The sequence below is a fragment of the Lytechinus pictus genome, chromosome 8, assembly GCF_037042905.1.
Source record: "Lytechinus pictus isolate F3 Inbred chromosome 8, Lp3.0, whole genome shotgun sequence".
Taxonomy (NCBI): Eukaryota; Metazoa; Echinodermata; class Echinoidea; order Temnopleuroida; family Toxopneustidae; genus Lytechinus; species Lytechinus pictus.
The window spans coordinates 6,493,675-6,637,853 of NC_087252.1; the positions used below are offsets into that span (position 1 = coordinate 6,493,675).

Genomic DNA, 144,179 nt, shown 5'->3' on the forward strand with positions numbered 1-144,179 from the left:
ATTTTCCTAGAGAAAGAGTAGTAAAATTGATAAAAGGGTCATTTACGTGTATATTTCTCCTTCTAAAAATATATGGGAAGCCAAAAGGGGGTACTGTACCCTGTTCCTATAGCATTTTGCTGCATGAAATCATGCACAGTGCTAGTGTCTTTATTAAAGATTTATGTAGTATGTATTTAACTTCCTTATATCCTTTCAGTCATTCACCTTCACTTGTTTACAAACTCCCCCAATTATATCTAAGAATCTAACCCCCCAATACCATTTAACTCCTAAACCCTGACCAGTGGCGTAACAGGCGGGGGGCAGGGGGGGGGGGCAAGCTGCCCCCCCTGGTGGAGCTCACCGGGAAAAATTAAAAAAAACGAACGGGAAAAAGAAAAAAAGGGGGGGAAGAAAGGGAAAGGAGGGGGAAAGAAAAAAGGGGAAAGGGGAAAGGGAAAGGAAAAGGGAAAAGAAAACTAAGAAAAACATGAAAAAGGGAAAACGGAAAGATAACGGGAAAAGGAAGGAAAAAAGAACAAGTGAGAAAGAACAATTCGCCCCGATATACAAATACATTAGCATGATTAGTAAGACAGGGAAATAAAATAAAGATGACAAAAAGGCAAACAAAAGCGGGAAATAAAGGCAGAATGGAATCAGCCAAAATCTAAATTGGAAAATAAAGAATAGGGACAAGATAACGTACACTACCGGGCTGCCGAGGATTGAGATAACGAGCGGGAAGAAAAATGGATGGTATATAGCATAATGTCGCATGAAAGTCTATCATAAACTTGCTAAATCTCCAAAGGCTCTGTCCAAGAGTCAAGACCCCGTGCAGTGGGGGCTCTTCATCCGTAACATTTAATGGGTTCTATAACGGGCCCATATATGGACCCTTCCTGCATTAAGCTTTACGTTGAGGGACTGGCGTACCGGTGGGTGGTTCCACAGCCAAGTGGAAATAAATGAAAATAAAGGAGGCAGCGAAATGAGATGAATGAAAAAAAATATATGACATGATATTTGCTATAATGATGTAAAAATCTATCACATAATTAGAATTTCATTTTAACAGGCCATTTTTTTCTGGCTCGCTTCGCTCGCTGGCAACTTTTTACAAATTTTCCCACATTTGCTATGGTGTGCCCCTAATATTTGGATGATTACGATACACAACTGCATTTAATGTATGTGTTGTGTTAAAGCTATATAAATATACACGCAATTTGATTAAGATAAGTGGCCATCTGTAAGGTTTAAAATGGCTTTGATATCAAAAGGTTCCGGGGCTCTGCCCTGGACCCCACCCATAAAGCACTGTTATATGGATGAGTTTGGACCATGGCCCCCAACAGTTCTACAACCAAACCAAAAAACATGAGGAAAGAAAGGAAAGTGTATTATATTTTTCTGAATATCACGTTAAAATCTATCTTCATGTTAGCTCGCTCGAGACCTATGTTAAACTACTTCTTGCCAGAAGCGCCATACTCGGCCCCCTCGAGCATATAGAGTTTCGCCCTGATGCTCACAATCATAACAAAAATCCTGTTCACCGTGGCGTACAAAAAAGAGAGAAAAAAGGAGAGAGACGAGGGTGAATATGATATCATCTTTTAACATTATGTCAAAATCTTTTAAAAATTGGATTTTTGCAATAAAAATATCAAATTTTTTTGCTCGCTCGCTTATATATATATTTGCCCGATACGCCATATCGCCCCCTCAAAATGTTTGCCTTATGACGCCATTGCCTGTTCCATGATATGACCGGGAAATGTTTGGCTCTTGCCCAGTGGCGTACCGTGGGTCACGGCATTGGGGGGGGGGCACCAACAAAAATTTTGAATCACTTAGTGAGCGCGCGAAGCGCGCTCAGTTGTCAGGTATACTGACCTAATAGAGACATTTTAAGGAAGCACTTGTAGTCATTGTAATCATGAATAACATACACATCTCAGCAATCAAATAATGCGAGCGCGAAGCACGAGCTGAAAATTTTTGATATTCAGACCTAAAAATGGACTTTATAATCGAATTTTTGTGATCATGATACGTACCTGTCTCGCTAAACAATGCGAGCGCGAAGCGCGAGCCGAAATTTTTTGTATATATTGATCCCAAACAGGGACAGGACTATATTTTAGGAATCTCTTAATAGTATACATATCTCACCATAGTCATCTAATGCGAGTGCCAAGCGCGTGCTGATTTTGTCAGAATTAAATTTAAACACATATGAAACACTTGTAGTCATTTTAATCATGAATAACAGGCATCTCACTAATCAAATTTTGCGAGCGCGAAGCGCGATCTAAAAAATTATGAATTTCAAACATGAAGAGGGGCAATTTAAGGCTTGTTTGTAGGAATTCGCGAAACCATACGTATTTCAATAACCAAATGATGCGAGCGCGAAGCACGAGCTGAAATTTGCGTATATATTGACCCAAAACAGGATTTTTTTAAAGGAATCCATTAAGAGTATACATATCTCACTATAGTCATGTAATTCGAGTGCCAAGCGCTTGCTGATTTTTTAAGAATTACATCTGAACACATGAAGCACTTTTTGTAGTCAATGTAATCATGATTATCATACGCATCTCACTAATCAAATATTGCGAGCGCGAAGCGCGAGCTGAAAATTTAGATAATTCAGACCTGAAGCGGGGAAGTCTAAGGCTTGTTTGTAGGAATTCACTAAGACCATACGTATTTCACTAACCAAATAATGCGAGCGCGAAGCGCGAGCTGAAAATTTTGGACATTTAGATCAGAAAAAGGGACATTTCAAGGACTGATTTTAGAAATTCATGGAGAGCAGACATATCTCACCAATTCACTGAAGCGAATGTAATCACGGACATATTTATTTCTATTCTATATTCTATTTCTATATTTATATCAAGACCTTAACATGGAGCAATCACTTTAAGTAGTCATGAAAAAGAACCATATGTCACTACATAAACAATAACATATTTGGTGTATATTGACTTGAAAACGGGAGGTTTTCGTACAACAGGTTTATATATCTCTTTAAACAGACAATGCGAGCACCATGAACAATGAAGACATGGACCCTGAGCAAATTATGTTTCATAAAGTTATGATAAAAATGTTTTTTATGTAAAATAACATAACATTATTATAATACAATATACAATTATAATGAATAATAATTTCTGCTTTCCCACTACGTTCCTTTTCCTTTCTCCCTCTTTTTCTCCTTTTCCCGTTTTTTTTTTTTTTTTTGTCAGCCGATTGGGGGGGGGGCACGTGCCCCCCATGCCCCCCCCCGTAGTTACGCCACTGCTCTTGCCCCCCCTGTTACGCCGCTGACCCTGACCATAAAAGGCCAACCCTCAGTGACGTCAGCTAACTTCAAGGAACAAAAGTTCTAAGAAGTATGGCTCACACTTCCTGCCCAAGTCACTTGCACAGAGTATCACCACACTTCTTATAACAGAGAAAGTTTGATAGACAGTTACCTGTAGACCAATCAGAACAAGTTTAGATCACTCCCACCTTAAATTGTTACACCCCAAAAACTAGTGATATAAAGAAGACTTCTTGAATATTAGAGATAGAAAAATACTAGACCCACACTCATCCATATAGACTGACTGACTTCAAGACTTAGACGTCCATCCAATATTATTTTAACTTCAGAATCTTAATCTTATACTTCGAAATTATTATATTCATCGTCTCCTGTTTTATCTGAATCTTCGTTGATATCTTCATGTACCTCTAAAATATTATATTCATCGTTCTAAACACGACAAAAGGGTGGTTTAATGGACAAGAGCAACAGCACATTTCCATATATTTATACGCAAATAAAAAAAAATAAGATAAGTAATTTTTCACTTTTCACTTTTCAGAATGGATGGCAAGTTTTAAATTATTTCCTGATACATAAAGGGTTCTGTAGCAAAGGAAGTAATTAACATGAAATAGTGAACAATGCAAATCTAAGTTGGCTAGAAGAGATAAGGAGGGGGGGGGGGGTGCCCTACTCCCATACTTCTCAAATTCATATAACCATGCACTTACATCACCCCTTAGATAATACTTGTTATAATATACGTTGGTGACTATGTCCAACAAAAAATAATGATCAAAATCAACAAGAGTTTTGGTAAATTCTAACCAATAATTTGGATCGATTTTATTTTTTTTATTCATGTTTTTGTTGGAGATGTCAGACACAATCTTTAACGCTAATGGAATTCGAGAGAATCGGTCAATATTTCCATGTTTATGGTATTTATTTTACCACAAGAAGTCTATATATGCAATACTGCATGTATAGTTTACACCATGAAAGATTATTTATGGTGAATGTCATAAATAATTTACTAAAATACTATCTTCAACATATCTTGGAATGGAATTCATTCAAACATGCATAAAAATAGGTTCAATTGACAAAAAATATTTTACCATTGGTCATTTAATCTGAAAAAAGCATACTCATATATTTTTGGTCAGATTGAAAGAAATATGAGTTCGTCTTTCGTTGGCCCTGAATCTATTATCTTTTTTAATATATAAATAAGGAAATTATAAAGTTCAAAATTTTGCATTCAAGATATTTGGAATAAGGGAATTGCTGAACCTAAAATTCTGAACATCTTATTACAAACGCATTTCGCTGAACTATGAACTTTACAATGAACCATAATACGATATGCATAACATTATATTGCAGACGATGACATGAAAATTTGTGCAAAAGTTATAGATATGAATATACAAAATACAGCCCATGAATAAAGTATATACATTACTACCTGTATACCACACCGACAAAATTGACTTTTTGCCACATAGAAGCTAATTAATGATTTAACATATTTAACATATAACCATATAATGAATTATCATTGCGATAATGATTTTGAATATTAAGTATAGACAAGAGTTTTCACAATAGATCAGAAGATACGCATACATGATCTTATTAGTTCATATAATTTACGTGCACATGAATATGACATTTTTAGTCTGAATAACGTAAAAGTCATTCTCATATTTTTCTTCATATCATTATAATCACCATCAACATCACTATCATTATATTACAGACATCATGAGGCTTGTGATTATTACTTCCATCACAAAAAAGCAGCAACAATGTTACCATGACAATAACAATTATTTCATGTCAATGGGGTGGGCGTGAATTGAGATTCATAAGTAGCGTAATACCACAATTCATTAAACATTTTCCGTTGTTGTTCAATTTAATAGTTCAAACCTTAAACAAGCCCAAAACCAGTGTTGGGCCTACGTCACATAGCATACAAAGTAATTTTGCTTTTCATTACTTTCCTTTTTTTTTCTTAATCCCACTTCAATTTTTTCAAATCAAGTCTTGTTTACGATGATACAACAATGTTTGCGAGAAATGCAACTGCAATATTTTGCAGCATATGTTGACGGGTGATGAGACAATCGAAATTGATTCATCTTGATTTAGTTCACCCGGCCGATGGCTTTTTTGGATATGATGTTAAGAAAATTATCTTCATCGTATATCAAATGAATTCATCTCTTTATTCACAGTTACTTCAGAATAGTTTGTAATCAATATAAACTTCACACAAAACGTTTCTACATTTTCATTTATCAATTATTCCATCATAAACGATTGATAGCATGGGCGGAAATTCCAGGGGGACAGGGGGACGTGTAGGGGGGGGGGGGACACAATATCAAATGTCCCCCTACTATTTTTCGTCTTTTATGATGGAGAAAAAATACATCATTCACAATCGAAATAATACATGCATTTAGGACGTTACAGTTTGGGTGAAAACCTTTTTTTTTTTGCTTGTCAATTATGTTTTTGGGTTAAAATGACCTAACATTTTGGGTGAAAACCATTTTTTTTGCTTGTCAAATTTTCCAGCCCCTGGTTCCCCTACCTTTGGGGACAGATTTCCGCCTATGATTGATAGTCTGCTTGTACCGATGTTTAAAAAAAATCCATTACGCGTATAGGATTTGACACATCAATTGAAATATTACGATTATATTTGCCTTATATACTGTTATACCAGTAGAAAACTACAATATCTTAAGGCTACCACACGCCTTAAGCCCCTTTCACAAGTCGTGATGCGACTGCTTACAACCTTTGCGATTGTGTGCAACATATATTGTGACCAAATGATCGCAAACGATTGCACGAGTAATTGTGAGAGCCCCTTTGCGATTGGTCTGTGACCTGATTTGATGTAGTAGAATTAGATGCCAACATTAAGGCATGGAATGTCTCATTATGTAATGTTCTAAATCATCGTACGAATAGTTCGAATCTGTGACTATATATAATCCTTATTATATTATAATAAAAGTAAATGTAATATCTAGGCCTAGTTGTAATGACGTCTTAGCAATTGTACGATTGGCTATACGATTTGAAACTTATTTGGCCTTTACTCCAAAATAAAGGCTTGCAAATCATGCAAAATTGTTTTATAACTATTTTTCAACTATTTTTTTACAATATGCGTTTCATTCACATTTTCAGAAAGTGAGCAAAATGCGATTTGTTTCAAAATAAATCAGATCGTCAGTGGACCGGTCGTTAGGTGTGCGGTGCCCTCTGCATAGGCGTATATTTCAACTATGATGATAATACCATACTATTTCCATTGTGCTAAGGCTTCCTTGATTTTACAAACTTCTTTTTCCAAAATCGTGACATCAATTTTGCGCAGGGAATTCATCCTAACTCTCACTTCACCTTCAAGACGTTGCTTCAAGATTTCGAAATCTCTTTTGAGTTCTGCGTCCTCAAAGTCGCGCCACCGGCCGTATTTGTCTCCATAGCGGATTGCAGAGAGACCGGTCCCCGACATGCCTTTTGAAGCATCCCATAGAGCTAAGAGCTCTATCAACTCGGCCCAGTCTCCAGTCTCGAAGGTTCTGACGCTCAAACCTAGTGACACGAGATTTTCTATATTTTCGCGGCCCTCTTCGGATGGGTTATGCCCGCTTGCACTGCCCTTGAAGCAACCTCGTTGCAAACAGGACGGTCTGTTAATTTTGTAGAGAGCGGAAAACACCAACTCGAAACTCATTTCTTTACCATTACCTTTGTTAAGTTTTTTCTTCATCTCGCGCAATCTGCCACAGCAGTCAAAACCCGGATTGCTGCAGGGTGAATATTTACTCAAAATCTTCACGGAACTTATTCTTCTCTGGTTCTCTTCAAAGAATCTGATTAGGCCATCTTCAGCGTGATGTCGGGTACTGCTTCGGTTGATAAAGACTGTTTTCGCTCCACCTTCCAGACTTACGATGCCAACACATACTGCAGTATCCCTCCACTGAACTTTGTTACTCCCTACAGCATGAAGCCCGCTCTCGATAAACAGCTCGAGTATCTCCTGACCGGTCATCTCTGGGCAGTTGTTATTATATTCCATAACCGTTTGGATTCTTGAAAGAGAGTGACAGCTATATGATCTTCAACCCCGACCTGCAGAATAAAATTTGCAAAGAACAATCAAATTAATGCTCGAAAGATGAATGTAGATATAGGTTTAACTTTAATCCCGACCCCTGTTTCAGATAGTGAACAATGGAACAGTGGTCAGAAGAGGTCGGTAAAAACAACCTAAACCTTCTATGTTGGGCCACTTTATAAACCCAATATTGATTTTAAAGAAATCAGACCTTTTTATAGGTTATGACAGAATTATTGGAAACATGGAAGTTTTTCTAATTTCTCGGAAAGACTTTTCCCCCTGTTTTAAGGGTTTAAAAATGGTCCAAGGTGCAAAACTGAGCATATTCACAATAAAGCAATCATTACAACGTAAATTATTAAACAACGTTAAAATTAAAAATACAAATTTAAATAGACCTACATAATGATAGAACGAGACCGCCATCATACATCTTTTCACTGACTTGCAAGTTAGTACTAGTCATGAGATTATGTGTTTAGGCATATACTCCATGTACAACCGCGTAGCCAGGATTTCATTTTGGAGGGGGCGGTAAATGCACGCGAAGCGTGCCAACACTTACAGAGCGCGCGAAGCGCGCTCCCTAGGGGGTGGGTGCAGGGAGGGGGAGTTTCCCCCTCCCGCGCGAAGCGCGAAGCTTTTGGTGTTTCATACATTACAATGAAAAGGAGCCTTGTCTCTAGTAGCTATATTAGCTCCAATTCAGTTGACTATATTGTGATTTTGAACCTTGTTTTTAAAAGTGATTGTGAACACACAAAAAAGGAATACAATGGAGGAAATTAATATAATAATAACCCCGCGCGAAGCGCGGAAGCTGAAGCGTTTTATAAATTTTTTTTGCCATGAAAAGGGTCCAGAGAAAAGGGTATTCTCAATGATATATTGAATACTTCCCTTGGAAAGATCAGATTTGATTACAAACAATTTAGCGACAGTGCACATATTTAACTCGCAAAACAGAGGAGAAGAAGTGTATATGCCGGAAGGAAGATATTCCTCTCCGCGCAGAGCAATGAAACTCTGGAATTTCAAAGAGCGGATCGATGTTTCATCAAATGCAGATCTCTCTAATACCCCATCACCTCTAATTCAATTGATTTTCTAAGATTATTGAACTTCATGACAAGGAAAATAGTGCGCCAAAAGTTGAAACTTCTGTGATTTATATTGAAATTATATAAAAAAGGATGCCTAATTTCTTTGACTTATCATCTGAAGCGCTTCATTTTGAATTATAAAGAAACTTAAGTGTCATTCAAAATTTCAAACTGAGGGCGCAAAACAGGACAGGAGATGAATGTGCAAGGAAATGACATGAAGTTTAATAGAATTTGATACAAAATATTGTACTTTTTATTTAATACGACACGAATTTTATACCTTCCTCTTTTAAAATTAGGAACCTGTTTGCCCCGAAATTATGGTTGTTTAGTAATGAGCTGAAAAGCGGGAGAAGTTGACTTTATGGAGGTGACGGCAGAAATTGATATAAAGATTTTACACGCCCGGAGCCGACCCGAACAGAAGTTGCGCGATCAATTAAAAAAAGATAACTTAATATACTTCGGCCTAACCTTACTCTAATTCCATGCCCTAATGTATACATTTGAACTTTAACTGGCAAGAAACACATATAGCTCTGAGGTGGAAAAACAGTGTTGGGAAACAATGGAGAACGTGCGCAGCGCGGAAGCAAAATTCATATATAAATTTAGAGCACGAGTGAAGGCGTTTCTCATTTTAGAAACAAAAAAAGAATTAAAAAAAAAAAAAACACAAAGCTACCTTTCTTCCCTTCCCTTTCCTCCCTTCCCTTTTCCTTTTCTCCTCTCTTTTTCCCTTCTTTTTTTTTCTTTTTGGGGACGTTTTGGGGGGGGGGCGACCGCCCCCACCGCCCCCCCCTGGCTACGCGCCTGTCCATGTAGCTGCGATATAATATTACACTAAGATGATTAATCCTACCTTATTTGCCTGCCCACCGATTCTCAAAATTGTAAATGTTTTCTTCTTACTTCTATATCGTCACGTTCGAACAAGACGTATAACACGTATATCCAGTATAATAATGTCCTTCAGATCAGATCAGAGTTATATGCTATATTCGTCCCATTAATTGCACCGATACCCCGTATGTTAATGACATTGGCAAATTCATCCATGCCTATACAAATAGGCATGCATGGATGCTCATGTTGAGAATTTGCCAATGTCATTAACATGAGGGGTATCGGTGCAATGGGAAAACTCAGAAATCATAATTAATTAGGTTGTATTTTGATGAGCTATATATACTTATATCTATATTCACGATAAGCGAGCTGACCTGATGGAACAATTATTAAATACACCCCTGTATTATTTGAAAATATTTTAATGGGATTTTCGGTCGATATTCTCTCACACATTATTACAGAAATGCATGAAACAAGATCGACTATAGCACGACACTTTGAACTTTATTGAAAGAGAGCATCTTGGCCCCGTAGGGGCAAATAAAGGCTTAAACATTAATTATTACATGTACATGTATAAAGGTTTAACAATAACATATTTACAATTATTATACAGGATAAAACATATTGGTGCCATTATTTCGTGGGCAGTGATTTACAAATGTATCAGCTGACAGACGGGGAAGTTTGCAGAAATACCATTACTGAGATGAAAGCATTTTTCCTAAACTTTCTTTTATTCTATAATTGACACAAGCACTGGATTTTTCTATAGAAGAATACAAACTTTGAATGAATTGGTCATCTTTTCTTTTCTTAATATTAGCTTTCAACCAGAAAATGTCACATGACTACGATGACCATATCCCATTAAAACCACAATCTATAATAATTCCTTTAACATGTTTAACACATGAACGGCGGGTATTCCCCGACGTCTATTGTATTTCTGTGGTATTCCCCAACGAAAATTATGTGTGCATTCCCGCTCTCTCGCGTGGACGAATGATGGCGCATGTCATGGCGCAAACCCCCAGTTCCATTGTCGAAAAAACACCACAATTAATGGTCTGAATAAATTTTAGACCATAACATTTTATTTTATCAGGATTGTCTTGATTGTACCTTCTTCTTCCTACTCATCTTCCTCATCTTTTTCTTCCTTTTTTCTTCTTCTTCTTAGCCAATTGCTGAATTAATAATGCTTGTATTCAAAGAGCGGTAGGCCTACTAAAAGGTCAATTCCACCCCAGAAAAATGTTTATTTGAATAAAAATAGAAAATTCAAACTAGCATATAACGCTAAAAGTTTAATCAAAATCGGATGTAAAATAAAAAAGCTATGACATTTTAAAGTTTCATTTATTATTATTTTTTTTTCAAGTTACAAAACAGAGCTATGCTCAACTCAGCGACATGCAAATGAGATAGTCGATGATATCCCTCACTCACAATTTCTTTTGTATTTTATTGTTTGAATTCTGATTTCAGTTTAAATGCAGATTTGACAGCTTGACTGAACCATACTATTTTAGGAAATTGGCTATACAATCTCCTAATATTTATATAAAAGTTAGGTCCTACCTTAATTCTTGCTCGCCAGAAGATAGAATGGGGTCCAGCCGCTCAGATAAATTGCACAAATCCGTGAATAGAAATATATACACTTCACAATTTCAAATAGATTAGAAAAAGGGACAGATGTCACAAAATGACTCGCGAAGTAATGAGCTCATTAAATATGCAGAGTGAATATAGACTTCGAAGGAGTGGAAGTGACGGTAAGAAGTAAGAATTGGAAAATGTAGAGAGATAAGTATAAGTTGATCCTCCACAAGATTTGAGTCGATCCTCACTAGCAGCTGGATGAGATGGTCAGCATGAGTGGTCAGGACGAAGGCAGAGAGTAGAGTCATGATGTGGTAGAGAAAACAAGTTGTTTTTACCAACATCAGAAAAGATGAGACAAAGAAATAAGCGCCAAAAAGGGAGGCAAAACGCAGTTGAAAAGAACAAAGAAGAGAGAAGCAGACTGTGAGAAAAGCAAACATGCAAGCATCTCTGTAGTGATGTTGTATACCTCCCAGGACCAAAATCCAGTTGAAACCAATTAGAGCAAAACCAATTGAAACCAGTTGGCCAACTGGTTTCAATAGGGAAATTGGAACAACTGGAACCAATTGAAACCAGTTGCCAACTGGTTCCAGTTAAAACCAATTGGGCAACTGGAACCAGTTGGCAATTGGTTTCAATTGGTTCCAGATGAAACCAATTTAAGCAACCAGTTGCCAACTGGTTACAATTGGTTCAAGTTGTTCCAATTTCCCTATTAAAACCAGTTGAATCCAATTGGAGGCAACTGGTTTCAATTGGTTCCAGTTGAAACCAATTGGAGGCAACTGGTTTCAACTGGATCCAGTTGAAACTAATTGGTTTCCAACTGGATCCAATTGGAAATTCCAGTTGGAATGACTTAATTAATGACAAATTAATTAGAATTTGCACTAACTATTGCTCATGCCAACAAAGAAGCAGTGCTATATGTTTATTAATACCAATGTAAAGGGCATTGATAAAATAGACTTTCTTCATGTATATATATTTATATGAAAGATCTTCAAATATATGTATTTGTATTTGATGTAATTTGGTAACAGTTAGTGGTGTACTAATTATCTTGTAATCTGTTTTAATTATAATCTATAACATTTATGAACATGGTTTTCACTGCTAAGCATTCTAAACACTTATCTGAAACAAGTATGATACTTGAATTAGAAAAGAATTAAATAGATACATTTTAAATGATGATGAATCACATAAAACATTAATCTGTGTACACTGGCAGATAATATGCAAATTAACTGGTTTCAATTGGAACCAGTTGGGTAACTGGAAAATTTCCAATTGGAAACCAATTGGAAGTCATTTCCAGTTACCCAACTGGATCCAGTTAGGATTTCCATGCAGTTACCCAACAGGTTCCAATTAGAATTAATTTCCAGTTAATCACCTTTCCAGTTAGAAGTCATCTCCAGTTACCCAATTGGTTCCAATTAGAAATCATTTCCAGTTGGAAGTCATTTCCAGTTACCCAATTGGTTCCAGTTAGGATTTCCAGTTACCCAACTGGTTCCAGTTAGAAATCATTTCCAGTTAGAAGTCATTTCCAGTTAGAAGTCATTTCCAGTTACCCAACTGGTTCCAGTTAGAAATCCTTTCCAGTTGGAAGTCATTTCCAGTTACCCAACTGGTTCCAGTTAGGATTTCCAGTTACACAACTGGTTCCAGTTAGAAATCGTTTCCAGTTAGAAGTCATTTCCAGTTACCCAACTGGTTCCAGTTAGGATTTCCAGTTACCCATCTGGTTCCAGTTAGAAATCATTTCCAGTTGGAAGTCATTTCCAGTTACCCAACTGGTTCCAGTTAGGATTTCCAGTTACCCAACTGGTTCCAGTTAGAAATCATTTCCAGTTAGAAGTCATTTCCAGCTACCCAACTGGTTCCAGTTAGGATTTCCAGTTACCCAACTGGTTCCAGTTAGGATTTCCAGTTGCCCAACTGGTTTCAATTGGTTTCAACTGGAAATTGTTATATTCCAGTTAAAACCAATTGAAACCAATTGAAACCAGTTGGAAATCCAACTGGTTTCAATTGGATTTTGGTCCTGGGCTGCAAGTTCATTGCAATAAACAAGGGACAATGAAAGGATGTTTGCTCCAAGTCTAAGAACAAAAGAAAGGTTGTTTCTCAATATAAGAATGTGTTTGCCAAGTAGATTTGGACAGAAAATGAGTTGGCTTGCTCTGTGAATGTACAGTATTGTAGTACATACACATGGCGTGAACAAGTGAGAATATATGAAATTGGAAATAAAAGAAAGAATTTATATACATATACAGAATGTTGAAATATAAATGAAAATATATACAAGGAAAGAATATATAGATGTAGATATATAAAAAGATATAGTCAAGTCACTACAGTAGCTCCCCCCTAGATTTGTACCGAATAGAAATGTAGTAACAAATCGACAAGGGAAAGTAAAAGGGAACTTGGCTATATAAAACAAGAAAATAAAAGGAGTGGAAACATCAGTGAATTTTGAGAAATGTTTCAACCATCTCCGAAAAATTGAACGTACTTGGCAGGAAACCTGACATGGCGACCAGAACGGGTCTTACGAATTTCGGGAGGCATATGCTTGTCATCAGGATCCCCTGCCAAGTCCGTGGAGTTGGATTGTTGATGAACTTGGTCAGGTGGATCTTGATGATGAAATGGAGTGGTAGCCTCCTGCTCGATGAAAGCCGGTTTCAGTCTGTCGACACTGACATTTTCATGTTTACCATTATAATCAATGGTAAAATACTTGTCAGTGCGACGGATGACTCGGAAGGGTCCTCTGTATGGAGGCTGCAATGGCTTTGTAACAGTATCATCTCTAAGAAAGATGTGAGATGAAGAATGGAGTTCAGGATGTACCTGCGTTCGAGTTTGCTGTTTTCTAGTAGGAGTGGGATGTACTTCCCGCATCATTCTCTTTAGTCTGTGGGCATAGTTAGATGGGTCATCGGCAGAATCAATTTGTGAAGGAGCTACAAATTGTGCAGGTAGAGTGACTGTAGTCCCAAATACTAGTTCTGCTGCAGAGCATCCAATGTCCGCCTTGATTGCTGTGCGTATACCTAGCAAGACTAAAGGGAGTGACTCAGTCCAACGGACCTTGTTATGAGCTTTGAGAGAGGCTTTAAGTTGGCGATGAAAACGCTCCACTAAACCATTTGCGGCAGGATGGTATGCTGTTGTGCGGATGCGTTTAGTGCCGAGGAGGTTGGTGAGCGCAAGGAAAAGTGCTGACTCAAATTGCCTACCTCTGTCTGTTGTGATGGTAGTAGGTGCGCCAAACACTGCTACCCATCTGGCCACAAATGCTCGCGCTACCGTCTCCGCAGTGATGTCTGGGATAGGGATAGCTTCTGGCCATCTGGTGTAGCGATCAACACAAGTAAGAAGATAATTGTTACCCTCTGATGAAGGAAGCGGGCCAACAAGATCAATGTGCACATGAGAGAAGCGTGCATCAGGTGAAGTGAAAGTACCAAGTGGTGCTTTGGTGTGCCGATGTACTTTACACTTTTGACATTCGAGGCATGTTTTGGCCCATTTTCTGACATCAGCGTTGATGCTAGGCCAAACAAAGCGCTCTGTAATGAGCTTTTGAGTAGCTCTGATTCCTGGATGAGAAAGTCCATGAAGGGAATCAAAAATAGCTCTTCTATGTTTGACTGGTACCAAAGGCCTGGCAGTACCAGTTGATATATCGCACAGAATGGTAGTGGTAGAACCTGGGAGAGCAATTGACTTGAGTTGAAGTGAGGAGTCTTTCACCTCAGTTTCATCTTCCTGATCTTTTGCGATGGCCGCAAAGTCTATGATTGAGGAAGAATCAACTCTGTCAATATACAGACGAGAGAGGGCGTCTGCTGCTGTGTTCTCCTTACCTGAAATGTGCTGTATATCAGAAGTGAACTGAGAAATGAAATCGAGTTGTCGGATTTCACGTGGCGAATGCCTATCCGGTTTCGATTTGAGTGCATGGGTAAGAGGTTTGTGGTCAGTGTAGATAGTAAATGACCTACCTTCAATTAGGAGATGACGGAAGTGCTTGATACCAAGGTATGCTGCAAGCAACTCCCTACCGAATGTGCTGTATTTGGTTTCAGCGGGTTGTAACCTCTTAGAGAAGAAAGCCAGAGGTTGCCAAACTCCATTTACTCGTTGTTGGATAGCTCCCCCAACCCCTACGTCAGAAGCGTCGACTAGTAGGCACAAGGGAACATCAGTGCGAGGGTGCACAAGAACAGTAGAGTTAGCCAATTGATCTTTAGCATGATTGAAAGCAAGAAGCTCTTTCTCTCCAAGATCAATTGGCATGTTCTTTTTTGTTCTGTTTTTCAACAGATCAGTCAGTTGTTGCAGCACCTCTGCACAACGAGGAATATGAATCGCCTGTAGAAGTTTATCAATCCCAGGAATTCTCGAAGTTTGGTGAGTGACGTAGGTGCGGGAAAATCACGGATGATTTTCACTTTGTCGCTAAGAGGGCGGATTCCGGTGTTGTCCACCATATGTCCGAGAAAAGATAGCGATGAAGCACCAAACTGACATTTCGAGAGATTGACGATGATGCCATACTCCTGCAGGCGATCGAAAAGCTGACGGAGATGTGTCACATGTTCATCCTTAGAGGAACTGGCTACCAGTATATCATCCAGATAAACATAGACAAATGGGAGGCCGTGAATGACGGTGTCCATCAATCGCTGGAATGTTTGCGCTGCATTCCTAAGGCCGAATGGCATTCGAACAAATTCGAATAAGCCGAATGGAGTGGTCACGGCAGTCTTGTGAATGTCGCTAGGCTCGACTGGGATCTGATGATATGCCCTAACGAGATCAATTTTAGAAAAAATTGTCTTACCTGCAAGAGCTGAAGAGAAATCTTGCAAGTGTGGGATAGGGTATCGATCCGGGACTGTGCGAGCGTTGAGCAAACGATAATCACCACAAGGCCGCCAGTCCCCTGGCGTCTTCTTGGGAACCATGTGCAATGGACTTGACCAGTTGCTCTCAGATTGTCGGATAATGCCAAGTTCAAGCATGTGCTCAAACTCTGCCTGGGCAATTCTCTGACGATCTGGAGCAAGACGACGAGGGCGCGCTGCCGCGGGCGGGCCTCGAGTTGGGATGTGATGCGTGGTATTATGTTTCACTTCTGAGTGCTTGTAAACCGGTCGTGTGATATCCGGATACTGACGGAGAATGGAGTGAAATCGCTCCGATGTGTCATGTTGAACATACATCGGGCTTATAGTACCAGTATATGAACCACATCCCTGGACTGTAAGAGTGGTTTTGGTGTCTATCAATCGGCGGTGTTTGATATCCACCAACAGTCCAAATAGGTCAAGAAAATCGGCACCCAAAATCGGCGTAGGTATGTCTGTCACAACAAATATCCAGCGGAAAACACGCCGTAAACCGAGATCAAGTGTGAAAGACTTTTGTCCGAAAGTCTTGATTGGTGATCGATTTACAGCCTGTAGTTGGATATTTGTCGCGTCAACCCTAGCCGGTTTTCCCAATTTTGAATGAGGGAAAATGCTCACCTCAGCACCTGTGTCGACGAGATAGCGTGTACCAGTTGTGTACTTATCGTTGACAAAGAAAAGGCGACTGGGTTGGGTGCTGCCAAGGGGGTTAGTCGCCGCTATTCCTTGGCGGGGTCGTTTCCCTGGGCCTGTCTTGCTGAGAAAGAGCAAGGACTAATGCACTTTTGAGCACTGCTCCCATATTTCCAGTGATACCAGCACTGGGCACCTGCATGCTGTTCACTGCGATGCGGGCTGCGCGAAACTGATTGTGGGCGCTTGATCGAGTCCTTCGACGTCGGGGTCACCAGTTTAGGAAATTGGCAAAGCCGATCTCCTAATATTTATATAAAAGTTAGGTCCTACCTTAATTCTTGCTCGCCAGAAGATAGAATGGGATCCAGCCGCTCAGAATCTCAGATAAATTGCACAAATCCGTGAATAGAAATATATACACTTCACAATTTCATATACAGTAGATAAAGGGACAGATGTCACAAAATGTCTCGCGAAGTAATGAGCTCATTAAATATGCAGAGAATATAGACTTCGAAGGAGTGGAAGTGACGGTAAGGAATAAGATTGGAAAATGCAGAGGAATAATTAAGTATAAGTTGATCCTCCACAAGATTTGATTCAATCCTCACTAGCAGCTGGATGAGATGGTCAGCATGAGTGGACAGGACGAAGGCAGAGAGTAGAGTGATGATGTGGTAGAGAAAACAAGTTGTTTTTACCAACATCAGAAAAGATGAGACAAAGAAATAAGCGCCAAAAAGGGGGCATAACACAGTTGAGAAGAACAAAGAAGAGAGAAGCAGACTGTGAGAAAAGCAAACATGCAAGCATCTCTGTATGATGTTGTATACCTGCAAGTTCATTGCAATAAACAAGGAACAATGAAAGGATGTTTGCTCCAAGTCTAGGAACAAAAGAAAGGTTGTTTCTCAATATAAGAATGTGTTTGCCAAGTAGATTTGGACAGAAAATGAGTTGGCTTGCTCTGTGAATGTACAGTATTGTAGTACATACACATGGCGTGAACAAGTGAGAATATATGAAATTGGAAATAAAAGAAAGAATTTATATACATATACAGAATGTTGAAATATAAATGAAAATATATACAGGGAAAGAATATATAGATGTAGATATATAAAAAGATATAGTCAAGTCACTACAAGTATAAGTTGATCCTCCACAAGATTTGAGTCGATCCTCACTAGCAGCTGGATGAGATGGTCAGCATGAGTGGTCAGGACGAAGGCAGAGAGTAGAGTCATGATGTGGTAGAGAAAACAAGTTGTTTTTACCAACATCAGAAAAGATGAGACAAAGAAATAAGCGCCAAAAAGGGAGGCAAAACGCAGTTGAAAAGAACAAAGAAGAGAGAAGCAGACTGTGAGAAAAGCAAACATGCAAGCATCTCTGTAGTGATGTTGTATACCTGCAAGTTCATTGCAATAAACAAGGGACAATGAAAGGATGTTTGCTCCAAGTCTAAGAACAAAAGAAAGGTTGTTTCTCAATATAAGAATGTGTTTGCCAAGTAGATTTGGACAGAAAATGAGTTGGCTTGCTCTGTGAATGTACAGTATTGTAGTACATACACATGGCGTGAACAAGTGAGAATATATGAAATTGGAAATAAAAGAAAGAATTTATATACATATACAGAATGTTGAAATATAAATGAAAATATATACAAGGAAAGAATATATAGATGTAGATATATAAAAAGATATAGTCAAGTCACTACACTATAAAATGCTGGTTCCATATTGTTTAGGGAGAAATTAATCGTTGTTTCACTTGACAATGAGAAGAAAATTAGAATATTTCACTTCTCATATAATAAAATACTATATGTACTCGAGACAAAACTGCAAAACTAAGACCTAATTAACCAACTACAAAACTGAGACACTGTGCAGGGGCCGCGGAACGGGGGGGGGGGGGGGGCTGGGGGGGGGGCTTCAGCCCCCCACTTTTTTTCCAAAACCGTGTACAAAAATGTAAAAATGACCATATGATTGTGTTTTTTAGCATGGTCAGCCCCCCCCACTTTTGGCTCAGCCCCCCCCCCCCCCACTTTGACAACCGTTCCGCGGCCCCTGCTGTGTAATACCCATTGGATGAAGCCGAGTCTGTACAGTAACTGGATCACAGACTATAGGCTGCATAACAATGAGCAAGACAAATTAATCAAAATTGACAAAATAGACAAATTAATCATGGGCGTAAATATTCATATCTAAATGTGCGTGCCTTATAGAACCCAATATAACAACAACAACAACAAGAATTACCAGGGATTACACAGGGAGTTAGTTTTAGTTGGTTAGGTCTTAGTTTTGTAGTTTTTTTTGTGATATATGGGTCTTGGGTCTTAGGTCTTCATTTTGTAGACACCCTATGAAAACCCACTTCGAGCAAGGCGCAAAGCAGGGGCCGCGGAACGGTTTTCAAAGTGGGGGGGGGGGGGGGGGGGCTGACCATGCAAAAAATCACAATCATATGGTCATTTTTACGTTTTTGTACACGGTTTTGGAAAAAGTGGGGGATGAAGCACCCCAGCCCCCCCCCCCGCTTCCGCAGCCCCTTATGTTTAATTCATTTGGATATTGATTTCATTATGTTTTATTATCATGATCATATAGTCAATCGGACGTATTGAATTGTGAATGGGTGAATGAAATGTCTCACTGGCTCCAATGGCGTAATGTATACCAAAAAATTAAGCGGCTACACATGGCGTATCAGGTAAAATTCTTAAAATTTGTTAACGAGCGAAGCGACCGAGCAAAGATTTTGACAATTTTATTTAAAATCCAATTTTGTGATACTTTTTTTCGAAATATTCAGAAAGTGATATCGTATTTTTCCCTTCTCTTTTGTCCTTTCTCTTTTGTTTTTCTTGGTCGTGATTTTGTATCTATTTATTTATTTATTTTTTTTTTTTTGGGGGGGGGGGGAGCAAGCGTTCGTCCCAAGCCCCCCCCCCCCATCACTGTATTTGTGTCTGTGTTTGGCTCGACCGCAAAATGTTGCCCATACTCAATCAGGAATGGATCCAGGACTTGTCCGCTATGGGACGTACAGGCCTGGGAACGATTTCTTCAGAATAAATAAATGAATAAACAAGTAATTGAGCAAACATATAAATAAATGAATAGATAGATATATAAATAAATAGATACATGAAAAAATAGATGAAACAATAAATGAATATATAAAAATGAATAAATAAACTAAAGAAATAAGTTTTTTTGTCATAACTCTAGGATCATACGGCGTCCCATATATTGGTGCTGCATGTTGTTGGTATAGTAACCCACAACACAAATGATCTTTGTTTACCTTTTCATCAATGCTACCGCGCTCTCGTCCAACTCCACTTAAATAAGGAAGGCCCCCAAATTTTCACTTTTTTGACACACAGGGACTGTCTCATCATCATGTCTTCTCACTTTAGTGCAAACCAGGTAGGCCTTTATGAATTGAATCTTTTAACCGTATGATTTATTTTTGTACATTCCGAAATCTTCCACTCGTACACTTCTTCTCACTCAGGCTCAGCTCAGCTCGGCAAGCCCATGCAGTGGCAGTGCCATGCTGGCACTGTGGCAGTGGCACCATTGACTACCCTCTCCCGGAGCTACGGCGGCGGAGTTTCGCTGTGAATCGCACTGCCCCTGACCATGTATACTAATTCTACTGGCAAGCAGAATAGCACAGGACTATTTTAACAATTAGCTGAATTTAATGAAGACATGTATCTGCTAAATTATCATTGCCAGCTGATGGAAAATTGTAGTAACTTTGCCTTTGGAAAAGTCTAAAATTAATTTCAGAATTGGTTGTTAATCAATGACATTCAATCATTTCATGTTGTTATTGTTATAAAAATAATCATTGTTACATGTAATTTATTTTGAATCTCTCTGATGAATGCACTAACAATAGTGTATGGGTGTATTGTAAGCAGCTAGTGCATTATAATTAATAATTTATACCAATATTGAGAGTTTCAGTTCCATTTATAGCCACACTACCGTAGGCGGCGGAAGTGGGGGGATGGGGGGGACGTGTCCCCCCCTAAATTATTTTTTTTTGCTTGTCAAAAAATTTTGGTTGATATATAACCTTTTTTTTTTTGCTTGTCAAAAAATTTTGGTGGTCCCCCCCTAAATTGTTCAGCTTCCGCCCCCAATGCACACTACCCCATTTCTATCCCCCTTTATCTTATTTTTTCTTTCTTTCAACAGTATGAACAAGCATTTGACAGCAGAAGACTGCAGAACTTTCAAATCCCTAAAACGTACAAAGAGGTAAGTTTTTTCTTCTAAGAATGCAAGGAGAAGAATTTACCGCAAAGGAAGTGTTTATCACTGGGTGTTTTAGGGGGCAGAGAAGTAGCCTAGATTGATTTCTTCAGAATAATTCACAAGCAACTAAGGAAAACATTTTAAATCTGTTATTAAAGTGCTCCCTGAAAAAGAAAACAGGGCTCGGGCATTTTGAAGCGAGTCACTTTTCTTACAAAATGGAGTTTCGATTTTTCCTTAGTTGTTTTCATTGGTGCCAGGCAGAAGCACTATAGCTTGTCTGTGAACCAACTTAGGTCTTCATTATACTTATAGGCCTATTATGGTAGAAACTCGAAAGTAAAAAAGAAAATCTTTACACATTTCAAAGTCAATGTAATTAGGAGTGGGCTATAAATGGATGATTTGGGGTTTTACTGTGCCAAAAGTTTTTTTGTATTCCTTTTACCTTATCTCAACATGAAATGATAATATTTTTTGTCTCGGGTCCGAGAATAATGTGTGCCGGGCCAAAATCCAAAATGGCCGCCAAACCCCCCAAAATTACAGTTTTGGCCACAACTTCTTTATTTGGTGGTCTTTTTTTCTGGTTTTGGTGTCTATTCATATGTTTTGGGGGGCAGACAATATGTTTTACCTGAAATTAGTACTTAAAAACCATTATTTGTAGAGTTAAAGGGTTATTTTACCTAATTTTACACATTTTTAGACCCATTTTCAGCAAAAAATTAGGTTTCATCGTCTTGTGGTTCTTGGATATTGGACAATACGAGTTCCACAATAGCAAGTAGTTTCATATAGCTATATTGCTCTTATTCCTCTACTTTGGGTTAGATCTACGGATATTTTTGAAATATATCTTATTAAATAAAAAATGTTGTTTATCCATCTATAGGGGCCATACAGTATACAATGTATTGTACATACTGCACTGCATACATGTATGTCCATGCATTGGCCACCATGGCAAGGTCTACAGGTAGATATATATATAAACTATAGTGTCATGTTGAGATACATTACAAGGAATAGATAAAAACTGTTGGCATATTAAATTGACAAAAAAAAGTATTTTGACCCCTGTATAGCCCACTCCTAATGTAATGGGGAAAAAATGATGTAATAATCCCAATTAAAGCTGGTTATGTTCATATTGTTTGCGATGTCAGTTGTAACTTTATGTATGGGTTAATGTTCCTCACATATTTATACACTTCAGCAGTGAAAGGAGTCAAATAACTCAGAGAATAAAAGGAGAGAAAAAGAAGGGAGAAACATGAGGAAAGATTGAGAGGAAGAAATCAAAGATAAAGGAAAAAGAAGAAGAGGAAGAAGGAGGAGGAGACTAAAGAATTAAAAATAAAATAAGAAAGTTCTGAAATGATATTTGGTTGAATGCTAATTTGAAAGTGTACAAAGACATATGTGTTTTGTAGACTAAAAATGCATAAATTTCATGATGATTACAAATTTCATTCCTTCAGAAATAGTAGTGAGATAATTTGTCTATTGATGTACTGAAGGTACAAATAAACCCCATTTTGATTTTTTTTCTGAGAAGATTTTTTTAATTCACGGAACAAGGGAAGCTGCTCTCATTAACGATGTCACAATAAAAAAATTAAATTCTAAGAAATTTTTGTATCTTTAGTGGATTTACCTCAAAACTTAACAAATTGTAATATTTTGCTCTACTATTTTTACAATAAACTTTTTTCAGTGTGAACTTCCCCTTTAAGTGCCTTAGAACTAACCAAATTATTAATTAATTCTCCAGATTAATGTTCTCTACTCCTTTTGCCTTGACAGAGACCTTCATCCTATGAGGGCTTTACCCAAATCATAGCCACTGACCGCGGCCATCTAAAACCAGGCGTACCACGATCTGAAGATTCCCCTTGGGGTAATTTCGTCGGGACGTGGGATATGCCAAAGAAGATTCCCGGCAATGTGACTACCTACATGGCTAGAGGTGATCCAGCCGTTGAGAATATCAAGAAGACAAGAGCGGAGCACAATGAATATATGAGACAAGCGGTTTCACCGGACAAGACTCTGTCACTTGAACCTATGGTATAATAAAGCTTGAATTATATTTTAGGCGGTGGCTAGCTAATTTAGTTTAAGTTTATTTCTCATTTCTTTTTAAAAACAGAATGCATTCTAAACAGCTATACATGCTTGAATCATGTTTGAGGTGGTGGCTTATTTTTTCCAGTTTGTTTCTCATGTCTTACAAGAAACAAAATCAATGCTTGAATCATATTTTAGGTGTGGACTTATTTAAGTTCATTTTGTTTCTCTTTTCTTAAAACAATAAGCCCCATGCTGGGAATTAACCCAGGACTTTTCATGCGGAGTCCGATGCCTTAGACCACACGACCATGGCACTGCCACCTTTATTGATATTTGAAAGCAGTTATATGATGTTCCCCCCCCCCCCATTACTAGTCATAGCCATTTGACATGCATATTTACAAACAATTTAGCACTCAAGGGCCCGTATTCTGAAGTCAGGTTTAACTTAGACCATGGTCTAACTCTGTGCTAAAATTATGGGAAGCCAAAAGTGTCAAAATTTTTATTAAGTTGTACGTTTCTTATGTTTACTGTGCTCTTTCCTGATCCTTCGATGGTGAAGACAATCATCTATTTAAATACTTCCTAGACAATTATGAATGATTTTAGAGCCGAATGAGCTGTATGATATCTCTACCAGTAGTGATTTATGTAACAATTGGCTATCCATACTTAAACCACAACTTTAAACCTGAGTTCATTAAGTTAAACCCAACTTTAGAATACGGGTCTCAGTGATTAATATTTTATGTTTCTCTTTACATTTTTACAGCCACAAGTTACTAAAGCTGCAGAAGAAGATAGACCGTATAACCCAAGCCCAGAAGCGCTAGCATCATAGAAATATAATCACTACTTTGCCATGATCCTCATCAATATATTGTATCTCCATTCTCTGATGGTTATCATGTGAAGTGAAAGGATTTTCTTCTGTTTTGTAAATGTAGATTTGCGAATAATGCCAAATTCTTCTTAAACAGTTACCATAGAGACGCGAATGTGATTTATACCTCATTTTGATTGACACTGCCAAGCAGAGAAAGTCAAAGATGCTCTGAATATGTTAAAGAGACAAGCATGCTATATGGTGGTCGTGTTGCGGACTGAAATTAATGTAATAGCAAGGATGGATATTTTAGGTATTGCATGGTGCATGTTACACAAAGAGAAACAATCAATCTTACAATCAATTATGAATCTCAATTTCCTGAATTACTTCCATTGACCAGTAATTGATCTCATCTGTAAGAGTGATTTATCCTTCAGGTTTCTTGGCCCAGGGGTCCGTTGCAGAAAGAGTTGCGTTTAAACGCAAGTAAAAAAATCAATCGCAAGTCCCAAATGCGCGCTGTTGATTGGTTGAAAATCAAGTTGCACATGATTTTAGAGTTGCGATTGATTGCAACTCTTTCTGCAACGGACCCCAGGTGGCATACAAATAAATCATGTACTTTAAAGTTCTAAGAATCAGATATTCATAACCAAATCAATACCTGGTTTATAATATCAGTATCACAGTGTCAATTATTTTATGTGATACTTGTATTTGTCATTGGCAGTTTTTAATTTTCATGATAAAGACGGTCAAGGATAGTTTTCTTGAAAGCTCTGTCCCCTTCTCTCTCCCTTTCTCTCTAGAGTTATCAATTTCCTTTAAGTGGTGTGGTAAATGAATCATCTGATTTTTTAAAATCCTTACTTATTAATACTTGAAGATGGATTATATAAAGTGTTTGGAAAAGATGATTATTTTGCTGTCAAAACAGGCACATTTGCCCTAGTTCACAAAGGAAATTTTGAACCATATAGTGGGAATTTAAACCGTTCCTAGTTTTCTTTGCAATTAATTGGTCAATGTCCATGTGAAGATCTGAAGAAAATATGTAATTTGATCTGGATCGCGTAACACAAAGGATAGCGATTAATCATAAACTTGATTTTCATGATTAATTCTACATTGTAGTCAATGCAATCAATTGTAAAAATATGTTGTATGATGATTGCTAAGCTTTGTGGTACGGGCCTGAGAGTATGCGTAAATCTCCAAAAGGAATTCAAATCGATTTTGTGCATTTGGGTCACTGTAACATTTCACAATTTTTCATAGTAGTTTTTAGTGGAAAAATTATTTGCATATCAATTTTTTTCTTGACAGATATTTTCTAAGAATAATGTGCTTTTTGAATGTTTTTCTAGTGTTGATTTCAGAAGAAAATTTGCACCCCACGTAATCATGCATAATAACCTATAAATTATCGGTTTGTCCAAGGTTGTGGAATCATTTATTTCATTTTGAAATTATGATGCCATCTGTTTGCCCATGCAACTCTAACTAAGAGCCAGCTATTGTAAAATTTGATGTAAACTATGATGGCAACATAATTTTAGTGATAAATGCAAATGGTTGAAAGTATGGTATCCTTTCTTCCTTCAAATATTAAAGCATTTGGTATAAATATTGTGTAGAGAAATAAATGACGAAAAAATTGTTGGTCTATTGTGCATAATATAAGACATTGTCTCATACAATATATACCGGTACAAAGAACACCGAGTTATGTGTAAAAAAAATTAAATCATGTAAGTTATGAATTGTCATTAATATATGAATCATTTGTTTCTATTCTAACATGCTTTCTGCAATTGTAATATTCGACTTATTTCTTCTTTGGATATTGTAACTGTATATTAGATTGTAAATATATAAATGGTGTAAATTAAATATTAAAAAATCTGAAATTGATTATTCTGAACACTTATTCTTATTTCATTGATCGTAACATAGGTTTATGAAACTGGCCAACCCCATTATTTGTTGCAAACTTTCCAATTAGTGTTTCCTGCAGTAGTTTGCCATTCATGTTTACTCATTCACCCATTATAAGCTACTGAAATGAATGCCTCTGATTGGCTGAGAGTAGATTTGCTGGAGGAGTATTCATTGATAAAAACACTTCATGAAATGCTATGTATGTTTAGTTTTGCACTGTTCCAATGAAACATCACAAATCTTGGCACCTAGCTGGTCTGTGATATCATGCCCCCACTCTCCTTTTCTTAGATATTAACGATATATGAAATCCTTTTGTATGCTTGTGTCATATCTTTGTAACAAACTATTTGCACCAATTATAATCAGATCAGATTTATTTCCAACAGAAATGACATAAATATTGATACAAATCATTTTCATATATTTATAACAAATATTTACGATACAAATCATTATAATTATATTAAAAAACATCAATGATAATTATCATAAAGATATATATACAAAATATGGTGCATTTTGTAGACAAATTATAATATAAAATATATAATTCAAATAGAAATCATCTTACATAAGTAGGTGAGTAATCCTACATAATAGATAATACCGTATAGGGGCGGATCCAGGATTTTTCGAAGGGGGGGGGGGCACATTTGACAAGCAAAAAAAAAAAGGTTTTCACAAAAAATTAAAGGGATTTCGTCCACGAAAAAAAATTGACCAGCAAAAAAAAAAGGTCTTCACTTACAAAAGGGGGAGCACACTTCTGTTTTAACGGTATTTTTACATTACAAATTTTAATTGTGCCTCTCAAAAGGGGCAAGGGCCGGCATGTGCCCCCCCCCCTGGATCCGCCACTGATACAGTGAAATTATTGAAAAAAGGGGAAATTGTACCACCAGCTCTAGCCATGTCATACAGAATTGTTTCTGTGCAACAATTCTTAACTGAAATTGACTTTGCCCTTTTCCACCAGATTTTAATGAATATTCTCAATGTTATATCATGTATCATTCTGGCAAAAGCGTAACGACCGTCAATTTTTTTTTTTCCATAAACATTTTGAGAAAAATTTTTATTTTAGGGTATTTTCGCAACATCAAACTTTATATATAGATATATATATATATTAGACGCCCGAACTCTTATCTAAGATGCTTGACCCAGTTGTACTAAAAAAATTAATCATCATATTGGCCCCGATATAGTCGTTCATGTTTATGAAATATTTCCCCTTAAGGCCTACTTAATACGACAAAACATTATTTTTTCAATATTGAGAAAAACTAAACACACATATAAAGGCTTAAGCCTCATATTTTTATGAAGTAAGAAGAAAGCTTTTTTTCATTCGATTTTAGGAACTATATAGACATTTTCTTCTCGTCCTCGATCTCCCCTATTCTTCTTCTTCTTCAGTTCTTTTGAGACGTTTCACTAATATGTGTTTGTGTGGCTCCGACCTGATAAAGTTTTTAATTTCTTATGAAATAATTTTCTAAGAATGACAATATGGAAAACTGAAAATTATTGACGCCCCGAAGTTAAGAGAGCGAGAGAGGGAGAAGGGGCCGGCCGGGGGGGGGGGGGGGGGGATTTTTAAGTTTCTTTTATAATTGCAACTATAGAAAGAAAGAAAAAACGTTTGGATTTTTCCCATCACAAAAGCATGAGTACCAATGTAATATCCGGTGTAATATATGCCATGATAATTTCATATCGATTAATTTTGAGCTGGATTGCAGAATATATAAAGCTGATAGCCATAACTGGCCACTGAAGTAGCTGTCGTCAACTGACCACTAGATGGCGACATTTCAAAAATATTTTGTCAGAGTTGAAAAAATAGTGAAGATCGTGAAGACTCGAATTCAGTGAAATTTGTGCCGTTGAATTGATTAAATTGATTAAACATGTTAAATGATAATGTAAGTTGATAAGGATGGCTGGAAATCAAAGTGATCTATACAGATGGAAGCGAATTACGTCGAAGAATAAGCCTGTGGCCTCGGTTACTAAGGTAAACTATCCATTTATTTTTTCATTCTTGTCCCATGTACTAAAAATTGTGCTGGCTAAAAATTGCTTCAACAAACTGGCAGAAGAAAAAAAAATTGCGATTTTTGTTTTCCTACTCAGTGAAACAATTAATGATTAAGTTAGGCACAGTCACTGTAAGTTACTTCTCAAGAAGGATGGGCGATTGAAGCTATACTCTAGTCTCGTGAATCTAGCCCAATTCCTAAATTCCCATTTTTCAACGGCAATTTCAACTCCATTTTTGTCCACATTTTTCGACATGATGGATTTTTTTAACTTTAAAAAATCCATGAAAAATGTGGGCAAAAATCGAGTTGAAATTGCCTTTAAAAATTAAAGGTCAAGTCCACCCCAGAAAAATGTTAATTTGAATAAATAGAGAAGAATCTAAATATCTAGCCCGGCCTATCTAGCAGTACTAGCATAGCATAATGCTGAAAATTTCATCAAAATAGGATGTAGTATTATACTATTAAGTAGTAATAAGAAAGTTATGACAATTAGGATTTAGGGTCTATGTCTGACATTTTAAATTGAAAAGTTTCACTTATTTTTCACAAAACAGTGATAACTGATATGCACAGCTCAGTGACATGCAAATGAGACGGTCGATATCCCCCAATCACTATATCTATTTTGTTTGTTTTTTATTGTTTGAATTATACATTATTTCATTTTTTACAGATTTGACAATAATGGCCAACTTGACTGAATAGTATTAAACTTTAAACAATACTAATTCCACAGGGAGGAATTACTTGCTTCACTTGACAATGAAGAGAAAATTTGAATATTTCTCTTATTTCATATAATAAAATAGCAAAGAAATAGTGAGTTGGTGACGTCATCAGTCTCCTCATTTGCTACCGACCAGGATGTGCACATAACTATCTTGAAATTAAGCAAAAAAGTTTAAAATGTCATTACTTCTTTACATGTATTTTACATCCGATATTTATGAAATTTTCAGTGTTATGCTTGTTGGATTTTTCTCGTTTTATTTAAATCAACTTTTTGTTGGGTGGACTTGTCCTTTAAGCAAAAAATTTAAATTGGTTTGCTGAAAAAAAAGAAATGGGAATTTAGGCTGGATAATTACTATATTGATGATACGATAATTGATATGTACATGTATAATTGTTGAGAAATAAAAATCCTTTGTTTTTCAATGTCTAGTTCTGAACATCTGTTCAGAGTAAGAAGGCACCAGATTTCTGGAGGAAAAAATTATGATACGATTCAGTCCTACTCGTTAACCTTGAAAATAGTATTCCATACATGTATTTCTTAACATGTGTTTTCAATGGGAATATTTTGGGCAATTTACAAAAATGAAGAGTCTTCCTTTCTCATCGTATTTCTTTCTTCCCTTTTTTTTTTAAACAAAAAAACTTCAAAAAGTTCATTTTTTTGTTTTCCATTTTTTTTTTCATTAAGTTCCCTTGAAAAGAATTTTGGAAAGCACTAAGTATACACATTTTTTTGATGCATTATTGCACATGATACACTGCTGGTCAATTACAATTACTATATCTCAGAAATTATTTTCTGAATAAATCTCAAGAACAGAGGGTTACCGGTATTCCTACCTATGTGACAGTCTGACAGATTATCAAGCGTTAAGCGTGCAATAATGTAACAGAATTTAAAGTGCCAAATGTCAAAAGAAATGTTGACCTGATCTAGTTAAGGGTATTGATGTCATAAGTTATGAGCTATTTTCTCTCTGATTGATATTTTATATTTTGTCTTTATTTTTTTTCTCACAGAAGTCCTCAAAACCAACTGATGATATTCAAGATTGGATCAAGGTAACATCCAAAAGTGCTTTCAAGAAGTTCAACAATGTCATCAATGTATTTGATTAAATTCAAGCTGCATTGTTTTCCACATATTAAAGTATATATTAATTCCTCATGGAATACTGGCTTGTGATTGGCTGTTGAGCAACATGCCATCATTGCCATGCTTAATATAAACGGTAATGTACAAATACTGATTAAAAATAGTGGGGACCAATGAATAGCGCAACAGGCTTGTTGGAATGGCCCCTGTTAATGTTCATAAATACACATAATATGTAGTGTATGTAATGATAAGTAATGTTCATGATATGTAGTATATGTTAGTTTAATAATGTTATGTTAATGTTCATAAATGCACATAATGCGTAGTATATACTTATATATACATAAAAACATATAGTGATATTACAGTAAAGCAGAAGGTAAGAGGTTGGGTAAGATTACTACAAAAGAAAAGGGTTGCTGGATGTACAATTAATGGCATTCGCCAATAAAATGTAAAAATAAATAATTTCTCCTAAAATTTTGCAAGAATAGTAAATCAATACTGCTGCCTATTTTAAAATCTTTGAATAGAGTATATACTCCAATAATAGTTCTATTCTAGTACATAAGTTCATGTTAAATTTTATTTGCCTGACATGTTTGACAAGAGCTGCATCAGTATGCAAAATTATTACAGTAACTTTGATTAAATATGTTTTAGAAAGTCGAAGAAGCATCCAACCAAGCAGCAGCAGTGACCTTTGGCCTTCCAGCTAGAGGTCAAAGGTCAAATGGATATCGTACAGTGGAGGCCACTCTAGACGCTGTACATGATCATGATGAGGCGTACAGTGAAGGTAGAACTTGATTGGTACAGCCAGCTTTGCTGTGGACTTGTGGTTTGGTCTCAAGACCCTGTTTATGAGTCACAGGGTTGAGGATTCAAAAGTACTTAACATAAGGGGCATTATTGACATAAAAATATTGGTTTCCATGACTGCTCCTGCGGCAATCGCTCCGATGGAAAATCTGCATGTGAAACCAAACTTAAAACCTAACCTCCAAAACTAAATAAATCCTTATTTTTGGTCTACATTATTCTGAATCAAAAGCTCTATTGCAACCCTAACTCTATAGATCTCTATGCCCTCTGGAACATTAAGACTGGAGGAAATGTTGAGGCATTTAAACCTTAAGAGTATGGCAGTATTGGGTCCATGATGAATTTATATTAGCTCTCGTGGTATTGTAAAATTGTTTTATTTTCTATGTTTCAGACTTGATATCTACTGTCTTACAGGCTCTGAAAACTAGAGTAATTGTTAAATAATGTAAGCAAGGATAATTGTTATGTATTATTTATTTATTTCTTTCCGCTCACCGCAGCACAAGACCTCCTTAGTCAGTGGATGGCTGAGAAATGCAACTTGGATGATCCTGTGATGATGTATGATGAGGATGAAAATGAGGGCGCACTTCAAGGGTCAACGGAGGTCAGATCTGCTCTGCGGAGTGAATGGGACGACATGCTAGAGAGGCATGATCCAATGCTAGTCAGCAAGACCAAATATACAACATCAGATGGTATGTAAAAACTGCATACCACAACAATAGTTAACTTCACAAACGTTTGTGCATGTTGATATATTTTTATAGGGTTACTCCATTTTTAGCTCATCCGATCTGGAGGGCCTTTAGGCATGTTTAATAAAGACTTACAACTTATTGTAAATTTGCCGTTATTGTTCTTACTATGGAAACCTGATATCAATCTTTTGCATTATTTGTTTTATTTTATTGCAGAACTGTATGCTGACATTGAGAGCAGGGATGACTACAGTACTGTGCAGAATATACTTGGTTCTCTTATGGAGAAAGAATTGATGGCACCAAAACAAAAGAAGAAACTTCAGTTGGCCAGTGAAGAAAAGAAGAAGACTGACCCAAGAACAACAATGGCTGCCAGGCAACAGAAGGTATTAATAGTGATTATGATGATTACAATAGGGAAAATAAATAAGGAAAGAAGGAAGGAAGGAAGGAGGGAGGGAGGGAGGAATGATGAGAAGGAGGAGTGGATAAGAAGAAGAAGAAAAAGAATTAGAAAAAGAAGGAGGAGGAGGAATCAACTGAACAAACTTTTATTTTTTTAAATATGAATTAATTGATTTGAAAATTATCAAATCGACAAGATTCTACACACATTAGAATAATTGTTTGTAATCATATTAATTGGCAAACTTCTAACATTTGAAAATTGTCATTCTATTTTCATTTACTTAGTATTTCAAATATTAGAATATTGAAAAATAAACAAAATTGTGCAATTATCAAGAAAAATAATAATGCCAATTTTAAGAATTAAGACTGAATAAGGTTTCAGGTGGTTAATTCTCCTTGATGTGATAACACAGGTTAAAGAGAACCGACTGAAGAAGGAGCTGGAACGCAAGCAGCAGCTGGAAACCAGGCAGGCCAAGAAGACGGCACAGTTACAGGCTAGACAGATGGTACAACAAGAAGAGAAAGAGAAGGCAATGAAGATACAGAGAGAAGAACAGATGATAAGAGAAGAGATGATGAGGATTAGAAAGGAATTACAAGAGCAGAAGAGATTGGAGGAGGAGGCACGAACAAGGTTAGAAACTGATTTTTTTTTTCTTTCTTTTTTTTTCTTTGTATTCTTCTTCTTCCTCAATTTTTTAAATGATCTTTTTGATAATTATGTGGAGCGTTGTGGCCCAGTAGATTAGTCTCCGGACTTTGAAACAGAGGGTCGTGGGTTCGAATCCCAGCCATGGCGTAATTTCCTTCAGCAAGAAACTTATCCACACTGTGCTGCACTCAACCCAAGTGAGGTGAATGGGTACTGGGTAGCAAGAAATTCCTTGAATGCTTTGAGCGCCTGGGCAGCCCAGCTGAAGCCGGGGTAATAATAGCAGGGCCTGCTGGGAGAAGAGTTTTCAGAACTGAAGTGGCTTCCCTGGGTAAATAAACCTATATTATTATTATTATATTTCTGTTTTCATGCAAACTAACTTGTTCAATGGACTGCATTCTCATTTAATCTCCAAAGCAATAAGCGTTTTAAAAGACATTGTCTTAGTATCCGTTTGTATGAATCACTTGATATCCTGGCCAGCTTACTAAGTGTTTCATAAAATGGATAATCATTAGTAGTTATATTGTTGTTTGTTTTGTGTGAATAACGGGCCTAGATCGCCTCGTATCTGTCTAATAAAATTGCCACTTAGCCTACACCCATCCTCATCCCACATTAATAATAATAATAATAATAATAATAAACAGTTCTTGTATAGCGCATATCACAATTATGAATAATGTCTCTATGCGCTTCCAAAGGACTTGGATATTATTACCCCAGCTGTAGCTTGGCTGCCGTAATTACTAAGATTACAGCGCACACGCATTTCAAGGAATAAATTATCTTATCCTAGTTCATATATTACCTGTTTGTCTTCTAAACATTTTGTATAATTGTCATTTACCATTTTGTCCAATATCCAGTTGCTCTAACACCACTTGGTCTATGTCATTAGATGAACTGATAATGATATATACTAATTTTTTTATTTCTGATAAAGCTCAAAATAGTAGCAAAGTAGACAGTGGAAATTAGACCATTCCGACTTTAGACTGAATGGAAATTAGACTTAGTTAATATTTAGACCAAAGGTAGTGTACACTAAAAAGCTATTGGACCAAATGGGTTTAGCCCATGTGGTCTGAGAAGTATACCAACTGCTTTCAGACCAAGTGGATATAAACAAAATCTGTATGTATCAAGAGCTGAGGTAGTCATGATGTTGTGAGTGTCTGATTCATTGGGTGGCCTCTCTCTAATCCAGTATTTTTTTTTCCACTAGGGATAAAGCAATCTTAGCGGAAGCTCGAAGAGAGGAAGACGAGAGACAAAGAAAGGAGGAGCTTGTAATGAGGAAGATAGAGAACGCTAGACAGCAGCAGATAGATGAAGATAGGAGAGCTAAGGAGGAGAGAATGATAAGAGATGCTCAAGAGGCTCGTAGGCTTACGGTAAGTGTGATCAAGAAATTTATTGGAGATCAGATGCTTCAAAGGTATTTCAACCCATTTTGCAACATTCTTGGATTAAACTTTAATCAAACCTGAATCGTAGTTTATCCCTCTGACAATATGGATATGTAAGAATGAAAAAATGTCCCGATTTTAAATCGATGGTCTAAAGAATTTGGATGCAAATATCAGGTTGACAAATACTAAAATTTATAAAAAGGCTGGCAAGAAGATTATGGCAAGCCAAAAGAATCTAGACGGGTAATAGTTATAAGAGAGATTGATTTGAGATGTTCTTGAAATAAATCATAAAAGATTTTAATTTATCATATCTCCATCATCAGACCCTTCAGAGTCACTTCCATGCGTGGTATCGGCTCGTCCAGGACCATCGGCTTCAGCTGGGTAAAGCGAGGGCGCTCTCCGAATGGCGATGTCTCCTGAAATCTTGGAACGCTTGGAGAGCTTTTGTCAGAGCATGCCGAGCTGAAAGGGAAGCCAAGCAAACTGAAATGGACATTAAGCTTTCCCACAGGTATAAAAAGATAATAAAACATACACGTACATCCTATCTTCCATGGCCACCCCCCCTTGTTGTTTTAAAAAAATAAACAAATTAATTTTTCTTCCAGTACTGCATTTTCTGCTTACACATTGAAGATTAGAAATAAACAGGGGATGATGGAAAATGTTTATAAACAAGGTAACACTGCTTTTAAGTATGTAAAATAAATGATCTTGAGGCTTTGATCGCATTGCCAATATTGATATTTTAGTTATTATTTTCATTAAAATAATATACACATTTGAAGGAAAGATACTGATGTATGTATTCAATTTGTGTAAAATTTCTCTCTTTCTTCTTGTGTTCTTTGCATGATCTTCATGGTTCATATATTGTTTGAAACTGCATCTTTTTGACCTTTTTGTTCCTTCTCTTTTTTCTATCCTGTACATGTATATATGCATATATAAATAAGTTGATTATATTTTCTTCATTTCCAAGGGGATCCACACTTTACAAGCTTTGCTTTTTAGTGGACCTCCCTCATTTCCATTTATGCTCAATATTATACTGTTTTTTGTTTTACGAAGTAAGAATGCTTGTCTGTAAAATTGTACTCCATTTGTATTACTTTATATTACTTTGTATTATGTTTTGAATGGAAATGGAATAAAGAATTGAATCTTTCTATTGCGCAGGAGAAAAATTGCGGCTGAGAATCATTACCGTCACCATCTCCTTCAGAAGACGTTTGTTGCTTGGCAGGTCTACGGTCATAAAGAAAGCCAAGAGAAGGAATTCAATGAGCAGCAATCGCAGAGACGATCTAAGATGGCTGCCTTCCTTGATGCTGCAGCGTCAGGCAAGCTTTGGACCAATCGTAGTCAGGAAGAGGAACTGACTCCTCGCTCCGATCGACCGGTCTCTGCCGGTAGGGTGATGGTGAGTGAAATAGGTTTCTACCATTTGTTGAAAATAAATTAAAAGTTTTAAGCTAGTATTAATAGATAATATGCAACACTAAACACGGCAATGCGCAGCATAAAAAGTACAAACAAAATAAATGGAAATAATGAAAATGTAAGACTTTTTTAAGCCAGGTGGCCGTTTCATAAAGCTGTTCGTAAGTTAAGAGCGACTTTAAGAACGACTGGTGATCCTCTCTTTGGTAAATGGTATACATGGTACACACCATAGGCAATGGTTTAGCGCGTAAGAAAGGATCACCAGTCGTTCTTAAAGTCGCTCTTAACTTACGAACAGCTTTATGAAACACCCACCCGGTAAATGTATTAGATGACATAACAAATGAGCAAAAATCCCCAAACTTACAGACATGAGAAGAACCTATATTAAACAAAATAAAATAAGCTGGAAAATACCCAGCAAAAGTAGAACATTGCTCCTAGAAAACAAGTTTATATAACTGATTGAATTAGGTTTGAAGTCAAGATTATGACAGTGTTGGTTTTCATAGTTTCTATAAGACTGTGATTGTAATACACATACTTTCACGCGCAGCACATGTTTTGTGTGGTGATCATATAGGGACGTTTGTAAAAATATGAAATCGAGTTCTGTGTTTTGAAAGAAGTATTGTCTTGTTTTGTTGTTGTAGGGGGCCAACTTTGATGGTGGAGATGGATCTGATCCCATCTCTAGCCGAAGTGATCCTTCTTCCCGACCTGGTTCTACACACACCAGACAGGAGAAAGGGACCAGGCACCAGTCTTCAAGGAAACCTAAACATGCATGGCAGGTTACAAGGAAACATGTTAATCTGACTGCAGAAGAAATAGCTTCAATTGGAGACAATATGGATGCTGCTTTGGCAGACAATCCAACAGCTGGACAACCTCCCTCTGGTGTGAAGCACTCCAAGGAAGGCAAAAGGCCTATTCAGTACACAGTGAATAATTTTGAACATCGATATTCTGCACAGCAGAAGCTTCTTGTTGAGCAACAGGAGCAGTTGAGGGAGCAAAGACGGTTGATAGAAGAGCTGCAACTGGGTCAAAAGCAACAGGCGATGAAGAAGCAGTTGGAGCAGATTCAAGATGGGGAGTATACACAGGACCTGGAAGAGCACCCTGAAGGACATCCATTGGATAACATGTTTAACAGAGGTCAAAGGTCAGCAAGGTGAGTCTAATCAAGTATTGCATACAAAGCAGCATTAAGTATTGATATTGATATGCCTGCATAATAGATCTGCACAATAATATAGAAATATGGGTAATTTTCCAAAGGCAAATCTCTTAGGACCATTTAAATCTGTTTTGACTGATTAGAAATTCAAATTAGAAGAGGTACATGTATATATTATTTACATAATCTGGGGGATGTTTCACAAAGATTAAGTATGACTTAGTCGCACTTAAATGGCGACGAGTTAATGATATGCAACGCGCAATCTTATTGATCAATATGCAGTAGTGCGCGTCCTCTTGGCATGATCTGTCCAATGATGTCATGCCTTTTATACCGCACGCAACTAGACATTTAAGTGCGACTCTAAGTCATACTTTAATCTTTGTGAAACACCCCCCAGGTCTCAAAATATTGGACTTACTTATTGTGGTGTAACGTTGAAACTTCAATGAATAGATGATATTGGGTTCATGTCAACAGTGTCATGATATTGTAAACAATATAGGGTTGGATGTGCTTCAGAAAAGAAATCTCCCTTGAAGTGCATTAAAACTTAGACATTATTCAACTCACAGGGTCCCAAGGAAATACTCATAAAAATGTCATCCCTAATCAATATTTGATTCCCATCTCCATTCTCGTATAATTCTTAGCTGAAAAAATGGTATGGACAGCATTGTAAAGTATCCCCTGTGTTTCTGTTTATTCATGAATCTGTGTAGATCTGACCTCAGTGCTGGGGACTCTACGTCAAGAACAAACTGGAGTGAAGAGTCAGCTTCTTCTAACAGGACAAGGTCAACCTCAAGGTCACAACCTCCTATACTCAAAGGTAAGAAAAAAATATTAATTGATAATATTTGCAATTGATTTCAAATTGCAATTAGCAATCTCTAACCACAATTAGAAAAGAGAGGACTCGAGGCTATTGTAGTTGTGGTAGAAGCAGTAGCATTATTCACTGTCGCCAGTGTATTATTCATAGTAGTCATAGTTTAACTGTAGAAAATGAAGTAGTTAAAGGAGAATGAAACCCTTGAAACCAGCTGAATCCATATTGTTGAAAGTTTGAGGAAGATTGAATGAATAATAAGAAAGTTATGAGCATTTGAATATTGAGATCACTAATGCCATGTAGATCCTCCCATTGGCAATGCGACCAAGATCTGTGATGTCACACAGGTACAACTCCCTCATTACTTTAATACTTATTTCACTTATATTCTCACTTTTATAGAGTCTATCACAAGGTGAGGTGTTCTCTTTATGAGAGGACAAGTACAGAGGTTTCACAACATTATATCATTGATGAATCGTTTGTCATATGATTAGAATGAGCAAAAAGAGATGTTTTGAGGTATATTTTCAGTGTCCAAAAGGGGAGAGTTGTTCATCTGTGACATCATAGATCTTGGTCGCATTGCCAATGGGAGGATCTCCATAGCATTAGTGATCTCGACATTGAAATGCTCATAACTCTTCTATTGCTAGTCCTATTTTACTCAAATTTTTGTTGATCTTATTCTTTGATTTTTCTGCTTTCACAAAAGCTAACTTGCTCCAAGAGTTTCATTCTCCTTTAATAACAATAACAATAATTACTTACAATAATATTATTACCCTGGCAGTGGTAAATGTTTACAGCGCACCCAGGTACCCATTTATCTCACCTGAATGCAGCACAATGTGGTTAAATCTTTTGCTGAAGGAAAACGCACCATGGCTAGGAATCGAACCCACGCTCCTCAGATTGAAAGATGAGAGTTATAACCACTAGACCACGATGCCCCCATCATTTATAATGTGAGCGGATGCTCTTGTAAACCAAACTTTTCTATCGTCAGTTGGCTCTTATTAAAGCTAAATTAAAGTAGTTGCAGTAAAACACTAATTTCGTGAGAAAGTCTGTAAAACCAAGGTTAAGTATGACTATATCATCGTGGATCTAGATCTGGTACAGTTACATAAACTGAACTTTGTGAAGCTATAAAATCTAAGCTGAAATACGATCACACTGAAGATCGCCAACACAGATAGGCACACGTGGGACAGTGTATTATTATTGCTGAAATAAAGACCCAACGGAAGTGACCGAATCCGCGCTTATTTTGCTTATTTCTCAGCAATTACACAATTTCTTTCAAAATCCTTTGGCACGTATTTTTTATTCATACAAACAGACACTTGGGTGGTCATTATATTAGATTCTGTAAAAATTCATTTTGAGATCGTTACCAGAACTGGAATTTACCTTTAACTAGTGATTGTTCAAGCAGTTTTTTTGTAAGGATTTAGAAAATAATATATTTGTGTTTTTATTTTTATACAGGAATGGAGGATAGAGCAGCTCAAAGGGCAAAATTGAAAGCAGAGCGTGAGGAGAAACATAAACAGAAAGAAAGAAAAAAACTGGTAATGATCATTTTGAAGAAAACTTCAATCATTTTCATTTAAAAGCATTGGCTAACATTGATTTGTCTTTTAAAAAATTTGAGCTGCGAGGTCCCACTTGTAACATGTGTCTGTAATATGTTACAAAAATGAAGCCCAGAGAAAATCGCGTCTGAAAATTATTATTTAGTGCTTCAAAAAAAAAGTGAAATATAAAGTGACCGGAAACACCATCTTAATTTCAACACATACACTTATGTGATCTATTATTATCGGCACGATAGAAATCACACAAAATGATGTAGTCGATTATAAGGTATTAAAAGCATTTCTTTTGATTTTTTTGCTGGTTTCAGAGTTTTTAGGTTGATAGAAAGGCATCCATGTACATATTTCATCCCTCCTTTGTTTTGTTTTTTAATTACATGTCTATAACGTTAACTTATGCCTTTAATTAAATCAATTGTTTTGCTTGATTTATTTTTATATGGAATATAGGCCTAATGCAGCAATGTTTATCATAAAATATAATTGCTTCTTTGATATTTCTGAAATTCATGCTCTACATTTATTATCGTGAAGTATCTTTGATATACATGAAATATATCCATACTTCTTTGATATCTATTAAAAATATATTTTTTTGGTATTCATAAAATATATGCAACTTCTTTCATTGATGTTAATAAGTGGAATACTTTACATTCAAAATGCATACAGGTATTATTCCATTCTCTTGTATTTGTGAATTTTTTTTTTTCATAAGATATCAATCTTCATCACTTGTACTCCCTATTGCTCATCTACTCCATGCTGCAAGGATTTCTCAACTTGTGTTTTCTTCTGCTCCAGGTCATCAATTTTCATCTTGTTTACAGTCCCTTTATGGACTTAAAATTATTTCACGAAACATACTTCTCACTCTCATCATTCTCATCTTTTAATTGTCATTCCACCATCTAACAGAGTCCTAGTCGTTACTACCTAAATGGTGAACCATAAGCTTATTCTATTATACAATGATTCATTTATTATTATTATTTTTGTTTTGTTTATTATGATGATTTTTAGAAAGAGATGCAGGAAGAAGAGGAAAGAAAGGTAGCTGCAGAGGAGGCTGAGAAGAAAGCAGCAATTGAGAAGAGAAGAGAGGAGAAAAGACTTGCTAAACAGGTATCATGCATTTGTTATGTTCATACCTATCACTGTCATGCAGTTACCCATCATCAAGTATTCTGTATTTGATAGTCTATTTGAATTTTGGGATGCTTCGAGTATGTGATTAAATTTGGAAATTACAAATGTAAAAAAAATATTCACATCTTATTATGTCCTTATTTTTACATTACTAGTGCCGGGGAAGGGGGGGGGGATATCTTCCATTGACGAGTGGATACCATGCGTGACCAAAAAAGCACACAAAAAGGATATCTTTTTTTTCAAGATAGGGCATGTTACGTACGTAACGTAATAAGGGTGTCAAAAACACTAAAATAATTAAATTTCGCTAGGAAACTACGTGTTTACAGTCCAATTTGCGAGGGTATAAAAAGAATAAAATACTTTGTAAAGGATGTTATTTTTGCCTAGTGTTTAGGGTTTGATTTGAGCGAGGTGTGTGGGGTGGTACTAAACCCAATGGAAGTAAAGGTAAAGCCGATGTCTGTGATCATGTCCGTGACAAGATGTAGGGGGTCAATTCAGGGAACACTTGTCAAGGGTACCGTTTGTTTCCAATACTTGTTACGGGTAAGGTTTCACACGCCAATACAGGTACATTTTCAGAACATGGAAAATACTTGTTTAGGGTGCTTTTCGAAACCGCATGGTCTCCATTGTCAATAGAAGTGCCCCCCCCCCCCATTACTAGTAGTGATCAAATTATGAGAAAAAGTGTTTTCCCTTTTATTTGTTTTCAACTCATTCTGAGATTTGCTGTGAACTTGTTACCAAAACATAGGACAGACTTTACAGAATAAACTCAATGGGTGATTTCAAGTGCGTTGTTGGCCTTGGTGTTGTCACTGTTGGTGTTGGTGTTGAAATTTGGATTGCTTCCCCTACCTCCAAAACTTATTCAAAGTTTGTAAAACTGATCCAGATCACATTATTGACATTTCAACAACTAGTGAGTGACTTTTCGGGACCATCTTCATTTTATGTTTGGTGTTATAATCATATAAAAATTGACCAACACCAAAAGGTCAACACTGAACTTGAAATCACCCAATGATAGTATTTAGTGGCAGGGCCAAGGGAGATTGCAGGGCAATTGAAAGTTTTGTTGTAAACTTCATCCTTTTACAGAGAGAGCAGGAGAAATTGGATCGCATTGAAAAATCACGGCGGCAGATGGCACAAGCAGATGCTCACTATCAGAGTTCGCTGCTCCGTCATTACGGCTTCAAGCCATGGTGTAAACTGGTACACATGTCAAGACAGAATATGCAGGTAGGTACAGCGAACTGGTAGTGCTCTATAATTTTGTTTTTACAAGAGCATTTTATGTTATTTTTTTCATAAGCAGACCTGCCAACTTTAATATTAAACTTTCAAGAAGAAGGGAGATCTTTCTCTGTCCCACGCAATCCAACGATGGAAGTCAGTTTATGAATCAGGTTGATGTTGAAAATCTGCAGTTTTTCACTGGAAAATCATTCAATTATCAGATAGTTTCCCTTACAATCAGGGAGACTTGGCAGCATTGTATAAGGGGACCTGAAAAAACAGCCAGCAGATATCAGTGATGACAGATCACATTTCTCCTTGCATTTACTCTGGCTCTTAGCTTTAACAGGCACTTTTGGTACTAAGAGAGGAGCTGATCTTTGCCAAAGTTTTTGACATTTGACCTGTATAATTCAAAAAATGATAAAATTGATGAAAATCAAATTTTGTCAATTTTGTAGTGCAAAATGATTTTCATATCAATGTGTGTGTGTTACTTTTGTGTCATATTTGTATTCAAGCATTGGTTTGTGAGCTTTCATGATTAATTTGTTAAGTTTTATATACATTGCAAACTCGGGGGTAGATAGGTAATCAGGGCCCCATTTCATGAAAAGTTGCGGTGATAGCAACTCTTGCTGGAATGTCCACTTTCATGGGAAGAGCCAATCAGGAAGCAGTATTTTTCTCTGTTATGGTAGTTGTCATTCCAGCAAGACTTTCTCTTATAGCAACTTTTATGAAATGGGGCCCGTCTTACAAAAAGTTACATTGATACGATCAACATCAACTATGGACGGCCAGCAACGCCCACATCTGAAATACATATTTGTTTAAATTATTTTCTAGAGATGATGTATATTCATACATTCATCCCTCTCTTAAATATTCAGTGTGATTCTCTTTGTTTACTGTACTAAGAATTATGGTAAGGATGGATTTCCATACAGTTGAGATTGATTGGATCAATCGTTACTCTTTGTAAGACGGGGCCCATGTGATAGTGCTGATAGTAGTTCAAAAAATGAATTCATTTATTCTTGCAGGTTGCAGTGGATCATCACAGTCATAACTTGCTTCACACAGTACTATTATCATGGCATCACATGACACAGGAAGTAATTCAACGTAAGAATGACCTCGCTGATGTCAGGTTCCAAGAGATTCTTCTAAGAAGAAGTTTCAATTCGTGGAAGAGGGTAAGAAAATCACCTTAAATTTCTATCACAATGAATAAAAGTGGATGAATGAAGAAATGTTTAATTGTAATTTTCCAATGTTAGTGATTAGAAAGAAAAAGTGGTTCATAAATGGCTGAAAAATCATAGAAATAAAGTCTTTTGCAATGACATCCTGTAGAAAGTCACATGTTTAATCCCGATATTATTTTTGTCTTTTTATGTTAGGTTTTTCCCCCCCCCCCCCTTTTTTGTCAAATTATATTTTTTTCAGCCTGGAATAGTATTAGTAGTAGTATGATTTTATTGCAGCAAGAAAAAAAAAATGGGAAAAAGAAAAAGGTTCAAAAAGTGAAAAAATCCAGTGTATAGAGTACAATAATTATCATAATGATTATAAATGTGACATCAAATCAATCAAGATTAAGAGTTTTGAATCGTCAATCAAGAGTACTCCTTTAAGAATGATGAAAAAAAATTAACTTGCTTCTGTAAAACCTCATACTTTACCCTTGATATCAGAAGTCTCTCGTATAGCATTCTACAATAAATGCAGCGAGGTTACCATGGCTTTATAGGCCAAGTTACTGTTACACACTCGGGCGTTTTAAAGAATATATACCTGCTAGGTAGCCATTTACCTCACCTGGGTTGCAATTACGCCATGGCTGGGATTTGAACCCACAACCCTTTGTTTCATAGTCTGCAGACTATTCTCCTTGGCTACAATGTTTTAATGAACTTCCCATCACTGAATCTCTTAACTTTAATAGTCTTTTAATTTCGTGTTATTTCTTAACTTTTAATTTCTTATCATGTCTTTAGTTTGGACATTACCAGTCCATACAGCTTCAGAAGGCTAGAAGGCATTATCTCCGCAGACTGAAATCTAAAGCCTTGTTGCGATGGAGAGATTGGGTGACGGATGAGAGAATAAGGGCGTGGCAAGCAGAGGAGAGAGCCGAGGAACACGATACAAGGTAAGCAAGGCTCTGTTTTCTTTATATGCCTCTGCCAACCATAGATTGCTGTAAGATGCATATATTTTAGCTGTCCTTCCACTTATCCACCTGTGTCATTTTATTCTTGCGATAATTAAAGAATTTGATTGAAGTGTATCATTTTAATGCTCATGATCTAAATATTCATGTTTGTTGAAGTTTCGTATAGTGGATTTTAAGGTGGATGATCTTATTTTTTCTAGTCTTGAATTTATTTTTTTCTAAAAATTTTGACAAGTTGTACATCATTTAAATGCTAAGAAAATGTTTTTTTCAAACTTAGTAAAACTAACTAAATAAATAGTAACAACTTCGAATGACTTTCAGTTTTGACATTGTTGGTCACATTAAGTTTTTCTCATCTGTTGTACTTTCCAAGTTTTTTTTTTCCAATTTTGGCAGGTTATATATCATTTCAGAGCTTAGGATCTGCATTTTTAAACCTTGCAAACAATTTAGAATGTATTTCAGCTGACTCATTGTGGGTTTTGAGGCAAATGGTCACATTTTTTCTCTCGTGTGTGCTTGTATATTCCACCACCAGCCGGATAATGAAGACAGCATTCCGTGCTTGGAGACGATACCCCAAGATGCTGAAGGAAGAGAGAGCTAAGGAGATCCGGCGACAGGAAATAAGGAGGAAAGTTGCATCTATTATTCCAGACTTTGGACTTACATGAATGATGATAAAAATTAATCTAGCTAATTTGGCATTTTTATCAATCACTTCATCAGATGTTTTGCAGACCAACTGTTACACACCCTGGTTTTAAGGATTGAATTCCTGCCAGGCCCTCATTTACTTCATCTGGGTCGAGTGCAGCACAGTTTGAATAAATTTGTTGCTGAAGGAAAACTGGCCATGGCTAGGATTTGAACCCATGGCCCTTTGATTGAAAGACAAGAGTCAGAACCACTAAACCATGACGCACCCACCATGAAAATGATTAGGGCTCCAATTCAGTTTTACTTATTCAATTACTGTAAACTCAGAAGTATAGATAAATATGAAATATAGATGTCTCGTTAATATGTTATCCCATCATGGTACATGAAGTTCATGGATTCTGTGCCAGTGAGGCCTGCACAAATTTGAAAACTCACAAAATGTCAGTGGCTTCTTATGGTTATTTATTGCTAATGCAGCTCAATCCATCTGCCATGCCAGCCAAATGGTGACACAACATTATGCTTCTACAACAATTGTTCCTGGCTTTAGTTTGCCTTCAGATTTTAATAGGTTAAAGCTAAATGAACGTAGTTGCAGTAAAACACTGATTTCGTGAGAAAGTCTGTAAAACCAAGGTACAGTATTGAAATATCATTGTGGATCTGGTACAGTTACATAAACTGAACTTTGTGAAATCATAATATCTAGCTAAAAAAACAATCACACTGAAGATCGCCAACACAGATAGGCACACGTGGGACAGTGTATTATTATTGCTGGAATAAAGACCCGACGGAAGTGACCGAATCCGCGCTTATTTTGCTTATTTCTCAGCAATTACACAATTTCTTCCAGAATCCTTTGGCACATATTTTTTATTCATACAAACAGACACTTTGGTGATCATTATATTAAATTCTGTAAAAAGTCATTTTGAGATCGTTCCCACAACTGGAAAATATCTTTTAAGGGTGAGCGTTGTGATAAGGTGTTATGTTATGTTCAGGGTTAGGTATATGGTACGGTAAAGTGTTAAATCCAGGGTTGAAGTTGGCCATTCAGCTACTGTGTGGAATTTATAGCTGAACAATTGTTGCCAGAGATGTCATGTATTCAGCCAACACCCTCATGTACATACGAATATAGCTGATTTTGCACCTAAGAATATGTTCCAGTAGTGTGTAAACTAGTATATAACTTCACAAACCGCTTTATGAAACCTTGTGACTCGTAAATAATACTTTGGGCCAAATCAGAATCTTGATCAATATGAATCCTATCGGCGTAAGTTGAAGCCAGGGTCACATTTCATAACACATTAACACTTTCTATAACAAGTTTACTGTACGCCAATCAGATTGAATGATTTTAGTACATTTAAATCGTGATTGCATATTTGTTATAATAACAAGTTGTTTGAAACGGGCCCCTTATCTCTGAAGATCTTAATTTTCTTATGCATATGCATGTGAATGCAAAGTTAATAACAATGAAAGTAACTGAAATTAACAAGAATGATAAGAAATGATGTGCAATGTGAAATTACATGTATTCCTTCAGTAAATTTAGGGGAAAAATAGATTTGATCTTATTAGACTAAGTGTGTGACATCAACTATTCTCCTTGATTTGATTGCCATGAAATGTACTTGATCTTTATATTACATGTATTGGAAAATTTAGATTGTGGGGGAAGGATATTCTAGTGCATATTATATCATGTATCACTGCTTTGGGTGTGAACAGGGACAATTTTCCTGTGCCTACAATAATAAGTACTTTCACAGTCCTATGGATAGCTGTACAAATCAGATTATGATAATAAGTTAATAAAGGCAACATCAATTTATGATTATCTGTTATGTATTGTACTCATTAACCTGTTTTTATTCCAGGTGATGGTATTATGAGAAAGGAGAAGGGGCAAGAGAGAGAGAATAGGAGCAAATGAGCGAGAGTGGAGGGTGAGAGAGCGGGCGGGGGGATGAGTGCAAATGTTAGAGGGGTACATGAGAGAGACAAGAGCAAATGAGAAAGAGTGAGAGAGGGAGAAAGACCAAGCAAGTGAGCAAGGCCAGAGAGAGGAGAGTAAAGCCCGTCTCACACTATGCGATTCGTTGCGATCCGAATTTCAAATTAATTGTGACATTTGATATGGATATTTCAACTAATAAAATATTACCTCCCTGAATGAATAAAACAATTTCAATTCTAAATTGTAATGACGTCATCTGCTTTTCTCCGACCATAGTGCTTGCCGCAAAGTAGAATATGATTTTAGTTTTCCTAACAATATGTCAAACTTTAAATAAAATATTTTTACTTCTTGGAACTTTCATATTTAATGCAAAATGCGATTTCTTGAAAAATTGCATCGCACCAGATCGCATAGTGTGAGACGGGCTTAAGAGGGAGGGGGAAAAGAAGAGGTAAGCACTTAAGAATCTAGAAAGACAGAAAGAGGAGATGGGGTTGAAAGAGAATAGGGATATCAAAATAATCATGGAGAGAGATGGGGCTGTAATTATAGAGCACCCGACATAAAGAGCAATTAGAATACAGGACAATGACATGTGAAATATTTCATGAAACGTTTGATCAGTGATTTTTAACTTGCAATTGTTATAAGCTACTGAAATCCTCGCTTCTGATTGGCTGAAAGCAAATTTCAGTGACAAATCATTTTATAAAAACATTCCCTGATCAACACAAGAAAAAAACGGGAATAATTCATACAGATGAAACAATTACCAGAGTCGGACCATTTTATGAACAGTTCATAATCTTGTTTTATTTTAACTGGTTGCTCTTGGGAGCAACCAAATTCATTTACAGAATATAAAATACATCCAAAAATGATAGTTTATACACTATAATAGTACACATCATTTGTAAATTAATGATGCTAGGAAAATCGGCTCCAACCTCACTCATGAATGTAATGTTTCAACTAATAGTAACATTCAAAACATAACACTGAGGTAATGATGGACCTGTTAACAAAACAAATAGCTCCTTATTACCAAACATAAAAAATTGAAATGTTATTGTAAAACTCCCCATATTTTAATACATAAAACTCAATCTCTGTGGCTACATGTATAAGGACATGGTCATAGTTGTCTGATAATCAAATAACAATTAATATTTTAATGTAAATATTGACCCAATTGGCTCAAGCCGATACAAATACAGCAAATGTTGCTGTGTTGGGGATACAAACTTTAAAGTGCTCTTAATCTATTTTAATTTTTCTTCACTTTTGTTGACATTTACACGATATTGATAATACTCAATAATTCAAATGATCTGGGTTTTCATTGCATTTAGTACCCTGAATAGACATAAATAAAGGAAAATGGAAACTCATGAAAGAGGGATGTCATCAGGTGCAATAATTTTCAAATCACACTTCAATTCCTAGCTGCACAAACAGTTACCTGTATATACACATCATTGGAACGCATGTTAATGAGTGCACCGATGACATCACACACCCACATATTTTCTATCAAATAAGTGACAAAGTGAAATTTCTGTTACAGGGTGAGCGCTTTTCTTCCAATGACCAACTTTCTTGAATGAGTTTCCAAATGCAAATGATGTAAAAAATATAAATATCAATATTAAATAGCCTTAATTATCAATTGATTCAATTTGACACATTTTCACACAATACTGACATAGGGTCATATCAAAATTGAGATACCCATTTGACCTGCAATTAATCCCCCCCCCCTTAAAAAAATCATACACATTTTAACAAAAAGGCTCTTTGAAATACCCCCCCCTCCCCCAACCCAGGAAACGTGATGATATTCTCATCTTATCATGGGCATTCACTGTTTTCGTGACAATTCAGTATGCTTCATTTTGTTTTCAAAGAAAATTGAGCGAATTTCCTAAAAAGAAAAAAATTATGACATTGATGGATTTCCAGACTTGAGATGGATCGGATCAACTGTGACTCTTCGTAAGACAGGGCCATGGTGAATGTTTTCACCAATATTTTTATTTTTCATCAGACAAGTTGTCAGATCTTGATAATGATTGGCCGAGAAGCATTTTTTACCATGGCAACCGTCGGATGAAAAATGTGACAGGTCCTGTCATGAACGCTCCCCAGGTGACAATAATCATGAATAATTTGATGGAATTGAAATTCAAATAGGAGTAAGGGCTGGAGCTATAACATCCTTTTGCACGGAGCCACAATATAGGAACATTTGCCAACAGGGTTCTGATTGGATACAACATGGCGGATACGGCTCCAAAAGCCACTCACAAAACAATATAATGGATTCCATATTGTAACTAGATAAACAAAATTAGTGAATCTCTAAAGGCTTGTTCAGACATGGCGCAACAAATCGCTGCAACAAACCGATGAAATAATGCGTTCAGACGTGACAAGACATACCACCCTTCTCAATCAATAAAAGCACATACACATCAAATGTATAAATATTCCATCTGTGATTGCAAACCTGGGGCCCGTTTCATAAAGAGTTACAACTGTTGTAACTTTACCATTATGGCAACTACCATGGCAACAGGGCTCAGCAGCCAATCAAAAGCAAGGTTCCCATGGTAGTCGCCATAATGGCAGTTACAACAGTTTTAACTCTTCATGAAACGGGCCATAGAACTGAAATATAATTTTGCAATTACACTCTTAAAGCTAACATAACCGACTCCAAATCAACCAACGGTTTGTCATTGAAATTAATGTAATAGATTTGGTCGGTCTGAAGCAGATTCATTGGTGTGACTATAACATTAGGATTGGTCCAAGCATTTAAAGGAAACCAAAACCCAAGAAGAGAAGCTCTCCATTTGTTTTGTACACAGATTTTCCTCATTATCCTTCAAATTGCATCTTGCCTCCTTCTGAGCACAACATATGTCATGGGAAAGTATAATTCACACCACATATGTTGAGGTCAGGAGGAGATAATGTGAAATATGTAAAATAAAGGGGAAAATCTGGAAATTTGTGTACAAAACAAATGGAGATTTGTCCACCAAATCAGCCATTTTGAAGCACTTTTGCCAATTTGAGGATCCCATAGAAAGTAGAACAAGACTTTTTAAACGTCCATAACTTGCTTATTTCATAACCGATTTTGATGAAACTGTTTTTTGTTATTGTTCCTCTCATTTTACTCTTTCCAATAAGGTTGCTTCTCTTCTTGGGTTTTGGTTTCCTTTAAACTTTGACAAAACTGTCATCTTGTCACTGTCTCTTTAATCTTGTCTCATTGGAAACATTTCATGAGGCAAATAGTCATTGATTATTCACTGACTCTTGTTACAAGCTACTAAAATCCCTGCAATCTGATTGGTCCAGAGCAAATTTGTCAATGAATATCTCTGACTATATGTTTCATGAAATAAACAATCAATGAAATTGTTATAAGCTACCAAAATCACTGCAATCTGATTGGTCCAGAGCAAATTTGTCAATGAATATCTCTGACATGTTTCATAAAACAAATAATCAATGATTTTTACTGAATACTGTTATAAACTACCAAAAGCCCTGCAATCAGATTGGTTCAGAGCAAATTCGTTTCATAAAACAAATAATAATTTTCACTGACTCTTGTTATAAGCTACCAAAATCCTTGCAATCTGATTGGCTCAGAGCAAATATGTCAGAGAAAATAATTGACTATATGTTTCATGATTCATCAATGAATTTCACTGAATATTATAAGCCACCAAAATCCCTGCAATCTGATTGGATAGCAGTATATTTGTCAGTGAAAATCATTGACTATATGTTTCATGAAAAATTCCCGCGATATCGCATACATTTAGTACATAAAAACATGGCATTGGTTCGTTGGATCACTTGGTGGCGCCGTGTCTGAGCAAGCCTTGATTAGATGGGGGTGTGCATTCATCCTATCATAAGACCAAAACCAAATCTACATTGATTTTTCCACTGGTTGATGACACCACTCAAGATAAAAGAGAACGGCATTGGTTGAAGTCTCTTCTCTAATACTGCTGCTACTGTCCAATTTGTGTCTACCATGCCTGAAAGGGAGAGAAAGTAAAAAATATATATTTCAATAATCAAGTTAACATCATGGGAAAGAATCTCGATGAAATCATTTCAAACCATGATTTGCCCAATATGCAAGTCTCTTCTCTTTTAAACTCTGCTGCTAACGTCCAATTTGTGTCTACCATGCCTGAAAGAGAAAGTAGAAAATAGATATTTCAAAAATCAAGTTAACATCATGGGACAGAAAATATATATCATTAACAACCACAATGACATCATTTTAAAGCATGATTTGCCCAATATGTAAGTCTCTTCTCTAGCACCGCTGCTACCGTCGAATTTGTGTCTACGGTACCATGCCTGCATGGGACAGAAAGTGAATGAGATGAAATGCTGTCAAATATCCATGATATGAGCAGATCATTAAATGAAGAATGAAAGAAAATAGATGTAAATAAAATTAGGGAATGTCTTTTACATCACTCTTTCATTGTACCTGCCTATGAATGAAATTATGAAAATTAATAATCTTTTAGACGTAATAAAACTTAATGCAGGCTTTGAATGACTTACCTTTGGATTCAATATTAAAACACTACTTGATAAAATCCTAATAAACCATTCCCTATTGGTAACTGGAATAAGCTGGTTTGTGCACAAAGCCTATTGGAATTACAGAATCTAGAACCTAACTCCTTCCTACCTTTGAATACAACATTTAAAACACTATTTGTTACAGTCCAAATGAACCATTGCATACTGGAATCGGCTGGTTTGTGTACAAAGCCTATGGAAATTACACAATTCAGTAGGCAACTGATTAATAAACCACTATAGCTTTGTACAACATTTCACTTTGTAACAACTCCAATTATATTGGGAAGCCATTGCCTTTGAATGTTTTTATACATATATGACGCTATAAATATGCTGTTCATCATCCTCATCTCCATCATCATCATCATCACCGTCATCATCATCATCATCATCACCACCATCATCACCATCATCACCACCATCATCATCACCATCACCATCATCATAATCATCATCACCATCATCATCATCATCATCACATCATCATCATCACCATCATTATCACCATCATCATCATCACCGTCATCACCATCTTCACCATCATCATCATCATCATCATCATTAATAATCAATAACCTGCTGGTATCGGTTGGTCCTATGGTTATTATCATTACATGTCATCACCATCAACATCAACATCATCATCATCATCATCATCATCATCATCATCATCATCATCACCATCATCATCATCACCACCATCACCATCATTACCGTTATCACCATCATCATCACCATCATCATCATCACCATCATCATCACCATCATCATCACCATTATCATCACCACCATCATCACCACATACCTGCCAACCTTTGATAATAAACAAGTGGAACGCCTCTGGCAGTCTCGCCTGCATCACGCAATTTAATATAGCAGCAGTGCTAACTTTGAAAACTACTATAAAATAATCATTCACAAAAACATCATTCATATAATGACATAATACCACGTTCATTGACCATAAATTACATTTGAACGGAGACTTAAGACTGTCAACTACACCCATGTCCACATTTCATTCACTCTATCCATAAACTTTCAAAGTTATGATGGCACTTCAACAATTACCCCAACATGGCCTAAGTTTATTGACCTTAACTGACCTTTGACTTGGTTTTGTGACCTGAAACTCACAGGGGATGTTCAGTGATGCTTGATTACTCTTATATCCCAAGTTTTATGAACTAGATCCATAAACTTTCAGAGTTAGGATGGTAATTCAACAAATACCCCCAACACGGCCAAAGTTAATTGACCTTTAATGACCTTTGACCATGGTCATGTGACCTGAAACTCGTACAGGATGTTCAGTGATACTTGATTACTCTTATGTCCAAGTTTTATGAACTAGATCCATAAACTTTCAGAGTTAGGATGGTAATTTAACATATACCCTCAACACAGCCAAAGTTCATTGACCTTAAATGACCATTGACCATGGTCATGTGACATGTAACTCGCACAGGATATTCAGTGGTACTTGATTAACCTAATGTCCAAGTTTCATGAACTAAATCCATAAATTTTCAAAGTTATGATGGTAATTCAACAAATACCCCCAACTTGGCCAAAGTTCATTGACCCTAAATGACCTTTGACCTTGGTCATGTGACCTGAAACTCAGGCAGGATGTTCACTAATACTTGATTAACCTTATGTTAAAGTTTCATGGACTAGATCCATAAATTTTCAAAGTTATGATAGTAATTAAAAAAATACCCCCAACCTGACCAAAGTTCATTGACCCTAAATGACCTTTGACCTTGGTCATGTGACCTGAAACTCAGGCAGGATGTTCACTAATACTTGATTAACCTTATGCCCAAGTTTCATGAACTAGGTCTATATACTTTCTAAGTTATGATGTCATTTCAAAAACTTAACCTTAGGTTAAGATTTGATGTTGACGCCGCCGCCGTCGGAAAAGCGGCGCCTATAGTCTCGCTCTACTATGCAGGCGAGACAAAAAATCAGTATCAATACTACAAGGGCACCGAGTGGGTGTCCGGCCCGTTTTAACGGTAGGCCTAGGGGCTCTTTGCATTTTCAGCATGTAAGAGTAGCGCATTTCCCTACACTTTTTAAAGCAAATATACCCTCATAATCTACCTTTATGTAATTACATATCATTTTTCAATTAAAAGAAGGTCTTTAAATATCACTTTTGTGACAAAAAAACACCCAGTTTCATGCAGGTGTGATTTGTTTTCATTTAAATCTATGAATTTTTCTTGTTCACCAGAGCTCTCAAAAACTATAATTTTGAATATATTTTTGAGAGCCCTCTATTGGTGGAAAGTGAGATTGATGCAGATCTTCATCTCCGCAGATTCTCTTTTTAATTAGAAAAAATTAATTTCAATAATTCAATTGAGTTATGGGCCAAGGCATAGGCCTATTTTTATGATGAATTTAGATCTAAGTTGGGCCTAACTTACTGTATGAAAAACTGACGTGCCAAAAAATCAAACATTTATCCAGCCTATATCAAGAGAAAATAAGCCAAACATTGACAATCATATTCATGTTATTTCACCGCACAGGGGTTACTGACTGAGGACAAAACCTAAATTGGATAAGTGCTTGTTGGTATAAGAGAGCAGATTTTCAGCCATGACAAAAACGGAGCTGAAACTAAACGGCTGCATGCGCCCGACCCGCACTGCGCACTTGCGGTGCGCCGGTGAGCTAAGACGGGGAAGCTGAGGCGCAGCAACTCGGCAGGCGCTGGGAGCTTAGGCAAGCGAAGCAAGTAGATTTGGCGTTCGGCTCCGAAGACTCAACTTGAGATCAAAATTTGATAATCTCCTTTCTTCCTCAAAAATTTGACAACTATTCAAAAAATAAAGTACAGATCAATGTTAAAATTGCGTTGGGATAGATCTAACTTAGAGTAGCGTCGGTGCGCGACGGCCGGGCGGCGCGGGGTATGGTGTGCAGCCGTTCGGCAGCTGCAGCATGCAGGCAGCGCAGAAGCTCAGCAATATACCACTGAAATCACCAAACACACTAGACATACATGTACACTGCACATTCACTAACTCACTCCAACACTACAAAATCTTCCGGCGACATGGGCAAAACCTCAAATAAAAGGTGAAATTTTCTTACCTAAATCACCATATTTCGCGTCAAAAATATCACCACCAGTAATTTTTAACATCGTAGTTAGGAAACAAGGGGTCTAAAAAAATGTATTTTTCACGGTTTTTCCGATGTTCGTGGATTATGAAAACATGTCCTCACTAAAAACTGGCACTTTCGGGAGCCGATGTCAGCCGCCATTTTTTTCCGGAAGTCAACGCTAAGTGCGGCCGTAGCGTGTACGCTCGTTATTTTCACATGCATTTGCAATGGAACTGCGCACTTAGCAGTGTTTGCGCGCCGTTTAACGTCGCTCTCTGTGCAAAACTAGCGCATTTGCGTAGCCGTGCGCTTCAGTCGCATCTTGATATGAGCCATGCATGCGTTAGTCGCATCATACAGCCGTTTCAATAATTTCAACACTATATTGATTAACCCAAAAATCTGAATTTTGTTTTTAAAATTCGGAATACGGAATGGAGGTATAAAAATCGGTATAATTCCGCCAAAATCGGAATGGTTGGCAGGTATGTCACCACCATCATCATCACCATCATCATCATCATCACAATCATCACCATCACCATCATCATCACCATCATCATCATCATCATCAATAATCATTACATGTACCTACTGGTATCAGGTGGTCCATGCACAGTCTATGGGAATCTAAGGATCCAGAAGTCAACCGGTTAACCTTACCTTTGAATACAACGTTTGCAGCTGGTAGATCAACCTGGTACCCTAGTGAGACCGATGACTCTCTCCCTCTTAAATTACTCTCAAATTCTACACCAATCTGAACTTCTTTTCCTTTGTGATAGTAAGCTGCGTGGAATGCGGTTGGTCCTACAGTACTGGAAGCAATCCAATTATCAGCTGAATAATAAAGAGACAAAATGTTAATTTGGGCTACCCGCTATGTACACCATATTTGATCAATATACTAGATCACCAAACAGTTGTCAAATAGGACAGGTCAAATGTAAAAAAAAAAGAGTCATATCTGCTGTGAGCACTGTACAGACAAGCATAAGCTGAACGCATAATTTATTAATCGACCAGGGAAAACTTTTATCTTGCTGAAGTTTTTTGTATTTTTGCTTTTACTTTTCACTATTACTGTTTTCTCATGCCAACAAAGAGGTTGGGTTTGATAGCCGTAGAAATATTTTTCAAGGGTGTCACTTTGATGATATTTCCATACATGTGAGCTATGCAAAGCTAAATGCTACCAATTCTCTAACGAAAGTGTAGTCATATAATGTAGTAAATGGTGGTGGTTAATAAAGGCTACTGCCAACTGGCTGTTTTAATGACTTAAATCTCATTTCAAAATTCATGTTTGCATTTATACACATACATGCATTTCAAAAAATTTCAGTCGGAATGTATGGGAGCACCTTGCTTGCTGAAAAAAGCAACAACTGATAATCAAATACTTACTTGCATATTTGCCTGCTAGTGAGACTACAGTAGCTTGTTGGCCCTGCCCACAATGATAGAGAAGCTCCGCCCCCAAGGCCAATCTCTTAGTTATACTCTGCATATAATGAAGTACAGCTATACCCGATCCTTCTAATGGATCGACGTTAGCCATGGTTAGTGTTCCGGTGTAGGACGGGCCTTTGTATTCCAGCTCAGCTTGGTATACACCCCATTTGGTTTGCTGTGTCTGTTGGAGTGATTAGAAAAACATGACAAAAATAAAAATCCTCTCTAAAATTGCTTCTGCTTCTAAAGCCAATTAATTGAATTACAGATATGATGGTACCTGTCAAGTTGATGATATGGTTAAAGAAAAATGCACAAATTATTTGTTTTTTACATTATGCCAAAAAAATAGTATAAAGTATAAAGACACTTCTCCTACACTTTCGTTATCTTTTCACACTTCCTGCCCCCTGTCCACTCGCAACCCCCAATACCCCCCTTCCCCAAAGGGGATCATCATGCTTTTTAGTTTCTTCCTTTCACTGGATTGCATTTTTTTCTTTCCTGCTATATTATTTCTTTTTTCTTTTTCTAAAGTCTTATTTTTTAACACATACAGTAAAGAGTAATATTAACCTTTACACTTTATTTCAATTTATCGTTCAAATTAAAAGTTGAAACAGAGTTGCATCAAATTGACTAAGATGGGAATAGATGTTACCTGTACAACAAATTTAGAGCGTATTCTATCAGCAAGCTGATGGATGATCTGAGCGTTGAGACTCCCTGAGGTATCTATATCACCAAGTAGAACAGGAAATGCCTGCAGAAAAAATACAAAGTATCCAATCAACATCATTGTTGCATATTCATTTCTTGTATGAGGTTGAACAGTAGCCAATCAAAATTGTTCTTTCAAATTTGCAACTGACAGTAATCATTTGTTAAAGAGCCACTTTTTAACACTTATAATTCACGAGAAGTTACACCCAATAGATGAGGTGATCAGGTGAAAGAAAAGATAACAAAAATTACATCTATAAGTACAGTAAATCCAGTAAATACTGCAGCATTTCATGCCATGACGCCCATTTGAAATTGTAGCATATATTATGCAAACAATAATCCTTTCAAATATTCAAATTCACTTGTCTGATTTTTATTGAATTTTTACATTCCGATTCTGTGATTTTTTTCTTAATAAGAAGGCCTGCACATTATTCCTGTTATAATAATGAATACTATTCTTGCAAAAATGATAACGAAATTGTCAATGCTGTAATTATTATCATCGTCATCATCATTATCATTGTTTTTGCATTTGTTGATACTATTACAATTTTTAGTGCTATAATCAGTATTCATATCATAATCAAATATTTGTCCTAATTCAATGATTGTGCATCAAAAAATAATAAATTGAAATAATTACCTCTGTTGGACTGATCTGTTTGCTTCCGACGTATGTCGAACCGAAGTGATATGATGATGGATTGAAGGCTGACAATGATAACGTATGACTGACCTGGAAATGGTTACTCAATCCTTTGTTGACTACAAGTTTACATCCCTCCAGAGGTGTGGGAAATATTTCTAAATTCAATGAAATATTAAAAGACAAGGTTAAAAATAAAACACAAAAAGTGGTTCCAGTTACTTCATGAGAGAGTATGTATAGTGTAGACTCTAGATTGGTGTGGAGTAGATGATAGCCTCACCAATCAGCCGGGCCAACTGAAAATAAACTTGATTTGGTTTTAACTTCAATGTACACTTATAGTAATACAGGATGTTTGTTTGGGTTTAGCAATTATGTGGCTATTAAATGTCTAGATCTTAGGATTGTTGAGAATTTTGGCAACCCAAAGCAAATGACAATCTCAAGTTTGATCAAATTTATGCTCTCAATTTTTCCATTAGTATGTCGGGCTCGCATGACCTACAGCGACAAAAGAATATTCGATTAGAAATGTTTGAATTTGTTAAAACGAGGGAGACACTGCCAGGGTAGATTGGGGTCTCAATAGTAATCTTAATAAAATGTGGAAACAGAAATTATGCACTTACCACGATTATATGGATGAAGGTCTATCGTGACACACAAATCCTGACATCGAGGCACAGACTGGAACCTAAAAAACCCCCTGAAAAGTTCTGTCGCAATACCTCTCCTTCTTTCAAAATTCAAATCAAAATGGCCGATCGAGACCGAGGCTATATTTTGTTTTTTGAGGTTCCAGTCTGTGCCTCGATGTTAGGATTTGTGTGTCACGATAGACCTTCATCCATATATCGTGATAAGTGCATAATTTCTGTTTCCACATTTTATTAAGATTACTATTGAGACACCAATCTACCCCAGTCCCGTGTCTCCCTCGTTTTGCACGGTCGACTCCTGGGCTAACCAAAAATAGGGCCCAAAGTTTTGGTTAGATCCCAATGGATCTACATCTAGGATGCAGCTGCAGAAACAGGACAAAATCACTATAAAAGACTAACCTAAATAAAGGCATGAAACCAAACCAGGGGCAGTAGATAGAGGTCAATTTTAACTCACAATGCACCATTCATTGTTTTGTCATTCATCATCATTTGATATGACTGTCACTGGTCTGGAATTTGTGCAGTATTAATTAGTAAACAATAATAAGTCTCTTTTTAGAAAATTTAGCATGACGCTTGGCTGTGTGCATCTATAATAGTATAATAGTATAACCGCTTAGAGGCAATTTGCGAATTTGTGGTATATAAAATTGTTATTATTATTAATGCGACTGTGATTAGTCTCAAAGCAGAAATCTCTACGACTCGGACTCCAACGTTAGTATCTAGCTGACTGATATGATTTTGTTTCAGTAGAGGCGCCGGTCAGCAAATTGGGATCGTCCCAGTTTACAGGGACTATCTCAGTTTTCAGAATTTAATCATTTATCCACACAAGAAGTCTAGGAAAGTTCATTCATCTGTCAAGTGCCAACACATGAAATGCGCTGGTCAATGTAAATATATCAGGTTCATAACAAGATTATTGGAAGACGGAAAGTCGTGAAAAATAGACTGTGAACTGGGGGGAATTGAGGTCACTGAGTCTATTTTTAGCACTCTCCATCCCCGAAATTGCCGTCCATGTCCCGCAGGGGTACTGTAAGTGAAGAAAAACTGTCCCCATAAGGACAATCTCAATGTACGATTTGTCTTGGTTAATGTCTATGAGGATACCCTTGTTTTCTGATTCAATTTTTGATTTTGGACAAGCGCTTCGCTCTGTTCTTCGTGCCTTACGTTATTCGTTAAGGCTATAAAAAAGGAGATTCACAAATAACAACTTGTATGGCAGTGAGTCCAAACTTCGTGTGTGTCCATTCTTCGCTAACGGTCATTATAAAACTAGCCAATATCTTTAAAATCTAATATCAACGTGAAAAGCGACCTAAAATTACCCTTTGGCGTAAGTTTCTTTAGGATGAGTTCAGTATTCATGAAAATATTGACAAAAGATTGGCAAATTTGTCACCGTTTAATAGCGCCTGTTCCAAAGAAATCTGAATCATTTTGCAAGCAGATATAAAAAATATGAGTTCAATGTGCTGACTGATTCTATAGCATTTTGTTGTTAATCCGATATAAATATCTCACATTTTGAGCTTGAGTTTTTGTTTAAATCTGCACAAAAACTTTGGTCCACGTAGTTAGGTCACACTTTTACAGAACGGTTTTTCAGCAAAGCGTGTATTCGTTGATCGGAACAAAATTTTGAGATTGCGATACCCACGAACTGAAGAAACCCCTCGAAAGGCTTGATCTACTTCACATTTTCTTCAATGATTTTAGAGTTTACGATCTTGCCGTCAATGTGGTAACTATTTTTTTAATTGGTTTTGTATACATTGTGAATATTTTGTTTTTGTGAACAAATTTAAGCCTGACGAATATTTATTGAAAATAATGTCCGCGAAGTTTGGACACCTAGCCCCATCACTTTTTTATCAGATCATAACTAAGGAACTCCCACCTCTCATGGTACACTGGACATTGAATTGCATGCTCCTCATGCATCATGCTTACCTTTAACTTTCTTGAAAAGATCTTCAAAATTTCCCGGGTTCGGGAGGTCGTTCCCGGCCTTGTTTGCTGCGGCCAGCGCTGCGGCAGCAGCAGGGGAGATGGGTGGCACAGGCATGCCCATCATCGGGGGACTACCGGGGACTGGTGTCGATCCAGTTTTCTCAGCTGCAAAGACGTTTCCCATGGTGTAGATCAAAATATAATATCTACTATCACTTCTCGGCCCACTTCTCTTTTAAATGAATTCAAATGTTGGTTCAGTGTGCTTCATAAATCGTTTGATATGTCTTAGAGTGTCATTACACAACCTTTCTCACCACAACTCCACTTCAGTCCCACAAGTTCAATCTTTTGTCAAGTTTCGCAAAATTTCGCACACGCACTAAAATTTCCAGTCGCACATGTATTTCATGCGTGCAGAATTCGCCCACATTGATTGGCTAGCATGCGTCACGTGGTCGTAACTTTGCAAGAGCTCGCAGGTGAATTTCAAGAGCCTCTTCGTCTAATCTTCGAATTCCCATTTCGTCCAATGATGGGGCGCTTAATTATTGTACGCGGGGGGGGGGGGGGGGGGGACAAGTTTCCCCATGTTACAATAAGCGCCTCTAGGCCTACATCAGGTTCTTTTCTTTTCTGCTTATATCCTCAAATATACCACCACCATCATTCATCAGGTAGGCCTGATTACCAACTGGTGCTTCAGCAATAACTTGTTGAAGAGTAAATTATTTTCCTTTGTTAATTTGTGTAAAAATCAAATACTAGTAATTATAACCGTTTAATGATATTTAATGGGAAATTAAAATTTTGAAGAGCAAACGGTAATTCATTGGATTCATTGAGGAAAAGTGGATGCATGTGCAACTCTATCTTTACTCATTTAGGCCTGTATACAAATTAACCACCAGGGACCAATTTCAAAACGTGCAGAATAGGACCCGGAATCGGTAATTAAGTTTAAAAAGGTATCGGGTTTCCTTTGTTTATTAATTCAATTTTTTATTCATACGTACACGGTATATTATGCTGGGGTCTTGATGTCGTGCCGATTCCCCCCCCCCAAAAAAAAAAAAAATGGCTGCTTTGAATGAGCGGACTAAAATCAGACAATGTTGACATCAGATTTATTCATCAAAATCCAATAAGACAGTAATATCATTTAAAACTTTCGTGTTTTTTTTTTTGCACCAACACCCTGACACTACAAATTAGAGAGTCGATGATGTTACACAACATTTATTTCAAATCTAACAAATTGATAAAGAAGTATATTTCTATTGAACCAAATTTGTTAAGATGCTCTAGAAAGAACCAAACCTTTTTTAATGTAATATTAATAAAAATGAAAATTAACTTCAAACTGAATGAACAGTTGACAAGCAAAAAAAAAGTTTTCCTAACAAAATTTGGAGGTCGTTTCGTACCCCCAAAAAATGACGAGCCAAAAAAAAAAGTTTCAAACAAATTTTAGGGGGGGGTTTGTACCCCTGTAACCACCACCCTGCGTACAAAAGGTTCCAAAAATATTTTAGGGGCCGGGCTGAATCCCTGTAACCCCCCCCCCTGCGTACGCTTCTGCATCATCAATCCCTATCCCTACATCAAAACCTATTGCAAAAGAAATAGCGAACTCGTTAGTGATATGCAATCTGTGCCCTCATCTGCATACCAACCATGAAATTTATTCAACATAAAAAAAAATCAAACAACTTTCTTCTTTCACATCCGATTTCGAAAAAAAATATATCAGCGCTATGCTTCAGTTTTATTTGTTTATTCATTTAAATAAACTTAATTTTATTGGGGTGGCCTCGCCTATAGCTTTATCATGCTGTAATGTCGTAGGCAAATTAATATCCAATAAGTTCTGATGCAGATGTATTTGTAATAAAAAATAAAAGGGGGTGTTTCATAAAGCTATTCGTAAGCTAGGAGCGACTTTAAGACAAACTAGTGAACCTTTCTCACGCGCTAAACCATCGCCAATGAACATTTTGGTGTTTACCACTTACCACAAGAAAGGGTCACCAGTCGCTCTAGAGAACAGCTTTATGAAACACCCACCAGGGGACATTTCATAAAGGACTTGCAACTACCATGTTAACAGGGCTCAGCAGCCAATCATAATCAAGGATTCCATGGTAGTTGCCATAATGGCACAGTTACAACAGTTGCAAGTCCTTTGTGAAACGGGCCCCAGATTTGGGAAGTAAGTCAGTCGATGACATACTTCCATTAATTAACGGGGAGATAAACAGTATTTATCGTAATGTTTCACATGAACACACGTAATTAAAATACGCACACATAAGCATTTCAGTTCATCGATTTTAATCTATAGATGCAACATGTGTTAATATATGGCAACATTAAAATGTATACCCCTTAATTATTTCAGAGTTGTAAGAAGTGCCGGGAAAAAAGAAGAAGAAAAGGATGAAGACGAGGAAGAGGAAGGAGGAAGAGGGTCGAAGAGGAGGAGGAAGCGGAAGATTTAGGAATTGAAAATTAGATTTTAAGATCAGTTTAACACATTTTCGGCTAATTTGGAACAAGCCATTGTGTAATTCCCCAGTCCGGGCCTTGAAAATTTTAAATTTAATTGCTCACGTAGTTTATAGACCGTCATTTCTATTGTGCCACACTTGGTTGGCAGTAGCTAAAAGGCCCAATGAACTCTAATTCATTTTAACAGAGTGCGAGGTTGTGATTTTGAAACTCATTTAAACCCTACATTTTCAGAAGAGTGAAATCAAATTCATCGATGACTAAAGTTTCACTTTCGAATATCATCAATCCTTTTACGCGGTGACACGGTCAATAATTTGCTTCATGAAGTCCATTTGCGGAGCCAGGTTACACGCTGTATCGGAAAATATAATAAAACAAGATGGATGGATTCATGCAATACAGTTATGAATAAAAAATGATATTCATACTGACATTTCAATACAAATTAAAATATTTGAAATGGTTAATGTGAATATTGGTTCATTAGTTATATTGTGTCTGTCATAGTTTTATTTGGAGGAAATGTACCCTTTTTTCAATAAAATTTCCCACAACAAAAGCAAAACAAAGCAAAATAATAACATGGGGGCCTACAAAACATCGATTGATGATGGTCGTCAAGTATAAGTTTTGGTTCACATTGACTCGTCATACTATGAAATTCTGCAACGAGTGACGAAGCCCAGTCTGTTGATAATATTCGTTCAGGGGGGGGGGGGGTGTAGTGTAGGCCCCACTATATGACTGTTGTTTTTGTTTTGTTGCTGTTGTTGTTTGTTACCCCATATCTTCAACATGGATCACACCTTCTCTGCAATAAAATAATTCACAACAAATTATTTCAACATCAGATCGGTAATAATGTATGTTTTGTTTCTGTTCACGCAGCGAGTGCGGAACCGGGCGGGGTGCGCAGCCCCCAATTTTTTACTAAACCGTTTGTACAAATACGTGAAAACTATACCATCAAATTGTATTTTTATACATGTTCAGCCACGAAATAACTAGTTCTTACCGTATGAGATTGAAGCGTATCCCCACCTGTGTTTGAGATATAAGGATAAATGGCTTAGGTTTTGAATATATTTTTTTTACGATTTGATTTTTTTTTTGTATTGGGCCAACATTTAACGGAATAGATCAAATCAAAGGCGGAAGGGTAGAGGGTGTATGGTTAAAGAGTCATAGTACAAAGGGTTTTTTTTAATAGAAAGGGCATAAACTCTGAAATCTATATTCTCAAGTTTATAATTATATTTACATTAAATCCTTCTCTTTATGATACTCTAACTTCTTCTTCTCCTTCTGCTTCTTCTTCTTCTTCCAGAGTAAGTGCTGCTTCAAGGCGATGAAGATAAACGCACTTGTTGTGAGTGTATGTGTGGAACTTTTCACATTCTATTATTGCCAAACATATATCTTGGTAAGCTGTGGTCACATCCCGTCGTACTTGCACGTGCGCGCAGTCTACGTGCGAAAACGTGGGCAAAAATCGGGAAATTCGTACGTCACGCACGTGGTGAGTACCGACTCGGTACGGATTTGGCAGTGCGCAGACACGACGCAGAACTTTTAGTGCAGGAGGAACTTTCGCTGCGTGCAGGCTACGTTCGAGCTACGGATTTGCCCCACGTGCGCGCACGCACACCCTCGGTACTGCCAAAGTACGCACAACGCACCGACTCCGTGAGACTTTTTAGATATTCGCCGCGGCCACCTCCTGTACCGAAGGTGCACTTAGCAAGTGCGCGTTGCCGCACGGATAATTGCGTGACCCGCGCTTACTCGGCACTTTCCCAATGTAATTATTCAAATGAACGTGAAGAACTCACGTGCACTTGCGGAGTAAGCATGTGATCAGCACTCACAACGCACGTTGTGCTCAAATATAAACAAGAAAACACAAAGTCATATTCTATTACCATGTTCCACATAATGACCTTATTCTTATTTATTCACACACTATATAATACATGAATTTCATGAACTATGTCTAAAGTTTATTATCATGAGTGCTTGAAGAGGTTGTAGAATGTAAAAAAATGAAATAGAATCGTGTATCATGAGTTCAAACAAAGACAGTGGGAAACTGTATTAGTCCGCCAAAAAAAAAAAAAAAAAAGAATAAAAGTAAAATGATTTGTCATAGATTTCTATGAAATGAAATAATGCTTATTACGAGTTCCTGCGTTCACACAACGAGATCCTGCCATGGATATATAGTCAATATCATACTGACTATATATCAATGGTGTAGATACTTTCAATGTTTCAGGAGTCGCCGCGCCTTGGAACCTGGCCTGAAACTCGCCATCACTCTTCGCTTTTTGGCAACGGGAAGCAAGTCCCTTGCGTATGACTTCCGGATGGCACACAATATGTGTAATCACACGTAAAGACAATTCCTTCTTTTTTCTAAAAGGAAAGGCAATCCCCCTCCCCATAATGGAGAATATAAGTTGTAATTGGCATTATAATTGGAGTTAGTTTTGCCCAAACCTTTCTAATAGTACATGGACCTTTTCTATTCAAGAAGGATTGCTTCAAAACTGTCAATATTCTTTATTACAAAATTAAGGAGTTAGAAATAGCGAATGAAATAATTGTTTATAACACGTCAAGTAATATTTGCCGTCCAAGTTATCGATGTTTATAAAGGTGCCACGTCTTGCTCATGCCCTGCCACTTGAAGCTGCTCTGCCAGTATCAAAAGTATTTGGAGTCTCTGTGGTAGAAGAGGCGGCATTTTGAAGGACGTCAGAAGATCAATCTCTATAAATATACCCCACCACATAGGGGGGGGGGGGCTTACGTTCATCGCAAGTGCATGCAGTTGCAAGCTGCGCGTAAGTAAGGACGGCGTACGTGAGCAGCACGTGTAAGTACGGCCTCCATTCCAAAATGTGTCGAACGCACGGAGATCGTACGTTGTAAGCAGGTACAACTCACTCCACACGTGCGCGGCGTACAATGCACGCAATCGCTCACTGCAAGGCGTGACACGCGGGCAGCGCACGCACTACGTACTAACACCTTGCGTAGTCGTACGAGTGACGTGCGTCGACGCACTTGCTCCCTGCGTTCGCCACTTTTCCCTACGTTTTCAGAAAAACGCAGCGACCGTAGCCTCCCCCAAAAAACGTACGGCCAAAAAAAACGTACGGCGGCTTGTGACCAGGGCTAGATGAATGAATAGAAGCTATAGCTGATAATTTATGTCCGAATATTAACCGGGAAACAAAATCATACACATTAATCATGATAACAAAGATCTTACCAGTCCCAACATGCATTGGGGTTTCCGCCCATCTGTTTTGCAATGGTTTGTGGGTAGATAATGATGATATCATTAAGGTCAGCCACTTCGTTATAGCCAGAATATCTGATGTAAGCGTCATTGATTGCATCACTGTCAAGATAAAAGAAAATCTTGGTGCACTGACAATTCCGGGTGAGAGGGTGGGGAGGGGGGGGGGGGGTTAATCCCCTGTCCTTTGCACAAGTTGAAATTGTGATGAAGTTGTAATAGGAACTTTTCTTCTCCCCCCCCCCCCACCATCCGCAGACCTAGCCCTATGGGGCTTTATTCTTCCCTATATGTTTTCTAAAAGTTGTATTTTACGTGAATGGTCCCTTTTCCACTGAGAGCCTCATAATCAGCGAACTTCTACTAATATCTGGCATTCTCTATATACTTTACACAGCAAATATAATTAAACGGCATGCACTGGATACGATTGGTTAAAAGTTCCCATATGTAATAACACAGACACCGAATATATTACAAATTTTACTATAGCTGGTATAAAGTGCACCATCGTCTATAAGGTCCACCCGATTGTGTTTAAGCACATATGACCCACGTTGAGTATTTACGCTCGTCACGCTCTGTATTTTTCAAAATAAAGCTTTATCATATGTAAAATGCATGGGTAGTGTATTCGGAGCAAATAATCATTATTCAATAATTGATAAACAGGCATACGGGTCTATAGACAAAGGAAATGCAGTATAACTTGATCCGGTGACGATCAAATATGGAATGGTATTATAGATCTTATCACTTACTACTGCATTAAACAACCATGGAGGGCTATGTGTATCCTACAATCTGAAAGGAAAAAAATAACGATAATAATGAATATCGCTCTGTCGTACAGAGGGGGCCTTGGTGGTAATGGACTCCCAACGATTTTCACGACCAAGGAAAAAAATTTGAAAAAAAAGAAACAAACGAAATTGATGCAGAAATAAAGAATGAGAGCAAGTTGAACAAAAACTTAAAAAGCGGATGAACATGACCTCATATAATTTGAACTTTTGACCCATAGATGACCTTTGATGCCATCATTTTCATGGGGTCACATGTGGTATTATCCAAGGATCAGATATATCAAGTATGAACATAAATGATTAAAAAATCAAGAAATGAGAGCAAGTTGAACAAAAACTTTAACATTTTCGAACAGACCAACAGACCGACGGATATGACGGACCAATAGCATGAATAGACTAAGAGACTAGCAGACCAACGGGAAAAGTGATTACTAAGTTTCTGCTGAGCTTCGTTTAGGCGAGACAAAAAAGAGAGGAAAAAGGATGAAATGTGTTTCTATCTCTTTAATATTTTGTCAAAATTTACCACACTCTGTTTTTACGAAGTGAAATACACTGTTTTGTGCCTGAAAATGTATCAAAATTTAATGAATGCCAATGGAACTTCGAGTACGAACATAATAATGGCGTGAAGAGCCAAATATGTTGAGGGGGTGAGGAATGGCGTGACGTGGACCAAAGTTTTCCATTAAGACAAATTTTGGCATTTTTTTTATTTCCCTTTCCTTTTCTTTCTTTTCTCCTCTTTTTAGTCGTGAAACTTCTGGTGTTCTATGCGCCTCAACCACCACGCATCTTTACGCCAGGGCCCCGTTGCATGAAAAATTACCATTATGGTAACTTTGCTATCCAATAATGGTAACTTCCCTGAAATCTTTGATTCTGATTGGCTGTGGATCATCGTTACCATTGTAGTTACTATTGGATGGCAATAATGGTAACTTTTATGCAACTTTTAGGCAATTATGCGATGAAAGAATGCAAATGTTAAGGCGTAAATTAAAGTACACCCACTGCTCTAAAACTGCTCGAAAATATACTTCCAACAAAAACACAGCGATTTTGAAAACAATGTTAGTTATATCATAAACGATTATATGTATATTTGCGAAGCGAACTTAAAAAAATGCATTGTAATCAATTAATAGCAAGAACAGAATAAATGCAAATGTTCAAATGCCGTCAAAACAAGGCAAAATAGAAATTGTTAATGACGTCCAGACGAAACGATATCAAATATTTGGCATACAAAATGATAGATTAATCATAGTCTGAACGCAAGGGTAAAATGCTTACTAGATGCGTCGCCAAGGCAACCAGGTGGTACATAAACAAAGCCAGTATCAGCCACACTCTCCTTTGCTGCGTTTTCGTTTTTGAAAAACTCAGTTTGGTCGAATTCGAACATCTGTAATCGAGGATTGTGAATATTTTTAAATCAGTTTTTGTCGCAAAAGCTGTTGTAAATGTATAACTTCACACACACACACACACACACACACATATATATATATATATTTATAAAGTAATCACAAAAGGTTTAGTAAATGCCGTGGAAATAAAATCGTGGAAATAAAATCTGTTTCTGAAACAGTCGTGAAAAACACGTCTGTTTTCACGACTGTTAGAAACGGATTCTGAATTCTCTTTTTTTTGTCACATCATGGGCACTGACGAAGAGTGTGACTTTACCTTTCATTTTTGAGAGCTATGCTCCTTTTAAAATCTACGATTTTATTTCCACGGCATTTACTAAACCTTTTGTGATTACTTTATTCCATATGCCGAAGCAGACTATTTCTAAATATATATATATATATGTATATATATATATATATATATATATATATATATATATATATTAGACTTGATATTGCTGAGAGAAAAGTTAATTTTATTCCCGACCAATCCAGCTCCCACCTCCCCTTAACACTCTAAATTTACCCCCTCTGATATATATATATACACACATACACAGTGGTTGACAAAAGTAAAAATACAAAATTATGAACTTCATATAGAAACTGCACAGAAATCAGATTGGCTAAACTTTTGAGACACTCAAATAAGAAAGATGATCAAAATTAATCAAGAAAATAAATTTTTCTCTCATTGTTAAGCACGTGCCGGTTCACTTTGAATTACCTGTAGTTGAAACCTGGACTGAATGGCCCTTTATTTAGACCCGCGATGTATATATTGAAGATGACAAAATACTCAGGCAAAATACTTACCTGCCCATTTTGACCAGTGCTCTCTGTCGGGGTCTAGATATATAAAACGGAAAATGAAAAATGGTGTGATTAACAGGGCAGGGAAAACAATTCAGATTGTTTTCTCTACCCCCTGTTTAAGTTCCAGTCCAGGTTTGATTAAGATTTTAACACAAATATTGTATTATTTTCATTATCATTTTTACCATAAAAACAGAACAGATGTCGACTTTATGTTGATCGAATAAAAACACAAATATAAGTTTTGAGCAAGACAAATCATGATCTTTATTCATGCAGGGGCGTCAATAGAAGGGGTATGAGGTGTGACCCCCCCCCCCATCCAACTCAGCTGAGGTAATCAAATACAATGGGTTCATGCACATGCAATTGTAATCCAACCATAGTAATGATGATAATTGTTATTATAAGGCGACCTATGGTTATTATCATTACTGTCATCATCATCATCATCATCATCATCATTATCATCATCACCCCATCATCTCTCATCATCATTACCACCATATCATCATCATCACCCCCATCATCTTTACCACCACCACCACCACCACCATCAGCATCATCATCATCATCACCACCACCATCATCATCATCATCATCACCCTTATCACCATCATCATCTTCATCATCTTCATCAGCATCATCATCACCATCATCATCATCATGTGTTTGAGACATTTATTCCCATTCAATGAGTCAGTAAAATAATAATACCTCAAGTCCTGGTCCATTGTAATGATAATAATTGTTATTATTAGTCGACCTATGGTTATTATCATTACTGCCATCATCATCATCATCATCATCATCTCTCATCATCATCACCCCACCACCACATCATCACCATCATCATCATCATTATCATCATCAACACCCCATCATCTCTCATCATCATTACCACCACCACATCATCACCCCATCATCTCTCATCATCATTACCACCACCTCCACATCATCATCATCATCACCCCCATCATCATTACCACCACCACCACCACCACCATCATCATCATCATCATCATCATCACCATCATCATCATCATCATCATCTTCATCAGCATCATCATCATTATCATCATCATGTTTGCGATAATTATTCTCATTCAATGAGTCCGTTAAATAATAATACATCAAGTCCTGGTCCTATATAGTAATGATAATAATTGTTATTATTAGGCGACCTATGGTTATTATTATTACTGTCATCATAATCATTATCGTCATCATCACCATCACCCCATCATCTCTCATCATCATTACTACCACCACATCATCATCATCATCATTATCATCATCATCACCCCATCATCTCTCATCATCATTACCACCACCACCACCACCACCACCATCATCATCATCATCATCACCCTTATCACCATCATAATCATCATCTTCATCACCATCTTCATCATCATCATCATCATCATCATGTTTGCGATAATTATTCCCATTCAATGAGTCGGTAAAATGATAATACCTCAAGTCCTGGTCCATAGAAATGATTCAGCATCTCAAAAGCAGCGTTATATCCACAGTTGTTGATATACGGTTCACCCATATAACCACACGGATTACCGTGCTTATCATGAACCTGTAATAGTAAATACAAAAAAATGTCGAGAAGGAATTAAAGTGATTGGTTAACATTGGTTTGACTTTTAAAAAATCTGAGCTAGAAGGTCGCACTTGTCACCTGAGTCTGTGATATGTTACAAAAATGAAGCCCAGAAAAAATTGCGTTCGAAAATAATTATTTAGTGCTTCAAAAATTGAAATATAAAGTGACCGAAAACACCATCTTAATTTCATCCTATACACTTATGTGTACTATTTAGGCGTCTATAAGACGCCTATTTACAAAATCGGGGTTTGCCTTGTAGTTTTAGCTTTTCATTCTCAATAATGGTTGTTTTCTGGGTTTATTAGTTCTAACACATGCACTTGTACACATGTTTCATCTTGGTTTGAGAATTTTTTAAATCGGCTGCTCACAAAGTTAAACAATACCTTTAATGACCTTTGTTTGTTTATCATGTATGTATTATTCTTTGTTTATCATGTATGTATTATTGTATATATTATGAATTGTAAATGAAAACAAGAGTGGAAAAAATAAATTCAAATCAAAATAAATTCAAACATTCTTTCTTAAATTACCCATGCAGATTAAAGAGCATGACCCTTATATGGCATTGTTTAGATGGATATAAAGTACGTACATATAGGAACGAAAAGTCCGAGCAAAAAATTCAAACAAATAGAAAGATCCTTATATTACCTTTGTTTAAACATGTTAAACAGATAAAAAGTATCAACAAACATTATTAAAACACTAAACTCAATTAAAATAAAAATTTACTGACTCAAAATCCTCATATCGGCCTATCAGGAATAATGCAAGAAATGAAAAGGCAAAATAAAAACATCAATCAATACAGCAAAAAAAAATATCGAATGCTGAATCATGATTTATTTCTTCATATAGATTTGAAACAGCTAATTTATGATACAGATATTAAAAATCAATCAAATCTTACCATAGAATGTTCAGCAGGAATCGTGTATTCGGTGAGGTAATTGTTGTCATCATAATTGAAATGGCGATAGTATTCCTCTGCAGCCTTGGCAACATCTATTAAACAAAATTATTAACTTATCAATATTAGAGTCAGGGGTGGTGCCACTACTGGGGGGGGGGGGTAGAGGTGACTGCCCCGTGATTAACCACGTAGTGAAGACGAAGAAAAAATTGTGAGAAAAGGCATGAAAGAGAAAAGGAATAGTGTAAAACAGAGAGGTCTGGCCGGTATATTAATACTACATACCCTATTATTCAATCGAAAAATTATCCCTCCAAAAATACCACGATATGCCCCCCCCTCCCCCCCCCCCATCAGAGTATAAACGTGGAATAAAGAAAAGATTATCCGATAATTTCGCAGCAGTGGCGGTTATGAGACAAAATTAATTTATTCAAAATAGATTTATGGAATTAAGAATAGAACACAGCAGTATAAAAAACAGTCCAGTGGAACAATAGTTTTCGTCAGATATCAATGGATGTTCAATTGGTAGGGATGATATAATCCTACAACTCGGCATAATATAGAATTGCATGTTTAGGGTCGTTTTCGGAAAATGAACCCCCCCCCAAAAAAAAAAAAAAAAAAAAAAACGAATGTTAATTATATTTCTTAATGCATTTTCAATATAATCGTGCATTTTTTAAAATAGACTTTATAAATAAAGAGAACGTAATTCGTGAAACACACTTTGGTTGACTACGCCATCCCTTGTTCCACCGAAGACGTATATTTTATCGTTGATCATGTTGACTGGGTCATCAATTGTTCTCGTGCTGAGAGCGTATGAAGTTGGAAATCCAGCCAAGTAGTCTACATTAATGTCCCCGGTCTCCATACATTCACCTAGAGCTTTAAATAGATTAGCCTGAGCACACCAGTAAGGACCTGCGGAGAGTGAGGACACACAAATCACGAACTTACAAACTAAATAATCCATGGCTCTGTGAAGCGGTATGCTGCCTACTGTATATGTGTTATGGTAGCACGGTACCTCCTGAAAAATTAGGTTATGCTAAAAAGTAGAAGTTTTACCAAAATAACCTTAATTTTTTAAACTTTTTTTGTTGTTGGGGGGGGGGGGGCTTGTATTTTTTTGTCCAATCAGCACCCCCTCTTCACAAATCGTTCATAGGATCCTGCTCTCAGAACAGATATTGAAAGTAGAAAAAAAAGTAGGTACCTTTGCACAAATCGAATTTCGAAAACAAAGAAATCTGTCAGACATAGGGGAAAAATCGAGGTAGCTAATATAATGATATTATTTAACAATAAAAATTTTGCATGGTCCGGTAAAAACAAACCCCGACTTAACATAAAATATTCGACCAATATCAAGTTATGCATTGTTGTAGACGGATTCCCAACTGCATGCATCGTGCAGTCGAATTTTTTTGCACACATAGGCCTAACTTATACCCCTTTCATAAACCCATCCTCCAATTAGCCGCCTAAGAGTAATGCGGATAATTCAATAAAAATTGTGTTCACAAACTCCAAAAATAATCCGCACTATTTTTACGAGCGCCCGTCCTGAAAAAGGTGGATAATCGTCATGACAACTGCACACGCCCCCTTATCCGCATTATTTGAAAATGCGTTCATAAAGTCAAAATCTGGTCCCGATGCCGCTATTATGCGGATAATTGCAGCATCAACATACTGCGGATAACTCTGGTCCTCCTCCGATTTTACGACCAAATTATGCTGCTATTAGCCGCATAATTGGGTTTATGAAAGGGGTATTAAATTTTAGAAAGCGTCTTCAATTACAAATATTGATAATCAAAAGGACGATTTTAAATATCACCTGTTACAATAATCATAATGAAGTGTATGTGACAAAAATAACTAATACTGACTTGTCGGCAAAAAAATCACATTCTACCAATTAAACAGCAAAAATGTGATGTTAACCGGTGTACACAGAGGACCACACCAATTATTTTACACCGGTGTTAAACTGACAGTGTTAGTTTAACACTTATAGGTGTTATTACAACACCTTTGGTTGTTATATTTACACTCTTTGGTGTTGTGATCAATCTCTAGGGTGTAATTTTAACACCTCAGGGTTTGGTCCTCTGTTAACACCAACTGGTGTCAGTTTTATCACCACAGTTTTTACAGTGTACGTGCCATAGAATTCCCTTGATAGGCAGTGCACTTTAACTAAAGACTTGCCTTATACAGTGACCACACCCATATACTTACCTCCTGCGACCACGCCCACTCCCATGATGGAGGCGGAGTAAGCGACATGCACCTGTACGGCCATGAAAGCTCCAGAAGATATTCCACTCACTGTAACCTGATCATTGTTTGCACCATAATGCTCTGTTTAATAAGATAATAATAATATACGAGTAGGTAAGGACAGTTTCCATCCATTTGAGCAGTGGTGTTTTATGGTTCCATATGACACTTGGTCCGGCGACAATTGCTCCGATGGAAAATCTGCGCAATAAGCCAAACATGAACCCTAACCTCCAAAACTAAATAAACCATACTCCTTCAATTATCTTTACATTATTCTGTACCAAACACTCTAGAAGTGAATTAAAACAAAATCTTAAGATGTGCAATAATGATGCTCATCTTTTTTTCAATAAAGGAAATCATGATCGCGTAATGTAGAATCATTTGTTATATCATAGTACTATTATATTCTTATTCTCTGATAAATCCATATTCATAAGAATTTGAAATTAAATGTTATGTTTAATATGCGTCAATTAGGTCGTCGACCTTTTTATCAATTATTTTATCCATATCGTTTAACTAGTTGTTTGAACAACTATCAAATATTGCTATTCCATCTGTTGGATTTCACACGGGAAAGACCTTATATATAACCTTTCTGTATCTTTATTCAAACAAAGTAAGATGAGCCCCTTGAATTCTGGAAGGCGAGCTGGGTAAAAGTGCTCCTTGTGAGAAACTATGTGTCCAACCAACATTGGGCATTTCTTTTGGGCATTTTTATATATCCAGTGTCATGAAAATTTTGCCCATTCTAAAGCAATTGCTTCTTATTTTTAAACTTACTGGACAATATGCTTCCCGCATTGGGTATAATACTGCCCCAAATTGGTTGGACACATAGTTACCCTCTAATTTCCCCAATATTTTGTTTACAGTGTGTTTATTGGGAAAAAGAATGTATATAAAAAGATGAGGATAAGAAAGACAAATTTTTAAAGGCCAATTGGTTAGGTGAAAATCAAGGGGGGGGGGGGAAGGGGAGAGGCATGACCCTGGGAAGGTGAAGCCGAGGATGCTCGCACCCCCAAGATTTGTAGAAGGCGTTGCGTATTATACACCATAGGCAGCACCCCCTGGATGAAAACCATGTTGGTATGCTAAAAAGTAGAAATTTAATCCAAATCACCTTTCTGGAGCGATTTTTTGCTTGTCATTTTTGGGGGACCAAAATTACCTTCGTTTGTAAAGAAAATCTTTTTTTTAACCAGAATCCCGCCTCTTAAAAAAATGTTAACAGGGCCCTGGAGGGAGGGACCGAGAGAGGGAAAAGGGAGGGAGAGGGGAGGGGAAGAGGAGGGGTGGATTAAGATGGAACAAGGAGCGATTGTATATGAACACAAAATTATTCAACCTGATTTACAACTTATGGATTTTAAGGTTTTCTCCAATATCAATCTGTTTTAGTGTACACTCTTAAACTTATGGGCGACATACTGTCCACACAACAATATTATTGGTTAAAAAATCCAACTCCGGGTATTTTTCAATTAATATAGTTTCACCCAAAGCACACATTATTGGTTTAAAACTACCCAGAATTTGATAAAATTTTAACCAATTGTTGTGTGGCCAGTATCTTGCCCAACATTTTTAAGAGTGTATACATTGGATTGTTAAGTTTCAAATGTAATATAAATTGTCTGTTTGTCCTAATGAATTTGAGATGGGAAAACCGTATGTAATATAGGATTAATTTGGACATAATAACATGATGGGTCTTATAAAAAGCTGATGAACTTGTGGGGTAGCCCCTCTGGTAACATGAATAAAGAGAATATCACAATATAGAAGACAGATTTTTTGTTATTTATTAAAAAAAGGATTTAGTGATGGATGACTAAAAAAGAATATACTGACGAAAGGAAAAAGGTTGGGAAAGAGCAAAAAGGAATAAAATCGAGAGTCGGAAAATCATAGAGAAAGATGATGGTGTGGTTATGTTTATCATATTCCAAAAAATATAAAGCAAACAACATGCAACATTATACTGGGGGAAAATCACGATGGTAAAACACGAGGTTACACACGGGAGGGTCCCATGCACCGTAATGATTCGAGATAATAACACCAAATAATATCGATATATCAACACCAATGTGTTACTGTACATGCTGTAGGGATATTATTAAACTAGCCCCAAAGGGAGTATAATAACATTAACCAAACACCCCTGGTGTAAAATATGCTAGAAGACAGAATGGTGTGATTTAAAAATGCTGTTGTTTTGCAGTGTATAGGCCTACACAAAAGACAGTCTTAGGTGTTTAATAACATGTGTGCTTGAACAACGCCTTGTTGCCAAGGGAGGGGGAGGGGCGAACGACCCTGTGTCAGGGGCCGCGGAAGCGGAAGCGGGGGGGGGGGGGGGGGGCTGGGGAGCTTCAGCCCCCCACTTTTTTCCGAAACCGTGTACAAAAACGTAAAAATGACCATAGGATTGTGATTTATTGCATGGTCAGCCCCCCCCCCACTTGTGGCTCAGCCCCCCCCCCCCACTTTGAAAACCGTTCCGCGGCCCCTGTTTGTTATTTCAATAAGTGAAATAAAAGAGGAGAAAAGGGACCAGAGTGAGAAAAGGGGAAGCGAGAAGGGAGAAGGAAAAAAAAGGAGTCACTGAGCTGAAACTCTATAATACTAATACTTTTAAATTCAATGCCAAAATGACGTCCCTTTTATTCCTCTAACAAAAACCCACTGCCGCCCCTGACATAATTATAAAGAAGAAACAATTTATCACATACCTAGGGGAGGAGCGGCCGCCTGGCTTGTTGCAAACAAGATCGTTACAAGGAGAAGGTGAAGAAATTCGTGCGACATCTTTATCTTGATAGGTCTTAATAATTTCTGAAGCCTGTGAGTTCCGAGGCAATGATTATATTCGGATGTTTATTAATTTTTTATTTGACTCGGCTGATAGGAAGAAACGCTATCTAGTGTTATCTAGTGGAATATTAACTTAATTCAAAGGTAATCTATGTCAGATCCTGAGATCCAAATGCAAAAAGGATGAGAAGCTATAGGCCTACCATTTGTGTTTAGGTACATAAATTAAAAGTTCGTATTTTTACAATTATTATTTCAGGTTTTAGAAAGTTTATTGTGATTGATGTGCTTTAATCATATTCTAATATTGTTTTGGTTTCATACGGTGCCATATCGCAATAGTGCAACACTGAGGGCCCTACTATATATATAGGCCTTCTAAGGGGTCTCACATTTGTTTCGACAACGGGTGTGGGGCGGTGGACTGCGCCGAAAATCGATGGACTGATCGACGATTCCCCCCAATAAAAGATGGCAATTCTTTTTTTTTTTTTTTTTTTTTTTTTTGGGGGGGGGGGGGGCTGCCCCCGCATCAGTAGCGTATAATGAGCCAAAAGTTTTGAGCGATCAAAACATGGTTGATGCTAGCTTAATTCTATGGGCAAAATGTCTAAATGCTGTGAGCGATCGAGCAAAAATGTTGACCCTTTTTATATATACATGGCATGAATTTAACTCTCTGATATAATTTTTGTACAATATTCAGAAAACACTATCGTAACCATGTTTCATTTCCTTGTCTGCTTTTTCTCCCTTTTTTCGTTGTCATGAAAATATTTGGGGTCCGCCGGCACGGTCCCTAAGCCTCCCCCATTTGTACATTAGTGCCCTGCGTATTAAACACTCATATGCCTAAGTCGGATAGGCCTATCCAAATTAGGCACTCTGCAGTTGATTAATGTCTTGCTTTTCGGTCCGGAGAGTAAGTAAAAAATGTTCCTGTCGGCGTGCAATTTCATACCGTGGGTCGAGAGCAGCAAAATGGCTGCTGAAGGAAATTTATTTTTTTTCTTATTTTTTTCTTTTCTGCTCTTATAGCCTAATAATGATGTAGGTACAAAACTTTCAAATAAATATGAACTGTGTATTAAAAATTGCTATAATTGTGGTATTATATAAATCTTCACTACCGGTGAAAAACAGCCCAGTAGGAAAATTTTAGAAACACAAGAAAAGAGTAAAGGTCAATCCGATGGTCCTCAATAATCAAACAAAAAATTTAGGCCTATATTTGCCATATTCCCTTTGTATTATTCTTCTTCAGAATTTCATGCGACTTGATTAAAACACATACACACATCTCTATGATACCAGAGAGATGTTAACATAATAATCAACGTACAAGGGATAGTCCTATCATGGAGCTATTATAGCTCATATGGTCCTATAATAGCGTGCTCCATCAGTATCAGCGTCTCAGCGAATGTAAATTAAACGTTCAGGTTATTAATGATATATAAAAAAAATATTCACAAACCCATCATAATTATCTTCCATTCTTTAATTCGTTCACTTTTCAATCAATATCAAGTTATTCCTTTTAATCCGGCGTGAATATAATTATAATGGGCTTCGACATTCATTCAGTTGGTTAATGATTTCATATCACAAATATTAATTATTATTCTGGTAGATTAACACTTTAATTATTATTTTTTAATCATACATGCATTTTTTCAATTTCTTTCTTTATTAATTGCATGGAAATACCCCACGTTCTTATCATTGTCAATTTGTCATCCATTTACAATTAATTTGTTTTCACTGTAAGCTTTCGCGTTTTGGATTCGGATATTTGGGGTGATTGACCACATCTGCCTAAGTACCGCATCAATTGAATTCATAATTGCACTGCCGACTCCTGCGAAGCTTTGAAAAACAGAGAGGAAATATGTAAGTTTTAACCTCATAATTGTTTTGAAATTGTTTTGGTAATTCATAAAATCAATGTTCTTATAATTCCATGTTGTTATGGCCGTATACCTTAATATCAAACCACTCGCCATTCAGGGTGGAACTTGTCCAGCAATTTCCCGACTTTGACTGACCGTGCCCCACCAACTGAATTTTGTGTGGTGTTTCCTGCAATCGGTAAATTGCTGTTCTACGACGTACAGAAAGAGTCCGAGTTAAAGTTAGATATTGAATTTGTTAGGAACCAATTTATGATTTACTCCAAGGGCGTCTTTAAGTATAGATTGAAGTTTTCAAGCACCTATTTATTATACTTATAGATTCATTATAATACTTTCTTGTAGAGTAACAATTCGACAGTTTAACTTAAAACTACTTAAATTAAGCTTTTTTTCTGGCTGCAATATTTTTTGTTCTAACGTTAGAATTTCTTTCCACTAAATGATATTTGCACCCAAGATTAGTTAAATATATTTGTCTATTTTTAATTGCAATGTTCATTTTCAAATTCCATCTCAAATAATTCATAAAATCTTGAAATGTATCGCCATGTTTCACGGCTGAGTTTCGACATCCCCCGCCCTTCGTTCGACATAGTGCATCGCGAGTTCAAAAGTCAATACGTGCGAGAGCCGCTGAATTGTGCCGCACCGCATACGATGTGCAACCCTGGAAGTTGATGCGGTCATTCGCTCCCGCATTGCGATTGGGGCCCCTGTCGAATGAAGGTGACCTGCAAGTGCAAGCATGCCTTGACTTGATTTCTGTGCAAATTCAATGCAGTTGATTTTTTTTGGTTTTTTATTTGAAGATACGATCCTGAATTTGTGAGAAAGTTATCATACTCAGAACAGAACTAAGAACTTCATTTTTGCCGACCCCGCTTCTTAAATCTGAGCTAAGCTGCTGCGTGATCTAGATGGCGCATATTCCACTTCTTTGAGGGAAAATTTTGATTTTTTAAAGGGTATTTTTTGACAGTCTGGTGGTAAGTGATAGTGCCTGTGTATATAAAAATGTGTTTGGTGTGTGTTTTGGTGTTTGACTGTGCTGGCTTGTGAAATAGGTTTGCCATGTCGAATCTCGGCACATGTCAAATTTAGGGTGTGTTACTCTAACTTGTTAACTTTTCATGGCATAATTTGTTGTTGCATGTTGACTAAGAAGAAATAAATATGTTGTGAACTCGAGTCATGAACTGTCTGAAAAAGTGTAGTATATTAGTATTGGACAGACTTTCTGTGAATGGTGACTTAAATGTCTCAGTTTGTTTTATGCTGATGCACTCACATTTAACATCATAGAAGAGTCTATATTTCAGCTTTAAATCTTAAATAAATGACACCAATTTCATGTCAATACCTCTTGTTTTTTTCTGAGACAGAGGTCTACTACTATGTTAAATGGAATGAAAATTGAAAAAGCATAATGGGCAATTCCATAAAATGATCAACCTTTTTGTATGTCCAACCCCCATTTTTCTCAAGTCTTACCTCACTTCATAAACTGACCAAGACATGGTCCTTTGAGAATATTACAGACTGTCAAAAGAATGAAAAATAAGACACAGAAAATTTCATGAAGGTCCCACATATAGGAGGCCGGACGTACATATTTTATGAAATTGCCCATAACAAAACCACAGAGTGATGCGGAAGTATATAATTTTTACACAGCGGAGGTAATGGTATCATGCCAATGCTCCAGACAGTAGTGAATCTGGATAATAAATACACAAAACTTGAATATTCAATGAAGAATATTGCAAATAAAAGAAAGCTCTGAAAATACTCTAGGAATTATTGCATGGAATAATTCATTCAGCCTTGCATGACATCATTATTGCAAATAGATGAAACAAATTCTATTAAACTGTATTTTTTTTTTCTTTTGTATAGTATACATTTCATTAGACTTTGTTCTTACTAGGTCAGGAAATTTAGATTTTCAGTATTGAATATTCCCCATTTGCAGCGATGTTGATGTATAATTTACAAATAATTGTTGTAGACAATGCATACATGTGTGTTCATTAAAGCAAATGTTAATTTCTTTTAAATTGCATACAGAGTACAAAAAGGAGATAAAGGAAACAGCTGGCATGGAGTCTACGTCTGATGGTGCTGAGTTGACCTTTGAACCTTGTATCCTTGGGAAGGCAAAGGTTTGGCTCCCCGTTGATCTGATAGAAGATGTGAGTGATATCATATTTTTTCCAACTAAGTTACTCATATTGTCATAAGAACTTTGGCAATGTAACTCTTCTTGAATGTTGAAGAAATACTCGTCTAAAAATATACATGTAGGGACAGTGAGTTTTTCATTTTAAACAAATGTATTTTTTGTATCTGAAAATCTGTAATTTTGTTTCAAAGTTAATCTGAAATGGAAATTCCATTTTGTCATAGAAAATGTACACAGCAAAGATATGAATTACATTTTGAAAAGATTTTATTCAATGAATTTTCTTATGAAAAGACCCAACATAGATTTCCATTTTAATTTCAAACTTAATTAACCAAAGGTCGTTTGCTAATTTACTCTTCTCTGACCTTGAACTGTAAGGAAATACTCGTCTAAAATGTTGTAGGTTTTGAACAAGGGTGTGTTCATGAAAGGAGTTGTCGGACACTTTATCTGACATTTACCATTATTTGTAGTAGCATTCTTGTTTTTAAGCCATTCAATCTCAAGGAAAATTGTCAGAGCTGACAACCTGACAAATGTAAATGAAACACCTCTCATTGGAGAAGGTTATTGGATCCAACTTATTTACAAAACTTGAAAGTCAAAACTTTCTTGTTATAAACTTACACAAACTCTCATAAAATGTTTGGCCCCAAGTTGACCTTGCAGAAGATTTTTTTTTCCTTTAAAGTATGTTAACCAGTGGCTGTTTGGAGCCTCTGTTGATTTATTTATGAAGTGATGCCAGGATTGGAAGAAGATAAATGCTGAGTGGGATTCCTTATGAAAAATGAAAGACATAGGGTGGTTTCAAGTTCAGTGTTGACCCTTTGGTGTTGGTGTTAAGTCAATTTTTACACGATTACAACACTAAACATAAAATGAAGATGGTCCCGAAAAGTCACTCACTGGTTGTTGAGATGTCAATAATGTGTTCTGGATCAGTTTTAAACTTTTACAAACTCTGAATAAGTTTTGGAGCTACATGTAGGGGTATCCAAATTCCAACACCAACACCAAGGCCAACACCGGACTTGAAACCACCTATAGTTCACAGAGTGGATCAGGGGGGCATTTCATGAAGCAATTGGTCAGTGACTTTCACTGATGACTGTTATAAGCTGCTGAAATCCTTTTAAACTGATTGGTTGAGACCAGCTTATTCAGTTGGGGCTGTCATGGTCGAGTGGTTTTGACTCTTGTCTTTCAATCAGAGGGGTTTGGGTTTGAATCCCAGCCACAGCGTGTTTTCCTTCAGTAAGAAATTTATCTGCATTGTGCTCTACTCAACCCAGGTGGGTGTTTCATAAAGCTGTTCGCAAGATAAGAGCGACGTGAAGAAGGACTGGTGATCCTGTCTTTTGGTAAATGGTATGTACCATTGGCGATGGTATAGTGCGTAAGAAAGGTTCACCAGTCGTTCTTAAAGTCGCTCTTAACTTACTAACAGCTTTATGAAACGGCCCCCAGGTGAGGTGATTGGGTACCCAGCAGGATTAATTCCTTGAATGCACTGAGCACTGGAAGGTAGCTCGAGCTAAAGCCAGGAAATAATATAATAGCGCTCCTCGGAATAGATTATTTACAGAAAGATGGCGCGATACAAATGCCTGTTATTATTATTATTATTAAGCTACTGAAATCCATGAAGTTTCATGACATGCTTTACAGAATTCAGTTTCAGTGCCTTATCAGAGTTTGTTTTGCTTTCTTTGACAGCCTTCTATATTCAAATCTGTTCTGAGCCAAGAAACATGGGACTCTGCTCTGACTGATGAAGAGAGGGAGAGACTCATGAAACTCCTGCCACAATTCCCCGAAGATGACGAGGATGAAAAGCAAGAGACGTTAAGGTTTGTGGAGTATAATCACAGGTTTAGTTGATTATGATGGGATGAATAAGTTTAAGAACTGCAAGAGGAGAAAAACTTGATAAGACACAATGAAAGAGGGACTTTGAAACATTGCATAAAGTGCTTTATAAATGTTGATTAATTAATGTTAATATAATTGCAGTAAAAATTACAGAGAGATTTAAGAGACTTGATATAAAGTGTATAAATGTAAAGTGTAAAATTTAACTAAAAACTACAAATTGAACCTGAGAATAGAGCTCTATGTACCCTTTGTTCTCTCCAAAGCAATCAAGGTGACTTTGGTTAGTCATGGCCTCTACTATTTTCTGTTATATATCATACCATATTATTTTTCTCCTTTCAGATGTCTCTTCGAACGAGGGAACTTCATGTTCGGCAACCCTCTGACTACATTCGAGGAGAGGTTGAGGGCGGGCTTCATGAATCCAGAGATCGTAGAAATGGAGCGAGGGTTACGTCGAGCTACTTACAAGGATTACAAGTTAAGTGAGCAGAGAAGACTTCACAGGTTGCTCAAGGAGGTTCTCATCTCAAGACAGGTTGGTGTTCTTGGTGATTTCTTTCCTTTAGGATAGATAACCTCCATTTTAGTGGGTATGAGAGTAATATATGTAACCTACCACCCCAAAACCACCAATAAGTCACCAGGTAAGCTTCTCAGTAAGTACCCAAAATAGAAATTTTGTCTCCAAAAACCCAAAATTAAAAAAATAGCTTATCTGAAAGAGAAATTCTTCTTCATACTATGAAAATTTGAAGTCTTGAAGTTGAATAAAAGAAAACATACAAGAGTTTCTTGGACAATACTTTTTCGGATTGCTTGGAAGTTTCACTGAGATTACACAGTATGCACATCTCATGCTTGAGTGAATCCTGACCTTGTTTCTCCTTATTTTTAAAGCTCTTGCTGAATTTCCTCTGCATTCAATCAAGTACTTTTAATGGTTATTGTTGGTCAATTTTAACATATTATGTATCATTTTAAAGCTTAGGAAAAGAATTTTTGAGCTCAACAAAATTCATTTTGGTTGACTTACTGTTGATGTTGTGGTGTCAGGTCACACATTTTATATAGGCATGTGAAGTTGTGCTAAGCCCTAATAAATACTAGTGCTAGAGCACTAATCCTATCCTAGTGAGATAGCACAAATCCACCGGCATATAATCTTTTTTTTTGTATATAAAACAAGCGCACACCTAGTTATCAAGGAAGCATATCACATTTCCATTTATTTGAATGTAGGATAAAAGAGCACTGTCGATTCAATGCCTTGCTTACAGGCATAGGTGCCATGGCAGGGGATCAACCCCAAACTTTCAATTGTCTAGTCAGGCGCCTTAGTCCACTCTGCCGCGGTACCTATCCCTGTGAGCAAGGCATTTAATTGACAGTTATTATTAATGAAGGGTTTAATTTATAAAACTTCCAACCAATTGTTTAAGCTGTATATATATATATGTGATGACAAGTTTACTTGTACCAAACGCTCTTGAGGTGTGAGTATGAAACATAATGAGATGAGGCCAACTCAAAAGATGACGCCGGACACCATTTTAGCTTTAGCTTTCATCTTTAATAAGACTTCGTCAGAAGCGTCTGAAAAATATAAGGAGATACAACATCCAAGTTTGTCTTGCACATCAATGAATTATCATTAAGTTGAATATTACATAATATTACATAATCTCATTAGAAAGATGAATGAATGAATAGATTAATTAATTAATAAATAACAAATAATTAATTCGATTGAAATAATAATTATGTAAATGAAGAAGACATACAGACCCAGTCAGCAATCTTTGAGCATAGTTTACACTCGATTTTACACTCGAGCAAGAACAAAGGAAATGGTCCAGTGAATCTATTGTTCTATTGTTCTGGCTTGGTCACTCTATTGTTCTGGACCCGAGTGTAAATTTGAGTGGAAAACTATGCTCAAAGATTGCTGACTGCCACTGTACCTGTAATTACAGACTATTGTGGTAGTAAAGTAAATATTATAATATATATATACATTTATTATGTTGATAGTATTTGTTGGGTGACCATATTATCTTCCAACATTCTTCCAGTCACACAGAAATATGTCCTGTATTACTGAATGTGAGTGAGTTGTCTATTGGCCCTCTGCAGGCAAAAATTATTATTTTATTTTATGTTATTTTTTTTTTTTTTTGGGGGGGGGAGGGGGGAGCTACTTTTTACAATTTGCTGTCTAAATCTGCGATATATGATAGGCTTTAACATTGCGATGAATGGGGATTTTCCAGGGCTCTTTTGAGTATTTCGGAGGCGAAATCACCCCGAGCTTCTTAGTAATTTTATTCCTGGCTGTCTGCCATGCCGTTGTATTTTTATTCATTTATATGTTTGTATATCTTTGTACTTTTTTTTTACATAGGAGCTATTAGAAGCAGCCATTTTTACTTCCCCCTCTGCTGCTGTTCCAGTCAAAAGAAGATTGTACAGAAATGACAAAGCTGTAGATGCCGTAGTTGAAAAGAAATACAGAAAGTAAGTAAGGCTGGAATTAAAGGGATGGTCCGGGCTGAAAATATTTATATCTTAATATATAGAGTAGAATTCACTGAGCAAAATGCCGAAAATTTCATCAAAATCAGATAACAAATAATAAAGTTATTGAAGTTTAAAGTTTAGCAATATTTTGTAAAAACAGTCATTATGAATCCCTTTAATAGAGAAAAAAGAAAATTAAATGATATTGTCATTGTTTAAAGCCCTGAAATCTGACTAGTTTTCATCGCATAATTTTTCAACCACCCCGCTCGCTGACTTTTTACTTCCAAATCTCGCGCAACGTTTGAGACCAAATTTGCGATATCCGGGTACCCGGCTCAAAAAAAAAATATGTTAAAAAAATATGTGGCAAATAGTGGGAATAAGTGAACATGTAGAAGATTGTACAGAAATGACAAAGCTGTAGATGCCGTAGTTGACAAGAAATACAGAAAGTAAGTCAGGCTGGAATTAATAGAGAAAAAAGAAAATTAAATGATATTGTCATTGGTTAAAGCCCTGAAATCTGACTAGTTTTCATCGCATAATTTTTCAACCACCCCGCTCGCTGACTTTTTACTTCCAAATCTCGCGCAACGTTTGAGACCAAATTTGCGATATCCGGGTACCCGGCTCAAAAAAAAAAATCTGTTAAAAAATCTGTGGCAAATAGTGGGAATAAGTGAAAATGTAGAAGATTGTACAGAAATGACAAAGCTGTAGATGCCGTAGTTGACAAGAAATACAGAAAGTAAGTAAGGCTGGAATTAATAGAGAAAAAAGAAAATTAAATGATATTGTCATTGTTTAAAGCCCTGAAATCTGACTAGTTTTCATCGCATAATTTTTCAACCACCCCGCTCGCTGACTTTTTACTTCCAAATCTCGCGCAACGTTTGAGACCAAATTTGCGATATCCGGGTACCCGGGTACCCGGCTCTGTGGCAAATAGTGGGAATAAGTGAAAATAATAAATCAGCATATTACATAAATAGATAAAGAAAGAATGCGAAGATAGCAAAAAAAATGAAAGGTGTCAGTTAACAGAGGATTGAAATAGATAGTATGAAAGAAATAGCCAGTGGGACATTTTTGCTTCAGATAAGCTAGTGAAATTCTGAAAGATAAAACAATTATAAAATAACGTCTTACCACTCCAAGAAATTGATCATTGTAAACAATCATTTTACATGTATATATTTATTCAATATGATTTTTATCTTCTTCATTTTCTGTTTTGTAGGATGCTTGCATCAGCAAAGGAAGGGGACACAGTAAGTTTTTTAAATCCATAATTGCTTTTTTGAAGAAAATTTATGATAAATGTGAATAAAATTACCCTCCTATTTCATTGTATGAATAAGAATTGTTTGATAATCTGCAATTTATAATGAATGACTGTAACCTTTAAAATATATTACATATATGGGCAGTATTATTTGTTTATTCTTTTACTCTTAATTTTGCATAATGAGATTTTTTATCCCCTTCTGTGTTCAAGCTAGGTTAGACACAGGCATGACTTTTCTCATCAGATATTGAAAAATATATATTTCTTTCTGGTTGGGAATTCATGTTAAAATGTATTTGCAACCATCTCAATTGTGCTTGCACTGGCAAACTAGGGTGTGATATTGATGTTAAACAAATGTCAGAAATTAAAAAATCAAGAAAATAAAAAAGGTTTCCTGTATTATAAGTTTATTATTATACCCTCAAACTGTTAATTGATATACTGGATTAAAACATGAATTTTCAATAAATACATTTTTTTTTCAGCAGGATGAGGAACCCTCCCCATCCTGTCCCAGCCCCCATGAAGTTCGGTCTCTGCACTTTCTCGCAAGCAACAATATTATTCCCTTTATTTTTGATAGTCTCTGTCTCATGCCTGTATGCTGCTTATGTCATAATCTTAACACAAAGGCCAACATCAATCTTGATATCACTGTGTTTGTGAAGAAATAACTTGTTTTTATTTTATTTTGAATATAGACTCCTGATTCATCAGATGATGGAGACAGTAGATCAGGTCAGTATGTAAATAATAATACTAATATAGTCAAATCTGCCTTTTGTTTATTTCAGGTGGGGGATACATGTATATCGATGTTGAAGGTTGTATGAACTTGATTGCTAGTACTCTATAGTTCCACATATGCAAAATAATTCACTTCTTTACTCAACAGTACATACATGTGGGCCCATATTTTATTTAATACAGATTTAGATATAATTATGTTTCATTACATCAAGTACACTAATAAAATCCAATCCAATGCATGCTTTTGGCGAAGGGTGCTATAAAGGGTGTGTGATACTACGAGAAATCTGTATAAACTGTTGTTTTGTACCATGGTACAATTGAAACCTATTTTGAAAATTTAGAAACATGAATTATATTTATAAAAGTGTAAAAATTATATAAAATATGAAATTTATAATTATCTTTTCACACCAAAAGCTGGAAAAGAGTACTAGTATTCAAAATGAACTTGCAATCTTTTGTGCCATACTTGCAATGAGCACTTGATATTGCTCATCATGCATGAAGTTTAAAGTAGAACTATATTGAAAATCGTAAAAATGGAGAATCATATATCAAATTAAAGGAGAAAATAAGGAGAACACGATGGTTGTAAATCATTTATCATGGAGACCGATGGAACTCAGTTAATTGATAGTTTAAAGTTCTCTCTCTGAATGCTTCAAACACGCAGAATTACGTCCGCGAAATTGGGGATTTTTTTATGACGTCACTTTCTGTACGAGAGGCGTGATTGGCTCTCCAACGTGAAGCTCCACTTGCATGCAAAACCTGTTGCGAGGGTACGTTTTCTCTACATTGTCACTGAATACTTCGTTCCCGAAATGAAAGAAAACCCAGAATTTTATCTAGATTTGGATTTTCAAATGGATGATTATGAAGATGAAGAGAATGATGATGAAGTTTCTAGCTCTAGAAAAACAAAGTGACATGGATAGAGGTATACATTAGGGGAATTACGCCGGTGATTATGAGTCGGACAATTCAACTTGCATGCCGATTCGCTACCAACACATGCAGCTGATAGCTGCTCCGCGGGTCAAATCCATGAAAATTAATTCCATCACGACCACATCCAGACAGAGTCTCTTTCTTCTATCAACAACATAATGAGAATGAAAATAATGATATAACTGTACTTACAAACAAGTGAATATATCCGAACCTAGGCTGAAGGTAAATCAACTCAAAGAATAGCAGCAGACGATATGCACCGACGATGAATTTCACGTGGCTGGGAGATTGTCACTCGTTCTGTTAGATAAAATTTCTGTCATTATTTTGACTAAATTACGAAACTCTGAGAATTAGTATTCTACATAAAAATTAAGTAACACCTGGTACTATATTTTTTGAATTACGCTAAAACCTTTTTGAAGCAAAGAAAATGAGGTGAATTAAAATTAGATATAAAAGATCATCCGCCTAGCTCGCATTCGATTGTAAACAATCAGCAAGGCGAGCACATAGAGTTGGATAAAGATACGCTTTATCCAACTTTATGGGCGAGCAAGCCACTGAACTGAAAATACATATTTTCAGTTCAGTGGAGCAAGCTGGCCATGTGCTTTTGATTGTTTGTTTACAATCGCATGCGGCTAAGTGGATGATCCTTTATATCTTATTTTAATTTACCTCAATTTCTTTGCTTCAAAAATATTTTATCGTAATTCAAATAATAGTACCAGGTGCTACTTAATTTTCATGTAGAATACTAATTCTCCGAGTTTCGTAATTTAGTCAAAAAAATGAGATATACATTTTATCTAACAGAACGAGTGACAATCTATTCCAGCCACGTGAAATTCATCGTCGGTGCATATCGTCTGCTGCTATTCTTTGAGTTGATTTACCTTCAGCCTAGGTTCGGATATATTCACTTATTTGTAAGTACAGTTATTTTATTATTTTCCTTCTCATTATGTTGTTGATAGAGGAAAGAGACTCTGTCTGGATGTGGTCATGCTGCATGGAATTCATTTTCATGGATTTGACCCGCGGTGCAGCTAGCAGCTGCATGCGTTGATAGCGAATCGGCTTGCAAGTTGAATTGTCCTACTCATCACCACCGGCGTAATTCCCTTAATTTACCACCATCCACGTCACTTTGTTTTTCTAGAGTTAGAAACTTTATCATCATTCTCTTCATCTGCATAATCATCAATTTGAAAATCCAAATCTAGATAAACGTCTGGGTTTTCTTTCATTTCATGATCGAAGTATTCAGTGTCAGTGTGGAGAAAACGTACCCTCGCAACAGGTTTTGCATGCAAATGGAGCTTGACGTGGGAGAGCCAATCACGCCTCTCGTACAGACAGTGACGTCATCAAATTCGAGTCAATTCAGAGACCGATGCGAGGCATATTTCGGGGAGAGGCATTTTAGCGCTTTTTAATTGGCGATTTCCACCTTATGTATTATTTTCGTTATTTTTGAATGACCTAATGGTAATCCTCACATCATTACCTCTCCACTGATATATAATAAGGCCATATTCATAATCAATATATTTCTCCTTTAACGATTTTGTTGAACTTTGGTTCACAACACAAAAAACAGAAAATAACGAAGAGTTACCTCGAAATTTTCAGCTGCTAACTGCAACCTTCGTCAGCGATGTGACCCGATTTGACCTTAGTGACGTAATGGTCGATGATCGGGTCATAGACATTCGGAAGCTTGTATCGCCCCCGTCTCTGTTGAGAGAATGCATGAAGTTTGTTAAAAGTTACAATAATATTTTCAATTAAGAATTTTTTTCAAAAAAAAAAAAATCTTCTAATTGTACAAGTTCCATATTTTAACAGAAATCAATGGCTTCCACCCAATACCAAGAGACATCTCAGAACTAGACCAGCTCCTGGAACCAAGGTGGACCGACTTCTGGCCCTATGACCTAGACCAGCAGGAGGAAGTCCACACACATTCGACCTTTGACCCAAAGCCAGTGCAGGCTGATGGGATAGATACCCAAGGTGAGACCATGGATGTTTGATGGAATGGATAGATGGTCCTTGATTGTCATTCAGCCATCTTGTGTGTAACTATTGAAAGGATGTTGCTCTGATCTAAAGGCTTTTATTATTATTATTATCATTATTTGTTTGGCGTCACCTGTGCCCAGGAGGTGAAATGCGAACTGAATCACTATGACCTGCAGGTCTCTCCTCCCGATTTAAGTGATTGGGGGAGTGCAGGTGGACCACTACACGGGGGTTTCCCACTACTGTTATGTGAATAGTGCAGTGGGTTCTTAATGTGCATAGGTGGTGACTCTCCTCTACATGAGGCTTCCATTTAACGTCCTATCCGAGGGACAGTGTTTTCCACTGTAACATAGCCTGCATCTATGAAACATGGGAGAGACGTTTACACACAACCCACTGGCTTCAGTCATCCGCCCGGGGTGGACTCGAACCCACGATCTTTGGTTCGACGGCAGACGCGTTACCGACTGAGCCAACAATGCTCTCTATTGAAATTTGTTTTTAATAGACACTAGAGGTGAACCCATTCATGTTTGATGCAATGGGTAGATGGTCTTTGAATTTCAGTCATCTTGTGTGAATTATTGTGTGTATATTCCCATATTATCACACCCAAAGTGTGGTTGCAGCAGTTATCCACAAAAATCAACAGATTTGACTTCCATTCCAGTTTCACTCAGTCTAGACTGATTACTTGACCTGTGATCTCTTGAACTTTGATCTCTTGACCTTTGATCTCTTAGACAATTAATCTCTTGAACTTTGATCTCTTAACCTTTGATCTCTTCAGCAATGTATTTCTTTACCTTTGATCTCTTGACCTTTGATCTCCTGACCTTTGATCTCTTCACATCTGAACTCTTGAACTTTGATCTCTTGACCATTGATCCCTTGAACTTTGATCTCTTGACCATTGATCTCTTGACCATTAATCTCTTGACTTTTGATCTCTAGGAAAGGCAGCGATACCCATCAAATCATCCTCACCGGTGAGATTGAGCCAACAGCAGTACATTAAACTTCTAGAGAACTACCAAGACCGCACTGAAGACGAACATCTGAGGGTAAGGCTCGCCAAAATATATTATTTCTGTGATACGATTTTTAGAAAAATTCAAATTTTGATATTGTTACAATGACATGTGCAATGTGCTAAGTTCTGGCCTACATGTCATATCTGACTTTCATTTGTACTTGTAGCTGATGGACACAAATGAAGAAGTCAATTCATTTCAGAATTTTGAGAATAAACTAAGGCAAATGTGACATCGTGGTTTGGCTGATTACCTCTCGTCCGATGATAATGTAAGAGATGGCAGCACAAGACATATAGCTTTATGTATATTATATGCATTTTCAGCGCTTTTTTACAAGTCTGGTTTTGGCTTATGTTATGCCCTTCCAAAGTTCAAGACATACTCAAGTTGGCTATGTTGCCAATTTTATTTATTTATTTTATTTTTTTAATGTTTTTATTGAACAAATCAAAACAGATCACAAACAATCACAAGCAATCAAAACATTTACAAAATATTGTATCATTAAATAAAACAAAACAAAAAAGAGGAAATAAAAGAAAAATAAAATACAAAGGCAGCCTTTTATATCCAATCCTACATCATCTCTAATCACTTATGGTTATCATGTAGGATTTTATTAATAAAAGAAATCAAACTTTTGAATTATCAAGATGGAGCAGTCACACCTGTCCCAATATTAAAAGTGTCATTGTAGAGAATCTTGATAAAACATAAAATAAATTAATCTGTGATATAACCTCTGCAAACAAGGGCAAAAGTTGCATGATAAGACAAAATCATACAATAGGAGGCATGCAAGCCTGCTGGGAAAAATTATACACAAAACACGACAAAACTTAATTTCACATAAACAATGTGCACATTCTTAAAAAGCATATACAATATAGGGGTGATCACAATTGGAATCTCCACTTTTGGAAGTGACAAGAAAGAATGTTATTTTTCTTAGCAATTGAATATTCAAGGTCTTTGCTGGTTTTTACATAACATTTATTACCTTCAAAGTTAGGTGGTTTGCTCTGAAATTTACAAATGTAAACATAGTATTTGAGCAAAAGAAATAAATATGTGAGAAATTTATCAGAAAGTAAACCAAACATTTTCTCAAATGCAGAGATAATTAGCCTCTTATTAGTTTTCTGGGTGATAACCTTCAGAGTTTCCTCCCATAAACGTTTAATAGTGGGGCATTCAATGAAAATGTGAATATAGGTTTCAGGCTCTGTATCACAAAAACAACAATTTGGGGAATCTATTCTCTTTATTTTATTCAGAAAATCGTTTAGACCTATTGCTCTATGGAATAATTTAAAATAAAAAGAACGAATACGTGTGCTTAAAGTCGATTGAAAGTTATTAAGGTGAATCTTTTCCCAATCAACTCCGTCAGTATCCGAGAGAGCGTTCCAAAATGAAATTTGACGTTCAGGAAGGGTGGTGTCTAACAAAATTTGTAACTATATTTTGGAACTTTTTTGATTTCAGGAGCTGTTCTTTAATTTCCTGAAATAAACCATCAGGAGTGTAATTGGAGGTAACCAAGAAATCATGTGGTATATTTTTCATTAAAAAGCTGTATTTACGCCTATCGTTTTGGCTAATATCAAAGTCAAGAATAAGTTCTTCAAAAAGTTTACAGCCTGGGAGGGGAGGATTTAATAGATCACTTATGTAAACAATGCCTTTATCAAACCAATCCTCATATACAAAGTATTTCTTTGATAATTTGGAAAATGTATTTTTATTAAACCAAACACATTGACAAGATCCAATTGAGGAATAGGGCATATTAAATTCCTGTTTAGTATATTTTTCTCTGAAAGTGTACCAAGTTTGAAAAGTTTCAGCCAATTGGGTTAACCCCATCTTATGTAATACAGAGCTAGGGGCGTGAGTTTTCCATAATATATCTTTTCTACTGTTAAAATTGATTAAAGCAGATGTCTCAATTGACTTCCACATGGATTGATAATTATCATCAAGGAGCATTATAACCCATGACATTTTTTGTGCAATTGAGAAGATGCACGGATCAAACATTTTAAACCACCAAAAGAATAGTCGTTCCACATGAGATTTCTTTTGACCCTATCACTGCCACCATTCCACACAAATTTGTACAACATGCTGTTTAGTTTAAGAAAAAAAATCTTAGGTATTTTGATACATAAAACAGAAAAGTAATATAGGAGTTGTGGCAGCAATAGGGTCTTTATGACACAGATTTCCCCAACTAAAGACAAATTTCTTGCACGCCAACAATTAAGCCTATTCTCAATGGATTTTAGTTTCAGTTTGTGATTGAGATCATATAAACGGTCTGAGGATAAAGAAAATGTAACCCCAAGAGTACTGTATTAAAAGTAGACTTCTTCCATTAAAGACCTCTTTCACAAAATGGAAACTTTTGGCTACCTCTCAGAGAACCAATCCATATTGCTTCTGATTTTGATATGTTTAGTTTGCACCCTGAGCATTGAGAAAAAAAGTAATAGTGTCAAATAATGAATTAAAAAAATTATCAGACCCATCAGCAAAGCAAGTAGAGTCGTCTGCTAATAAGGAAATTTTCAAATCTTTGTCTGCAGATGGGATACCTTTTATATTGGAGTTCTGTCTGATGGCAAGAGCCATGGTTTCAATAACTAAAAGGAATAAATATGGGGAGATGGGGCACCCTTGGAAGATGCCCCTCTCCATGTTGATTGGCGAGGTCAAATGTCCATAATTTGAATCATAACTTCTCCTGTTGGAGTAAAATGTTCGCATCCAATCAAAAAAATTATTGCTCAAGTTGAATTTTTTTAGGACACTAAAAAGAAAATTATGTGAGACGCTGTCAAAAGCTTTTTGAATGTCTAGTAACAGTATTGCACCAGGAATTTGATTGATTTCCGTATACTCAATAATGTCAATGATCAATCGGACGTTATTTCCAATAAAACGGCCTGTTAAAAACCAGACTGGTCCGAGTGTATCAAATCTGAAAGATGTTTTTTAAGACGGTTGGATAGTCTTTGCTAAGATTTTGTAATCGACTGTTAAAAGGGAAATGGGTCTGAAATTTTTCAAATACCAGGGATCTTTGTCTTTCTTTGGGATCAAAGTAATTACTCCATTCCTTCGAAAGGGAGACATCAGCCCATTTTGCAATGAGAAATTAAAAGAGGATAGCAGCAAATCAGAAATATCTTTCCAAAATACAATATAGATGTCGACAGGTAAACCATCTAGACCGGGCGATTTATTATGCTTCATTGAGGTTATCGTTTCTAATAATTCCTTTTTTGTAATAGGTTTATCCAGACCATGTTTCTCGATCTCATTGAGTTGGGGAAATTCAATGGAATTTAAAAAGGTGTCTACTTCAGAGTTGTCACTACATTGTTCAGTATAAAGAGTTTGATAAAAAGAATCAATCTCCTCTAATATAGAATGTTGGTTTAAAATGGTTTCATCATTCTCTGTCTTTAGTTTGAAAATGCATTTTTTCTCTCCAGCTCTTTTTTCTAAATTACAATAATATTTGGTGCTTCTTTCACCCTCTTCAGTCCATCGTAGTCGTGAGCGAATAATTGAACCCTTTGTTTCTACATCTAAAATGTCATTTAAAGCATTGATCAAAAAGTCTCTTTCATTTATAAGGTCAATATTATTTAAGTCAGTGCTTAATTTCTGTTCTATTTCCTCTTTCTCTGCTAAAAGGTGTTTTTTACTTAACTCCCTCTCCTTCTCTTTGCGTGAACAGTATTGTATACAAGCACCAGTAATAGTACACTTTAAGGTATCCCAGAGAATATTGTGATTACAGATGCTGTCAGAATGGATCAATTTAAAGTCCTCAATCTTATCTTTAATATAAATTTAATAAACTGCATCATCCCTTAAGTATTTACAATTCAATTTCCAAAAACCTGGACCTCTCAAAGGTTGGTTTCCTTTAAAGGTTAGTGAAACAAGGGAATGGTCTGATTGGATTCCTGGGATAATTTTGGATTGCAAGCAATTGGCGATAAAATTATCAGAAACCAGTGTAAAATCAATTTGTGATAAAACTCGAGGGGTTTTCTGATGCCTTGTATATTGTTTTAAATGTGGGTGGAAAAAACGCCAGATGTCGCATAGATTGAATTCATCTATCAGTGTCAGTAACATTTCCTTTGCTTGAATATAAGAATGGGTTTCCTTACCACCTTGACAATCCAAAGGTCCCAAGCATCAAAGTCACCAGCACATAAAATAGAAGAGTGATTAAACCTATCAACTTTGCTGAAGACTTCAAGAAAAAAATTGGGGTCACCATTGTTCGGACCATACAGATTAACCAATATTAAAGGTACTCCATTAATTGTTGCAGATATGATTATACAGGGTAGGAATTAATTGGTTTTTTTTAGGGGCTACTCTTTTTTTTACATTGGGGCTACCACTGAATATCTTGGGGCTATTTTCTAATTCATGGGGCTACTTTTTTTACCGCATATCAGCAATTACCTTTTGACATTCCGAGACTCAATGTGATGCCTAAAAGCTCAGAACATTTTTAACTGTAATTACTGTAGGCTACAGGCCTTACAATAAACAACAGTGATCCCACCAGAGCAGTGGCGTACCTAGGATTTTTCACAGGGGGTGGGGGCAAATTCATCCGCCCAAAAATGTGACAAGCAAAAAAAAAAAAAAAAGTCTTCAACCACAAATATAAAATTTCGTACCAGAAAAAAATTGACAAGCAAAAAGAAGAAAAAAAAAAAAAAAGTGCATGGGTTGTGACTCGTCAGGGGGGCAGACTGCCCCCCCCCCCCCGTAGGTACGCTAGTGCACCAGAGCTTCAGCTTCACACACTTCAGATTCGAGCCAATCGAGGCCCCAAGACTTTATTGTCGATTGTCTCTGTACAGTACTGTTTGTTTTTTGGCTTATCCTCAACAGTATCTTGATTTGGAGAGGCTTCTGGCGCTGGCTCTGGCCGTTTGGCAGTGCCAGGTTGAACTCGAATTAGAAACTTATCCATCTCGCACTCCGACTGGACGATGTCGATAATCAGTGCTGTCACAATCACCAGCATTCAATTCTGTGCATGCCTAGTACACATAATAAACCGTACGATGCACGTGGTCTCGTTACCAGCTGTGCAGTCTAATCGTGCACGCGTACATGTACATAAGCCATACGGCAAGTGCGTCAATAATTCTAAAATCCCCGTGCTAAAGACTATGCGTACTCCGCATCCCATATTGCATTGCGCGTTTATTTTACAATCGCGAAGCTTCCGGTGTTACGGAAGGTTCAGATATTGCATTGACCGTTCAACTTAAAGCTGGCAAGGGCGATATAAAAGATGCGCTTGCTCCGCCGCCGGAGAACGTAATTATGTGAAGTATTTTTTACATTGTCGATGGTATTTTATTGGGGCGATTCTGAAATAAAAAGTCGTCCCAAAGCATGTGTAATTCCGACTGTGATTATATATCTCCCATCAGGGTCTGAGAAAGTAGAATCAAGAACAAATGACACTGAATTGCGTATTAAAATTGCTACTCCTCTACTATTTGATCAATAACTCGAAAACCATGCACGTTCACCCCACTGTTGTTTCCACAACTGATGATCTGATTTAGCAGAGTGAGTCTCTTGCAAAAAAATTATATCACTTTTAATAAATCTCAAATAATGAAATAGTTTACGTCTTTTAACATGGTCCTGAAGTCCTCTACAATTAAAACTAATCAGTTTCAAATCCATATTGAAAAAAGGGGGAATAAAACTGGATTAATACACTTAAAGAAAGTCATATGGGACAGGGTGACTGCCAACAAAATTATCAGTGGATAGATGCACAGAAATATATCAATAGCATCCAGCGCTGCAAAAAAATAAGAAAAATTTAAATGGTTGATTTTGATGTTAACAAACAAAAACATAGGTGCAAAAGGAAAAAAGGAACTGGGCTTCAAATCATAAAACAGCCTAGTCCCAAAAAGCAACTTTAGAAGAGCCGCAACAAACATAGACATGCGGGGGAAACATAAGGATCAGACATGCCTTTCATGGATGCACATAATTTCAATTTAAAAAAGAAAAACAGTAGGAATAACACAAATATCAGGTCATTGTGTACCATTTCAGACAATAATCAGACAATACATAAAGGTATTTGATAGTTCTTTATAAAACAAGAATACCAGCAAACACAAAAACACCCACAAATGCCTAGACGCCCAGTGGACGCTTCGTGTCTGTTGGGACAGAAGAGATAGCAAAATAAATTAACTTTAAATCTTTTTTTTTTTTTTTTTTTTTTAAGAATCGAAAAAAAAAAAATATATATTTTTATATTTTTTAATTTTTTTTTTCTGACATTATTTTTCCATGAACTGTTGAGGGTGCACAAAGTAAACTTTTGAGCGATGATATTAATGTTTGTTCTGTGTAACCATAGTTTATTTGACCTCAGCCTCTTGGATGGGGATTTCTACTTGTCTGGTGGAGAAATAATCTTCCCTGATGAATTTCTGGCCTTGAGAATTGCAGGAAAAAGGAAGAAAGGCTTGAGGCCTTGCTCCTTTAGAGCCTTGAACTTTGGTAGGCTGGCCTTCCTCTGCTCCATGACCCGTTAAGAGAGGTCATCACAGACAAAAATTTTCTTTGATTGCTGGTCTTTCGATGACACATATTTGATTAACTCCTTCTTCACATACTCTTTGATTTTGAAGCCTGTGAAACCTAGATGGATGGGACGAGGTCGTGAGGTCTGGCCACTACGGTAAGTTGGAGTGCGGTGGATTCTCGACATCTGGGCAACAATATCTACATCTAACTTCGCATCAGAAATGAGCTGTTTAACTGTCTTCAGACATGCCTCAGCGCCACCATCACCCTCTCTCTTGTCATCTTCAGAAACATTAGAAATGATGATGTTACACCTCCGTGACTGATTCTCTAGGTCATCTATCTTCTCCTCAGCCTTCGCTAAAGCACCTTCTAGTGCATTGACCTTCTCACATAACTTATCTACATCATGTTGAATTAGACTGTGAGCGTTGGCACAATCCTCTCTCACCTGTTCGAATCGGGCGTGCATTCTCGCTTCAAATGCCCGAGCCCACCGGGGGGCATCATCGTCACACACCGTGCTCGTCGCACTCGCATTCATATTGGATATAAGGTCATCAGCTTTTTTCTTCACTGGACTTGTCATGATTATTGTGGCAATGTACTCTATAAAAAATTCTCAATCAATTTGTAGTTAAATAATATGAGCTTAAACTTACTGAAGTAATATTTAGTACAAGAAAGGCAGACGTCTGAGAGTTGTACGTTGCTGCGAGCGTCGCCATGTTCCAAGTCCTGGCTATGTTGCCAATTTGATATCGTTCTAACAATAGTGATTTTGTTGTTTCAGAAACACCCTGAGCTGAATACGAAGCACATCACTCTGACGGGTATGATATCCAGAGCCTTTCCTATGCCACAACCACCTCAACTACCATCTCAAGGTATGTATAGACATGAATTGCCACTTGGTCCACACCTGTTTGGTCCAATCTCCACGTTAAAAAACTTGTGACCCGCCACTCCAAATCCATCCGTAAAGCCCTGTGCACACTATGCGATGCGATTGCACCAAGATCCCATTGCAACAAAATGACATAGTGTGCGCCAACCTACAATGCCCTGCAACTGTGACCCGCTTTGTTGCATTAGGATCACAGACCAAATCCATCTCAGACATTTGACATGTCAAATATTTCTGCGTTTTTGCCAATTTCAGCCAATCAGATTTGTCCTAGAAAATGACGTCATGACCAATTTGCTGCGCTTCTACAGCGCAGACAACATAAGCACAAGAGAAGAGGTGCCATGAGATGCTGCACAATGCACAGCTGTTGCAATGTATGCGCTGGCCTGCAATGTGAATGCACTGAGATACGATTGGCTACTTTGTTCCAATCGGATCCTAGTGCGATCGCATCGAATTGTGTGCACTGGGCTTAAGTCGCCAGGGAAGGTTTTCAATAAGTTGCCCAAAAAGTGTGATCTCCAAACGATGGAAATTTAAAAAAAAACCGTTTCTGAAAGAGTAAGATTTCTTCTTCATGCTATCAACCTTTGCTCAATGCACGACAAGATACAAGAGTTTCTTTGACCCATTTTTTTTTCTGGATCGCTTGGAAGTTTCAATGAGATTTCGCAGTGTGCAAATTTCATGCTTGATCGAACTCAGAACTTCACATCTTGTTTTCTCCCTACTCTTTTAAGGTCTCACCAAATTGCTTGTATATTCAATCAAGTACTTTGGTTGGTTATTTTTGATTAATTTTTACAAGTAATATATCAATATTATCATTTAAAGACTTCGGATGCACTGTTTCAAGCCAAATAAAAATGTCAAACTGTATTTTGCGCGACTTCTTATTGGGGGGTGACAGTTCACATTTACAGTAATATTGTATGTCAAGTTTGCTGATATTGATGACTTTTCTTTTGGCAGCAATGTTCTTAAAAAACAGAAATTAATCTGTGCGTCGCAAAATGTACAAACAATTTTCCACTGCATAATATTCTATTGTCCCAGTATATTAACTCTGTGTAGAGGTTGTGGATATTATCATTATTCTTCTGGCAGGATAAATGACAAATATTAAACATTGAATGGCCCCCCAAAAAAGTATTTCACATTTACAGTTTGTTGATTCTGTGCAAAGTTGCTGATATTAATTATTTTCCTACCAGCAGCATTGGTCATAAAAACAGAAGATAGCGACTTGAAGCAGGGTAAGAAGAGAAAAGACAGAGAGAAGGATCGGAAGAAGAGGAAAAAGAAGAAACTTGCCATGCTGTCACCAGTGACCCCGCCCAAACCTGCCACGCCCATCTCAACCGGTTCCATGGAGGGGAATTCCCCCATAGATATCCTTAGTACTCCTGAGTCTCGACAGTCCACCAGAGATGAATACTCTACCTCACCTGCCACTTGTTCTCCTGCTTCAGCAGGCTCATCGTGAGTATTTAACCTGTTAACTCCTGAATTCTGTTAATCTCATAGGCTTTGTACAGGGATCATCAAGTTCTAGTAGGCAATGGGTTAACCTGTTGACTATTGAATTCTGTAATTCCCTTAGGCTCTGTACAAGTACCATCTATTTTATTTACTCTCATTCATAAACTTTATTTATTTATGATGGGGATGTTATGCTCTGATGGTCTGACTCTTGTCTTTCAAACAGATGGTCAAGGATTCAAATTCCTGCCAATATATGTTGAGGGACAGTCATTTTCTGGCCTTTTCCTTTTTTGGAAACCTGTAATTCAGTTTCAAACTTGACCTGAAATGGAAAATACAGGCTGTCATAGGAATTGTACTGTGACTATCATTTATGTTTTTGTCTTGTTAGGTTTTGTCATACATAATAACCAATTCCTACATTGTATTTTGTTTGTTCTTCATACATTTGTTTATGGATTAATGACATCTAATATTTTCTTAAACAGTCTTGTTTTACAAAGATGTATCCATGAGGGCATCTACATCTATCTATGATGATTAACAGTCATTAATCCATGGACCTCTGAATTTTGTGGTTCTTGAACACAATGAGTACGGACCACCAGGGCCCCGTAACACAAAGCCTAATAACAATGAATAGAAAATGTGAAAGAACACTTCTGATTCGTTCCTGGTCAGTATTTTGAACTAAATGCATGTGTAACATTGATTTTGATTTGCCAGTCCATTTGGAAATTGCTTGCTAATCTTTGTGTTATGGAGCCCAGGTCCAGTATGCCAATGTCCTAATACCGACTTTGTATCACATGTCCTTCTTCTTTCATCATGCATAATAAAAAATACCTTGTCCGTTTTACTCCTTTTTCTCTGGGATGTTTTGCTAAAAATGTAATTAATAATAGCATTCTATCATACCATTGTGTTTGTAGCCTCTTCACTCAGATATGGAAACTAACAAGGTAGTTTGTGTTGTCAAATCAAAATGCTTCAGGAAATGCACATTGCTTACTATTCATGTTTCATTTTTGTTTGGTTGCCATACGCAGTAAATGAGTAGTTCAGATCATTAAACTATCAATGTCAACCATCTTTCATGTGTTTTAAATAAATGCACTTCTCTGTTGACTGTTCATGCTAGTAGATAAAAGCACAATTTTAAGGAATATTTCACATTTTATGTTATCAGTATCTGTTTGATATTTGTTCATTTTTCTTTTACATACTTCATTGCTCTTCCTTTTTTTTCATTTTCATATTTGTAAAGCTATCCAATATTTCTATAAAAAAAAAGAAAAATCTCATGAATTTGACCATGGCAGTGCTTTTTTTTCTTAAAATTAGATTATTCTAGCATGTCAGACTTGTAATATTGAATATGATAATAATGATAAAGAAGATAAGGGGGGGGGGGGTGGCGTATTATCATCTACACATCTTTTCACTTTTGTGCACAGGTGTTACCATTCTGTTATGTTCAATGTTCAAATGTTCACAATTTCGTTCACTTATTTTGTTCTTAACCCTGATGTCTCATGAATTCTGTAAATATCAGGCTTTGTACAGGGATGAATCAGTAGGCAATGGGCTAATATAATTCAGGCTCATACTCGCGTATTGATTTAACCACATGTGGTCTTAACCTCTGTTTTAATTATGTATATTTCAATGTGGCACACATATCTACTTGTTAATGTTAAGCACCCATGCCTAACTATTCATCTGCACTCTCACCATTCACAATAAACACCTACAAAACATTGGAAACCCTGGTGTGATCATTTACTCATACCTTGCCTATGAAAAATCCAATTCTAGATTTCATTATGTAAATTTAAATCGGTCAATTGAAAGTAATGCATTTTTATAAAATTCTTTTCATTTTATAGCAGAGCTCTACTATAAAGCATTGTCTTTATCTTAAAAGAAAATTGAATTTAGCCAACCTTATTGTGTGACTTCAGTAGCTTACAGTGTAGCTTCTGCTCGAGAGGCTTCATATGCAGTTAAATGACGACCCGTATCAATGTTTGGCCGATTTCTACTGGCGTCTGCACCATATTTGAGATGTGGCTGGTGCTAATATTCATACTACTAGCTCTAATGTGGTGTTATTGCTAGGTTAGGCAATTCACTTAATGCCCTGTACCTATATGTATTTTGAATGGCTGATATTTCTCGATGTTTCTAATTTTGTATCCTCTGGGGTCCTTTTACAATTAAGATACAATCAATCACACAATTAAGCTTACATTAAAGATACAATCAATCACACAATTAAGCTTACATTAAAGATACAATCAATCACACAATTAAGCTCACATTAAAGATACAATCAATCACACAATTAAGCTCACATTAAAGATACAATCAATCACATAATTAAGCTTACATTAAAGATACAATCAATCACACAATTAAGCTTACATTAAAGATACAATCAATCACATAATTAAGCTTACATTAAAGATACAATCAATCACACAATTAAGCTTACATTAAAGATACAATCAATCACACAATTAAGCTTACATTAAAGATACAATCAATCACACAATTAAGCTTACATTAAAGATACAATCAATCACACAATTAAGCTCACATTAAAGATACAATCAATCACACAATTAAGCTTACATTAAAGATACAATCAATCACACAATTAAGCTTACATTAAAGATACAATCAATCACACAATTAAGCTTACATTAAAGATACAATCAATCACACAATTAAGCTCACATTAAAGATACAATCAATCACATAATTAAGCTTACATTAAAGATACAATCAATCACACAATTAAGCTTACATTAAAGATACAATCAATCACACAATTAAGCTTACATTAAAGATACAATCAATCACATAATTAAGCTTACATTAAAGATACAATCAATCACACAATTAAGCTTACATTAAAGATACAATCAATCACACAATTAAGCTTACCTTAAAGATACAATCAATCACATAATTAAGCTTACATTAAAGATACAATCAATCACACAATTAAGCTTACATTAAAGATACAATCAATCACACAATTAAGCTTACATTAAAGATACAATCAATCACACAATTAAGCTTACATTAAAGATACAATCAATCACACAATTAAGCTTACATTAAAGATACAATCAATCACACAATTAAGCTCACATTAAAGATACAATCAATCACACAATTAAGCTTACATTAAAGATACAATCAATCACACAATTAAGCTTACATTAAAGATACAATCAATCACATAATTAAGCTTACATTAAAGATACCATCAATCACACAATTAAGCTTACATTAAAGATACAATCAATCACACAATTAAGCTTACATTAAAGATACAATCAATCACACAATTAAGCATAACTCAAGTCAATGGCACACCATGTACAAAAATTTTACAATTAATTGTAATGATTAATTGTATATCTTTGTGTAACACCCTCAGGTCTAGTGATATCAAGCCACCTCTCCGAGTCCATCCATCGTTCTTCAGCCTCATCAGGGACATCTTTAGTGCTGCTCCAAATCATCGACTCACCCTCGCTAAGCTACGTGAGAGCTTGGCAAATTGGCAACGGTCCCCCGTCAGTATGCTCAGCAGTTGGGCTATCCTGCAACCAAGTTGGGCGAAGGTAATGATTTTTTTCTCACCTGCATAGCAGAGTGAGACTATCGGCGTCAACACCAAATCTTAACCGAAGATTAAGTTTTTGAAATGACAGCATAACTTAGAAAGTATATGGACCTAGTTCATAAAACTTGGCCATAAGGTTTATCAAATATTACTGAACATCCTGCCTGAGTTCCATGTCACATGACCAAGGTCAAAGGTCATTTAGGGTCAATGAACTTAGACCATGTTGGGGGAATCAACATCAAAATCTTAACCTAAGGTTAAGTTTTTGAAATGTCATCATAACTTAGAAAATATATGGACCTAATTCATGAAACTTGGACATAAGGTTAATCAAGTATCACTGAACATCCTGCATGAGTTCGACGTCACATGACCAAGCTCAAAGGTCATTTAGGGTCAATGAACTTTGACCGAATTGGGGGTATCTGTTGAATTACCATCATAACTTTGAAAGTTTATGGATCTGATTTATGAAACTTGGACATGATAGTAATCAAGTATCACTGAACATCGTGTGCAAGTTTCAGGTCACATGATTAAGGTCAAAGGTCATTTAGGGTCAATGAACTTTGGCCAAATTGGGGGTATTTGTTGAATCACCATCATAACTTTGAAAGTATATTGGTCTAGTTCATAAAACTTGGACATAAGAGTAATCAAGTATCACTGAACATCCTGTGCGCATTTCAGGTCACATGACCAAGGTCAAAGGTCAATGAACTTTGGCCATAATGTGGGTATCTGTTGAATTACCATCATAACTTTGAAAGTTTATGGATCTGACTCATGAAACTTGGACATAAGAGTAATCAAGTATCACTGAACATCCTGTGCCAGTTTTAGGTCACATGTTCAAGGTCAAAGGTCATGTAAGGTCAATGAACTTTGGCCATGTTGGGGGGTATTTGTTGAATTACCATCATATCTCTGTAAGTGTATTGGTCTAGTTCATAAAACGTGGACATAAGAGTAACCAAGTATCACTTAACATCTTGTGCGAGTTATAGTAGTTTTCAAAGTCAGCACTGCTGCTACATGTATATTGAATCGCGTGATGCAGGTGAGACCGCCAGAGGCATTCCACTTGTTAAACATTGGGATGGGGGCAGCCTAGTCTGCAGGCACAGACCCTGATTGAAACTGGTCAACAAATGGGTCTTCACAAAAGACTAGCAAATTTAAAACTTCCTGTTTGAATTTCTCAACTCGAAAGAAGGGTTTGCACAGCAGACAAGGGGCAGCCCTCACATTAAGATGGCAATGTAGTTTAGAAAAATATAATTGGAACCACTGTTATGTATTATGATAATTTAGCAGGCAGCTAGGCAGTTGAGGTGCCATTTTTGCCTTTGGGTTAACCCTAAAAGGACTGGGAGGTGACTGCTAATTGTATCTTATAATAAGATAATCTTATTATGGGATAATTGTATCGCATGCATGTCTTTCTTGTGGATACCTCTTTCTTGAGAGATTTGTCAGCCAATTGAGCAGGAAAGTATTTCATGAAGAGTTTTGTCGGTGATTTTCACTCGCTAAATTTGCTCTCGGCCAATCGGATGCAAGGATTTCCAGTAGCTTGAAATATCTGTGAGTGAAAATCACTCCCTTTAAATCTTCTATGAAACACTTCCTAGGAGTGGTTTCAGGATCCTACAGTTAATTGAAAGATTTCTTCCCAAGGACTTGAAGAAATTAATAAAGCAGAAAAAAAGGAAAACATAAATTCCATGTAGGTTCTCACTCCATACAGGCACTCTGTTCCTTTCCAAAATATTTGAGGAGCACTAGAATCGGCTCAGTGGTAGAGCGTTCACCTCATGAACGGTACGTTATGAGTTCCATCCCTGGCCGAGTCATAGAACAGACTTAAAAAAAATTGGTCCTTCTCCTTTCTTGTCAGGCGCTCAGTCTTTTGGAATGGAGAAGAGTAATAATAACATTATGTTATGCAGGGCCTGCTGAGAGAACAGGGCATTGTACTAAGAGTTACAATTGATCCAATCAATCGTAACTCTATGGAAATCTATCAGTGTCACAATTTTTCTACAGGAAATGTGCAAAATGTCCTTTGTAAACAAAGGAGAACACACTGAACTGTCAAGAAATCAATGAATTTATGGATATACATTTACATCTAGAAAAAAATTTGGGCAAAAATGCATTTTATATGATAACTTTGCTGGCTTTCCATAGTTGCGATTGATCAGATCAATTGCAAGTCTATGTAAGATGGGCCCCAGTTCATTACAGCTGAAGTGGCTACCATGGGTAAATAAGTATTATTATTCAGAGCAAATTTTGGAGAAAAAACCCAAAACAAATTACTGCCTCTAAAAAGGGAGACACTTCTCATGAAAAGCAATAAAACGTGACTGATGATCTCTTCACAGGTGGTCGATGGAGCTATGAGGTTTCTCAACGGAGAGGTCAGTGTAAGTCCAGAGGTCATCCCAAGGGTCAGATATGACGAGGATAGACAGATGTGGCAGTGGAGAAGTGAGTACAGGGTACCTTATCACTAGAGATTGCAATCACTACCAGGGACCCGTAGTAACACAATGGTTAGCGATTAATCGCTAAACGAAACGGCCTTTCAAGATCATCATTGCATGCATAGTTTGCTCAGTAGACTGACAAGGAACCAATCAAAATTGTTCTTCCAAATTAGCGATGAATCGCTAACCTTTGTGTTATGGGGCCTAGGGACCTGTTGCATAAAGAGTTGAAATCACTTGCAAGTCCATAAATCAATCTCAATTTGATCTTCACCCAATCAAAAGCACCCATTCGTGATTTCGTTTGGTATTTTGAATTGCCTTCAAATTTTTCTCAATTGCTTCTTACTGATAAATTTGCTCTGGGCCAATCATATGCAAAGATTTCAGTAGCTTTTACCAATAGGCAGTGAGAAACACTAACTATTGTTTTATGAAATGCTTCCCATGTGAACAAATGCTAGGACATTGCAAGTTAAATTTTTGTCATATGGGCCATTCCGGTTAAGGAGAGAAAACGGCAAGGTCAAAATCGAGCCCCTCCCCCAAAAATATATATCAACATAAGAAATTTGTAGTGAGTGAATTATTATTCACCAGTCCTGTAGAGATAGCAGTGATAACTTCAAGACGGAAATTTTTTTCATTGTTGAGAATTTTACGATTTAAGTATGAATTTCTCCCCAAAAATGTACTGAAAATTTGGACAAACAGAATATATACTTAAACAAACTGGAATAAAACAAAATTAAAGACAAACGTGATGGAGTTGGATTACCATAAAGAAGTCTGATGTGTATGTTTGTTGATAATTCCAACTAAATTGTTGACATGTTTTACGTTTCAGAAATATTGCCGTTTGAAAAACTAGTATTGAGACGTTACCATGTCCGTCCCCTGATATTAGATTCATTAATCTCTTATTATATCGAGCCTGTAAATCATCTTGTCTTTCTTAACCTTATCATATTATACACTCATTAGGACTCTTTCAATCCCATATGGTATGATCAGATATTCCATGTACGAGAGATATGAAAATGTACTTTCAAAAATCTGATATTTTTGTCCGTCCCCTTCGTAACGTCCCAACTTTCAAGTTTCTACCACACACACGATACGAGATTCATCTCAAAAGTTCTTGAGCACGTGCGCCGGTCAACCCTGTTCATACACATACAAAATTTTCCATGTGTGTTTTCAGTCACGTAGTCCAAGGGAGAAAAAAAGCATGTCCGTCCCTTCAATATGTTTGCCGTAACGTCTAAACTTTCGTGCTTTGTCTTGGGTGATTGTTATGTTTTGGTGTTGATTTCTCGTATTTTGTCGCGGTGTGTTGATTGATTAGTGATATTTTTCCGTACTACCCTCATTTCTAAACGTATTTGTAAAGATATCCAATGATTTTCTTTCTTTATTAGAATATAATTTGCATTTACTTGAATATATGTTATCAAATTACGACGACCTAAATATTGATGATTATTACAAATATTAAGGAAAAATCTACGTAATTCTAAAAATGGCCGGGAATGTAGTAATCAAGAGATGTAGTCTTGTTGGGAGTTTCATTCTGAACAAACAAATAAAAAAAATATATATAGTTAAGGAGATAATCCGGACAATTATATAGATATCATGACGACGTTACTCATTTGATGTGGACATGATTTGAGGGTGTCCACCGTCGCGTCTCAAACTAAAAAAGTTTACTTACATGCATAATCGATACTTTTATTTAATTCTGATCTACAATCATATCTAGTTGGCAAGATTATCGAATTCTTATTCTTCATAATGCTGCAAAATAAAGCAAGAAGTTTTCTTACCTTTTTGCCATGCTTCACCTTCGCTAGGACGTTATTCTGAATCACAAAGACATGTCCAATATTTTATCCAATGACGTCCAAATTGTAAAAACGGCACATCGTACATTATCTACTCTTTTATAGATAAAATGTGTATTTCCATAATAAATCTTACGACTGCCCATACCTTCCGAGACACTTAAAAAGGTTTTATAAATTTTACATGTAAACAAAATGATGTAAAAGGCACTAGAACAGACTAGACGTTATGATCTCCATGAGGACACTGTAGAATTAAATGTCCGCAATAACGTCCTCGTAACAATTATGTATTTTACCATATTTAGTTTTATATTTATTTCAAAAACATATCAAAATCTTCTAATCGTTCTCAGAAAAAACGTTTAAATCACAATCAGGCTTTACGTTTATAAAGTGATCACCGTATGTGATGTTTATGGCTGCTCTCTTTACTTCAGACGTTATGATTTTAAACGACAATGTCTTCCGTAACGTCGCACGACTTTTACACCATAATTTGTTGCTGGTGATTCTTTAGATTTAGGTGGTTGTTTTATTCACATGAATTCATGAAATAGTGCTTTCAAGCAACTTTGATTTTCTGTTCTAGAATTAAAAAAAACAATCGAAAGATATAAAAACTACAAATTAGACGTTACGACTTTGACGATGGACATTGCCAAAAATGTGTCGCATATATAATTTTAATAATGCTTGAAATTGTCTTTATTTTCATTTGTTTTACCTCGCAATAAACTAGTATTCAAGAGTTGAAAAAAAAAGTTAATTTAGGCATACAGTATCAAGCGATGCACGATGTGACAAGTGTCCTTTTAAGACGTTATTTATTCTTTTTAATATTCCACAATGTCTCATATAAAATTCAGGATTTTTGGAAAGTGGCGGCTAAATTTTTTGACATCGAGGGCTGCGAAACGGGATGAAAGTCGGGGGGGGGGGTGGTCGACCATGCAAAAAAAAATCAAAATCAGATGTTTTTTTCTGATGGGATAAAGCCATCCCAGCGCCCCCCCCCCCCGTTCTGGGACCCCTGGTATCAGCGGCGGTTTGGATTTAGGTGCCCAAATTATGTCAATGTTGTGTGGCCAATGTTGTAATTCGAATTGTGACAGAATTCCATTTTCTTCTCTTTTGACAATAAAATTATAATCTTGCTTTAATCAAATGTATTTTATTTTATTTTATTTTGGATTCTGAAACAAATGTATTGAATAAACATATTTTAATGGTTCGCTACCTAAAAAGATATTTTATACGGTTTCATTTGTTCCTGAATGTACCATGCGGCGGATCCGGATATGACAAGGGGCTCAAACTGATGACTTCCCAACAAAATTGATATTTTTTAATGTTCTAAAACTATTCAAGTTGGTTTTTGGACGTTTTGTGTAAACATTTTATGGAAGTCAACATGTGGTAGGTTTTAGACGTTTTAACACCTTTTTTTAAACGTCAAAATAACCCCCTCCCCCAAAAAAAACATTTAAAAAACTTTCGGAAGTTCGATGAGATGATGATGGTGATGATAATGATGATTGATGGTGATGATGATGATAATGACAATGAAGGTAACAATTTTGCACAATGGAGATCCGATTAATGGTCGTAATGACAAGAATGATGTGAAATCATTTTAACAAGCTTTCTGCCTTTTTATTGCATCCCCGATTTCCTATCAATTATCTTTCAATTTGTATGAAATATGTGCCAACAAATAATATCACTTTTGTTTAAATTTATTAGATTTTTATTCTCATTGTTATATTCTCGATCTTTGTCTGATGATTATTTTATCACCCAGTACTTTTAATGAATTTGAAATAAATGCTGAATTGATATTGACAACTCATTGTAGCATGAATAATCGGCATTATAGGCCTACGCAATAAAAAAGATGGTTCATTGAGGGCAGAAATTCTGTCAAAGGATGCATTTATAAACGATACAAGACACAAAATTATTTTTTTAAAGACACATCACGCGAGACTTTTTACCTTTTATTATTTTCTTTTCCAATTTCATTCAAGGATTTCATCACGAAATTGTTATTTAAAAAAAGACACATCACGCGAGACTTTTTTCCTTTTATTATTCTCTTTTCCATAATTTCATCACAGCATCAATCAATCAAAACATTCACAACCTAAATTATAAAGAAATAAAAATAATTCTTATCAGGCGCTTTTCCAAAAGTTGAAAAGTGATATACATCAGCCATTAAAAACAAATTGATTGCATGGATGTAACCACGTTATTTTGATATTGTTCCTATTTTCAATCAAATTTATTTGTTTATTCTATACATTATATTTCATTAGTTACTTTTAGTTCTTTCGTTAGAATTTATCTATTTCAATTTTATGATTATCAATTCTCCCCCCCCCCCCGTAATGTTACCGTGTCATTAATTTGCGTTGAAACAGTCACATCGTTTGTAAAGCCGAGAAAATTTCCTTTTCTTTTTTTTTTTGAAAATTTGTTCCTTCATTAGCACCGTAACGTCTCAACTGGGGACACGCGAATTGTCTTCGCCACAGCGAAGAATTGCTGCACAAAACTCGATGTTTCTGTCTTTTATTTACTGGTATTTCATCAAATATCAGAGATGTTTGTCATTTAAAGGCACTTTCAAGTCATATTTTGGAATTATGCAATTTATTTCGATATCGCTTAGAGTAACGTCCCAACATACCGGCGTATCGAAGATTGCGCTTGCTACTGAGCTTGGCAGCGCAAACTAGTGCTTCGATCACCTCCGAGTTTCTTCTATGATCGACTTTATGCGTAAAAACAACGAAAATTTTCCTTATTTATTCATTTTTATGCATGTCCACTCGGGAAGAGTAACGTCCCAACATTTTTAGAAATAAGGTGATATTGTGAAATAGACATGCCAGCTTATCTTTTCCTTATCTGAACCAGTTTACCGATGTGTTGGCCTATCTAAAACACATGAAAAACCAAGCCTAGCGAGTACTTTATTTTTCGACCCCTTTGTCCAAGTCTTAACCGGAATGGCCCATATACAGGTTTTAAGAATTATTTTAAGACTTATTTTGTCTTCTTTGGCTCCCCCACAATAATGTACATTTCTTTGTATTATTTTTGAATCCCCTACTCAGTTCACTTTCCTTTTCAATTATGTTTGTTTCCTATTTTGTACAAATTTGTATTTTTTTATATTATTGTGGAAATAAATGATTTGATTTGATATACAGGTGTCTCTACCTATTGTGAAATCATGTATGTTACTTTCAATGCAAATATATGTTATGTTTATTTCACATGAAAATACTAAAGTGAACTCACCTGGATGGGGTATGGGCTAGGGCAGTCTGTGGACTTTATTTATTTGGTTAACTTTGCCCCATGCCTGGCAGCTCATCCAGATGAATCCAGTGTTTAATTATTTTTATGTTACTGTATTGTTATTTTGTTATTGTAACAATAATTTTTTATCATTCTATTTGAATTGTTTGATATTCTGCCAAATAAAATAATAATTTGCATCACAGAAATCTTTTGACGTAGGCGAAATTTGACTTTATAGAAGATGTTATTAACACAGTTTACATATTCTTGGGCCTGTTTAAAAAAAAAAAAAAAAGAATTAAAACTATGGTAACTTTATCATTATTGTAACTGCCATAGAATCCTTGATTGTGACTAGCTGCTAAGCCCTGTAACCATGGTAGTTGCAACAATTTCAAGTTTAAGATTTTTATAAATCTTTATAAAATAGGCACCTGTTTTGAAATAAGGTTTCAAGTTAGGCGCTTTTGACTTATGCAGTCTACTGTATGTCTTGTGTTCTTGATAGGTGAGCTACCTCCAGATTCAGAGGAAGAGCTGGTGACCCTTTTTAAGCAGTGGTTAGACACACTGCCAGGCATGAGAGCAGTACCACCAAAACCTAAAGAAGTGTGCACCAGTGCCAGCACCACTACCACACCAACAACTAGGTGAGTGCCTGCCTGTACAGGGCCTCTATCCGCTGAATCATAAAGCCAAAGGGGAAATTATGAGAATACGAGTTTGAGAAGATTTACCTCAAGAGAGGATGTGTTTATGGATAAATTATTATTCATTTGAAGTCCCTAAAACCATGTGGGGCCAATTATCTGAAAAAACCCCTACGTATATTTACCCTTCCTCTCCCCAATTTCACTGAAATATCTTAATAATTTTTCTCAGAATGATAATTCAAATTGTTGATCGTATTTGGAAATAACATTGGATTCCATTCGGCAGATAAGTTGGATAAAACAACTATGCCATGAAAGTGTACCTTTGGAAGAGCATAGGGACTTTGTTTGACAATGTGATATGTGCTATACAAGATCTGTGCATTATTTGTTTTATGTAGTTTACCATTAGATTCTCTTTCATAATAGTCTCGGCTCAGAAAATTATGAGACCCGCCACTGGGCAGCAAGCCATAATAACCAGCATTTATGAGGGTTTACAAATTCTTGTGCAATTAAGACACTCCTTGCTTCCTCTTGTTCCTGTCTTGAGCATCCTCCTCATCGAGTCCATCCTTAAAGCCTTCCTTCTTCATGTAATCTATGGTCTTCCCTTTCCTCTTATGCCATCCATTTCAAGATCCCATGCTCTTTTCACAGGTTCACCATCTTCCCTCCTCAACATGTGGCCCACCTACGTCAGCCACCTCTCTTTACCACTTTCACAACAGTTTCTTCCAAGCCCCAACTTTCCATGTGGTAATTTATGTTCTTTTCATCAGATATTTTAACCCTTTCCCTTTTATCACCACTGGGTGGGAATCGCTGGATAAGGTAAAGTGTCTATGCATCATTTGTTTTTTCTTTCCAGTGTCGCCCATGATACGCCAGATATGGTGGAGACCAAGGTTGTGTTTCCTAGCTTTGCAGAACAGGTTAGTAATTTTAGTAATTTATCTTTCAAAGGTTTGGTTATTTTCATGTATGAAGATCTTGCATTATGTTTCATAAAGCCAGCCAAAACGAGACTCATGATCTTGGTGATAATGGCAATGAGGCTGATGATGATGATGATGCTGAGGATGATGATGATGATGGTAGAGATAGTGATGTAGGTGATCATGATGGTGGTGATGCTGTTGATGATAATGATTTGGAGGATAATTGTAGTGGAAAAGATGATGGAGCAGCGATAATGATGAGGATGAAGAGGATGATGATGGTACTGATGATGATGTTGAATTGGTGGTGGTGATAACGAAATGGTAGTGGTGATGATGTTGATGACGATGGCGGTGATGATGATGATGCTGATGATGTGATTGGAGTTTAGGGCCACAAGGAAAAAAGTCACATAAGTCATAAGTCACGTAAGTAAGTGATCGGCCTCACAAACAGGAGTGACGATGATCTGATCACACTATGTACAAGAGGCCAAATCTCACCGGGGTCGTCATATGTAAATTGCAGAAGTTAAGCGTGTCATACATGTATATATCTGATCTGGCACTTGTAGAGGCTTAGTGGAAGCATATATTTGACTGTGAATTCAAGAATCCATCTATTTCGGTAAAGTATTAAGTCACACATCACTTGACTCCAATACATAATCCATCAATAACTTACTATCTTTACTACAGGAGAGAGAGAGATACAGTCAACCTCATAAGGCCTTTGTCTACAAGATGCCAGAATACGAGGCTATCGTCGCTCCGGTCAAGGGTGTGTTTGCAAAGGAGACCACACCTAACAAAGCCAGGGAACATGCCCTCCTTATTTCAGACCGACCATCGTATGTCACTATTCTTTCACTAGGTAAAGGCATAAAAATATAATTGAAGTTACAACAATTAAGTTTGAAAGACAAGAACTCAGTTAATCATCACGGTTTATACTAGACTTGCCGTAATTTGATGGATTCACAATACAGTGCGACACCTATTGTTTGAAGCTGACAGACCAAAATTCGCAATGCCTATTGGGAAAAATCTGATGTCTGTTGCGTGCACTATAGTGCATGCATGCGATTATGCTGTGCCGGCCGACGCAGCTCGGCAGGCATGCATAAAATTATGCTGTTAACTAGGGCCCAGAAGGTGGGAGAGAATTTTGTCACATTTCTCTTTGCAAAATTTGTTCCGTTTTTGGTGAATTCTTCCTCGGCTTTTGCCATATGTTTTTCAGTTTTAAGGTATCACAGTCACATTACAGTATACTAGCACTGTGCGCTGCCTGCACCTGTGTGTGATGTCGACCTCGAAGTTAGAAATGGCCTGTCCTCTGCAACTGATAGATGGTGCACCGTATTGTGAATTCAACAAAGTGCCTATGGGGTTGGTAAATTGCCACTTAGTCGAAACAGGCTCCATCTACTCTCTGTTTGGTCTAATCCTTCATGGTCTAATCCTTGTTAAAGTGATTGGTTAACATTGGTTTGACTTTTAAAAAATCTGAGCTAGAAGGTCACATTTGTCACCTGTGTCTGTGATATGTTACAAAAGTGAAGCCGAGAAAAAATTGCGTTCGAAAATAATTATTTAGTGCTTCAAAAATTGAAATATAAAGTGACCGAAAACACCATCTTAATTTCATCCCATACACTTATGTGTACTAAATAGACGCCTATTTACAAAATCAGGGTTTGCCTTGTAGTTTTAGCTTTACATTCTCAATAATGGTTGTTTTCAGGGTTTATTAGTTCTAATACATGCACTTGTACACATGTTTCATCTTGGTTTGAGAATTTTTTAAATCGGCTGCTCACAAAGTTAAACAATACCTTTAATCTACAATTTGCTTTTCTACATTTCCCATTGTTTAGTCTATGATGAAGTGTGAAGATTAGCAATGATAAGCTGCTTGTGTGATTCCTGAGGGAAAGATTGAAACCTTGCATTGCATTAAGTGCCTTTAGAAGCTGGAGCTACAGCTTGGGTACTACATAGTACGCCATTGAATAGGGATCTAGATAATTTGGGCCTCAAAAATGCTTTTTATTATTATTAAAGACATGGCTTTGACTTGACAAGGTGCCCAAAGCAAAAGGCAAAGTAACTGCAATTAATTCTTACCTGTATTCCACCGTCATTGTTTTGATCCCCAGTGCGAGATGCAGTAGCAAGACTCCCGAACGGCGAGGGGACCAGAGCCACTGTTTGTGAGCTTTTGAAAGACTCCCAGTATCTGGCGGACTCCAGCGATTCTCAGATCAATAATGTTGTCAGCGGCGCTCTTGATAGGCTTCATTATGAGAAGGATCCGTGCATCAAGTATGATGTGAATCGAAAACTCTGGATTTACCTTCACAAAGATCGCACCATCGAAGAATTTGGTAAGGAAGTCATCAAAAGTAGATGTTGTGTGTGACTTTAATCACTGTGTTTTTGCTAAAATTGTCATCATTGTGTTATTGTTGTTAGATTATAGTTATCCTTACGATTTTAATGATAATATCTTGTACATCATCATCATGGTCATCTTCATCATCTTCTTCTCTTTTTCTTTTTTTCTTATTCCTCTTCTTTATTATCTTCTTTTTCTTCTTCTTCTTCATCTTCTTTACATTTTATACTATTTAGAATGTTTTTTTGTAATTTCTTGTAATTATAAATGTGTTTGATATAGAAATTATGACTTTCACTAAAATGACATGCAGAGTGAAAATTCGTACTTAAGTTTTACTTTTATAAATCTTTTTATAAATTTTATACATTGTTTTTCATTTTCTTTTTATTTTCATTTTTAGAACGCCTTCACATGGAGCAAGGTGCTGAAGCTAAGGCAAGGAAATCAATAGCTCGCCAAACTAAACTCCTTCCTAAAATGGCAGTAAGTAACATCTTGAAATATCCCACATAATATTTTGCATTCCTTTTCATAGTTTGTAGTCTCCTTTAATTGTCAAAATCAACCTTGTATTGCTTTCCATGGATTGCCAACTTGTCATTCAGGTCGTTTGAATTCTGAATTAAACTCTGTACAAAAGTCAATTTGTTGTTGTTTTTGCAATTGAATGAGAAAAAGAGATTACAGGGGGCAAGGGGGGATTTTTTATTCCTGAATCTCTACTTAGCTAAGCATGTTTTTATACTTAGTTTTACAATTGCATGTTCAGCCCTACTCCTTGACTGTGGACCAGCTTGTATAAGAATCACTGGGGAAGAAGTATTAGTTTCATTGACAGTGACAAATTAATTGTGGAAAAAATTTCCAGTGTGGAAAGCATATTACATTTGTTACAAATGTTATGGCAGTTCCATTTCCTAATCTTATATTCCGTATTTGTATTTCATTTGCACAACAGTCTGGTCTTCGAGATTCTCCTATCAATTTCCAAGCTTCTAGACCTGGGTCAGCCATGAGTGATACCAGCAGTGAGAACCTAAGCATTGAAGTCTGCAGCCCGAAAGCATCTCCCGGTAGAGCATCCAGTCCTAAGACCAGTCGCAAGAGTCCTGCTTATGCTAAGATCAACCCTGTCTCTGGATTTCATGGAGGATTAGACTTGGGAAAAGGCGACCATCCAGGATCTTCTGGCACAGTGTCGACAAGCAGCGGGAAGCTGGTTTCTGCTCAGGCACCGGGCCAAGCTCCGTTTGTCATCAGCCCACAGAAGATAAACAGTCTTCAGTCCGCATTGAAAGGACTTCATCAGAGTCCCGCTGCTGGTCAGATTGGTGGAGGGGATAACTTGATGCGAGCGCAGCTTCTGGCAGCAAAGGTGTCTGAAGGTACTGCACCTGCCTTTGGGCCCCAGGGAATAGTGATGCATGATGTTGGTCGATCCGTTGGTTCCATTGCAGATATCTTGAGAGGAGCCGTAGGTTCCGCAGGAGACATGGCACCAAGTTCTTCTGGCAGTGGGTTAAAAGAGATGCCAAAGTTCATGAAAAGCATGTCAGTTCCATGTACCCTTCCTGATGGGAAGGTAGTGATGATTTCCCCAGAGTTACTGATGCCAAGTGCGAAAGCAACAAAGAAAAGATCAAGGAGTGGAAGTGGAGGAAGGAAGAAAGGAAACCCTCTGCAGTCATCTGAAGGAGCCTTAACGGGTAGTGGTGCTACAGATCTGAGCATGTTGATCAACTCCAATATTATCACCCAAACATCTGTCACTGTTAGCCAGGGTACATCTAAGGCTAGTCGGAAGAGTGTGACACCACCTACCTCAGTCACACTTGGAACAAACAAACTAGCTACTGTGAGTGAGGCTCTTGCTCAGAAACGAGCTGAAGCAGCTCTGCAGAGTGGCAGACAGCAAGGGAGAGGACAGTCTACTATCACATTACCCCCTGGAGCACTCAAAGGACAGACTGTTAAAAGCATTCTGGCAAGCGTAGGAATCCCTCTCTCAGGTGCTTCAGTCACTGTATCGAGGATTGATACTCCAGGTTCATCGTCATCTGCAAAACAGGCCTCTGGAAAGAGCAAAGACAGCAGAAAATCCCCAGTATTTTCTGGAGTAAACATCTTAAGTAGTCAACCAGCTACAAAAGGAAGACCATCTTCTGCACCATCTATGAGTGGGAAGAAGTCCCCCATTACAAGTATGCATCATGCTATAGGCCATCAGGCGATTGGCTTGACCACAGTTACCAAAGGAGGGCAGATTGTGGTCCAGCCAGTTGCTTTGGGGATAGAACGACCTGGCTCTGCAGCATCACCTGGCATCGGAAGACAATCCTCAAGTCCAGCTGCACAAGGACTTACCCTCAAGGCTATACCTGTATCAATAGCAAAGCAACATAGTCTGTCTGCTTCTCAAGACTCTCGGAAGATGCAACATCAAAGTACCTCGGAAGTCATCAATATAAGTCAAGGTGACAGCAGTGGCTCAGGCAAGAGCAAAGTAAGAAAAAGAGGTGATGGTAAGCACATTTCAGCAGCAACTGCAGCTGCTGCTCTTGCCCAAGCAGGCAAGATGTCAGCGGGAACCGAGCTGAAGGATCTTGCATCTGTTCCTCTGTCAGTCTTGTTTCCAGGAGCCCGGCAAGGAGGCAGTCAGAAAGGTGGCCTGCCCGTACTGACCCCATTTTTACCAGGAGGCCAGATTCCATTAGCAAGCTTAACAGATGGGAAAGGAGGGGTTGTGTTCCAGATGCCTCATGGTTCAAATATCATGTCTTTACCTGTATCTGGAGTACCTGTCAATCCTCAAAGGACAACAGGTAGTAGCATATCTATATCAACAACCAGTCCCTCATCTACAGTTGCCCAGAGTGCAAGGCAACTTCCCCAGCACAGCTCTTCAGGAGCAAGAACTTCACCTGCCCTTCCTTCTAATATAGTGTCTGCCACTATTCGGAGTGCCCTTGCAGCAGCTCAGTCCAGAGCTAATCCCCAGCAGGGGCTAACAGCAGCTCAGCTATCTCAGTGGGCTTCATCACAAAGTGCTCCAGGATCATTGAAACCTGACTTACACAGTAACCAAAGTAGAACCAGTCAGGGCTCATCATTGATGCCTCCTCATATGGCATCTACCAGCAGTGGAGTGCCCTCACCTTATAACTTCCCTTCATCTGGGTCGAGATCCCGTATGACCCCTTCACCCTCAGAATCAAAGACATCACTAACAGCTTCATCCATTGCAAGCATAATTGCTAATTTAAAGCAGAATCCGATGGCTGCTATATCTCTGCCATCGGTTTCTTCTTTTGTCCCATCGTCCAACATGTCACGATCAATGTCCCAATCTGCAGTCCAAAACCAGCCTGTGTACTCGCAAGGGTTGGTGAGACCACATTTGAAGCAACCACCAACATCAAAGCCAAGCACCCAGCCATCATCGATCCCTTCACAGCAGCAGCCAACCCCTTTTGGAGGTTCTGGGCTTTCTTTAGCCAGATCATTGTCCCAGCCATCAACAGTGTTTCCCCGGATGCCTTCCTCTGGACTTATTAGAGATCTTTCAAGAATGCAAAGCCAGCCAGCCGAATCCTCAGTATCTTCCCATATTGCTCAGGTTGGAAGGAATGTATTTCCAACTACAGGACGGAATGTTCTTAACCCATCTCCATCTGCACTTTCATCCTTGAAGTCTTCAGCACCTGTGTCCCGCACAGCAGTTCAATCTTCTGCTAATACTGCTACACTGAAAGCTGTAGCTATGCAACCTACATCAGAAATTCCCCCTGATGTTAGGCCCGGAACACAAAACAAGCAGCAACAAAATTCTGGATCCAGAACTACTTCAGATTCCAGATCTTCAACAAGCTCAAGCACCAGCCAAGGAGTCAGATCTACGTCTACAGGGACATCCAAACAACCTGCAGGAGTTGCGTCTGTATCCTCGTCGAGTGCCGGAACTCCCTCAGGATCAAAACAAGTATCTAAAGCAGACGATGGTAAATCTTCATCATCCAAGAGTGTAGCTCAAGCAAGCACAGGGCAACCTGCAAGATCAAGACCTTCATTTACACCAGCAGCAGGATCGACAACCACTGTATCTGCAGCACCCACTCAAAGAGTCATTCCTCCCTTTGAACCAAGGGTTACACGTGGACAATCAAAAGGGAAAGCAACAACCAAGAAAGAGGGATCATAACTCAATGACTATACCGAATACATGATCTGTAATCCCTCTAGTCATCGTACAGGGACCACTTGGATCGAGTTGGCAACAGGGAATTGAAAGCTTGTCTTGCATTTCAATCGTCAAGAAGTAGTATGATGGCCTAGCAGTACTAGGGTGACAGACAATCTTACAGTCAACCAAACATTCATCAAGGCAGAGATACAGATGATTCAATCAAATTTGACCAAATTCATTATTGTGCCCACTATGTTATGGTTCACTATTGTTTAATGCAATTTCAGTGGAATTGGATGCTATTATTATCTATCATCAATTTATAACGGATACGATTTTCATCAATATTACCTGTCATGGGTGGAGGTGTCATGACCGAAAGGTCTAAGGCGCCTGACGATACACATGAAAGCCTGGGGTTCAAGCCCCGTAATGACACCTATGCCCGTGAGCAAAGCATTCAATCAACCCTGCTATTTTATCTTACATTCAAATAAATGGAAATACTATATGCATTCTTGGTAACTATGTGTGCACTTATTTAAAAAAAAAGAAGCTCAACTGTGCCATTACAGCGGTAGAGCTTCATCCTATACAATTGACTGCCAAAATGAGTTTTCTAAAGGCTTCATGCATCTGCTCGATAGAAATTCTTTACCTCCACGTCACTTTACTATTTTTAATATCCTTGGAGGATTCTTGCCACTTAAAAGATTTGAGGTATATTCGCTAAAGTCCTGTCACATCGTTCCATGAAAGCCTTGCGTGTGACTTGCGGGTAACTATTTTTGCTACCCACAGGTTGCCTGCATGGACAGTATCTCACAGTCACTTATCTCGCATTCAGTTGCCCACAGGAGCGTACGCAAGTCTGATTTGCCCGCAGAAAAGTTTCGAACATGCTCAAAAAATTAGTTGCGGGTGATTCCCTACAACCAGCCCACAATGCTTGCATGAACGATGTAAGAGGGCCTACCTGTATATTGGTTTGGAAACAAACAGCATATTGTGATTTCGTGATTACTATTTTTCCTATTCCTACTATTAAAAGGCAAAATATTTCAACCTGTCGCTCTGGTGGCAAATAAAGTCAAGGGCCCTGTTGCATAAAAGCTACCATTATGGTGACTCCACCCTTAAATGTTTACTACCATGGTAACAATGGTCAACAACCAATAAAAATTGAGGATTTCATGGATGTTACCATTGGATGGTAAATTTACCATAATAGTAAAGTCAGGGGCAGATCCAGGATTTTCCAAAAGGGGGGGCACATTTTCCAGAGGAAAAGTTTGAGAAGCACTTTCAGAAGGGGCCACACTTCTGTTTTAACGGCATTTTTACATTACAGATTTTAATTGTGCCTCTCAAAGGGGGGGGGGGGGGGGGGGGGGGGGGTCACGAGCCAGCTGTGCCCCTCTGGATCCGCCAGTGAGTAAAGTTTATGCAACAGATCATAAAAATAACTCCCTCACCTCACATCACCAGGTTACATTCTATCTACTACTTGATTTAGCCCTCTTCATGATTCCTGCTGGCGCTCGTTTCGTAAAGAATTACAACTATTATAACTTTGCCATTATTGTTACTACCATGGGAACCTTTATTCTGATTGGGTTCTGAGCCCCGTTACCGTTCCCGGCTACCGTTGTAGTTGCTATAATGGAAAAGTTACAATCGTCTTAACTCTTTTTTTGAGATGGGTACGAGATCTTCAGATCTGTTTTGGTCAGTCTCTTCCTATCCTGTGATATCCCCATCAAGGTTTCTGTCTCTCTAGATCTTCTTATCAACAACTCGTGACTGTCAAGAATATGTCAATATTTAAAAAAAAATCTTTTTGTGACAAAATATTGTCTTTTGTTGTAGCCAACTAGCCATTATATCCAACTTTGAGTTACCAAACTGTTTACTTTATGTTCTGTTATGAAATAGAATCAGCAAACTTTCCAATAATTATTCTGTCATCTTTTGGGGTTATTTTTTCACATCTGTTTTCTTTACTTTTGAACACAAGTTAGGAGGGCGACAGTGACTTCACAAAAGGGATATTGTTTACAGGCACACTGTTTTCCAATTACATGTCTCCTTTTTCTTTTTATCTTAATTGTTCTTCATTTCTATATTCTTTTTTTACAGTATACTTTTAGAAAATGATAATTTTGATTACTTAAAAAAAACTCGGATCATAATTCAGATATAGGTGCAATTATTGTACTATTAAATCCCACAGTGAGAATCCCACAACACAAGTGATTTGAAGCAATCATAAAATGAGGCCGTTATATGTTATGCATGTATCTGTAAAATAACTTTATAATTAGAGCCCAAATGTTAATATCGTCGTAATTGTAAATACATTGAAAATGATTAAAATTGTTTTTCTACAAAACTGTGAACCTTGTTTAGAATTGTGAATATTTCATTCCTTGAAATCTTAAAGGTCAAGTCCATCTCAACAATATGTTGATTTGACTAAAAATATAAAAATCTAACAATAGCCTCAACACTGGAAATTCATCGAAAGGTAGCGCATGATGAAGTTACATTTAATTTTAGAAAAATTCTAATTTAGACTATGCAAATGAGAGATTTGATAATGTCACATGTTATTTATTTGTATTTTGTAATATAAAATGCAAAGTTTTATTTAAATAGCTTTGTTAGTAACAGAGCTCTTAACTGGATCATAATTAAGTTACAATTAAGGCCACTGACGGATGCAAGTGGGGGCACAGTCGAACTGTGACCCCCCCCTTTGAGAGGCACAATTAAAATTTTTAATGTAAATGTTCCGTTTTAAGACAAGCGTGCCCCCTTTTTTAAATATTTTTTTATGGACGAAATAATCTTACATTGTGGGTGAAAACATTTTTTTTTTTTTTTGGGGGGGGGGAAGGGGCTTGTCAAATATTTTTGTGGACGAAATAATCTTAGATTTTCGGGTGAAAACTTTTGTTTTCTTTGTCAAATTTTCCTCTTGAAAATTTGCCCCCCCTTTTTTAATAAATTCCTGACCGCCCCTGATTATGGCAATTACATGTGTTCAAATTGAAGTCAAATCATGCTTTGCATTAATAGGTAACAATTATAAAGGTAAGGTAACTCATTCGAATCTGTCGGGGCCTCAGAAATCTGTTAGACTTGGGCGAAATTCTGTCTAAGAAGATAACGGTCAAGTCCATAAAAAAAGTTGATTCGAAATTAGTTTAGAAAAATCAAACAAGCATAACACCGAAAATTTCATCAAAATCGGAAGTAAAATAAAAAAGTTATGACATATTACAGTTTCACTGATATTTCACAAAACAGTTTGTATGCACGAATCGGTGAAATGCCAATGAGAAAATCGATGATGTCCCTCACTGTTTCTTTTGTTTTTTTATTGTTTAAATCCCGGGTTTGAATTATACAATATTTCAATTTTTACAGATTTGACAGGAAGGACCAACTTGGCTGAAACATGAATGGTAATAGCTCTATGGTAATACCTATCATGTTCAGGGAGGAATAAAACTTTGTGTTCAAATGACAGTGGGTATAAAATTAGAATATTTCATATGATCAAATACAAAAGAAATTGTGAGTGGGTGACGTCATCGATCCCCTTATTTTCATACCGACGAGGATGTCCATATAAATGCATTGTGATTATTTACAGCCGATTTTGATGAAAAATTCAGTTTACGCTTGTTTGATCTTTTTTTTTTTTTTTTCAAATCAACTTTTTTGTGTGTGGATGGTCTTGCCCTTTAAGAGTGACTTTAAAATATCTTAACATTCTCATTTGACATACGATTTTAATAAGATTTTCAGCAATCCAGTTTTTTTATTTTTCTCTAATTCTTCAAATTTAAATATATATTTTTTCAAGTTCATTGAAATGTCATTATTTTTACATTGACCATGTAACCTGTAAATTGTACTCACAAACTCCAGCCCCCCCCCCCAAAAAAAATATATCTACATTTAAATGATGTGGGGGCCATAACACACAGCTTAACAATGATCGTACAACAATCTACGATTGAAATCGTCAAAAATCAAGCTTACGATTAATCGGTAATCTTTATGTCACGGGAACCTGGTTGCAATGTGGAAATTTGTATTTGAGGAATCAACTGGTTTCCAGCTGACTAAATTTTGAACTAGCTGGTACATGTTGGAAATAATATCAGTTCAACTAGTAAACAAACCAGTTAACTGTCTACCATAGAGAAGTTCCTCGGGTTATAACATCAAGCTTTCAACCTCAACTCGAAACCAAATTAACACGAAAGCTATAATGAATATTTTATCCCTTTATGGTGTATCTATGGAAATTTAACCATTCTCTTGGTAACCAGGCATTAAGGTGTTTCTTATTTACACGGAACGTGCTTACTGTCGTTTTAATCCATCGTGATAAGAAGCTGCTTCTCCTATGAGACGAAGTTTATTCTTCAGTTTGTTTTAATAGTATATATCGTCGACAAAGCTAATTAGCTGAGCGCTGTCTGGCTGGTATGCAAATGAGGTCCTCATTTGCATACCAGCCAGGATGTGAGGAGACTATGATGTCATCCACTCACTATTTATTTTGTATTTTATTATATAAAATTTGAAACATTCTGATTTTCTCCTCATTGTCAAGTGATACAACAATTAATTCCTCCCTGGAGATGTGGAATTAGCATTGTTAAATACTATATGGTTCAGTCAAGTTGGTCCTTATTGTCAAATCTATAAAAATGAAATATTGTATAATTCAAACAATAAAAAAACAAAAGAAATAGTGAGTGATGGACATCATCGACTGACTCACCCAGTTGTGCATATCACTGTTTTGTGAAAAATAAGCAAAACTTTAAAATGTCATAACTTTCTTATTTTACATCCGATTTTGATGAAATTTTCTGCACTATGCTAGTTTGATTTTCCTCTATTTATTCAAGTCAGCATTTTCCCGGGGTGGACTTGACCTTTAAAGATCCGATAAATGCTAATTCCTGAAAGTTTATTTTGGATTATAACAATTATAAAGGTAAGGTAACTCATTCGAATCTGTCGGGGCCTCAGAAATCTGTTAGACTTGGGCGAAATTCTGTCTAAGAAGATAACGGTCAAGTCCATAAAAAAAGTTGATTCGAAATCAGTTTAGAAAAATCAAACAAGCATAACACCGAAAATTTCATCAAAATCGGAAGTAAAATAAAAAAGTTATGACATATTACAGTTTCACTGATATTTCACAAAACAGTTTGTATGCACGAATCGGTTAAATGCCAATGAGAAAATCGATGATGTCCCTCACTGTTTCTTTTGTTTTTTATTGTTTGAATCCCGGGTTTGAATTATACAATATTTCAATTTTTACAGATTTGACAGGAAGGACCAACTTGGCTGAAACATGAATGGTAATAGCTCTATGGTAATACCTATCATGTTCAGGGAGGAATAAAACTTTGTGTTCAAATGACAGTGGGTATAAAATTAGAATATTTCATATGATCAAATACAAAAGAAATTGTGAGTGGGTGACGTCATCGATCCCCTTATTTTCATACCGACGAGAATGTCCATATAAATGCATTGTGATTATTTACAGCCGATTTTGATGAAAAATTCAGTTTACGCTTGTTTGATCTTTTTTTTTTTTTTTTTTTATTCAAATCAACTTTTTTTGTGTGTGGATGGTCTTGCCCTTTAAGAGTGACTGTAAAATATCTTAACATTCTCATTTGACATACGATTTTTAATAAGATTTTCAGCAATCCAGTTTTTTTATTTTTCTCTAATTCTTCAAATTTAAATATATATTTTTTCAAGTTCATTGAAATGTCATTATTTTTACCTTGACCATGTAACCTGTAAATTGTACTCACAAACTCCAGCCCCCCCCAAAAAAAAATATATCTACATTTAAATGATATGGGGGCCATAACACACAGCTTAACAATGATCGTACCACAATCTACGATTGAAATCGTCAAAAATCAAGCTTATGATTAATCGGTAATCTTTATGTCACGGGACCCTGGTTGCAATGTGGAAATTTGTATTTGAGGAATCAACTGGTTTCCAGCTGACTAAATTTTGAACTAGCTGGTACATGTTGGAAATAATATCAGTTCAACTAGTAAACAAACCAGTTAACTGTGTACCATAGAGAAGTTCCTCGGGTTATAACATCAAGCTTTCAAACTCAACCCGAAACCAAATTAACACGGGAGCTATAATGAATATTTTATCCCTTTATGGTGTATCTATGGAAATTTAACCATTCTCTTGGTAACCAGGCATTAAGGTGTTTCTTATTTACACGGAACGTGCTTACTGTCGTTTTAATCCATCGTGATAAGAAGCTGCTTCTCCTATGAGACAAAGTTTATTCTTCAGTTTGTTTTAATAGTATATATCGTCGACAAAGCTAATTAGCTGAGCGCTGTCTGGCTGGTATGCAAATGAGGTCCTCATTTGCATACCAGCCAGGATGTGAGGAGACTATGATGTCATCCACTCACTATTTATTTTGTATTTTATTATTTAAAATTTGAAACATTCTAATTTTCTCCTCATTGTCAAGTGATACAACAATTAATTCCTCCCTGGAGATGTGGAATTAGCATTGTTAAATACTATATGGTTCAGTCAAGTTGGTCCTTATTGTCAAATCTATAAAAATGAAATATTGTATCATTCAAACAATAAAAAAACAAAAGAAATATTGAGTGATGGACATCATCGACTGACTCACCCAGTTGTGCATATCACTGTTTTGTGAAAAATAAGCAAAACTTTAAAATGTCATAACTTTCTTATTTTACATCCGATTTTGATGAAATTTTCTGCACTATGCTAGTTTGATTTTCCTCTATTTATTCAAGTCAGCATTTTCCCGGGGTGGACTTGACCTTTAAAGATCCGATAAATGCTAATTCCTGATAGTTTATTTTGGATTATAACAATTATAAATGTAAGGTAACTCATTCGAATCTGTCGGGGCCTCAGAAATCTGTTAGACTTGGGCGAAATTCTGTCTAAGAAGATAACGGTCAAGTCCATAAAAAAAGTTGATTCGAAATCAGTTTAGAAAAATCAAACAAGCATAACACCGAAAATTTCATCAAAATCGGAAGTAAAATAAAAAAGTTATGACATATTACAGTTTCACTGATATTTCACAAAACAGTTTGTATGCACGAATCGGTGAAATGCCAATGAGAAAATCGATGATGTCCCTCACTGTTTCTTTTGTTTTTTATTGTTTGAATCCCGGGTTTGAATTATACAATATTTCAATTTTTACAGATTTGACAGGAAGGACCAACTTGGCTGAAACATGAATGGTAATAGCTCTATGGTAATACCTATCATGTTCAGGGAGGAATAAAACTTTGTGTTCAAATGACAGTGGGTATAAAATTAGAATATTTCATATGATCAAATACAAAAGAAATTGTGAGTGGGTGACGTCATCGATCCCCTTATTTTCATACCGACGAGAATGTCCATATAAATGCATTGTGATTATTTACAGCCGATTTTGAGGAAAAATTCAGTTTACGCTTGTTTGATCTTTTTTTTTTTTTTTTTATTCAAATCAACTTTTTTTGTGTGTGGATGGTCTTGCCCTTTAAGAGTGACTGTAAAATATCTTAACATTCTCATTTGACATACGATTTTAATAAGATTTTCAGCAATCCAGTTTTTTATTTTTCTCTAATTCTTCAAATTTAAATATATATTTTTTCAAGTTCATTGAAATGTCATTATTTTTACCTTGACCATGTAACCTGTAAATTGTACTCACAAACTCCAGCCCCCCCCAAAAAAAAGATATATCTACATTTAAATGATATGGGGGCCATAACACACAGCTTAACAATGATCGTACCACAATCTACGATTGAAATCGTCAAAAATCAAGCTTATGATTAATCGGTAATCTTTATGTCACGGGACCCTGGTTGCAATGTGGAAATTTGTATTTGAGGAATCAACTGGTTTCCAGCTGACTAAATTTTGAACTAGCTGGTACATGTTGGAAATAATATCAGTTCAACTAGTAAACAAACCAGTTAACTGTGTACCATAGAGAAGTTCCTCGGGTTATAACATCAAGCTTTCAAACTCAACCCGAAACCAAATTAACACGGGAGCTATAATGAATATTTTATCCCTTTATGGTGTATCTATGGAAATTTAACCATTCTCTTGGTAACCAGGCATTAAGGTGTTTCTTATTTACACGGAACGTGCTTACTGTCGTTTTAATCCATCGTGATAAGAAGCTGCTTCTCCTATGAGACAAAGTTTATTCTTCAGTTTGTTTTAATAGTATATATCGTCGACAAAGCTAATTAGCTGAGCGCTGTCTGGCTGGTATGCAAATGAGGTCCTCATGTGAGGAGACTATGATGTCATCCACTCACTATTTATTTTGTATTTTATTATTTAAAATTTGAAACATTATAATTTTCTCCTCATTGTCAAGTGATACAACAATTAATTCCTCCCTGGAGATGTGGAATTAGCATTGTTAAATACTATATGGTTCAGTCAAGTTGGTCCTTATTGTCAAATCTATAAAAATGAAATATTGTATCATTCAAACAATAAAAAAACAAAAGAAATAGTGAGTGATGGACATCATCGACTGACTCACCCAGTTGTGCATATCACTGTTTTGTGAAAAATAAGCAAAACTTTAAAATGTCATAACTTTCTTATTTTACATCCGATTTTGATGAAATTTTCTGCACTATGCTAGTTTGATTTTCCTCTATTTATTCAAGTCAGCATTTTCCCGGGGTGGACTTGACCTTTAAAGATCCGATAAATGCTAATTCCTGATAGTTTATTTTGGATTATAACAATTATAAATGTAAGGTAACTCATTCGAATCTGTCGGGGCCTCAGAAATCTGTTAGACTTGGGCGAAATTCTGTCTAAGAAGATAACGGTCAAGTCCATAAAAAAAGTTGATTCGAAATCAGTTTAGAAAAATCAAACAAGCATAACACCGAAAATTTCATCAAAATCGGAAGTAAAATAAAAAAGTTATGACATATTACAGTTTCACTGATATTTCACAAAACAGTTTGTATGCACGAATCGGTGAAATGCCAATGAGAAAATCGATGATGTCCCTCACTGTTTCTTTTGTTTTTTATTGTTTGAATCCCGGGTTTGAATTATACAATATTTCAATTTTTACAGATTTGACAGGAAGGACCAACTTGGCTGAAACATGAATGGTAATAGCTCTATGGTAATACCTATCATGTTCAGGGAGGAATAAAACTTTGTGTTCAAATGACAGTGGGTATAAAATTAGAATATTTCATATGATCAAATACAAAAGAAATTGTGAGTGGGTGACGTCATCGATCCCCTTATTTTCATACCGACGAGAATGTCCATATAAATGCATTGTGATTATTTACAGCCGATTTTGATGAAAAATTCAGTTTACGCTTGTTTGATCTTTTTTTTTTTTTTTATTCAAATCAACTTTTTTTGTGTGTGGATGGTCTTGCCCTTTAAGAGTGACTGTAAAATATCTTAACATTCTCATTTGACATACGATTTTAATAAGATTTTCAGCAATCCAGTTTTTTATTTTTCTCTAATTCTTCAAATTTAAATATATATTTTTTCAAGTTCATTGAAATGTCATTATTTTTACCTTGACCATGTAACCTGTAAACTGTACTCACAAACTCCAGCCCCCCCCCCAAAAAAGATATATCTACATTTAAATGATATGGGGGCCATAACACACAGCTTAACAATGATCGTACCACAATCTACGATTGAAATCGTCAAAAATCAAGCTTATGATTAATCGGTAATCTTTATGTCACGGGACCCTGGTTGCAATGTGGAAATTTGTATTTGAGGAATCAACTGGTTTCCAGCTGACTAAATTTTGAACTAGCTGGTACATGTTGGAAATAATATCAGTTCAACTAGTAAACAAACCAGTTAACTGTGTACCATAGAGAAGTTCCTCGGGTTATAACATCAAGCTTTCAAACTCAACCCGAAACCAAATTAACACGGGAGCTATAATGAATATTTTATCCATTTATGGTGTATCTATGGAAATTTAACCATTCTCTTGGTAACCAGGCATTAAGGTGTTTCTTATTTACACGGAACGTGCTTACTGTCGTTTTAATCCATCGTGATAAGAAGCTGCTTCTCCTATGAGACAAAGTTTATTCTTCAGTTTGTTTTAATAGTATATATCGTCGACAAAGCTAATTAGCTGAGCGCTGTCTGGCTGGTATGCAAATGAGGTCCTCATGTGAGGAGACTATGATGTCATCCACTCACTATTTATTTTGTATTTTATTACTTAAAATTTGAAACATTCTAATTTTCTCCTCATTGTCAAGTGATACAACAATTAATTCCTCCCTGGAGATGTGGAATTAGCATTGTTAAATACTATATGGTTCAGTCAAGTTGGTCCTTATTGTCAAATCTATAAAAATGAAATATTGTATCATTCAAACAATAAAAAAACAAAAGAAATAGTGAGTGATGGACATCATCAACTGACTCACCCAGTTGTGCATATCACTGTTTTGTGAAAAATAAGCAAAACTTTAAAATGTCATAACTTTCTTATTTTACATCCGATTTTGATGAAATTTTCTGCACTATGCTAGTTTGATTTTCCTCTATTTATTCAAGTCAGCATTTTCCCGGGGTGGACTTGACCTTTAAAGATCCGATAAATGCTCATTCCTGATAGTTTATTTTGGATTATAACAATTATAAATGTAAGGTAACTCATTCGAATCTGTCGGGGCCTCAGAAATCTGTTAGACTTGGGCGAAATTCTGTCTAAGAAGATAACGGTCAAGTCCATAAAAAAAGTTGATTCGAAATCAGTTTAGAAAAATCAAACAAGCATAACACCGAAAATTTCATCAAAATCGGAAGTAAAATAAAAAAGTTATGACATATTACAGTTTCACTGATATTTCACAAAACAGTTTGTATGCACGAATCGGTGAAATGCCAATGAGAAAATCGATGATGTCCCTCACTGTTTCTTTTGTTTTTTATTGTTTGAATCCCGGGTTTGAATTATACAATATTTCAATTTTTACAGATTTGACAGGAAGGACCAACTTGGCTGAAACATGAATGGTAATAGCTCTATGGTAATACCTATCATGTTCAGGGAGGAATAAAACTTTGTGTTCAAATGACAGTGGGTATAAAATTAGAATATTTCATATGATCAAATACAAAAGAAATTGTGAGTGGGTGACGTCATCGATCCCCTTATTTTCATACCGACGAGAATGTCCATATAAATGCATTGTGATTATTTACAGCCGATTTTGATGAAAAATTCAGTTTACGCTTGTTTGATCTTTTTTTTTTTTTTTATTCAAATCAACTTTTTTTGTGTGTGGATGGTCTTGCCCTTTAAGAGTGACTGTAAAATATCTTAACATTCTCATTTGACATACGATTTTAATAAGATTTTCAGCAATCCAGTTTTTTATTTTTCTCTAATTCTTCAAATTTAAATATATATTTTTTCAAGTTCATTGAAATGTCATTATTTTTACCTTGACCATGTAACCTGTAAATTGTACTCACAAACTCCAGCCCCCCCAAAAAAAAATATATATCTACATTTAAATGATATGGGGGCCATAACACACAGCTTAACAATGATCGTACCACAATCTACGATTGAAATCGTCAAAAATCAAGCTTACGATTAATCGGTAATCTTTATGTCACGGGACCCTGGTTGCAATGTGGAAATTTGTATTTGAGGAATCAACTGGTTTCCAGCTGACTAAATTTTGAACTAGCTGGTACATGTTGGAAATAATATCAGTTCAACTAGTAAACAAACCAGTTAACTGTGTACCATAGAGAAGTTCCTCGGGTTATAACATCAAGCTTTCAAACTCAACCCGAAACCAAATTAACACGGGAGCTATAATGAATATTTTATCCCTTTATGGTGTATCTATGGAAATTTAACCATTCTCTTGGTAACCAGGCATTAAGGTGTTTCTTATTTACACGGAACGTGCTTACTGTCGTTTTAATCCATCGTGATAAGAAGCTGCTTCTCCTATGAGACAAAGTTTATTCTTCAGTTTGTTTTAATAGTATATATCGTCGACAAAGCTAATTAGCTGAGCGCTGTCTGGCTGGTATGCAAATGAGGTCCTCATTTGCATACCAGCCAGGATGTGAGGAGACTATGATGTCATCCACTCACTATTTATTTTGTATTTTATTATTTAAAATTTGAAACATTATAATTTTCTCCTCATTGTCAAGTGATACAACAATTAATTCCTCCCTGGAGATGTGGAATTAGCATTGTTAAATACTATATGGTTCAGTCAAGTTGGTCCTTATTGTCAAATCTATAAAAATGAAATATTGTATCATTCAAACAATAAAAAAACAAAAGAAATAGTGAGTGATGGACATCATCGACTGACTCACCCAGTTGTGCATATCACTGTTTTGTGAAAAATAAGCAAAACTTTAAAATGTCATAACTTTCTTATTTTACATCCGATTTTGATGAAATTTTCTGCACTATGCTAGTTTGATTTTCCTCTATTTATTCAAGTCAGCATTTTCCCGGGGTGGACTTGACCTTTAAAGATCCGATAAATGCTAATTCCTGATAGTTTATTTTGGATCACCACCCCGATCACGACGCGTTGTCGTAACACAATCATTGTAGCCGTAATGGCGCCAACTATTCTATACCTTTCCATACAGAGTTGAGAAAGGACTGGCGGAAAGAGAGTATGAAAATTGCCAAGGCCTTGATGACTTGGTTATGATCTTGGGCTAAGTCTTAGATATAAATAAAGATAGCTAGAAGTTACTCGTGGCAGGTCAGAGTACAGTCGAGCTCCGTTTTTCGAATCTTTGCCCGATTTCGCGAAATATGCTCTGATTTGTATCTCTTTTAAGATTTTATTTCTGCTACTGAGCTGCAAACAGAAGTCTTCTATGTGATATATATGCGAATCAAAGCAAAACACAAAAAAACACAAATTTTCTTGAAGGACGTGCATGGCAACGATTATAATTATAATGGACCTCACAATGATATGCATATTTCTCTCCATGGGTGAGTACTTTTTTGTATTTCCTATCACTATTTAAAAAAAATCAAACAATTCGAATCGTGTGACTTCATTCATCCTCATCTGAAAAACACTACATAATGCAAACTTAATGACGAATTTATAACAAGAACATTGGAACTGTGCGACTTGTGAATTGACAAGTGCACTGCAAGTCAATTTTTTTTGAACGTCAGATAACATGCCTATGCAATTAAAAATTATTTCTAAAAATGAATACAAACGTGCAAAAAATAAAGTTTAGACGGCACAAAACTAACGCGTCACATCAGTGAAATGAGTATATATATTATAATTTAGAGACACTGCTCAATTAATTCTTTATCGAGAAATAATGGGTTTATCGTTTTAAGCAGAATACATAAAGGCCTATATTTTGCCCAAGAAAGATACACATGGTGTCCCGTGAAAGCGACTACACTTTTCTTCTTCGCCATGGAAACCCTCGAAAGTTTTAAAGCTTTATTGTTATATTATATCTGCCTAAAGGTGGAATGTAATATCATATTTTCCAGACGTAATACATACACGAATTATATTTTAGCTGCGCGGCGGAAAATTGGTATTTCGTGTGTGTAACCTTACAAATTTATTGTAATAAAACTGTTTTCCCCTTTTCAATACAGACCTGTTCTGTAAAATCTTTCCTGTTATAGCAATTTACAGAATGATTTGGTTATTCTGTCAGTAAAATCTATTTTTTTAATTATTTTTTTTCTTATGTAAAATCTTCTGTTTTTCTTCTTCTAATAGTGCAGATGATGCCAGATGACAAAGAGTTAAGACTATCAGAACTTTGTTATATAGTAATTACCATGGCAACATGATTCAGCAGACCAATTACAATTATAAGGCCGGTTTCCATAGTAGTTTCCGTAATCATGGTAATGGCATAATATAATGAATGCTCTCGAGAGCGCCTGCCGAGCCAGGGTAGCTATAATACTAAAGCCAGGGTAATTCTACGATATTTTAAATATGATATCAAACGCTATATTACATAGGTTACTGCCAATAACGATAATATAAATAATGACAGTGTTAATGACAGTGTGTGTGGGCGCGTCGTGGTCTAGTGGTTATGACTCTCGCCTTTCAAACGGAGGGTCGTGGGTTCGAATCCTCGCCATGGCGTGAAATTTAGCAAGAAATTTATCCACACTGGTGCACTCGACCCAGGTGGGGTGAATGGGTACTGGCAGGAAGTAATTCCTCAAAAAGCTGTGCTTACCAGTATCGGTAGACTAGCTTAGCCGGGGTAATATAGGAGCGCCTTGAGCACTTAGCCAGGTGGATACGTGCGCTATACAAATCCTATATTATTTATTTTATTTATTAATGATGATAATGATGGTGATAATGTTAATTGATAATCATATAATTATGATTATTACAATGGTTCATTCTTGACGCTTTTCCATTTCGTCTTCCAATTTGATGACAGTTCTTGCATCATCGGAGGCAGTGAGGGCATGTTCAGATGGGCTTGGCTTAAACTACACATTGCCAAAGTTTAATGAGTGCAAGAAGAGACTTCATCCTAATGGATCCATGATCCAGACCATTCCAAAGCTCATCCGGCTGTCAACAACCGATGCTGCATGTCCAAGAAGAAGCAACAGATCAGGACTCCCCTTCGGATATGTAATTTGCAAGTTTCCTGGTAATTATCTAAATTAAAAATCTTTTTTTTTAATCAAAGGTTATGCACTCGCCAGATCAAAGATTTTTTACATTTAAACAATATAGCATTTAAATATATTATAAACATTTGAACAATATAAACACGACTATGCTTGACTCATTTTAAATTACATTTACAAGCTATGTGGAGAACGTTACGAAGTTTTTTTTCTCCAGGTTGTTGAGGTTTCGCCCTTTAGCTGTGAACTATACCAAGCTTCTGGGCCCTTCTGGGTACATTTTTTTTTATTGGAGGTGCTGATGTAAATTTGAAAAGCAAATAAATAAATAAACAAAAAACGTTTTACTACAAAATGGAAGTCAAATTGTTCTCGAGATATGTGAAATGAAAAAGAAAGAACAAAAAAAGAAGGTTTTTACTTACAGAATGGAGGTCATATATTGGTCCCGAGATATTTAAAAAGAAAGAAGAAAGGGGGAAAAGGGTTTCACTAAATGTGAATGTAATTTTGGTTACATTTTTACACATCTTCCATAATACCTTGGGGTGCTGCCTATAAAGATTGATACACACAGCACCCCCGCGGATTTTTTTTTTGATGCTTCAGCACCCCCCGCTTTCCAGGCCCATGAACTGTACATCAATTTTCTATTTTTTTTCTGTGTCTATTTTGAATAATTATCTACTTAACCAAGCATCTCTTTAAAGGAGCTATGATTATGCTTTTGAGCTGTAATTTATTCTCTTCCAAATAATGTGATAAAGTGGGAGGAAAATGATAAATGATAACTAAAATCAAACAGAATAAAGATACATCACGTTTTCAGACAAAATCAATATTTCCTTACCTTGCTAACAAAGCGTCTCCAATCCCGAATTACTGTTTAATTCAGAAATCATTCGTACCGAAGACAAGCTCCCTCTTTCAACTCACTCCCTTTAATTAATTACTCTCTATACATATCACAGGCAATAAATATATATGTAAAATTGCATAATAAAGGGTATAAGGCAATTTTACTATATACCTTTTTGTATACTTATACTGAGCTTTTACTTCGTAGAAACTCATGTAATTTAGACTTTGACTGCGAATTCGATTTTATTATCTATTGAACCATATGTTTGACTGATGTGTTATAAATGGTTTATTTCTCATCTCTGAGCTTCCAGAAAAGGTAACCTTTTTTTTGTAAACAAAGCACTATGATTGACAAAACGTTCTCGTGTATGAGCTTCTCGACGAGACTTCTCTTGCTAGGCTTTTTATTTCAAAATATATAGATAATCGGCGCCTCATAAATTCTGGTTATATTACCATTTCTTTTCATAATCTAAAGATTGTGAGATGAATAATTGCCAGAACGGCTGGTGCGAGGAGACTATGGAAGGCTATGAATGTCACTGCTCAAATGGATTTCAAGGAAAATATTGTAACGAACGTAAGAAATACTACCACTCTACTAGATTCTTTGCAATATCATTACTACTTTACTACTTTTACTACTATATACTACTACTACTACTATGACTACTACCATGACTTCTACTACTACTACTACTACTACTACTACTACTACTATTACTACTACTACTACTACTACTACTACTACTACCACTACTACCACTACTACTACTACTACTACTACTACTACTACTACTACTACTACTACTACTACTACCACTACTCTATTACTACTACTACTATTCCTACTACTACTACTACTACTACTACTACTACCACCACTACTACTACTACTATTGCTGCTACTACTGAATTTCATATTATTACTAATAGTGGTAGTAGTACTACTATATACTACTATAAGTTTTCCCGTCCAATTTCATCAGAGTTGCATTTAAACTAATGAAATGACGTTCAAATTCGAAATATTTTGTCAACCCTCTGCACACATTGTTCATTTTCATTTATCAGCATTCAACTCCGTTCTATATCATTCCTTTGAATTTTGTAGAAATTCAATTTAGGGAGAAATTCGTTCAAATTAATGGCCCAAAGTTTTCATTTAATTTCGCTACGACGAAGTGATCGTTTAATTTCGCCTAAAATACCATTTTTAATTTCATTTATCGGCACACATATTTTCACTTTAAACGTCCAAATTCAGATAACATGTTTCTGTGTTCATTTTCTTTTTATTACGTTATACAATATTTGTTTCCAAACTTTACCCTATCTTTCTATTTTTTTTCTGATCTTTTCAGTTATAATCATTTTATTCCATTAAATTTGATAAAGACGTAATTCACGTAACACTTATAGGATATGGTTGTAAGCGGTTATTCTTTTAGTGATTAATGAGTGGGTGCAGGGGCAGATCCAGGATTTCCCAAAGGGGGAGGGGCACATTTTCCCGAGGAATTTGACGATAAAAAAAAAAGGTTTTAACCAAAGAATAAGGGTATTTCGTCCACGAAAAAAAAACAATTGTACCTCTCAAATGGGGGGAGGGGGGTGGCACTAGCCGGCTGTGTCACCCCCCTGGATCCGCCAGTGAGTTGGTGGATGACCTATGCCAATGTTTGGTATTTTTTCTTCATCATCTTCTTCTTTCTTATTTTACATAATTGTAATTTATATCGTTTGGGGGAAGGGATAAAAAACAGGCTTGACCACAGTCTATAGTTAAGAAAAGTGGAACAAAAACTAGTTGTTGTTCCGATGACGGTTTATCAGATGGATGATACATTTCAGTAAAATTGTAAACATCCAATTTAGAAGTAAACCCATTTCCAAAATTATTCAAAAAAAGTATAAAAAAAAACCAATGAAAAACACTGTCCATATCCCATAAGTGATTGCATATTAATGATTTTGAATTCCTAAACGTTCGCAAGGAGGGTACCGGTGCAAATTTGAAAACACTTCTTCAGCTATTTTACTTTGATAGTTCTTTACTTGTTTAAATGAGATAACCGTTAAATCGTGTGCCAATATAATTAAATTGAATTAAATGTTAGGCTATGCATATGTTGATCTCATTGGTCATTCAAATTAGTTGCAAATTGAATTATTACATCATTAAATCGGTTGATATTTTGACGAAATTGGACGGGAAAACCTATACTGCTAATACTATTTCTTCCCCTACCACTGTACTACTACGCCATGAGCTGCTAGTACTATTAGAACATCTTCTGTCAGTGTTTGGGACCGGGGGTGCTGAGGAAAAATGGTTTTCACGAGAAAATGTTTAGAGGCCATGTTGGTACCAAGGAATTTGGAAAGGAAAACAAGTTTTTAATACAAAATGGAGGTCATTTTGGGAAAATTTTTCATTTTTACACTTCTTTCCCGCTTCATAGGGCCATGTAATAATGATATTATAACAAACTACTACTACTACTTCAACTACTACTACTACTCCTGTTGCTACTACTACTGCTGCGACCAAATCCAAGAATATCAAAATATCGAACTATCATATTTGATATATAAAAAAACACTGCTTATTGCTAAAATCACTTGAAATATATGTATGTATGTGTGTATATATATATTCATTAAACAGATATCGACATCTCGAATAATTTGATTTAAATACACTGTTGGTCATAAAGGTGTAATAAAATATTTTTGAATAAAAATCGACAGTTTTGTTGGTATTTGAAAGCCTACGCGTAGACAAAATGGTAATTGAGTGATCACATAATGTTTCCCCATTACACAGGTGACATTATAACATGATAAATTTGGGTTACGTAATAAATTATTTTGTTGTAGACTATAATAGCCTATGCATATGATATTCTGTCCCTTTCCCTGATTAAGCACTGTGTATAAGAAGGTTGCATTTTTTCGAGTTCCTTGTACCGTTTGAAATAAAAATCGGTAGAGACGTTCCCTGGACTATACCTGGTCCAACGGCAACAGCAACACGCGAGAGAGTGGAAGCACTGCGACAGGAGGGCTACAAGCAGACTGATATTGCAGAAGTCCTAGGGATATCACAGAGTGCAGTCTCTAAGATCCTGAAACGTCAACGTGAGGCGGGGAATGTGCGGCCACGGAAATCTCCAGGACGTCCCAGATTAACCACAAGAAGAGATGATCGCCAACTGTTGAATTTCAGCTGCAGAAACCGGAAATTGCCCACGAGCCGTCTTCGTCGCTTGTGGAGGAGATATCATGGGATCAACGTTTCCCGGTCAACCGTTAATCGCAGATTGCTCCAACATGGTTACCGAACACGACGGTTGACCAAATGTCCACGCCTGTCTGTTCGCCACAGAGTAGCTCGTCTTCTTTGGGCTAGGGAGCACAGAAGGCTTCATCCACGACATTGGCAACATGTGGTCTTCACGGACGAGAGCCGGTTCATCCTTGACCGAAAGGATGGGAGACAACGAGTTCGTCGATTAGCCGGGGAAAACCTTCGCAATGAATGTATTTACGAGACGATTCAAGGCAGAGGCGGCTCAGTGATGATATGGGCCGGCATCCATTATGGAGGGAAAACGCCACTGGTGGTTCCCGACGGAAACGTCAACGCCGCCGCCTACATGGATATCTTGGAGTTCCACTGTCTTCCATATGCAAGACGAGTGTATGGGCACAATTTCCGACTGCAGGATGACAACGCTAGACCGCACAGGGCCGCTGCAGTAAGGGAATTCCTGGAGGCAGAGGGCGTCGTACAGTTGCCATGGCCAGCTTGTTCGCCAGATATGATCCCCATAGAGCATGCATGGGATGCCCTAGGCCGAGCCATCAACGACAGAGAGGTCATTCCTCAAAATCTGCAGGAGTTGGCAGATGTTCTGAGGGAAGAATGGGACGCTATGCCTGTTGACGTCATCAACAAGCTAGTGGACAGCATGCCACGACGTCTGCATGCGCTGGTTCGTGCCAGGGGTGGACATACCCGATACTAGTGACTGAGTAAGAACAATGACTCAAGTTTGATGCAAATTTGTCCATGAAATCACAAAAAAGAAGTCATCTGGAAAACTGAGAGAGATTGAAAATGATCCTTTAATTTACTGTATATTGTCGTCATTGTTGTTCTATGCTCATGACATCCATCGCTTAGGACATAAACTTGTTAAATATCACTGTCAAACGTGTGCAAAAGGCAGAATAATAAAGTAAAGTGGTTATCATGCACCATAAATGCCATATTCAAATCATGTTGTAATAATTACGCTGTGAAAATTTGGTGAAAAAAGAAAATTCCACCCTTATGACCAACAGTGTAGTTCACCAAATTGGCGATTCTTGAAAAAGAGACATTGGCATAGTTTTTACCAGCATGCTATGTCTTTTTCCAAGTTCCTTAGCTTCAATGGTTGATTGAAATTTATTATGATCATAAACATTTATAATACCGTTGCGTTTTACATTTGTTTTTATATCTCTTTTAAACATCTGACGAATTATACCGAGTTTTATATATTATATAATTCTCTTCAATTTTGATATTATTTTCCACGACAGAGTCTCTCGTGTCCGCAGCAAGTGCATACACAACCAATAAAGGTAAAACATTAACATTTTTCACCTAAAATATGAAGGGGTTAGGTTTTAAAAAATTGAAAAATAAAAAGACCCGCATAATTTTGTTTTCATAAAATGTGACTTTATGTTCCAATGATGTGGTTTTATGTTTGTTAAGTTTATTACATTTAGTAACACTGTAAAATAGATGAATGAAAAAAAAACATTTTCTCTGGATGGCTAAAAGTTGACTTAACAATTTTTGTATATAAATTCTTCAAACACACACCCACTCACCCCCACGCACACACACACATATATATGTATATATATATGTGTGTGTGTGTGTGTGTATTTAAGTGACAGTAAATGATATCAATATTAAATCTTATTAGACCTTAACCTCACCTTCAATTTTTTTTTATTTGTATTATTCATATTTGGGCGTTGTGGCTTACGCCTGCCTGTAATCCAAGCTATGTTGGGAAAATACAATTGATGCAGAGGTTCAAAGTTCGAGCCATGGTCACGTTTTTCTTTTTATATAATGATGTAAAAGCTCAGTCCAATACCTAAATAATCAAATCTTATTGATACACGTCTTAAAAAAAACCTCGTTTACACAGACGCATACTCTTTTATTGACAAGAAATTCAACACTTTTTTTTGCATCAACTAATATGCCTAACAAAATTTTAAATATCTTCATAAAATGCGAATCCTCCACTGAAGGACAAAGGGCGATTTTAAGTTCAGTGTTGACCTTTTTTTGTTGGTGTTAGGTCAATTTTTACAAGAGTATACCATCAAACATAAACTGAAGATGGTCCTGAAAAGTCACTCACTAGTTGTTGAGATGTCAATAATGTGATCTGGATCAGTTTTACAAACTCAAAATAGGTTTTGGAGCTAGGGGAAGCAATCCAAATTGTGCTTCCAACACCAACGCCAGCACCGAACTTGAAATCACTCATCAACTAGGTTGCAAACATGTTAGATTAGTACCTTTTCATGATTTGTTTTAAAATGTATAGTGCTGTAATACACATACACAGTTTGCAACCAATGAACATCCGTCATTTCCATACTAAGGCTTACAAAAAACTTTTCCACCCCGAGACACAACCTCACACACACCCACACCTTTCTCTCACACACTCACCCTCACACACATACCCACACACGTGCGCACTCCCTTTAGCTTTCATTTACCCACGTCCAAACTCCTAACCCCACAACTCAATTCACACACTTCACCAACAATACACACGCACATACTCCCCACACCCACACACAAATACATTATAATCCCAGAACAAAAACATTAGTTACGTCTCACAAAATAACGCAATGTACATTAAAACAGCTCAAAAGCACGCTCTTTATTCATATTTCAAGTTTAACCACGATATTATTCAATAAACACTATAATAGCACATAATACATAAATTCTATAGACTTTATTTTTCAAGTGCACCATATAAAATTCAATGAAGTCGTATGAGGTACATTACGGTTCTGATGTTACATTGCCTGGTCGTGTCTAAAGGACTACAGTGTATTGGACCTTTGGTATTCTAAGCATCTGTCAACCTTTATGGGAAGGCCCGGAAATAATTATGACGCTGTAATTACACTTGCATACGGTTTGTCCTCTTGTAATGTTATGCTGCTTTTTTTCAGCTGATACAATCCCTCCAAACGTCACATGCCCTGAGGATATCTCGATCACTGTGGAACTTGGGACTTTTAAAACATCCCTCAACTTTACCGAGCCATCAGCCACTGATATGTCAGGCAAAGTTCGATTGGTCTCTGGAAGTCATCTCTCGGGTGATGACTTTCTGGTTGGGTCGACCGTCGTGGAGTATATCTTTTCTGATGGGAGCGGAAATCAAGCATCGTGCAACTTTAAGGTTGTCGTCAATACTAGTAAGTGTTAAGAGATTCTTATTTTCATAATTATCATATATTGAACACACATCGTACATATGCCACCACCCCTCCCCCTTCCCCCCCAAAAAAAACACGATCAAGAAAAAGTAATAATAAAATGAATCGAAATTAGAAAGGAATGGAAATGAAAATGGTGAGGTGTGATTTTATTATGTAGACATTGTGTTAATCTGCAAAAAAAACGCAAAATTAGACCCTCATTTTTAAAAGGTAAAATTTTTTGCTTACTCGCTTCTCCAACTCGGAATTTAAAGATTTTTTTTCTAATACGCTAATACCCCCAACGTGTTAATCTACACTACCCACACCCTTATCCCTTTATCTTTCCTTACACACCCACGTGCTCAGAAAGCGAACCTTCATGTCGAAAAATTCCTCAAATCAACATGGAACACTCTAAAGCTCACATTTTACCCACCACACACAAACACACTTAACCTCTCACAAACACCCCCGCACATACAACTGGCTCTTTATTGTATGGATCTATTAAATGAGTAGATTAGGTTTGATGTCGAAATCACAAATTAAGTTTCTTTATGGTTGTGATTGTTTTAATACCTGATTTCTAAGAAAGCATGAATGCTTGTAAGCAAGCGACCAGAGAACCGACGGCTTAAGGTCCTGTCGTTGAACCTGGTAACGAGGATTATGCACTAGCGCACCAAGTGGGAATCGAACCCGGCCACCGGATTCCGAGACCCCCGCTCTACCGACTGAGCTATCGCGCCTCCTTTTTTTTTTATTATTATTATTTTTTTAAATTTATTTATTTACCACTTGTGGGATGGAACACCCTATCAGCAAGTGCTGTTTTTCGTAGGGGTCCATAACCAATTGTATCCTGCTTTTTTTCCAGCCGACACGACCCCTCCAAATGTTATCTGTCATCCTGATATCTCCATCTCTGTGGAGCTTGGTACTGTGAAAACACCCGTGTTCTTCACCGAGCCTTCTGCTGATGATATATCAGGCAATATATCATCAGAAACTAGATCGCATGCCCCAGGTGACGAATTCCCGGTAGGATCAACTTTAATCGTGTATGTGTTTGCTGATGGGAGTGGAAATTTTGAATTATGCACCTTCGTGATTTATATCGAAGCCTGTGAGTACTAACCGTCGGTTTAATATTTTTTAATACTTTAGGCAATCCAGAGATCGTAGGATCGTCCTGACGAATAGCAAAGCATCTCTGCTCTAAACGTCGAGATCAGTTCTTACAGAGCTACCATAAGAAAGATAAGCAAACGGTCCTTCCCATGACTTATTTACATGGTGCAACCGCTAATCCCATCTAGTCTTACCACCATGCAAACAGGGACCTGGGAACGATCTTTTCAGTTGGGGTGCTGAAATCTCTCCTCAAAGGTGGGGGGGGGGGGGACACAATTGATTTTCCATAATTACACACACACACACACACACCTCTAAGGGCACACATACACAAACCCTCACACACACATATATATGTACATAATTATATATGACAGTCACTTCTTAGCTTTCAGGCTTCTTATAAAAGAACATAGATATATAATTAGATAAAAAATTAAATAACTCGAGCGCGAAGCGCGAGCTATTTGTTTTTTGGGGAAATTTCATGTATTTTGTCCTGAAAATTGAACATTTTGAGCAATGTTTGTGGTCCTGAACAAGATGTGTATGTAACAAATAATAACTGCGAACGTGATCAGCGCGAGCAGATATTTTTTATATACGCTCTGGTCTGATCGAAAGGAAAGTGTAATAAGGACTGTTTGCAGTTACCCATTAAGACGATAGATCTATCAACAATCAAATAATGCGAGCGCGAAGCGCGAGCTGAAAAAATTTACATTCCGACCTAAATACTGGACATTCTAAGCACTTTTTGTAATCATGAACAAGATATGTATATAACTATACAATTGATGCGAGCGGAAACAAAATTGAGATTTCAGACAAAAAAAACCGATACATTCTAAGCACTTTTCTAATCATGACGAGGATCGATATATACCTATACAATTGATGCGAGCGCGAAGCGCGAGCGGAAATAAAAATGAGATTTCAGACCTAAAAACGGGACATCTTAAGCACTTTTCTAATCATGAACAGGATAGGTACATAACTATACAATTGATGCGAGCGCGAAGCGCGAGTGGAAATAAAAATGAAAATTCAGACCTAAAAAAAGGACATGTTAAGCACTTTTCTAATCATGAAGAGGATTAGGTATATAATTATACAATTTATGCGACCGCAAAGCGCGAGCGGAAACAAAATTGAGATTTCAGACCTATAAACGGGACATTCTATTCATGTTTTGTAAATCAAGAAAATGATGGGTAATTGGAAATATATTCTTACATTAATAATGTGAGCGCGAAGTGCGAGCAGAAAATTTTTGATATTCTGATCTGAAACTCCACACTGAATGTAATATGGTTTGAACAGACAAGGAAAAATCAGACGAACATAAGAATAAAGATTTGATTAAAATCTGACAAGGAATATCAAAGTTATTGCATTTTAAAGATTAGCATTATTCCAGTTTTAAGCATGTCTTCATTAATATTCAATGAGCAAGCTGATGATGTCATATCCCCACTTGTTCTTTTGTATTTTATTAGGTTTATTCAATATTTTCCCTTCAAGAACCAAAAACAGTTGAATTGACAACTGATTTAGTCTATTAGATATTCTTTGCTGCAACTTATTTCATTATAAGGGAGACATATCATTTACACTGGTATGAAAAAAATGAAAGAATTTTGATTCCATGTAATAACACAAGAAACAGGATAGTGGGGATGTGACATCTTCAACCCACATGGGCGGAAATCCAAGAGAGATCGACAGGGGGACGTGTCCCCCCTACCAAAAAAAGTTGGGGAACACAATATCAAATGTCCCCCTACTATTTTTGGTCTTTCATGGAGAAAAATACATCACTTCACAAACGAAATAATACATGTATTTTGGACCCAATGACCTTACATTTTGGGTGAAAACCTTTTTTTTTTTTTTTTTGGGGGGGGGGCTTGTCAAATTTTGTTAGGGTTAAAATGACCTAAATTTAGAGTGATAACCTTTTTTTTTTGCTTGTCAAATTTTCCAGGCCCTGGGGACAGATTTCCGCCCATGTCAACCAACCTATTAAATATTCATGACGACATGCATATCACTATTT

General features: G+C 36.6%; 5 protein-coding genes and 1 long non-coding RNA gene across 11 annotated transcripts; 3 read left to right on the forward strand and 3 right to left on the reverse strand.

Moving 5' to 3' along the window:
- Positions 1-6,018: 6,018 nt before the first annotated feature.
- Positions 6,019-9,583, reverse strand: LOC135154855 (uncharacterized). The gene is made up of 2 exons (XR_010294275.1): positions 9,447-9,583; positions 6,019-7,489 (listed from the first exon to the last, which is right to left on the reverse strand). It is a non-coding gene; the product is annotated as an uncharacterized LOC135154855 (long non-coding RNA).
- Positions 9,584-19,911: 10,328 nt separating this feature from the next.
- LOC129266465 (protein Flattop homolog) lies at positions 19,912-25,740 on the forward strand. 2 transcript variants are annotated; one of them, XR_010294381.1, is made up of 5 exons: positions 19,932-20,075; positions 20,859-20,921; positions 22,728-22,991; positions 23,770-24,279; positions 24,425-25,740. XR_010294381.1 is itself a non-coding variant. In XM_054904320.2 (4 exons), the coding sequence occupies exons 1-4, from the start codon at positions 20,049-20,051 to the stop codon at positions 23,836-23,838; spliced, it is 423 nt and encodes a 140-aa protein (XP_054760295.2). In that variant the 5' UTR covers positions 19,912-20,048; the 3' UTR covers positions 23,839-25,740. The 2 variants fall into 2 exon arrangements, 1 of the variants encoding a protein (XP_054760295.2); XM_054904320.2 differs by having other exon boundaries at positions 19,912-20,075; positions 23,770-25,740.
- A 1,834-nt stretch (positions 25,741-27,574) lies between these two features.
- LOC129266464 (coiled-coil domain-containing protein 191-like) lies at positions 27,575-45,848 on the forward strand. Of its 3 annotated transcripts, none has more exons than XM_054904319.2 (17): positions 27,576-27,790; positions 29,580-29,621; positions 30,322-30,457; positions 30,987-31,184; positions 31,404-31,576; positions 32,015-32,238; positions 33,488-33,656; positions 34,001-34,191; positions 34,860-35,103; positions 35,780-36,303; positions 37,035-37,144; positions 38,642-38,724; positions 39,775-39,876; positions 41,011-41,154; positions 42,198-42,350; positions 43,155-43,309; positions 43,875-45,848. In XM_054904319.2, the coding sequence occupies exons 1-17, from the start codon at positions 27,713-27,715 to the stop codon at positions 44,008-44,010; spliced, it is 2,862 nt and encodes a 953-aa protein (XP_054760294.2). In that variant the 5' UTR covers positions 27,576-27,712; the 3' UTR covers positions 44,011-45,848. The 3 variants fall into 3 exon arrangements, with proteins under 3 accessions (XP_063959531.1, XP_054760294.2, XP_063959530.1); XM_064103460.1 differs by having other exon boundaries at positions 27,629-27,790; positions 29,583-29,621; XM_064103461.1 differs by lacking the exon at positions 30,322-30,457 and having other exon boundaries at positions 27,575-27,790.
- Positions 45,849-46,758: 910 nt separating this feature from the next.
- On the reverse strand, positions 46,759-59,685 carry LOC129267439 (mitochondrial import receptor subunit TOM40 homolog). Of its 3 annotated transcripts, XR_010294382.1 has the most exons (7): positions 59,202-59,557; positions 56,569-56,729; positions 55,858-55,959; positions 55,149-55,377; positions 54,405-54,581; positions 49,656-50,044; positions 47,784-49,570 (listed from the first exon to the last, which is right to left on the reverse strand). XR_010294382.1 is itself a non-coding variant. In XM_064103462.1 (6 exons), the coding sequence occupies exons 1-6, from the start codon at positions 59,383-59,385 to the stop codon at positions 49,905-49,907; spliced, it is 993 nt and encodes a 330-aa protein (XP_063959532.1). In that variant the 5' UTR covers positions 59,386-59,685; the 3' UTR covers positions 46,759-49,904. The 3 variants fall into 3 exon arrangements, 2 of the variants coding, with proteins under 2 accessions (XP_063959532.1, XP_063959533.1); XM_064103462.1 differs by having other exon boundaries at positions 46,759-50,044; positions 59,202-59,685; XM_064103463.1 differs by lacking the exons at positions 47,784-49,570; positions 49,656-50,044 and adding an exon at positions 50,059-50,202.
- Positions 59,686-61,518: 1,833 nt separating this feature from the next.
- LOC129267438 (poly(3-hydroxybutyrate) depolymerase-like) lies at positions 61,519-75,779 on the reverse strand. The gene is made up of 11 exons (XM_064103061.1): positions 75,657-75,779; positions 72,865-72,987; positions 71,341-71,538; positions 70,606-70,700; positions 69,546-69,659; positions 68,066-68,098; positions 67,128-67,239; positions 65,784-65,826; positions 64,993-65,124; positions 62,731-62,756; positions 61,519-62,067 (listed from the first exon to the last, which is right to left on the reverse strand). Exons 1-11 carry the CDS (start codon positions 75,730-75,732, stop codon positions 62,006-62,008), a joined length of 1,014 nt encoding a protein of 337 aa, XP_063959131.1. The 5' UTR covers positions 75,733-75,779; the 3' UTR covers positions 61,519-62,005.
- A 1,737-nt stretch (positions 75,780-77,516) lies between these two features.
- Positions 77,517-121,202, forward strand: LOC129266462 (nuclear factor related to kappa-B-binding protein-like). Its single transcript, XM_064103465.1, has 19 exons — positions 77,517-77,631; positions 79,722-79,846; positions 81,559-81,692; positions 82,060-82,255; positions 84,122-84,234; positions 85,481-85,511; positions 86,233-86,269; positions 89,093-89,260; positions 90,227-90,336; positions 97,718-97,811; positions 99,052-99,316; positions 102,774-102,960; positions 105,356-105,461; positions 111,131-111,272; positions 112,147-112,210; positions 112,916-113,090; positions 114,379-114,606; positions 115,021-115,103; positions 115,579-121,202. Exons 2-19 carry the CDS (start codon positions 79,754-79,756, stop codon positions 118,816-118,818), a joined length of 5,466 nt encoding a protein of 1,821 aa, XP_063959535.1. The 5' UTR covers positions 77,517-77,631; positions 79,722-79,753; the 3' UTR covers positions 118,819-121,202.
- Positions 121,203-144,179: the final 22,977 nt, after the last annotated feature.

Excerpts from the sequence above, each read along its gene's own strand:
- LOC129266465 (XM_054904320.2), top strand. The coding sequence starts at position 20,049 with ATGTCTTCTCACTTTAGTGCAAACCAG. Across the intron at positions 20,922-22,727 it reads TCCCTAAAACGTACAAAGAG|AGACCTTCATCCTATGAGGG; the intron begins GTAAGTTTTTTC and ends TTGCCTTGACAG. Across the intron at positions 22,992-23,769 it reads CTCTGTCACTTGAACCTATG|CCACAAGTTACTAAAGCTGC; the intron begins GTATAATAAAGC and ends ACATTTTTACAG.
- LOC129266464 (XM_054904319.2), top strand. The coding sequence starts at position 27,713 with ATGGCTGGAAATCAAAGTGATCTATACAGATGGAAGCGAATTACGTCG. Across the intron at positions 29,622-30,321 it reads ATATTCAAGATTGGATCAAG|AAAGTCGAAGAAGCATCCAA; the intron begins GTAACATCCAAA and ends AATATGTTTTAG. Across the intron at positions 37,145-38,641 it reads ACAACCTCCTATACTCAAAG|GAATGGAGGATAGAGCAGCT; the intron begins GTAAGAAAAAAA and ends ATTTTTATACAG.
- LOC129267439 (XM_064103462.1), bottom strand. The coding sequence starts at position 59,385 with ATGGGAAACGTCTTTGCAGCTGAGAAAACTGGATCGACACCAGTCCCC. Across the intron at positions 55,378-55,857 it reads GCTCTAAATTTGTTGTACAG|ACACAGCAAACCAAATGGGG; the intron begins GTAACATCTATT and ends TCACTCCAACAG. Across the intron at positions 50,045-54,404 it reads TGCAAACGTTGTATTCAAAG|GCATGGTAGACACAAATTGG; the intron begins GTAAGGTTAACC and ends TCTCCCTTTCAG.
- LOC129267438 (XM_064103061.1), bottom strand. The coding sequence starts at position 75,732 with ATGTCGCACGAATTTCTTCACCTTCTCCTTGTAACGATCTTGTTTGCA. Across the intron at positions 65,827-67,127 it reads TTGCCTTGGCGACGCATCTA|ATTGTAGGATACACATAGCC; the intron begins GTAAGCATTTTA and ends TTTTCCTTTCAG. Across the intron at positions 62,068-62,730 it reads ATACGCTTCAATCTCATACG|CGTGTAACCTGGCTCCGCAA; the intron begins GTAAGAACTAGT and ends TTTCCGATACAG.
- LOC129266462 (XM_064103465.1), top strand. The coding sequence starts at position 79,754 with ATGGAGTCTACGTCTGATGGTGCTGAGTTGACCTTTGAACCTTGTATC. Across the intron at positions 99,317-102,773 it reads CCTGCTTCAGCAGGCTCATC|GTCTAGTGATATCAAGCCAC; the intron begins GTGAGTATTTAA and ends TAACACCCTCAG. Across the intron at positions 111,273-112,146 it reads ACTACCACACCAACAACTAG|TGTCGCCCATGATACGCCAG; the intron begins GTGAGTGCCTGC and ends TTTTCTTTCCAG.